This window comes from Sebastes fasciatus, chromosome 3, assembly GCF_043250625.1.
Source record: "Sebastes fasciatus isolate fSebFas1 chromosome 3, fSebFas1.pri, whole genome shotgun sequence".
Taxonomy (NCBI): domain Eukaryota; kingdom Metazoa; phylum Chordata; class Actinopteri; order Perciformes; family Sebastidae; genus Sebastes; species Sebastes fasciatus.
The window spans coordinates 20,627,473-20,771,651 of record NC_133797.1 but is presented as its reverse complement, the minus strand read 5'-3'; the positions used below and the strand labels follow the sequence as shown (position 1 = coordinate 20,771,651).

At 38.9% G+C, this 144,179-nt stretch overlaps 6 protein-coding genes across 28 annotated transcripts in view; 5 read left to right on the top strand and 1 right to left on the bottom strand.

The window, feature by feature from the left end:
• The first annotated feature begins 58,602 nt into the window (after positions 1–58,602).
• frg1 (FSHD region gene 1) lies at positions 58,603–74,058 on the top strand. The gene is made up of 9 exons (XM_074629546.1): positions 58,603–58,752; positions 60,888–60,955; positions 62,962–63,084; positions 67,213–67,270; positions 67,620–67,734; positions 69,195–69,299; positions 69,502–69,593; positions 72,986–73,096; positions 73,894–74,058. The coding sequence occupies exons 1-9, from the start codon at positions 58,694–58,696 to the stop codon at positions 73,928–73,930; spliced, it is 768 nt and encodes a 255-aa protein (XP_074485647.1). The 5' UTR covers positions 58,603–58,693; the 3' UTR covers positions 73,931–74,058.
• Positions 74,059–75,915: 1,857 nt separating this feature from the next.
• asah1b (N-acylsphingosine amidohydrolase (acid ceramidase) 1b) lies at positions 75,916–83,478 on the top strand. Its single transcript, XM_074629545.1, has 14 exons — positions 75,916–76,070; positions 76,219–76,265; positions 78,112–78,202; positions 78,280–78,366; positions 78,471–78,549; positions 78,641–78,715; positions 78,807–78,852; positions 78,942–79,086; positions 79,219–79,273; positions 79,376–79,457; positions 80,307–80,438; positions 81,522–81,645; positions 82,599–82,655; positions 82,753–83,478. The coding sequence occupies exons 1-14, from the start codon at positions 76,002–76,004 to the stop codon at positions 82,840–82,842; spliced, it is 1,179 nt and encodes a 392-aa protein (XP_074485646.1). The 5' UTR covers positions 75,916–76,001; the 3' UTR covers positions 82,843–83,478.
• A 1,197-nt stretch (positions 83,479–84,675) lies between these two features.
• On the bottom strand, positions 84,676–111,250 carry pcm1 (pericentriolar material 1). Of its 18 annotated transcripts, none has more exons than XM_074629525.1 (41): positions 111,056–111,241; positions 109,178–109,292; positions 107,821–108,069; positions 106,463–106,789; positions 104,149–104,319; positions 103,414–103,533; positions 102,942–103,128; positions 102,814–102,837; positions 101,921–102,030; positions 101,306–101,579; positions 101,066–101,216; positions 100,522–100,737; positions 99,757–99,923; positions 99,126–99,355; positions 98,834–98,976; positions 98,604–98,733; positions 98,068–98,238; positions 97,753–97,940; positions 96,561–96,770; positions 96,200–96,479; positions 95,786–95,931; positions 95,486–95,691; positions 94,065–94,248; positions 93,660–93,973; positions 93,380–93,541; positions 93,084–93,140; positions 92,736–92,908; positions 90,957–91,088; positions 90,115–90,244; positions 89,143–89,310; positions 88,931–89,019; positions 88,009–88,143; positions 87,695–87,898; positions 87,499–87,558; positions 87,256–87,406; positions 86,832–86,980; positions 86,661–86,721; positions 86,132–86,343; positions 85,844–85,936; positions 85,617–85,740; positions 84,676–85,380 (listed from the first exon to the last, which is right to left on the bottom strand). In XM_074629525.1, exons 2-41 carry the CDS (start codon positions 109,271–109,273, stop codon positions 85,355–85,357), a joined length of 6,420 nt encoding a protein of 2,139 aa, XP_074485626.1. In that variant the 5' UTR covers positions 109,274–109,292; positions 111,056–111,241; the 3' UTR covers positions 84,676–85,354. The 18 variants fall into 18 exon arrangements, with proteins under 18 accessions (XP_074485626.1, XP_074485630.1, XP_074485629.1 ...); XM_074629529.1 differs by having other exon boundaries at positions 86,132–86,340; XM_074629528.1 differs by having other exon boundaries at positions 97,753–97,937.
• Positions 111,251–113,049: 1,799 nt separating this feature from the next.
• On the top strand, positions 113,050–115,907 carry sart1 (spliceosome associated factor 1, recruiter of U4/U6.U5 tri-snRNP). Its single transcript, XM_074629524.1, has one exon. The coding sequence runs from the start codon at positions 113,415–113,417 to the stop codon at positions 115,746–115,748; it is 2,334 nt and encodes a 777-aa protein (XP_074485625.1). The 5' UTR covers positions 113,050–113,414; the 3' UTR covers positions 115,749–115,907.
• A 3,450-nt stretch (positions 115,908–119,357) lies between these two features.
• Positions 119,358–131,917, top strand: osbp (oxysterol binding protein). 6 transcript variants are annotated; one of them, XM_074629518.1, is made up of 18 exons: positions 119,363–119,514; positions 122,312–122,482; positions 123,143–123,351; positions 123,487–123,649; positions 123,748–123,859; positions 123,955–124,150; positions 124,271–124,385; positions 124,510–124,573; positions 125,084–125,251; positions 125,344–125,589; positions 125,731–125,851; positions 125,949–126,052; positions 126,707–126,802; positions 127,017–127,201; positions 127,293–127,522; positions 127,664–127,702; positions 127,871–127,918; positions 130,173–130,462. In XM_074629518.1, exons 2-18 carry the CDS (start codon positions 122,349–122,351, stop codon positions 130,313–130,315), a joined length of 2,373 nt encoding a protein of 790 aa, XP_074485619.1. In that variant the 5' UTR covers positions 119,363–119,514; positions 122,312–122,348; the 3' UTR covers positions 130,316–130,462. The 6 variants fall into 6 exon arrangements, with proteins under 6 accessions (XP_074485622.1, XP_074485619.1, XP_074485623.1 ...); XM_074629522.1 differs by lacking the exon at positions 130,173–130,462 and adding an exon at positions 128,769–128,965; XM_074629519.1 differs by lacking the exon at positions 119,363–119,514 and adding an exon at positions 119,657–120,030.
• Positions 131,918–136,691: 4,774 nt separating this feature from the next.
• Positions 136,692–144,179, top strand: part of casp3a (caspase 3, apoptosis-related cysteine peptidase a) — a 9,262-nt gene continuing 1,774 nt past the window's right edge. The window contains exons 1-5 of the mRNA XM_074629517.1: positions 136,692–136,888; positions 138,016–138,158; positions 142,313–142,441; positions 142,562–142,737; positions 144,162–144,179. The exon at positions 144,162–144,179 is cut by the window's right edge and continues 94 nt beyond it. Coding sequence (XP_074485618.1) covers positions 136,830–136,888; positions 138,016–138,158; positions 142,313–142,441; positions 142,562–142,737; positions 144,162–144,179 — 525 coding nt within the window. The 5' untranslated portion in view covers positions 136,692–136,829. The remainder of the gene's footprint in view (positions 136,889–138,015; positions 138,159–142,312; positions 142,442–142,561; positions 142,738–144,161) is intronic.

Here is a 144,179-nt window from a genome sequence, read left to right as displayed (position 1 = left end):
AAATCATTCATACTGATGGCTGAACATTTATTCAGTTGTGAAAACTGGCTCCCAATACTTGTGTCATTCATGTATCATTCAAGGTAAAAGTTTTTTTTAATTCCCCACTATTGATTTATTGCCTTCTGTCACTCATCACAGACGTCATGTTGCCATGTACTAAGAAGCTGAGGCTTAGAGAGAGAGGCAAGGTCAGATTTCATTTAATATACATGTTGCCTCTACGGAGAGCACACTGAGAAAAAAACTAGAATAGTGAAACACAGCAGAGAAAAACACTGCGGGCTTGTTTTTATGGTGGGATAAAATACAGCACGCTTGTCAGGATTGTTAGAGACGTATCAACTTTACAAACTTTAACAACTTCCCGATACATTCATGAAAACCGATCCCCGGTGTCAGATCTCATAAGCTATTTATATGATATTATGTCAGCTGTGAAATACAGTAGAATGAGGTGCCAATCAACCAGGCGAGGATGTAAAATTATGGCCACTGATGCTTCAGCCTAAAGCCCCAGTGAGCAGCGTAAAAGCTCCATGACAGACAATTTCTCCAAGACTCCAAAATATGTTCAGACATTTTCAGTGAGGTGTTTGTAGCTGTCACAACGATGCGTCAGAATATATATACAGTGTGAATTGCTGCCCGTATCTCCAATTTTCTTTTCAGAGATTCAAAATAGTTGTTGTTGTGTTGTCATTGACAGCTGCTTCCCCGAAAAAGAAAAAAACAACCAAATGAATCAGAGCTGTGTAGGTGGGATTAAGAACAAGGATTTCATCTTCAGAGCCGTAGCTAACCGCTGAGGACATTGGTCCTCTGTATTTGGGGGAGGGGTTGCAAGGGAGGATGGGAATTAATATTTTTAGACTCCATCTGTTTAAACGTTACTACTTTTATGCCATCAAAACAAACAAATAAATAAAGGCTTTAGGTTGGTGTACAATAATAACAACTGTCCATTTGTCTTTGATCAACGCAAAAAAATTTAAAGCTGACTGCCGCTAGCTCCTGCGACGACTGAAAATGGTGTCTCTCGGACAGATACGTTACTTGCTACTGATTCATCAGGGCAAAATGACAATGGCTCCCAAACAGAATATGGCTTACATAATGTGGGCTGAAACAATTAGTTCATTAATGAATTAGTTGATTATTGATTAATTGTACATTGAATCTCTTTGGGTTTCAGACTGTTGTTCAAACAAACAATTAGTTGATTAATCAGAAAAATAATCAACAGTTTAACAGCATGAACACAATATCGGACTGATAAGTGAAAAAAAATTGCAATTTGTGTGTCAAAAATAAGGTATGAATCATGGTTAAATAAATTTGCCAAATAAGACTGTATTCAATATTTATAACTCAATAGAGTTATTGTAGGCCAATCCGGAAGTTAGAATCGCGATGGTCCCCTCAACAAAACGCAAATGGGATTTTCCATTGGGTTTTGGATTATTGCAGAAAATAAGCTCTGTGGCAAATAAATGTTTCTGCAACCCGATCTCATGGGATAGCGTATAAATAGCACGACATTATTTATGTCATTTGTACGCCAGGCAACAAAACACCGGTCTCCTGGTTGAAAGTCCTGTGTTTGTTGGCCCCATCAACCTCCTTTCCTTTCATTCAAATGCGTTTTCGAGCAAAGGGGTTGGTTTATGATGACTTATACGTTTTGTTCAGCAAGATAATCTTCATAAATGAACATCACTTTTGTGAAGTGTGAATGCATTCGCCAGAAGTAAAAAGCTAACGTTAGGCTACAACTGAACTATACCACAGTCACATGATCGCGAGTATACACAACGAGGCTGTAAAGGCGTACAAGTTGGCGTGATGAAGTTTAGTAGTCTCATTTAGTCACTTGTAGCCATACCGCCTTTTTTAAGACACATAAAGGCTTCAAAATTCATGAGTGGGATATTTATTGATGTATTTCATATCGTACAACAAAACGGTAAAATCTCTCCAGCTTGTGTTAACTACAGACCTTATTTCAGGCATCTACTGTAACTGCATCTAAAAACCCATTCAAAAGACCCATTGACTTCAAGACAAAGGAACCGGAAGTGCTAAAATGCTAACTCATTTCGGGGTTTTAGGCTAATTCCTGCACCACTCTAAGTTTTATCAGAACGCATAAAGTAAAACACAAGTCTGGCTGAAAGCATTACTTAAAAAAACATAAATCCATATGCACGACAAATCTTGAAACTAAGAACAAAGGTAGGCAGAGAAAATATATCAGTCAATTAGAGGTGCATGTCATTATAATTACACACCAGAATAACCCTGCTGTCATGGCCTGAAAGGGATGATGATTTTCTAATCATGCACAGTTGAGAAAAAACAATTTATCTGAATGTTACTGAGTGGCATAGCAACACCTACTTGTAAGGAATATAAAAAGACAAGATTTTATGTCGGAAGACTCTTTCATACATTTTAGACATCTTCTTTTTAAGGTCTGGACAACTAAACTGCTGTTAATGTCATTTCATACGTTTGGATTCTTGCATTTGCTAAGTGAAAATGTCATGTAGACAGCGTAGGGCGCCGCTCCCCCACAAATAGTATTACGTTCTCCCATTCAGTCCTCACTGTGAAAGCTCAGATTACTGTGGATATGGACACAGTCACAAGGGTCAAACTACAATAGAATGAATAAGCAGAAGAGCACAATAGTTGACATCCAATGTCAGTATGGTTAGCGACATGTTTCTTCGGTGTCCTGGGAGTCACGGTGGACTGCTGCAGTTCCTTCTCTACAGAGTAAAACAGCAATAACAACCTAGAGATGAACCCCTATGATTGAGGAGGAGGAAGCAGCAGGCAGTCCCTACACCGATAATTCAAGTTTAATCTGAGCTCTGCAGGCGCGCACACAAAGAGTGAGACGTGCACCACCACAGATTTACTCCCAGTGGCCTAATGTTATCAAACCACAGCAAACAAACACACACAAGCACACACACGAGCACACACAGGGCTCTAAGAGAACTCTGGATATAACCTGAATTACACTGATTGCCAACCAAGTTATCCTCGATAAGGACGGAATTGCAACAAAATTGTGTTTACATGCAGGGAGCTGATAGAAGAGACTATCTGCTGCAATAGAGAGCACGATATGAATCACATTCAGCTACCAGCCAGCGTGTTTGAAAGAAGTGTTTCCGACTCCCAAAAAAGTGGAGAATGGCTACATTCACGCTCAAAACGATGAAGTAATTGTTGCCATGGAAACATTGATTAAACTGACAGGCAACTGAGCCACAAGTCCAGCCACAGCTAGAAAAGATATTTGACAAAATAAAGTAGATAAAACAGACATGCTACAGCTACTGAACTTTATTTTTGAGGAGGTTTTTAAAGTAGATATAATTGTTGGTTTGGTCTATCCAGTAAAGACGTTGTCCTCGGGAGACACGCCAGGCAAAAACATTGTTTTTCATGCACTGGTGAATTTTGAGATTTGGGGCTATTTTGCTTCCATAACATGTCTTCTTTCAGACTAGTGGAAAGAAAACATCCAAAATACACATTTAGGTCTCTATTTTACAACACTTTCTCATTTGCGTCTGCATATTTAAACTAGGGCTGTTAATTGCAAATTTTGTATCTGTTCTAAATGTACCTTAAAGGGAGATTTGTCAAGTATTTAATACTCTTATCAATATGGGAGTGGGCAAATATGCTGCTTTATGCAAATGCATGTATATATTTATTATTGTATCAACTAACAACACAAAACAATGACAAATATTGTCCAGAAACCCTCACAGGTACTGCATTTAGCATAAAAATATGCTCAAATAATATCATGGCAAACTGCAGCACAACAGGCAACAACAGCTGTCAGTGTGTCAGTGTGCTGACTTGACTATGACTTGTTCCAAACTGCATGTGATTATCATAAAGTGGGCGTGTCTGTAAAGGGGAGACTCGTGGGTACCTATAGAACCCATTTTCATTCACATATCTTGAGGTCAGAGGTCAAGAGACCCCTTTGAAAATGGCAATGCCAGTTTATTCTCACCAAAATTTAGCCTAACTTTGGACATTGTACATGATTGGTACCAATAGATTACTTAGGTTTTCTAGTTTCATATGATATTGGCATTCACTGTAACTCTATAAGTGAATCTGCTACAACCTCTGAAAGACAGTAAAGTTGGTCGGGGTCTCAGGGGGTTAAACATAACATTTCAAAAAAATTGTAATACAAAAAGTAATAGTCTCAATGTAGGTATTTACGTTTCATGTTTATGTCTGTTAGCTAAATGTTGTACCCTATTCACCTGTAGTGTCTTGCAAAATGTACGGAATTTTACATTACATATCTTTAAAGACCGTTTTCTCAGGTGTTTTGCACTTCAGTAGCACTAACATACACCAAACTTTCCAATTTCATTCCTTTCTATATTCTAAAGGGTTTTACAGAGGGGTTTGTTCATATATCATTCAGCCTGATTTATTTAATATTGTATTCCTCAAAACATGGCGAAAATGGGCTTTTTTTTAATGGCTGTTGACAGTATTTTCTGATTTATGGAGTGATAAAAAGATAATAATTTAATAATAACAATAAAATAACAATAATTTTGAATATGGCTTATCTAATATTCAGATTTCTGTTTTGGAAATGTATGCACATTAGCACATATTTGATAAGATAATTCCTCATTTGCATATTTAAACATACAATTTCTGAAAACTTGTAATACAAAACACAATTGTCTTAATATAAGTAATCAACTGGGGAAGTTTTATGGCAATATCTATTAGTTCAATATATCAGCAACCTCTTCTTGTCATGGAATCAGTAAGACTATATTCAAGCTTACTCTGTTTATTTACATTTTCTCTCTCTCTCTCTCTCTCTCTGAGGGCGTTCACACTTTCAGTTCAACGAATCAAACCTTTGTGAGCCAATCTTCTCGTTGCTGTCAAACTTTAAAACTGTTCCTTTCTCTGCGGCTTTCAGCTGTCATGTCAGTGTCAGATCGATGAGACCCACCTGCACCTTATTCACCTCCAGTTCTCGTTGATGGTTATGGGTCCTTCCACTGAGCTCATCTTTGAAAAAGTGAGTGAAATTAAGACATGTTTGCGACAACCTTTAATGTCACCCCTACTGTCAGAATGAAGACACTTAACTGCACTATCTCCTGGTTGCTTTTAGCCATCATATCTTAATTGGTGGATGATTTAGCTCTGAGAGCTGTTGTTAGTGTCTTTGCCCTTGGGTAATGTCAAGTCTTTTGTCAACAGCAGTCGATGTACCTTGAGTTATGCCCTGTTGTGCTGATGTGTCACATTTGGCAAGATGAATGATCACAGCAATATATTCATCCTCACTGTAGCAATCCATCAGATGTCAACGTTGTCAAGAGAGCAAAAGCCTGCTGCATGGCTTGCCGCTTGCTTCTTGCAGAAAATTTGAAAGAGAAAACAGCATATGGATGAGGCATCAACAGGAGTTATGTGAGTTTATTCAATACAATGCAGATAAGACATAAACAACACATGACAGCTGAATGACAGTGTGATTCAACGTTCAGTGTCAGTGAATCTAAACAAGTCTAATTTTAGCTCTTGATCCTCCACAGTTAAAGCTGGGTAGGCAGTTTATTTTTGGCGTCATTGGGCAAAAATTGTATAAAAACCTTTCAGCATATTGTAATTCAAGTGGTACCCCAGAGTAGGCAGTTTTCTGGGAAAGGCAAAAAAGCGCCAGAATTTTAAAATACAGCCCTCATCCTGCAGCTCTCCTCTCTCCCCTATTTGTCCTAAGCACCTCCCACCAAACGAGCACAGGTATACGTAGTAGCAAACAGTGGATTTAAAACTTCTGTGTCCGTCACGTGATGCCCAAAAAGACTTTTTCCCATAGACTTACACTGAGGAAAGAGAGGTCTGTAACTCAGCAGATATTTTTTCTTTCAGGTAAATCAACTTCCCAATACAAACGCTAGAATAGTCCTCATTTAAATCATTAGGTCTTAAAAGTTGTAAAATGCACTAATAGCTGAATCCAGAGTTATTTCCCTTCCTCCATTCATGTTAATGAGCCCCAGACCGAGGCTGGACCGAGGGCTGGGAGGCGGAGTTAAAGGAAACGCTAGTGCCCCTGCTCTAGAGGCCCAATGGATGCGGAAGATTGCCGGAAGATCCGGGTACTTCACTATCACTCAGCAGTCGAGCCATTTTGGCTTCATGCGCCACTCAGCAACTGTCATAGGAATGAAGGGAGCCTGCCTCCAACGCTGTATCCAGTTCTCTTTATACATTAATGGTATACACCATGCTTCATACAGTAACTTGTAACCTGTAACCTGTACATCATCCTAATAGTCATTGTGATCCTGATGCTGTAATATAGACAATTCTATGAGAATTACCGTCCTGTTTTCTTTGCAAACTTGTGGGCCAATTAAGCGGCAAAGCCTTTAGATGGAGAGGAAATGTTGCTAATAGTTGACCCGTTGTCAGTCCCAACTCGTCAAATACCGCTGATTGTTAAGTGCCTCTCGGCATTGGATACCGTCACACAGAGACACCCTTTAGCGACTGTATGCAAATTAAGTCCAATGTAAACCTAACCACGGCATTATTCGACGGTCAGAGCAAGTGACATAGTATTAAGAACGTGATAGTCCGCTAAGGGCAGGTGGGAGGGGTGGTGGATGGGTCAAACAAACACAGGACTTTCAACCAGGAAGCCGCATGAGTCGTTAGTCAGTGAAGTTAACGTCAACCCTGACCGTTTCCTAAATCGAACTAAATGGTTTTGTTGCATAAACTTAACTTCCTGTGAAAATGGAAGTTTATTTTGAAAGGACACTCTGCATGTAACAAGCGTATATATAGAAACGGCATCCCTGACAAGTCCAACAGTAACGCAAGAGAGGTGCGCCTTGCATCAGCCTCCGTTGCCGACAGCCACTGACCATGCGGCGGTATTTGACGAGTTGGGAGTGAGAATGTGTCGTAATAGTTTAGCCCTCTGTTAACTATAGCCATGAGCCTTTGGCTGTGGTTAGCAGACGCTAAACTATTAACAACATTTTCTCTCCATCACTGTCAGACTCTTTTTGATGAGCCCATCTTCCTTTTTGGGGGTTTCTTTGCAGTGTAGGCAGTTGTTGCTGCAATGCTGGAATAGCAACTTTTCATGCAGGATGTTCCGCCGTTGAATCAGGCTTTCACCGAAGGGACGTGCACGAGCATGTGAATTTGTAGAATAACCAATAGGAACGCTCTCTCTCTGAAATGACCTGTGATTGGCCAAAATCTTGGCCAAAGTCTTTTGCAGGCTAGATTTCCTAAAGCCTGAAAACAGAGCCAAGAGGAGGTGGATATATCTAGTTTCCTCTCAGAACAGCTGAATTACAATATGCTGAAAGGTTATTATGGTATTTTTGCCCAATGATGCCTACCCCAAGTGTTGAATTCAATGCACTGAAAACCGAGGCAAGGATTACACATCACACAGTAGTCGATTTATCACTGCTCCTAACCCACAAAACACCCATGAATGTTTTTTTTAATCATGTCTCTTTGTTTCTCCACTTGAGGTATATAAAGGCACAAAATTCAATCAGCCATGTTGTGTGGAAACTCCCATCAAGCCACTCCAGTCTCTCTGCTGCTACCACCCGAGAGTGTTCCACTTTTATTACTATTTATTCCTGAAAATTGGCTGCAGGCAGTGTAAAGTGGTGGGGAGAGTGCTGAAACTAACAGCGAAGGCCATATTTTCTCTGTTAAAAGAAAACAGTGGGAGGCAGCACAGTCTTTTACTGGAATCAAACACACGGCTTCAGGGTCAAGGAATCATGGCTGTTCACCGCCTTTGATAGGAAGTTGGAGGCTGACCATATCAGCGGAAGGAAACTCATGTGTTTAGAGAACACAAGAGACCAGTGTAGTGTAGTATAGTAGGTGAATAAGAGGAGATTTTGCTTCAGGAAAGGAAAGAAAACATTTTAATGTTGAGTTAAAAACAGTTTATAAAGTATGGTAAATTAATCACTTTTGAATTTTGCTTTATTTAGCAAAATACTAAAGAGGATGGAGATAATAGTGGATTGTTACAAATCACTCACGCTGACTGAACAACTCAAGTATGATGAGAGGAAATAATGGGTGTTGCACACATAAACAAAGTCTGAAAAACAAACTCTGTTTGTTTGTTTGTTTGTTAGTGGCATTCATTTATTTCCTAAAGTGAGAGTGCAAATATTTAAAAGTCAAATTATTCATTCCATTCATATAAAATGACTGAGTTTAGTTTACTGAGCTCTGCATTTTATTATTGGCATAGGTTTTTTGAACCTATAGGTGACTTTTAAATTCCCTTAAATCTTTTCTTTATTCCATCTTCAGGTCAACTGCTCAGCATTTTTTCACAGAGCAAGATGATGACTACACTTTGTTTAGGGTTTTTCATGTAATTTGTCATCCATCTGTACCTGTAAGTTGTTGCAGAAAGCTCCGATTTCCAACCATGAACTGGACATTCACATTTCTGCAGCATATAATGGACAGAGCAGAGGCTCATACTTCACCATCACACATGTCATACAGTACATCCAGGAAAATAAATGTTTCTAGGCAACACTCAAAGCCTGTGCCACCTACAGGGGAGAACTCGAGCTTTCCTAAATACAGGGAACAAGGAGGAGGTCAAGATGACCTGCAGTGGCAAAATGGCAAAAAGCAGATATAGGACACACTCTAAGAAACAAAAGTAATTCTTCCGGATCGAGGAGTGTTGGAGTGGAGCGTTATATAAGGATATCCTACAAGAACTTGGTGGGACGTGGGAAATATATGACAGGGTATTAGTTTAAAACTTCTTAAATCCCATGGCAGGCAGCTCCGTGAGCACTCTATCAGGCGGCTTACTTCACAGAATGTCAGGCTTACTTTCCTCCAAAGAGTAGCTGATCACTTCACAGCTCAGACAGTAAAACTGCAAAGTGTTACTGTACTTTAGAGAGATGGAGTTTTAAAGACATATTAGGAACTACACACAGTTTCAAGACTTAAACAAAGTGTTTAATTTGAATATTGCACACCCAAAAGCTATGTTATTGTTATTTTTATCATCTTCATACAGTTGCTTTATCTTCACTCAGTCTAACAGTGTGGGCAGGTGTGAGTGATTTGCATACATACAGCTCACAGTTCAAGTGAATTTAAGAAATTGACAACTCTATAAAAAGAAAATTCACAGGGATAAGACGACCTGTATCCGTTTACAGATGGAACACGCTGTATAATCAGACAACTGACACTCAACTTTTAGACTGAGGTAACAGAGCATATCTTTATTTTCCAATCTAGCAGATGGTTTCTTCCTACAGAGATGAGATGTGTCGTAAAAGTCACTTTGTCATGACAAAAAAGTTAGTTTGTCCTCATGTAAACTGAGGGTCTAAAGATAGACGGTGACGTAGTTTGTAAATGATTGATAATGATATAAAATTAACACAAACCAAGCAACCTGTCATGTAATTAAAAAAAATGTCCAGGTAAATTTGAGATAAACAGATATACGTATAAACGTATATTATTTTCTTGTGATTAATTACAATGGCTGAATGATTAAATTAAAGTAAGTAAACATGTAACAAAAACAAACTTCAACTTTATTAATTAATTCACTGCGGCTTTTGACCATAACTTACGGAACTGACAACAAATATCAGTATATAATACAAAGAAATAGTGGCAAGTGGAAATTTAATTTAACCATTAGACATACACAGGCAGAAAGATATGCTCTTAATATATTCATGCAGAACCCTATCTATCCTGCCAGCTTATCCTCTTTTTATGCTTTCAGTCCGTATTTCCTCAGCATTTGATAGACCTGCATGGATTTTAGAGATCAGTGCCTGGATTGCACAAACCTTTCTTCGGTTAAAAAGATATAAATGAAATACAACTGAAATTCTGGTAAAGGGACCCAAGGCACTGTGGGAGAGCATTGTTATACAAATGTCGTCTCTGATACAGACAACTGAATCTCCTACTACGAACTTGGGGTTTGGCTTTGGTGGCAGCCTGAGGACGATAACTTTAGTTTCCTGCCTGTTTTGCAAAAAACTGCCCCAGCGTGTCTGTGCATGTTTGGTATTCTGTGACCTTCAAAGTCAGAGGAAACGCGCAGGGGTGGCTGTGTCAACAATAAGCAGCACTTTTGATCTCAAGGATTATTATTGTTTGAGTTTATGTCACCACCTGCTCAGACCAGGTCAAAGGTGCTAAATGCACAATCATGCTCTGTGATATCAGTTATGCTGGTGAACTGTACTCACAAGCCTATATAGGCATAGACTGTATATAAGAAGTGCTGACCATTGGTCAGTAGACTATGGTTTTGAAGCCTCGAGTTTGGCATTTTGGCTGTCGCCATCTTGTTTTTTTTGCAACCACAAGCGATATGAGAGAGTGGAGCTAAGTCCAACTGAATGCTGAATACGAAATTTTTAGGCAAAGAAACTTTTACGATTAACTTTCCTGAACTGAAAACGAACTGTAAAAGGGTTAAAGTTGTTAGACGAAAACACAGACAACACCCAGACCGGACAACACCGTGGTAGCGACCGGTCAGTCACAACTCAGCCACGCCCTAAAGCATCCCCTGCTTTATGGTCTATTTGACTCTAAATGGGACCATAATTTACTAAATGAACATCATGCTGTATTGAAGAAGACTTGAAACTAGCAATTGAGACCATAAACTCATGTTTACAATGTTTACTGAGGTAATAAATTAAGTGAGAAGTAGGCTCATTTTCTCATAGACTTCCATACAATCAGACTTCTTTTTGCAACCAGAGGAGTCGCCCCCTGCTGGCTATTATCAAGAGTGCAAGTTTAAAGCACTTCCGCACTGGCTTCACTTTTCAGAACCAGAGGTTGCCGCCCATAAGCCTGTTTTAGGGATGACATTTTTGGCCAAATTTCATTTGACGTACATCCCTTTAAAAGAGCCAAATAAGATACAGTATTTTACCATTATATTACCTCTAACTATACATACAGAGGCTGAATAATTGTCACTGAACTTGTGGCACATGGCGTAGAGTTTGTGGCTGTGTCAAGGTCTAACTGATGGATGTAAGCAAACTGTCCCTACAGTCTGCCTCCAGTTACCGTTTAGCTCATTACCTGATATCATTAAAATGTCTCCTACATTAGCCAGTGATTCTCCTTGGAGCAGCAACTGGGTAACAAAATGTGTTATCTCTCCCAAAGCTCATTTAATTTGAAGCACCATAATTCCCCCTCGGCTGTTCTGTACTTCCCATACAAGGACATCAGATTTCACTCTGGAGACATTTTTATGGCAGGATCAAGACTTTTTTTTTTTCCATCACAGAAATGTGCCAGTACAGAGTGCAGTGGATTTTAAAGGAAAGGAAAGCAGTGATTTGATTGACAATGACTAACCTTTTCTCCACCTATTGAGTTCAAGTTTGTTCACTTGAACTCAAAATTGAACGTTTTGTTCAAAACATGGAGGCAGTTTGGGACACATGAACAGTGTTTCTCCTAATCCCACCTCTGGGTTTGGCAAGCAATGAAAACCAAACGTTGTATTCCACACATGTGCACCTGCATCATGCTCCATTAACTGTGCTTTGTGCTTTGATTCATAAAAAAAGAACCCCAAATACCCAATTCATACCAACTCCAGAAGAAAAGAAAGAAAAATAATTCCTCGTACACTGAATCTGTTGCTCTACTATGTCAGTGTAAAAGAATCAATAAATAGCATTGGGATTATCTTCGTCAAAACTCTGTAAGCACTACATTATGAAAAGTTCACATCCACAACATCTCCATTCCTATCATGCATTCCAGCCTAATGCGTCATCCCACGATGCAACATTGCTACAAACCTGCAAGGTTCAAGTCATTTGTCAAATTGTTATAAAATTGATTTATCAACTGGAGGTTTTAAGTGTCTGTTTATCCACAAGGGCACAGTGAAGAATGAACTGATGAAGAACTGAATGGTGACTTAATTAATTTCAGGAATGTCTTCGAACATTTCACTGCCCTGCCAAACATTTAGAGTAGCTAAGAGATGTGTGGGATTTAAGTATTTCAGTCAAATAAATAAGAGCTGACACTACTATATCTCCAGTGAGATCCTTCAAGTTGACAGATTTTATCATTTCTTTCTGCAGCATCACTAACTGTTCCAACCCATTTGAAATAATCTTGATATCCACATACAGAAAATTGTTTTCAAATATAGTGCAAGGTTAAAAAACTATTCAAAGTAATTGCAATTCCAGTCTCCAGTTAAAAATGAAATATGGAACATTTAACGGCCCGTAAAATAAATCTCCCTTAAGAAAAGCCCCTCATTTTTTTCCATCCCATGGTGACTGGTATTGGACATCAAAGCAAAATCCAATTAAGAACTGTTGGGTGAATTAAATACCACCGCTTTCTTCTTCTGCCCCTCTCCCTTAATTCACACCTCTTCAGCTCTGTTTTTGAAGTTTGAAGTCTCTTATGCTATGTACTTCCAGCTTAGCTTAAGTTGAACACTATGCTGAAGTTTTGCCGGTTGTTTTTGAAACTTTGAATGTGAAATTGCAACGGCAAACCTGTTCACAGAAACTGCAACTGTTCTAAGAGCTACAAAAGGAGCCAATATATGACATCTTGTGACGTTTTGTAATGACACATGCATATCCAGGACTTTAGATATGTTGAGGTCATTAGTCCCCCACCAATATCCAATCCTCAGAAAAGTTTGACAATACACCACAAACAAAGTCCCTAAATGTTTTATTATTCAGTTAACTAGAATATTTTATGTACATTTAATTCAATTAGACCTGAATCCTTTCAATTCAAACTACCATTCACACAAGGTCAAATATTAAAGGAACAGTGTGTAAGATTTAGGGGGATCTATTGGCAGAAATGGAATATAATGAGTATGTTTTCTTTAGTGTATCATAACCTGAAAATAAGAATTGTGTTTTCGTTACCTTAGAGGGAGCCTATTATATCTACAAAGGGAGCGGGTCCTCTTAACGGAGCCGGCTGCCGTGTTTCTACAGTAGTCCAGAATGGACAAACCAAACACTGCTCTAGGGCCATTTGCGTTTTCACGTTTTCGCGTCGGCCACCGTAGTTTTCCTACACGCTTGGCACACAGGAGTTTTAGTTGGTTGCCATCTGCACACCGCTAGATGCAGCCAGATCCTACACACTGCACCTTTAAATATTTGATAATAAACTGTTTGAATATATAAGCCCTACACACCAGGCCTTGAACTCCAGCGAGGTGGAGTCCATCTGATCCATTGGATGCCCTGTTGCCCTGTCAGTAAACTAAGCTATTGTTGTTCTCTGGGTCTGGAACATCTGGGAACGTATGAGAACCATAAATGCATGTACAAAATGTTGTGCCAGTCCATCAAGTAGATACTGAGATATTTCACTGGATGAGTTGAAACTTTTACTTAAATTGTAGCATGTAACTCTCCTAGGTTGCTAACCTATAAATTACCAGAATAAAACGCAGAGGACATGACCCCAGCGTCTTCAGTGGTAGCTACTGCCTTAGGATGATGTATCTTTGGGGGGAAAACATGGAAGGTTGGACAGAGCATTTTGCTTTATGTTAAAGATATCATGAAGACGTGATAAGGGTGCACAAGCCTCGTCAGTCCTCTCTATTGTCTGACCTTGGCATCTAGTTAGTACCCTGTTACTCTGCTCTGAAAGCTTTACAGCCTTCATAATGGAAGACAATGACATTATCAAAGCTTTATTTCGCCATAAGCTGCCCCCCGGTTCCAGCTCATCTCTCCCTGGTTAACGGTGCTGAAGAGACAGGTTTATAAAGATGGGATTAAAAAATGCTGAACAGCTGCTCAAGGATGTTTAACCCCTGAGGAATCTTACTTAAAACCTCTTGTCTATATTTCAGACATCAATTTCTTACACTGTTGTACAGTAGGCTATTATATCACAAGCCTTAGAAAGTTTACTTTGTTTTATGTTAACGTCAGTATTTTTACAATTTTATTTAAAGGAACCGTACGTAACATTTCGGGGGCTCTATTGGTAGAAATGGAATATGATATTCATGTTTTCATTAGTGTATAATCACCTGGAAATAAGAGTCGCTGTGTTTTCGTTAGCTTAGAATGAGCTACATAGGGAGAGGGTCCTCTTCACGGAGTCCGCCATGTTGCTCTGCCATGTTTCTACAGTAGCCCAGAACGGACAAACCAAACACTGGCTCTAGAGAGAGACTTTTGTGTTTTTACGTTACATGAGGGCCACCATAGTTCTCCGACATGCTTGAGAAACTGCAGTAACGTGAACCGTAGAGTCCAAAACCCATGGTACCGCCAGCCGCCACCTGACTTCCGTTGCTCCTAAAGTAGTGTTATTATGGTAAGGATGGCCTCTGAGTGAGATGAAGGGCGTTACCAAGGTTTTGCACTCTGTAGCTCACGTTACCGCAGTCTTGGAAAGGAAGGAGTGAGCGGAGGGGTATTTAATTGGTTGCAATCTGCAACCACACCACTAGATGCCGCCAAATCCTACAAACTGTGCCTTTAAAGTAAAGCCTTGAAGATTCATGTTATAATTTTTGTAGTTTTAGCCGGGCCTTTTGAAAAACACACAGCATATAGATGTTGCCTTTGTCTCTATCTGATATGCGGCTGTCCATGTTAAAAATGTATAAATCTTTTCTCCACATATACCATAACTGAAGCATTTGGCTGAGCATTGGGTTTTCCAGTTTTACACACTGAAAGAAGAGCAGAGGATTTTTGCAGTCACTTTTATTTGTGTTAGCAGTGAGTTCCCACCCTGACAGGTCGGCACGACTCTCCCGGGAATCTCATGAATATATTTAGGACTATTAAACCATTTTTAAAAAGCTATTTTGCATGCATACAGTCTAATCATTACAATGCAAATGAGATCGGTGGGATGGTAAATAAGGTGTGAATGAGAAAATGGAAAATGGATAAGTAAAACCACTTGGATGCACCTCTGTGAGGGCAGCCATATTAGTTTGGATGCCCATTACAGTCAAGCTTTGTTTGTGGTTTTGTTATTTTGATATGAAGCTGTGCATATACAGGCCCTTATCACGAGGCATTGTAATTCTCTATAACAATACAAATTAGCTGTAAATATATTCCTGTCACACACTGAACACTGTTGCCTGCTGTCCTTGCCAAGATGCTCTGCATTTGCTATTAGCTCTATTTGAGTCTGTCACTTAGATATATTCCAGTGGTTTCATTTACAAAATCAGCGACTGTGGAAATGAGTAACATCCTATTAGACATCCGAGGTGACATTTTTCACTGCGGCAGCCTGTGATAGTGATCTACTGGGAGATAAGACGGGTCTGTGAAGCGACACCTGAACTTGTCATCCATATAAACCATCAGGGGTCCTGCCACACAACCTACCCACTCAAACAAAGATGAGGAGCTCTGAGCAAATCTTGTGATCCATCAGATTTCACAAACACGACTCACATTGTGTGGGGGGAAGCTATGGGAATATACAGTGCAGTTAAAAAGGTCCGTAGGTGGTGTTTTATAGATGTATATGCTAATAAATTAGAATTATAGACCAATAAAACCCACAAGTAAACATCATGGAAAATATGTGTGCCATAAAAATTGGAGTGCTTTGTTATAAATTGAGTTATTTTAGCGTCCTGGTGGCACAGGTGGCAAAGACATACAGTATACTATGTAACTGAGATGTGGCTCAGCCAGCGCCATAGTTACCACTGAACACGTCCTGCCAACACATTCTCATCCCAACTCCTCAGATACTGACACTTTGTCAGGACCCCTTGAACACTTGCTTAGGTTTAGGCAACAAAACCACTTAGTCAGGTTTAGGAAAAAACATCATGGTTTGGCATGGTTTGGCATGGAAAGTGAAAGTGAAACTTAACGTTGTGAACACAAAGACAAACAACATGTTGGTTTCACACGGGACAAACAGCGGTCTCCCTTGGCTATTAGTGCACTTTAAAACTTTTAGGTTGTAATGATTTAAATAAGGGCTATTTGAGTGTTCGTACTGGGAAGTACACAGCACAGACTACATGGCATACACATTACACTCCGAAAGCAACAAAGGTGTTGTTATTTCATGCAAAATTACTTGCAAATTACCATGTCATTCATACGCCATTTGGTGAGACCAGGCTGGCTTTACTGTTTTGGTTCACTCTCACTGCTCTCAATAGTGTTGTTTCCAGCCACAGTAGGCAGCAAAACAGCTCCAATAAAAACACTATTCGCTACATACCCAGAACCAAACAGCTGACGGACAAAGTTAGCAGCAAGCTGGTGAACATAGTGGAGCATTTAGCATCTAAAAGGCCACATATTTCCCTCAGGAGATGGTGGAAACCAAAACAGAGCCACAATAATAGTGAATATTGCACATAATCATTGAATCCATCACATAGACACAAAACAGCTCAAAATTAACACTAATGTTTCTCTGTACCTGCTGGATGTGTAACACTTTCACCATATCATGATAATATGTCAGTGTTGTGTTTACAGCATGTTGCACTGCCCCCAAGCGGCCAGAAATCGATTAATGCAGCTTTAAATGACGGCTTTTAGACTAACAAAAAGTAAATGAATAAGGAACTTGAACTGTTGAACTGTTGAAATGTTTTTTTCTTTGTTTTTTTTACAAAATATATCAAACAGCTCAGTGCATCAATGTTAAATCAAAAGCTTTTCTTTAAAAAAATCAGCCTCAGTGTTTCTCAAACATAATTTTATTTTGTGAAGAAGGCTTTGAAACAGCATTTAGACCTTAATGTTGGGAGATAAAATCTACAGAGAATATAATTGAACAGTTTACTGAATAACAATAATTCCATATAAAAACAAAAGAAAATTGAGGTTTATGTTTGTTTGGTTGCTGCATTGGAGGGATGTGGACTGGAATGTGTTCAGTCTTGAATGCATCCTGGTACAATAGTTACAATACAACAAAGACAGCATGTTAATACAAAAATGTGTCTTTTTCAAGTGTTTCATCAAACAGAAAAGACATCAAAATAATCGTATAACTAATACTAAACATCAGATGGGTGTAGATACAGGATTCTGTTAAATCTGTGATATATCATCTGTCAAAAGTGGAAACAGATTCTAGTGATAAATCAAGGTGGCAGGTGTTCCCTGCTCCACACGCCCAGTATGCCATTAATTAACACTCTTTTGCGTAACATCAAGCCAATAATCTTGCCCTTTTTATATGAACACCTATTTTAATTAAGAGAAACACTGCTGTGTGTGGAGATCAGTCACTTCACTTCTCTAACCTCTTCCATCAATCTCACTCCAGACATTGGGAGTCATTACATAGTGTTTCAGCCCATTTGTTTTGATCATATCGTAAATGCCATCATCTCTCTACACTTAGACGTGTCCAACTTTCATGAGCAGCATAAAGATGTTTGTTCCGTTGATGTACAACAAAACACAGACCCTGGATCTGTGAATCACATTTCTGTTGAGATTTCATAAAGCGGTCACTGTCACCACTTATAACCTCTTATAAAACCTTCGTGACTTGTGTTTGGTAAGATTTAAATGTCAAAGGCCTACTCAAGTGATTTAGTGTTGCACTTCCATAAAGTTTGCGAGAGACAGATTAAACCAAAAATGGTCAAAATCTAAGCACCAGAAGCGAGGAATTCCTGACTTAGTCCTTAATCATGGGTGCCAATTCAGGGCCGCCTGGCAAAACTTTTGCCGCAGTACGTCATCCGGCCAAGCAGCTTGGTCTCCTAAAAATGATGTTCCGTTGCAAAGAAACAATCAAATTTCAAGGGAAACTTGTGGAGGTGGTTTGTTTTTGACATATCACAAAAACGTTTCTAATCAAAGTCCAACAAAGTCCATGTAGGGAGGAGGTTTGGGTGGATGGGTGGGTCTAACAAACACAGGACTTTCACCCAGGAAACCCATGTTTGTGTCCCATGTGAAACCAAAAGTAAACGTTCACTTACTTTAATTTACATCCGTAACTTAAATTACATACAGCCTACTTATTTTAAGCCAAACCATTATGTTTTACTAATCATAACCTATGGTTTTGTTGTGTTTTTGTTTTTTTGTTTTTTTTAATTTACAACGTTAACCACGTGTTTAAAACTGCGACTGTAATTCCTTCAAAACGTACTTGAGAATGCGGTGTAGCTGTATGGGAACGTCATTTTGTAGGAGATAGGGTTTGACAAGGTGTTGCGTTGGCCAATCAAATACATGTAAGCGCATATTCCTGATGGATTACTTTGTAACGTGAATGCCGTATTTACCTCGTGATCGTCTTGTTACCACAGAACGTGTTTTGTGAGGTCCGGTGACTTTGACAACCAAAATTAAATTAGGTCATCCTTGAATCCAAGTGGACGTTTGTGCCAAATTTGAAGAAATTAACTCAAGCCGTTCCTGCCGTTCCTGAGATATCACAAGAATGGGACAGACGTGAGGTCACAGTGACCTTTGATCACCAAAACCTAATAAGTAATAAGTGAGTCCAAGTGGATGTTTGTGCCAAATTTAAAGAAATTCACTCAAGGCATTCCTGTGATATTGTTTTCATGAGAATTGGACAGATGTAAGGTCACAGTGACCTTGACCTTTGATCACCAAAATCGAATTAGTTGATCTTTGAGTCTAAGTGGACATTTGTGCCAAATTTAAAGAAATTCCCTCAAGGCGTTCCTGAGATATCGTGTTTACAAGAATGGACCGGACAGACGGACAGACGGACAGACGGACAGACGGACAGACGGACAGACGGACAGATGTTCGTACGTACAGACGGACAACCCAAAAACATAATGACTCCAGCCATGGCTGCCACAGGCGCAGAGGCATAAAATAGTTTCCACCATGTTGTAAAATCCTGTTTAGTATTACAAACCATTGTGTTTCGACATCTGATAATCCTTCAAATTCATTCATCTGTTCCTCAAACTGGACTTCCTGGATTGCGTTTCATTGTTTCACCAGCATCTTAAAACACCAACGCAGCCCCCTGCACTGTTTTAATGCAGGGCTGTTTTCTGGTCTGAATCCTCGCCAACTGCCCCTGCAGGCAACAACCCTTTTTACTGCGGACAGATCTCAGACAAATGTAAAATACATGAATGGACCGAGCACATAACATATAAATGAGCAGAAACACTCATCCACTCTGAGAGAATGAACTCGGTGGGCTTTTGAAATTTACAGAAGTTTCCAATGTTTCAGTATTTCTCTGTACCTCGTAGTCGTCCATCACTCATCTTCTGTGGATTGACTGACTAATTATTATTTCATAACTCAGCCCATCTGCATAGCACAAGCAGACTGATGAAGCGATCAAATAATGAGCCATGATGGATGTTTTTTTTATGTGTCCATATTTTCAGACTTTATGCACGGCTCTGACAGGCTGGCTGATTCCCTGAGTGCACTGGGCCTGTTAGCCTCAGAGGGCTACCTCCGGGTCTCATTGCATTCTTTCTAATAGCCAGCAGGGGGCGACTCCTCTGGTTGCAAAAAGAAGTCTGATTGTATAGAAGTCTATGAGAAAATGACCCTACTTCTCATTTATTACCTCAGTAAACATTGTAAACATGAATTTATGGTCTCAATCGCTAGTTTTAAGTCTTCTTCAATACAGCATGATGTTCATTTAGTAAATTATGGTCCCATTTAGAGTCAAATAGACCATAAAGCAGGGTATGCTTTAGGGCGTGGCTACCTTGTGATTGACAGGTCGCTAACACGGCGTTGTCCGGTCTGGGAGTTGTTCGTGTTTTCGTCTTAGAACTTTAACCCTTTCACAGTGTGTTTTCATTTTATGAAAATGAATTATAACCTTTTTGGTCACTTAAAAATGTCTTATTCAGCGTTTGGTTGTACTTAGCTCCACCCTCTCGTGTCACTTCCGGTTGCAAAAAAACAACATGGCGATGGCTAAGTACCAAGATGGCGACAAAACCGTAGTCCACAGACCAATGGATGACGTCACGGTGACTACGTCCACCTCTTATATATACAGTCTATGGTCTGCCTGTATTAACATATCATGCTATGGAAAAAAACAAATACAGACATTCACACGTTCCTACACATATAACCCACTACAGGCAGCGCTCACCTCTTTGCTCTTCCCTCTCCCGAGCTCAGCAATGACTCCTCGTCCTTCTCCTTCAGGTCCGGCCCTCTTTAGTATCTCCTCACACCCAGCAGAGCCGAAGTCCTGAGATGATTCGGCCCGATCAAAGCGTTAGAATTATTCACTCAGCGTCTGTAGGATTGTTCTGCACACCAGACTCACAACCTGATTGAATTTTCCACCTACACGCTTGCCTCCTCTCTAATGTCACTCACACCTTACTAAAGCAACACTGTCATAGTCCGTTAGCCAGCTCAATACTCCCCTATTGGCATTTTCTTTTCTGTCTAGAGCAGGAGTGTGAGAAAAACAACATGTAAGGGAGTATTCTCTTAGTTATTTTCAGCCAGCAGGGGAGAAAATAACAAAGAGGGGTTTTGTTTTGTTGACAGAAATAGTGACTGGCCTCTCATGCAGGGAGTCGACTGTCATAGCATTTTGATACAGGTAGAGTCGCATTACAGAGAACCATAGCAAAGTGTTAGCAATCATCAATTATGTTGCATCTCTCAACAACACCAGAGGCTTATTCACTCTCCTGGGAACACTCAAAATGAAGTGCTTGTTCAGTTGGTGCTGTTCCCTAATGGCTGTACCTGCAACACACAGTTTTCTCTCTTTGACTGTGGAGTGTGTTCAAGTGTGCGTCTGTGTGTGGGAGGGAGTCAGTTAATCAAAACGTTGTCCAAAGATCCAAATTCATATTATTTATTGGTTGGCTTAAATCCAGTCGCCAGAACAACATGGGATGAGTGGAATGTCTACGTTTCTGAACCAAAAATAGCCAACGTTTCATAAACGTTTCATATCAGCCTCGTATCACGCTGCAGAAACGCACAAACAAGCGTAACAACGTTACGTAAAAAATCTCTTCTAAATCTCTTCTGTTAAATGCTCCATCTTTTCTTTTACCATCATCAAGATTTTAGTCAACATTTTAACTCCTTAGTGTATTTGTTTCTTTGCATGTTGTTGTTGTGTGTTACTGTGTTTCTCTGTGTACACGCGTTTGTCCCTTGGTGGGATTAATAGTGTTTAAAAGTGTTTCTTTTATTTATTTGATTTGATTTGTTCAGCCAAAAGTCTCAACTATTGTTTTGAGCGTGTTTCACTTTTTTTTTTTGCATTTCAGCCTTTTTTGCATTTATATGACTATCCACACAAACACTGCTATACACTGTATATTTTAAATCATCCCATGGTACATTAATTAATATTTCAATCAATGCTTTTTATCTTAAAAGGGTCTCTCAAAGTGACAAACCCTCAGAGAATTATCAGCAGTCTCTACCTCTGTAGAGACTGCTGATAATTCATTTTTGGTTTTTGCAACCGATACATTTTCTATATGTTTCAGTGTCTGCAGTTCTGATCAATAATAATAATAACTTAACATTATTTAAATTGCACTCTAAATAGGGTTGCAAAGTACAAAAGAGTAAAACATTCAGGTAAAAGAAATAACTAAAAATAGAAAAGAATCACAACAAAGGGAAAATAAACATATATAAGCAAAGATAGTAAAATGATAAAAGAGTCACTTAAAAGCAGATTTATAAATAATGTTTTGTTTTGTTTTTTAAATGGAAGAAGGAAAGAGGATTTAAAGGAGAAAACTGGTTTTGCTGCCCTGATCACCATGGGCAGGTTCACTCCTAGTCTAACAACACTGACAGCAAAGCCACGATCACCTTTGTGGAGGAAAATCTTTGCAGATCTTAAGGGGTGGGTGGGAAGCATACAGCAAGGTTTAACAGCTCACCAATATACCAAGGCCCAGACCACGGCACACCAATCAAACATGCTCCAACAAACACAGATGTTTGTTCGGTGTTCATCGGTTCCAAAGGCAGAGTTGGGAACCTATAAATTTGATGTTGTCCCTTCTCCACAGTTGAAATCCTAGCAGTGGGACTTTGAACAAGCTACAGATAGAAAATATATTTTCTACTAATGCCAGTGAACATGGCATTACAGTAGACAAACCCCATAGGCAGTTGTTTCCAGCAAAAAAGGTTAGAAACTGATTTTATCACACCTGCCCAGAACCCAAAGGTAGACAGACAACATTAGCGACCAGGTTACTCTGTCGCTGGATGTTTCAGAGGGCCTTAACAGTTCTATAAACCGGAGATTTGGTGGTGCTTGTGTCTGTAGAGAAAGGGTGGAGCTCAGAGTCAAACCACATCTCATTCGTCCCTTTGGAGGTTTCCCAGGCATACCCATTTGGGTGGAGACCTCGGGGCAGACCCAGAACATGTTGGTGGGATTACATGTCCCATCTGGCCTCGAAACACCTTGGGATCCCCCAGAGGGAGCTGGAGGATGTGGCTGGGAATAAAGGAGGTTTGGGCTTCGCTTTTCCTGCTGCCAGCGCGAAACAGACCCGGATAAGCACCCAAAAATGGATGTCTGTCAGCTTGTTTTTGTGGGGTTATTTTTCCCCCATAGTGGACAAAATTTGATAAATGCAGCTTTAAATCCTTAAAAAAAAATCTCTGAAGCAGACTGGTATCCACGTTACATCACTTTATGTGTGAAGCATGAAGAAATAAAAGTAAAACAATGATCTTATTTGTAAGGATTATTTTCAATAATATAGGGCTTCAGTAGCTCAGATGCATTTCATGAAAGCACTGGTTTGAATTCAGAGCTTCCTGTTGGCCAAAAGAGACACAGTCAGGCTGTTCTCATACACCGTTTGTAGCTATATACTGTACCTAAACTACTAAAGTACTGCACTGTGATTCGTGTGGATATCCCACAGAATGTATGTAATCCACATAATTGTGAATCAGGAAGTATAAAGAGCGAATTCCGTGTATGGAGGAATTTGGGGTGGATGGATGGGTAGAAAAAACACCGGACTTTCAGCCAGGAGACTGGTGTTCATATCCAAGTGTGAAACCAGAAGTCAACATTCACTTATTTTTATTTACATTTGTAACATAAATTACATAACAAACATACTTATTTTAAACCAAACCATGATGTTTTAATTTACAACGTCAACCACGTGTTTAAAACTGCGACCGTAATCCGTGAGAAAATACATACAAAACGTAGAATGCAGTTTTGTTGTATGGGAATCTAATTTTCTAGTAGACAGGGTTGGACAAGGTGCTTTATTTGTCCTGTAACTTCAGTACTGAAGTAATGCCACTTCCTAAATTATTTTAATCCAGACCATGATCTTTTCCTGAACCTAAGTAGTTTTGTTGCCTCAACCTAACCAAGTAGTTTTGTTGAAGAAGTTTATTTCAAAAAAGACTGGAGCAGATATTGACATGTGCGTCACGTGTTGCTGGACAAAAATGAGAATTAACTTTTCGAAAGATATCATACGAACCGTTGTATGAGGATACGTTGAAAGTTATCTTTGACCTAACTGCTTGGCTTTGCACCTACACGTTCATCACATCTTCAAAAGGAAGGTACAGCAGTGCATTGTGGTGTAAAACACCGGCTCGAGTCGAACTGGCTCTTTGAGGGATAATACCAAGTGAAGGAGAGGGCAGGGGAAATATTTCATACACACATGAGTGCACTTGCACTTACTTTTTCACTTACTTATGTAAAACTTTCTTTTCTTCTCTTCCTCTTTTTACGCCTCTCAGCCCCTTCTGTCCTCAACCGTCTCTCTCTAGTGCTTTACTACAAACACATTTATACTTTATCTCTGTCCTCTTTACTTACTCTCACCGTCACCGCTCCTCTTCCTCTTTCCTCCCTCTCTCATCTCTCATCTGTGTCTGTCTAATGCCTTGCCAATCAGAGCAGCACCATCAGCATACTGAGAGCGTTTCTAGAGAGACAGGAGGGAGACGAGACAAGACAGATCCAGGGAGACGCAGAAGACACGTGGAGGCAGAGGACATCTGGAGCCTGGTTGCTAATTCATTCACAGATGATAAATGAGCCATTTTGTGCTTGCTAATGGGCAAGAGAAGTGGAGACAAACAATAAATGGATTTACTAAAATACATTTCTCTGCCCCCTGAGACATTAACGCCCAGAATTGAGTTTAAAAATCGGTAAGTGATTGAGGTGAATCAGAGTGATTCAGACTCAGGTACGACTTAGATGGTTGTCAAGGAAAAGTTCAACATTTTGAGAAACATGTTTGTGTAAATGGACTACTTTTATATTGTGCTTTTATCCAGAGCACTTTACATTTTTGCTTCTCATTCACACACACACCAAAAGCAGCAAGCTATCATGCAAAGGCTGGTCTAACCATCGGGAGCAATTTGGGTGTTACCAGGTCTGCGGTTTTCCCACGGAATTGGGCTATTTTTAAAAGAGCTGTTGATTTTTTTTGTCCGCTGGTTTAGTAGACCTATTATGCATCCAGATTACATAAACTAAAATCCATATTTTAAATGAAATTATTTATTTATACCCAAATCTTACCAAACTCACTCCAGATAAGCACGTACACACAAAGACATGGGACAAATGACACATGCACAAACACATACACAACATGCCTAATGCTCTCCACCCCCCGGCGCCTACCTCTCAATTGTGAGTATATTATTAAAATGTTGTGAATTAACAGGATAAGGTGTACCAGTTGAAATATGGTAAACAAAAATGCTAAGAGTAAATACAATTTCCCCAGGTATCTGCTCTCCGCCCGCTGGTGCCCGCCTCTCGATTATGCGTATGTGATAGAAATACAAAGATTAGCAAAATGATGTTTCGGTTGAAATAAGGTATTGATTAGTCTAAAGTAAACGCATGAAGTAAAAAACAGTACATTCAGGTTGGAGGGAAAAGGGAAGAGAAAGCAACAGGTTAGACTGTGCACCAGTGCAATGATTTACACATTCTCAGAGCTATATTTTATTTATGATAACAAACTATATCTAATTACACAAGACAATTTTATGGCCTAGGTGAAAGAACTGTTTAGAGAAAGCTGCTTTTATTGCACGCTGGTGTTACATTGTAGATATTACAATATATTTGCCAATGACAGCAATGCTTTTGGACTTTAAAAGCAGTGCATATGGTTTGGCAGGGGCATAATTTGAGTTCTGGTATTGAGCTTGTTTTTGGGCTGGTTTTTATTGGCCATTGGGCTGGCTCTGTCACACAGACCTGGCAACCATGAGTGTCTTGCTCAAAGACACTTTGACATGTGAACAGGAGGAGCCGGGGATGCTGGGGATCGAACTGCCATCCCTGCATGTTATGTCTTCACAATGGGGTTAGCAGGAAACCAGCTACAGTATAAAGAAGTAGATGGATATAAACTGTTGTCAAGAAATACTGTAGTTTAACCATACAACACCCCTAAAACCACAATGGTCTAAAAGGCTAGCCATTTCCCTCTGCCTCCAGTCTTTTTGTCAAGCTAGGCTATTGCATCCCAACACTTATACTTAAAGGAATAGGTCAACATTTTGGGAAATATGCGTATTCACTTAAACCTAAAAAAAAGAAAGTGAATAAGCCTATTTGTTAAATGTAGAACTATTCCTTAAATGAGAGGACCTGATTTGCTTTTAAATTCATCTCTTGTACATGAAAAATAACTGTGTTCATAGGATTTCAGTTGTGACTCACTGCACTGATAGCTCCGATTGAGTTAAGAGATGTGGTTCAAAAGCTGCAAAAATCGTCTCAGCTTCCCAGCGTGACCTGTTCCATTTTAATGTTGCTACATTCCTCCACATGGTGAAATCTTCCCTTTTCAATGCGGTAGAGTTGCAGTTGTAAAGAGCGAGAAACTTTAAGGAATGAATAACCAACCTGTGGCCCGTGTCACGCTGTCTCGCCTCAGCGGATGTTAATGAAAAATATGCCCTGCATCGTAATCACCGGTGACCCTCACGCTAAGACGTGATTGGTTCCTCTCTGGCCCCCTGGGTGTCCTCTGAGCAAGGTCCTGACCGGCCACTAGTCCGTACCTGATGAGAATATTCATGACCGTGTATGTTTGAAAGCTAGGAGGCTTACATTGATTTATCTAAAATAACCCGGGGTGCTGCTGCCAGGCGTGGAAGCCAGGATGAAGTGAAGATATCTGATGAATGGGACTTCTGTGTGTATGTGTGTGTGTGTTTTATTCCAGCCTGGATAAACTGACTTGACTTGCATTTGTTTAACCTGCTAACACTGTAACTCAAACAGACAGACAGACAAATAGAGTTCAGGTATGAGGCGTGTGCTACAGTTTCAGCGTAAATCTGTTTCGACCAAGATGACCTTCAAAGCATCACGGTATTGGTAATATAACAAGACCATGCTGCTGAAGTGATCTGTGTAAACAGAGCCATATGGTTCTGCACACCTCCTCTTTCTGTCATCCTGTCGATGCCCGTGTGAATCCACCCCTACTCATTTAATAAGCTTATGTTTTTCCATTGTTCTGAATGGTGGCACAGGACAAGCTGGTATGGTAATGCCACGCCACCTGTGTGATGGGAAGGTTAATCATTTGGAGGAGAACACTCACAGCTCATTTTATCCATTTGGTTTGCTTTGTAATATCTGTTTATTGGTGGATTCAAGCGTAATTGTGCTCTTTATGCGTGCTAATGGGAGGAAATCCATGCTGGAATATAAGTGTCCATAAATGTGTTTGAATCCATCACTGTGTATTTATAATATTTATTAAAGCACCCATTAATATTTCATGTTGAATATGGGTCATGGTCATATTTTAAAGATGCTGTGTTATTTATCTCTCTTCTAATAAACATAATAGGGAGGCACATTATTCACATTTTCCGGAGTTAAACGCGGCACCACTGTTATGAAATTCCCACAGCCATTACTGCATTTGTTGTGCTGTGATGAATACAAATGCACTGCGCCTGGTACCCATGGAGATGCTGTGAACCATAGTGCGAATTGCACGTCTAAATTATATTTGAATGTGTAAATCTCTCTGGGCTCAGAACGTGGTATTCTCAGGGTACTTCCTGTACTGCAACTTTCTCACTCTGGAGGCAACTAAGAACCACCAGTTATCTGTGGATTAGTGTTAAAACTAAAAACACCTGATCCATATAACACTAGTCTTTAAAGCTGCATTAATCCATATTTTGGGGGGGGGGGAGGATCTTGCCTCATGAGACATTTTGATCTATAAAAACTTGGTATTTATCCATAAGATTAACTTTATTTTCAAATTGTGGCTCTTGCATTATCAATGTTGTATTTTCAGATTGTTCAGCTGCCCATAAGTGGCAAACAAGAAATACATACACAAATAAATGCACTCACAGTGCGTCTCTTTGTCCCTCCTCTCCAGCCACATTCACTTTATTGCCATTTTCCATCCATCCACCAGATGTCCTCGGACTTTCCCTACTTTTCCCAGCACCTGTGTGCCCCACCCATCTACACACCTGTTCCCACTTCCCTCGTCTACTCTGTAGTTGTCTGGCCTTCCCCGCCCACCTCCTCATCTGCATCTCATTCCCACACCAGCCTCTCACTACATATACCAGCCCAGGTCCAGCCTTTGGTTTCAAGCCACTAAAACCCGAATCTGTCCCCGACTCGGACCCCGAGTCCCTTCCTGTCTGTCTGTCTGTACTTTCCTTTGCTCCATTCCTACTATCCCGTGGACTTTATTCCAATTTTATCTTTTCTTTTGTGAATAAATCACTGAAATGTTCACCTCTCTATGTCTGCATTGGAATCTTTCCCTCATTGCCCTGTGCACACCAGCCATGACAAATGCAGCTTTAAATAAAAGGCAAACAAATTTGAATTTCTTTGCTTATTTTAACCTCAGTGATTGGTCAGGCTTCATATGTGAAATACAGGGATTGACACTTGAGACCCCCTGAAAGCCTCAACAGCAAAATTTGAATCTTCTGGAAAAATGATCTCTTGCAATAGTCACAAAAAATGTCATTTAAAAGTCGACTATATCCATCACTCTTTATTTTAAATTGTTAAAAATTGACTCACACATATGAATTCAAAAAAATATAGTATGGTGTTTCTTTTTCTTATATTGCCATTAAATACTCGGTTGTTACTGGTAAGGCCTTCTTCCATGGGTGGCGCTGTTGCAAATGTTGTGTATAGAAAACCTACATTACATTACCCCATAAAACGTTGAAAAGCAGTGGATTTTTTTTTCCAGCTTCGACATCATAGTTACACTCGGTTAAAAATACGGACTCAGTACGAATCAAGTGGGGGAAATATGTCAAAGAGAAGTCATTAAAAGCTGAATCAGAATAACAATGAAAACATAGCGGAGACACCCAGAGCTAACGCTGGTACCTCTGCCTCTGCAGCTACATGCACATGCACAGGTGAGTTCGGGGCTCTTTTCCTGCCCAGTCACTCCCCAAAACCAGGGCAGGTTGAGGCTGAGAGCTTCTCTCTGGGAGACGGAGGTGATGCGGCGGCTGCTAGCATAAGTGACCTGTAAGACTTCAGCATAACACTGGAGCACTAGGTAGGGGGAACTCCCTAGCTACCACTGGGCATTCTGCACACTGCTTGCTCCCATTGTTTCACTCAACAGTAATGACTGCTTAGTATCTCTACTCGGTGTTACCCACAGTTGCATCAGATGTCACCCTCGGTAATTTTGACCATGTATGTGTCATCCGAATTTAAGATTGACACCAAATGAAGTGAAGAAGATTGTGTCTAAGGGTAAGGTGGGCAGATTTTTTTAGTACCATCCTGAATGATGATATTAAGCTAAACACCCAACATCTCAACAATCAATATTTATTTATGTCAAAGGCAGAATCATTTCTTACTCACACACACACATCGCTAATATTCTCACACATCATTAACTCCTGGTTATGTTTACAGTTTGTAGGAGAAATCTAATTGAAATGGATCGCGAGAGAGAGAAGAGACAGACGAAGAGACAGCAATGACAAATCTTGTAACTTTCTGTTTGGTGTTAGTGAGATCTGAGACTTTCACAAGCTCATAGCTGTGCCTTCCAGAGGATGAACAAAGATGTGTTTAGATGCAATGTGAATCCCGGAAGACGCCTGCCTTTCCTCTGGCAAGTGTGTCAAAAAACAGCCAGGATGCGATCTCGGGGAGCCGAGTGCCACACAAAAGTTTAAATTCTCATTATAATTAGTATTTTCTTCCATATATTCATGTAAATTGTGTTTCAGATATATTAAAAACTGGTTGGGTGTCACGAAAGGGTGCACGCAAACAGAATACCATGCTTCACACTCAATTTTCTGGACGCCTCAAATGCAAATGAGTGTATTTGATCTAGTAGCTGTTGTTCAGAAGACGTTGTAGAGGCGAGGAGATTGGCTACTGAGGTTGATAATTTAAAAAGGGAGTCTCTTCCCTCCGCTTCCTACATTTATAAGCAACAGAACAAATTTCTCCTTGCAAGAAATTATCTGAGCTGGCAGACAGTCAGACGAGTAATGTCTGGTAGTTAAAAGGGAAAGCAACTGTGCTTCGGTTCAATGTGTGTCGGAACAAGATGGTGGTGGCTTTCTGCGAGCCTCCATTACAGGGCTTTACTAATCCAAACATGCAAATCTGTGTCTAAAAAGTCTCCTTTGTGCATAATCCACACACAATTTCTAAAGGATTAGAATGGGGTAAGAAGAAAGGGACTGGTTGCCAATACAGTATCAGTAACACACTGTAGCACTTATAGCTTAACACACTGTAACAGCTGATAATTTATCTTTTAACTGTGTGATGTTGATATAAACTCAAAGATGTGGCATGAGAAAAACATTCTTTTCCAAACATTATTTTAACTACTCAAGTGTGCCAAACAGGTTCTAATTGTAAAAAACAGCCCAGTTTCACCAAATGGTATATGAATGACTCTGTAATTTCTAAGTAATTTTGCGTGCAATAACACCATCATTTCACGCTATGTAATCTGTACTGATTGTACTGTAAACACATTTGCAAATTTCTACAGCTATACAATAACTGTTCATACATGTGCAAATATATATCTCTGTGCACTAAACGTTTCCACACATGCTCAAATTATTTCTACAAAATTGTATTACTAGGGGTGTAACGATTCACTCGATTCATTCAAGTAGTATAAGACTGGTGCGTTTGCGCGTGCATGTGAAATGCGCGTGAGCGTGCGCGTGCGTGTGCGCGCGCGCGCGCGTGCGTGTGTGTGTGTGGGGATACAGGTGAACCCTTGGTGACCCTGGTGTCCTTTTTGTAACCCTAGGGCTGATGTTAATTATTGGTAGTTGTCCAAAGGTGTCTGCTGTATGTGTTATCAGTTGCTCCACAACAAAAAAGAAGACCCCATCCTGTGGATCCTGATGCAGATAAAAAATACAGGTGTATACCAATATGTGTCTTTATTACCGTATCATTAAAAGTTCAAACAAACCCCTGGTCCCTGTGACCAAATGTTTTTGCTTTTTGGTGTTTCCACAGAAGACCCATACTGTTGATCCTGAGTCAGATAAAAAAAAAAAGTCGGTTGTATCCAAGATGTTATCAGTTGCTCAGTAAACAAAAGAAGACCCCCTCCTGTGGATACTGGTTCAGTGAACAAAACACAGTTGTATACCTATATGTGAACTCCGTTGTATCCAAGAGGTGTCTTTTTTATTACAGTATCATTAAAAGTTCAAACAAAGCTTAGTGTGCTGTGGTCAAAATGTTTATGGCTTTTGATGCTGTGGTGGTTGGTACTGTTTGCAGGCTATAGCAGCATGGATCCTGTAACCATATGTTTGTTTGTGAGAGGGTGTATGGATTAGCGTTGTTCGTAGTCGATATTAACATGTATCCAGGACAAATGGTGTGAGAAGGGAAGTATGTCATCTCCTTCATGTCATCTCCTAAAATTCTTTATGAGATGTATCTGTGAGAGGGGGTGGGGTATGGGGTGGTATTGTTTGTAATAGATATCAGCATGTATCCAGGGACAAATGGGGTGGATGTGAGCGGGATGGGGGTCATCTCTTGTATGCCATCTCCTAAAATTCTTTAGGAGATGTATCTGTGCTGTAATGATTTGTTAACATTTTAAATTGGTAGATGTGTGTTAGTACACCACTAATTTTGCTTGTAGTCATCTCCCAAAAAAAAAAAAAGCGGTGCAATGTTGGTAGAGTTACAATATAGTGGGTTTTTAAAAAAAAAAAAAAAAATGTATGTAGTGTGAATGGGGCAACCTCAAAGCCTGTCAACCATGCGTATTCATGAGATGTCACTAGCTCCATCTTTTACCTACACTTTGTGTATATAGTCAGCATTCAGCTGAGGTCGTGTTTACCAAACTTCACAACTTTTGAAGAGGACGCTTTTCCTAACGCCACTCTTGCATTTTGCACATTAGGTACAGTGTTCTTTTCTTTGGATGCTTCATTTTTGGCGTCTGTGAACATAGAGCTGATGTGACTTGCCAAAAAGCCCCAGTTTTGTCTCATCTGTCCAAAAGACATTCTTCAAGAAGCTTTGTGGCTTGTCAATATGCATTTTGGCATATTCCAGTCTCACTTTTTTATGATTTGGTGTCCTCAGGGGTTGTCTGCCATTAAGTCCACTTTGGCTCAAACAGGAGAAAATGGCTCATGGACTACTACTAAAACACTATGAATACTATAGAACTAACTAGCATTGTTAGAAAAATAATTATTAATGGGACAAATTTCTTGGGTATTTTAGCGTGCGATCAACTGCCTAAACACATCAGGCTGCTTGGAGATGGTCTTATAGCTTTTACCTTTAACATGCTTGTCTATAATTTTCTTTCTAATCTCCTGAGACAACTCTCTCCTTAGCTTTCTGTGGTCCATGTTCAGTGTGGTACACACCATGATACCAATGTTTAATGTGTCCCTATGGTCAAATTATTTTCAATCTTTTCTAGGGGTACCATCATTTTTGTCCAGGCCAGCTTCATTAGTTTGTTTTTTTAAATGATTCTGAACCAAAATTCAAAAACATTAGCTGATTTTCATTAGTTCATTTTCAATACATTTTTATTTATTATTACTTTTTTGTCAGTTTCAAGTTATTTCAGTGACCATTGTTTTTTTTATTCTTTCTTTAACGGAAGGGTACCAACAATTTTGACTATGTGTGTAGATACACACACACACACACACACACACACACACACACACACACACACATACAGTATATACATATGTCTATATCCACACCCGCTTACATATAGATATCCACTTAGACACAGCCAATGTTTAATGTGCCCCTATGGTCAAATTATTTTCAATCTTTTCTAGGGGTACCATCATTTTGTCCAGGCCAGCTTCATTAGTTTGTTTTTTTAAATGATTCCGAACCAAAATTCAAAAACATTAGCTGATTTTCATTATTTCATTTTCAATAAATTTTTATTATTACTTTTTGTCAGTTTCAAGTTATTTCAGTGACCATGGTTTTTTTTTTATTCTTTCTTTTAACGGAAGGGTACCAACAATTTTGACTATGTGTGTAGATACACACACACACACATACAGTATATACATATGTCTATATCCACACCCGCTTACATATAGATATCCACTTAGACACATTCGCTTACACAGTTATCTATTCTATTTTACAGACAAAAAAAAAAAAAAAGGACATATTTACATCCCTTTAGTTGACCTTTTTGTCGACATTACTTATTAATTAATTTTGTTTAACTCCAATCCTCACCCTGACTCAAAGTAGCCCACCCATGATCAAAAATGATATTCTGTTCTTTTATTTCTATTAACATCCCTCTCAAGAACCCACTGATGTTTCAAAAACATTTTGAAATGTTCAGTGTTTAACTGTTGTCTTTTTATAGCTTTAAATATAAATGCTTTCCCCATCGTAATGATGATGTTGTTCAGGTCTTTTCCTTTTTTTTTTTTCATCACCCCTTAAATCACCAAACATTATAGATAAAGGACAACTATAGAAATTTGATTTGTAGACTGAGATCCACTTTTTTCAACGTTAATCCAAAATAATGCAACTTCCTTACAATACCAAAAATAAATGAATGTCTGACTCCTCTTCCTCCTCACACAATCTACATATGTCACCTTGTTGGATGCCCCATTTTAATTTTTTTTAGCATTCTCTTAGTAGGTAAGAATTTGTAGATTAGTTTTAGTTGTAAAATTCTAATGGAGACATCAAAAGAAGTTGTGTAAATACATGCATATACTTTCCTCCATGGGATACATTTGTCTAACAAATACCCCCATTTTTGACTGGATAGCTACTGGTGTAGCAGAAATGTGTTTAAGTTGCATGTATAACTGATATATTTTCTTGTTTATTTTTGTCTTATTCATCCATGTTGTGTCCTTAATGTAGGGGTAACATGCCACTTGTTTTGTACATAATAATAGCTTCCTTTTCCAGATCTGAGGTATAGCTGCACAGAGTTGATTAAATGTAAAAAGGTCACAAACATTACCGTATACTATTTTAAATTCATCATAAGTCTTGATATCGCCCCCACTATTCAAGAGGTCATTTATAAATAATATTCCTTTTTTCAAACATTGATTCAATAAAGATACGGTGATCATTAATCAAAATATTTCTATTATACCACAACACTTGGCTCTGGATTTCATAACTTCACACTGGTTGATGATATTGGTATTGAAACCAACCGACTATGGCCTCGTCCAAAAAGCCGGATAAGTATGGAAATGACTTTCTCTTTAATATAGTGAACTGAAAAGCAGTTAACTGGAGGTAAGGATAGAGTTCTTTGTGGAACAGAGGATGAGCAGACCTCAATCATTTTGCTGAAAACCACTGCGGATTTAAGATACATTTTGGTATAAGGGATGCTTTTAGTGCAAAGTTGAGTGCCTTAAGGTTTAACAATTTAAGTCCACAGTGTTTGTAATCATTATACAGATAAGCTCTTTTAATTTTGTCAGGCTTCCAACCCCATATGAAATTGAACACATTTTGCTCATATTTTTTAAACAGCTCCTCTCCTGGGGTAGGTAATGACATGAGGATATAGATAAACTGAGGAATCACTAAGGAATTTATCACGGTTATTTTTTTCCATATAAAGTTAAGTTAGTCATTCCCCAAACTTTTTAATTTTCTGTCTACTGTATGTAGCTTTCTATCAAAGTTTTCCTTCGTGATAAGGTCCATGTCTTTAGGGATATGTATACCAATGACATCTATTGGGCCATCTGACCATTTTAGTGGGCAGATTACTATAGATATTAAAATTTGTACCTTTCAGAGAGCCAATTCGCAGCACAGTACATTTATCATAGTTAGGTTTTAGTCAGGAAATTACTGAGAAGTTATTCAACTCTTTAACTAATGCAGTAAAGGATGCAACATTTGGTTGATTTTGAAAGTTTACATCGTCCGCATACATTGATATTTTTGATTCCAAACTATTTATTCTCAAACCTTCTATGTTGTTATTCATTCTTACTTTTTGTGCTAAGATTTCTATAGCTATAATAAATAGATACGCAGACAGTGGACATCCTTCTTGCAATCTTCTATATTGCTTAATTGTTTCAGAAAAAAAACATTGTTTATTATTTTACACTTTGGATTACTATACATTACTTTTTATCCAACTAATTAAAGAGTCTCCAAAGTCAAAATATTCTAAACATTTATAAATAAAATCCAAACGTACTTTATCGAAAGCTTTCTCAAAGGCAGCAAAAAAAAAAAAAAATGAAAGCAGAGGTTTTTGTTGAGTCATAATATTCAATTATTTCAATTATTTGTCTAATACTGTCACTGATAGATCGACACTGTAAGAAGCCACACTGATCTGGATGAATAATATTGGGCAGTACTAGTTTTAATCTGTTTGCAAGACATTTGGCTAATATTTTAGCATCGTTACATTGTAGTGTGATTGGCCTCCAATTCTTTAGAGTAGTGGGATCTTTATACCTTCCACCTGAATCTTGTTTCAATAATAGTGAGATTAAACCTTCCTGTTGAGTTTCTGTAAGTTGTTTTTTGCTATATGACCAGTTGAAGGTGTTCAGCAAAGGTGTTTTAACAGACTCATAGAAGGTTTGATAAAAGTTTACAGGTATGCCATCGGCTCCTGGACTTTTTACCTTTTTCAAAGGAGTTAATAGCTGGATGTAATTCCATCCAGCGTAATAAGTCCCTCACAAGATTTTTTTCTTTCTCTGTTAACTTTACGGTATTATCGTCTTGAGAATTGGGGCTAGTATTTTGAGGCAATAAATCCTCTGGTGGGCTCTGTAAGGAGTACAATTTTGAAAAATAATTATGTTGTACAAGCAAAATTTCCCTTGGTTTTTTCAATGATTTTATTTCCTACTACAAGCTTCAAAACATTTTTCTTTACAGTGTTTTTATACTGCAGATTTAAAAAATATTTGGTTGATCTCTCCCGATTTTTCCAGCCATTCTATTCTATTTCTCAAATATGATACGTTGGCTTTCTCTGCACATAGTCTTTCTAACTCTCTTTCCTTGTGCTCAAGATTGTCCAGTAGAGCTTGTGACACATTTGTATTATTGTCTACCCGTTCTGTTAAATCTTCTATCTCAGCTATCAATATTTTTTCTGTCTCCAAACGATTTTTATTTTTCCTTGAGCTGTATTGAATGCAGTGTCCCCTTAAGGTGTATTTTAAAAGCATCCCATATAATCAAAGGATCCGCTGTATCATTATTCACTACAAAGAAATCTTTTATGAATTTGTTTGTTGTATCTATAAACTCTTTATCCTTCAATAGCTTCTGATTTAATTTCCAGTATCCTGGACCCCTATGAAACGTTGTGGTACAAATGCTCAAGGTTATAAGATGATGATCTGACCTAAATCTCTCTTTAATCTCGACTTTATTCATTTTTGGAGTCAAAGAAAATGATGTTAAGAAATAATCTATTCTGCTAGCCTGATTTCCTCGTCTCCATGTATATCTTGTTTGCTTTGGATTTCGCAATCGCCATATGTCAATTAAATCTAGCGAGGTCATGAGGCCAGAAATAGCATTATATGCTCTAGAATGATAATTCTTAGTTTGTATGCCTTTTCGATCCAGATCTACATCCAACACAGTGTTGTAGTCTCCTGTCATTATCAAATTTTTTATCATGTAGTTTTTCTTTTCTTGCAACATGTTGAATATATCTTGAAAGAAGAGTGGATCATCAGAATGAGGTGCATACAGATTTACTAATACAAATTCTAGGCTATCCACCAATATATCTTGTATAATATATCTACCTGCTTGATGTATTATTGTATCTTTGACCACAATATCTACTTCCTTTTTATACATTATCATTACAACTTTAGAATTTGAGCATCCGTGTGAAAAGTATATGTTATCCCCTCCACTCTGTTTTCCATTTAATCTCATACAGTTGGGTAGAGTGAGTCTCTTGTAAACAAAATATATCATAGTTTTTATCCGTAAGCCAACTAATAAAGTGTCCCCTTTTCTTCCTATCAGCTAAACCGTTACAGTTGAAGCTTGATATTACTAACTTAGACATATTTGATCTTCAGTGGATTCTATACTTTCATGATTCTTGAAAAAAAAAAAAGGATGGAAATAATAATAGTGACACCAAAACAACGGGAAGGGGCTGAAAATATTTCCTGTTTCTTCCATCCTCTGATGATATATTTTCTATTGTCATATTTCTCTCCCTTTTTAAATAGCGTCTAAGAGAAACATTTTACTATAACAAAACATCCAATCCCAATTTATGAGCGCAAAACTAAGAACAAAAGATCATAATTTTTTTATTTTCTGCATTGATGATCTTTTGTTCTTAGTTTTGCGCTCATAAATTGGGATTGGATGTTTTGTTATAGTAAAATGTTTCTCTTAGACGCTATTTAAAAAGGGAGAGAAATATGACAATAGAAAATATATCATCAGAGGATGGAAGAAACAGGAAATATTTTCAGCCCCTTCCCGTTGTTTTGGTGTCACTATTATTATTTCCATCCTTTTTTTTTTTTCAAGAATCATGAAAGTATAGAATCCACTGAAGATCAAATATGTCTAAGTTAGTAATATCAAGCTTCAACTGTAACGGTTTAGCTGATAGGAAGAAAAGGGGACACTTTATTAGTTGGCTTACGGATAAAAACTATGATATATTTTGTTTACAAGAGACTCACTCTACCCAACTGTATGAGATTAAATGGAAAACAGAGTGGAGGGGATAACATATACTTTTCACACGGATGCTCAAATTCTAAAGTTGTAATGATAATGTATAAAAAGGAAGTAGATATTGTGGTCAAAGATACAATAATACATCAAGCAGGTAGATATATTATACAAGATATATTGGTGGATAGCCTAGAATTTGTATTAGTAAATCTGTATGCACCTCATTCTGATGATCCACTCTTCTTTCAAGATATATTCAACATGTTGCAAGAAAAGAAAAACTACATGATAAAAAATTTGATAATGACAGGAGACTACAACACTGTGTTGGATGTAGATCTGGATCGAAAAGGCATACAAACTAAGAATTATCATTCTAGAGCATATAATGCTATTTCTGGCCTCATGACCTCGCTAGATTTAATTGACATATGGCGATTGCGAAATCCAAAGCAAACAAGATATACATGGAGACGAGGAAATCAGGCTAGCAGAATAGATTATTTCTTAACATCATTTTCTTTGACTCCAAAAATGAATAAAGTCGAGATTAAAGAGAGATTTAGGTCAGATCATCATCTTATAACCTTGAGCATTTGTACCACAACGTTTCATAGGGGTCCAGGATACTGGAAATTAAATCAGAAGCTATTGAAGGATAAAGAGTTTATAGATACAACAAACAAATTCATAAAAGATTTCTTTGTAGTGAATAATGATACAGCGGATCCTTTGATTATATGGGATGCTTTTAAAATACACCTTAAGGGGACACTGCATTCAATACAGCTCAAGGAAAAATAAAAATCGTTTGGAGACAGAAAAAATATTGATAGCTGAGATAGAAGATTTAACAGAACGGGTAGACAATAATACAAATGTGTCACAAGCTCTACTGGACAATCTTGAGCACAAGGAAAGAGAGTTAGAAAGACTATGTGCAGAGAAAGCCAACGTATCATATTTGAGAAATAGAATAGAATGGCTGGAAAAATCGGGAGAGATCAACCAAATATTTTTTAAATCTGCAGTATAAAAACACTGTAAAGAAAAATGTTTTGAAGCTTGTAGTAGGAAATAAAATCATTGAAAAAACCAAGGGAAATTTTGCTTGTACAACATAATTATTTTTCAAAATTGTACTCCTTACAGAGCCCACCAGAGGATTTATTGCCTCAAAATACTAGCCCCAATTCTCAAGACGATAATACCGTAAAGTTAACAGAGAAAGAAAAAAATCTTGTGAGGGACTTATTACGCTGGATGGAATTACATCCAGCTATTAACTCCTTTGAAAAAGGTAAAAAGTCCAGGAGCCGATGGCATACCTGTAAACTTTTATCAAACCTTCTATGAGTCTGTTAAAACACCTTTGCTGAACACCTTCAACTGGTCATATAGCAAAAAACAACTTACAGAAACTCAACAGGAAGGTTTAATCTCACTATTATTGAAACAAGATTCAGGTGGAAGGTATAAAGATCCCACTACTCTAAAGAATTGGAGGCCAATCACACTACAATGTAACGATGCTAAAATATTAGCCAAATGTCTTGCAAACAGATTAAAACTAGTACTGCCCAATATTATTCATCCAGATCAGTGTGGCTTCTTACAGTGTCGATCTATCAGTGACAGTATTAGACAAATAATTGAAATAATTGAATATTATGACTCAACAAAAACCTCTGCTTTCATTTTTTTTTTTTTTTGCTGCCTTTGAGAAAGCTTTCGATAAAGTACGTTTGGATTTTATTTATAAATGTTTAGAATATTTTGACTTTGGAGACTCTTTAATTAGTTGGATAAAAAGTAATGTATAGTAATCCAAAGTGTAAAATAATAAACAATGTTTTTTTTCTGAAACAATTAAGCAATATAGAAGATTGCAAGAAGGATGTCCACTGTCTGCGTATCTATTTATTATAGCTATAGAAATCTTAGCACAAAAAGTAAGAATGAATAACAACATAGAAGGTTTGAGAATAAATAGTTTGGAATCAAAAATATCAATGTATGCGGACGATGTAAACTTTCAAAATCAACCAAATGTTGCATCCTTTACTGCATTAGTTAAAGAGTTGAATAACTTCTCAGTAATTTCCTGACTAAAACCTAACTATGATAAATGTACTGTGCTGCGAATTGGCTCTCTGAAAGGTACAAATTTTAATATCTATAGTAATCTGCCCACTAAAATGGTCAGATGGCCCAATAGATGTCATTGGTATACATATCCCTAAAGACATGGACCTTATCACGAAGGAAAACTTTGATAGAAAGCTACATACAGTAGACAGAAAATTAAAAAGTTTGGGGAATGACTAACTTAACTTTATATGGAAAAAAATAACCGTGATAAATTCCTTAGTGATTCCTCAGTTTATCTATATCCTCATGTCATTACCTACCCCAGGAGAGGAGCTGTTTAAAAAATATGAGCAAAATGTGTTCAATTTCATATGGGGTTGGAAGCCTGACAAAATTAAAAGAGCTTATCTGTATAATGATTACAAACACTGTGGACTTAAATTGTTAAACCTTAAGGCACTCAACTTTGCACTAAAAGCATCCCTTATACCAAAATGTATCTTAAATCCGCAGTGGTTTTCAGCAAAATGATTGAGGTCTGCTCATCCTCTGTTCCACAAAGAACTCTATCCTTACCTCCAGTTAACTGCTTTTCAGTTCACTATATTAAAGAGAAAGTCATTTCCATACTTATCCGGCTTTTTGGACGAGGCCATAGTCGGTTGGTTTCAATACCAATATCATCAACCAGTGTGAAGTTATGAAATCCAGAGCCAAGTGTTGTGGTATAATAGAAATATTTTGATTAATGATCACCGTATCTTTATTGAATCAATGTTTGAAAAAAGGAATATTATTTATAAATGACCTCTTGAATAGTGGGGGCGATATCAAGACTTATGATGAATTTAAAATAGTATACGGTAATGTTTGTGACCTTTTTACATTTAATCAACTCTGTGCAGCTATACCTCAGATCTGGAAAAGGAAGCTATTATTATGTACAAAACAAGTGGCATGTTACCCCTACATTAAGGACACAACATGGATGAATAAGACAAAAATAAACAAGAAAATATATCAGTTATACATGCAACTTAAACACATTTCTGCTACACCAGTAGCTATCCAGTCAAAAATGGGGGTATTTGTTAGACAAATGTATCCCATGGAGGAAAGTATATGCATGTATTTACACAACTTCTTTTGATGTCTCCATTAGAATTTTACAACTAAAACTAATCTACAAATTCTTACCTACTAAGAGAATGCTAAAAAAAATTAAAATGGGGCATCCAACAAGGTGACATATGTAGATTGTGTGAGGAGGAAGAGGAGTCAGACATTCATTTATTTTTGGTATTGTAAGGAAGTTGCATTATTTTGGATTAACGTTGAAAAAAGTGGATCTCAGTCTACAAATCAAATTTCTATAGTTGTCCTTTATCTATAATGTTTGGTGATTTAAGGGGTGATGAAAAAAAAAAAAGGAAAAGACCTGAACAACATCATCATTACGATGGGGAAAGCATTTATATTTAAAGCTATAAAAAGACAACAGTTAAACACTGAACATTTCAAAATGTTTTTGAAACATCAGTGGGTTCTTGAGAGGGATGTTAATAGAAATAAAAGAACAGAATATCATTTTTGATCATGGGTGGGCTACTTTGAGTCAGGGTGAGGATTGGAGTTAAACAAAATTAATTAATAAGTAATGTCGACAAAAAGGTCAACTAAAGGGATGTAAATATGTCCTTTTTTTTTTTTTTTGTCTGTAAAATAGAATAGATAACTGTGTAAGCGAATGTGTCTAAGTGGATATCTATATGTAAGCGGGTGTGGATATAGACATATGTATATACTGTATGTGTGTGTGTGTGTATCTACACACATAGTCAAAATTGTTGGTACCCTTCCGTTAAAAGAAAGAATAAAAAAAAAACCATGGTCACTGAAATAACTTGAAACTGACAAAAAGTAATAATAAAAATTTATTGAAAATGAAATAATGAAAATCAGCTAATGTTTTTGAATTTTGGTTCGGAATCATTTAAAAAAACAAACTAATGAAGCTGGCCTGGACAAAATGATGGTACCCCTAGAAAAGATTGAAAATAATTTGACCATAGGGGCACATTAAACATTGGCTGTGTCTAAGTGGATATCTATATGTAAGCGGGTGTGGATATAGACATATGTATATACTGTATGTGTGTGTGTGTGTGTGTGTGTGTGTGTGTGTGTGTGTGTGTGTATCTACACACATAGTCAAAATTGTTGGTACCCTTCCGTTAAAGAAAGAATAAAAAAAACAATGGTCACTGAAATAACTTGAAACTGACAAAAAAGTAATAATAAATAAAAATGTATTGAAAATGAACTAATGAAAATCAGCTAATGTTTTTGAATTTTGGTTCAGAATCATTTAAAAAAACAAACTAATGAAGCTGGCCTGGACAAAAATGATGGTACCCCTAGAAAAGATTGAAAATAATTTGACCATAGGGACACATTAAACATTGGTATCATGGTGTGTACCACACTGAACATGGACCACAGAAAGCTAAGGAGAGAGTTGTCTCAGGAGATTAGAAAGAAAATTATAGACAAGCATGTTAAAGGTAAAAGCTATAAGACCATCTCCAAGCAGCCTGATGTGTTTAGGCAGTTGATCGCACGCTAAAATACCCAAGAAATTTGTCCCATTAATAATTATTTTTCTAACAATGCTAGTTAGTTCTATAGTATTCATAGTGTTTTAGTAGTAGTCCATGAGCCATTTTCTCCTGTTTGAGCCAAAGTGGACTTAATGGCAGACAACCCCTGAGGACACCAAATCATAAAAAAGTGAGACTGGAATATGCCAAAATGCATATTGACAAGCCACAAAGCTTCTTGGAGAATGTCTTTTGGACAGATGAGACAAAACTGGGGCTTTTTGGCAAGTCACATCAGCTCTATGTTCACAGACGCCAAAAATGAAGCATCCAAAGAAAAGAACACTGTACCTAATGTGCAAAATGCAAGAGTGGCGTTAGGAAAAGCGTCCTCTTCAAAAGTTGTGAAGTTTGGTAAACACGACCTCAGCTGAATGCTGACTATATACACAAAGTGTAGGTAAAAGATGGAGCTAGTGACATCTCATGAATACGCATGGTTGACAGGCCTTGAGGTTGCCCCATTCACACTACATACATTTTTTTTTTTTTTTTTAAAAACCCACTATATTGTAACTCTACCGACATTGCACCGCTTTTTTTTTTTTTGGGAGATGACTACAAGCAAAATTAGTGGTGTACTAACACACATCTACCAATTTAAAATGTTAACAAATCATTACAGCACAGATACATCTCCTAAAGAATTTTAGGAGATGGCATACAAGAGATGACCCCCATCCCGCTCACATCCACCCCATTTGTCCCTGGATACATGCTGATATCTATTACAAACAATACCACCCCATACCCCACCCCCTCTCACAGATACATCTCATAAAGAATTTTAGGAGATGACATGAAGGAGATGACATACTTCCCTTCTCACACCATTTGTCCTGGATACATGTTAATATCGACTACGAACAACGCTAATCCATACACCCTCTCACAAACAAACATATGGTTACAGGATCCATGCTGCTATAGCCTGCAAACAGTACCAACCACCACAGCATCAAAAGCCATAAACATTTTGACCACAGCACACTAAGCTTTGTTTGAACTTTTAATGATACTGTAATAAAAAAGACACCTCTTGGATACAACGGAGTTCACATATAGGTATACAACTGTGTTTTGTTCACTGAACCAGTATCCACAGGAGGGGGTCTTCTTTTGTTTACTGAGCAACTGATAACATCTTGGATACAACCGACTTTTTTTTTTTATCTGACTCAGGATCAACAGTATGGGTCTTCTGTGGAAACACCAAAAAGCAAAAACATTTGGTCACAGGGACCAGGGGTTTGTTTGAACTTTTAATGATACGGTAATAAAGACACATATTGGTATACACCTGTATTTTTTATCTGCATCAGGATCCACAGGATGGGGTCTTCTTTTTTGTTGTGGAGCAACTGATAACACATACAGCAGACACCTTTGGACAACTACCAATAATTAACATCAGCCCTAGGGTTACAAAAAGGACACCAGGGTCACCAAGGGTTCACCTGTATCCCCACACACACACACGCACGCGCGCGCGCGCACACGCACGCGCACGCTCACGTGCACGCGCATTTCACATGCACGCGCAAACGCACCAGTCTTATACTACTCATTCAATACGAATCGATCTAAATGTGCCATGAACCATTCAGTTCTAAAGTTAAGAATCAGTTGGCTGAAGCTTTGCTGCTCTTTCTGTACGGCGTATCCATCCACACACCATAGACCATCTCCACTATTGTAAAAGGTCATCAACTCCCGCATTGTAACGTCAGCGTAGCGTTGCTTGCGAGGAAAACAACATGTCCGACAATGTCATCGCCGACAAGGTTTACAGTGCACCATCAAATCTAAAATCTAAAGTTTGTAAGACATTAAGATTTTATAAGAATGAAGGAAAATTGGACAAAAGTCTGTCATTTGCAAGATCTGTAGAACAGCAATCCAGTACAGCGGTAGGACAACAAATCTTAACACCTGCTGGTGAGACGGCACGGTGACATCTATGCGGACAACAAGGATGCTAGCACAGCTACAGCTAGCACAAGCAAAGGTCAAAGGTCAAATGTCAACTTTATTAAGCAAGAACAAGCAAGACAAAGACACGAATATTGACGTTTTCCAGCCACAACTCGGCGAAGTTTAAGGTAATCATCTATACAGCCCGTTTTATTGCTAAGGACTTTTTGCAAATTTACACATTCAGATACTTTCATTCAATTTTTGTCAAAATATTAATGATCCTTGTTTGCTTATATAGCTGTGTCTCTGTTACCATGTCCCTCTCTGGGCTTTTGCAGGACAGACAGTTCACATCCATCCTTTCCCTGGTCACGAAGGTGCTGTAGGGACTTTGGCACTACATGTGGCTTAACAGGGTCTGCATAATGATGGCAGTAGCCTTCCATTCCAGAAAGACAAACAGCCTTGCTGTGTGTGTGTGTAAAATCTGTAGTAGGGGTGACAGGTCCGACGAAAGTGTGGATTTTGGGGTCACCTTGCAGCAAATATGAGTCCCTGGCACACTTATCTCTCTCTCGCCACTGTCTACAATCCCCTGTATCCGCACTACTGCTTCCATTTTAAACAGGAGAGCCTCAACATGTCCAGGACTATGCTACTCCAGCCATACATGTGCAACGTGTACTTGAACTGAGAATCGCCCATGGCTTGAGCAGAGGTTCATTGAGGCGTTGAGAGTGAATTAGTTAATAAAAAATTCACATTAACAGCTAATCACCACTCCAGCAACTAGTCCAAAACAGTGCAGAAACAACAGCAACAACATCAGTGTTTGGCTGGAAAGCACACTTTGTGAAAGTAAACAACTTAACCAAAGACAAGCTGTAATGACTAAATGTGATGCAGTGTTGACCTTGGTAAGTGGTCACACAGAGAGATGTGTATGTGGTGAGTGGCGGTTGTGCAAAGGAGGATTTTCTGGTCGTTGACTCTGACAATCGGCAGGTCCTGCATCCATCCATTGGTAAAACTCGTGCATTAAAAGAAATACCCGATTTACCTGTTTTGACGTTGTTTTGACATTTCTGATTATGTGAGAAACACCATAACAGCAAATACAAGAAGCACCACATGCTCTTGAATTTTGTTTTATTGGCACCTTGAATCCCTCTCATGCCAACCCCTTCTCCTAAAAAACAACTAGTGAGTGGAGTGTACAAAGTGTTTCAACACTGAAGGCCAGGGTTTACATCCGTTTTCATCAGTTTCAATATTTAACCCTAACCACAACCAAATGGTTTCACTCGCTTAAACATAACCATAAACAGCGCCTGTGGGGAAACCAGTTGTTCACACAGCTGCACTTGATTTAATAAATATGAACTGGCACGCAGCCTCACAGTGTGCACGATTCACTTTTGATTTTGATATATGAGTCAGCACCTGGGAAGGTAATCTTGTAAGTGTGATGCAGGAAGCAATCCTACTTTGTTGATAGCCATAAATACCTTAATCATGCTTTAGTTGCCATAAGAGGATACCATAAGGTTCGAAAAATGTTCAGTATGAATGTATGTTCTGAATTAATGTTTTGTCAGTATATTGATGAAAAAAGGCATTATAACATATTCCCCAAAACATGTAGCTCAGTAAAACTTCACACGTTGAACTGCATTTCCATCCTATTCTTCCCAGTGGGCAACCTCCGGGTCTGAAAAGTGAAGCCAATGCTGAAGTGCCTTAAACTTGCATTCTTTCTAATAGCCAGCAGGAGGCGACTCCTCGGGTTGCAAAAAGAAGTCTATGAGAAAATGACCCTACTTCTCACTTGATTTATTACCTCAGTAAACATTGTAAACATGAGTTTATGGTCTCAATCGCTAGTTTAAAGTCTTCTTCAATACAGCATGATGTTCATTTAGTAAATTATGGTCCCATTTAGAGTCAAATAGACCATAAAGCAGGAAATGCTTTAGGGCGTGGCTACCTTGAGATTGACAGAATAAAAGCATGGCTTTCCTTAAAAAAATTATGATTGTGAATAAATCATTTAAAATATTTTGACGGGTCTGAAATGAATGTTTTGTTTATTGCTGTGGAAGATATCTGACGTTCGGTTCCTATTTCTGACCAGGCTTGTGAGCCATTGGTATGATAGCGTTGGTATCACGTGGTATCTATGTGTCGTCAACGATCAAGTTGCCAGTTAGTGTGGAAAAAAACTGAGTTTGACGGTAAGCGCCTGGCAACGACTTGTTGTGAAGCAAATGCATCAGAACGGAGGAGGGAGAATGCGACATCTAGTGGCTTAATGTTGTAAATGTTATCAATAGCCCCTTTAATTATAACATTATCGGTCGCTTAAAAATGTCTTATTCAGCGTTCATTTGTACTTAGCTCCACCCTCTCGTGTCACTTCTGGTTGCAAAAAGCCAAGATGGCGACGGCCAAAATGCCGAACTTGAGGCTTCAATACACAAACCAACGGGTGACATCACGGTGACTACGTCCTCTTCTTATATACAGTCTATGATTCCTCCCAATACATATTGATAATGTATAAACAAAAGGCTTCATCGTGTGAGTTGAACGTGCTACAAGGAGTGAAAAAATCCATTTTCATTGTCATTGACAAATGTATTCAATAACACTGACATTTTTGAAGAGAGATGTAAGACAACAAAGAAGCACCCTGCCCTCTTTAGTGAGCGTTCAAATCTGTGTGTGATTCAGTACGATTTGTTCAGACAATCATTTATTGCCCAGAGAGTGTTAGGGGTTGTAAGGAAGGTGCATGTGTGAGTGTTGGAGAGTGCCAATGCCACCGCGGTATGAACAGACACGTTGCAATATGTTCGGGAGAATACCTTGCAGAGAGCGCGGCAGACAACAGTTCATTATTGCATGATTACCATATGCTCGTGAGACTGTGGGTTCAAACCTGGTTCAGATCCAGCTGGTGATTCATGTCCCATCTCATTCTCTCACTCCTCTGTGTGCTGTGTACAGTACACTGCCTATTAATCAGCGGTGTCTTTAATTAAAGAAACGCGGCATCTTTAAAGCTTCTAAATTGTTTAGGATGAATGATGACGAGAAATATGTTCTCTCAGTCAGCGCTGATCATCTCTGGACCAGAATCAGAGCTGCTGATGGACTCCTGCCAGTTTGTAGCAGGTGATGTCAGATCGAGTAACTCCTTTCTGTTAGAAGGACTAGAGGAAAACAAGAGGCCATCTGTGCTTGTGAATCTTTAGAAGGAAGTGAACACAAGCTTACAAATCTAACGTGTGTGTGAGTGCATCCCGTGTATTTGCTTAACTGCCAGTGATTTGCAGATAAAAGCCTTACGGAGATGTGCAGTCACTAAAAGATTAACAGCGTGTCAGTGTCATATGATTCAAATTTCTCTGCATTATAAATGCAAGGATGAGTTTAAAAATACACAAGATTGTGAATTATTCAGCCACTCCCCTCACACTCTGAGAGGCTTTTTGACTTGATGCTGCACAGCCACAGCGAGTAATGTGGCAAATACCCGAGGAAACCATCAGTGACGAAAGATATTGGAGGTGAAATGTTTGATGTGAAACTGCGTTTATGTTCAAGAACTGCAAAACCTACGGCGCAACTCAATTCAAAACAGAAAAGGATGCAATTAGTTTATTAAGAGCAGTGGGATAATTAGGGGGAGATTATACCACCCATGGAGTGTGTAAATAAGGCGATTCATTTGCCTCCATGCAGCTAAACTCACTCTTGTGTGCTATTCTGTCAAAATCACTTCTCAAACTGGTGACTCTTAGAGTGTTTTAATAAAGAAAACTCCCCTGTATACTATCTAGAAATGAATTAATACCATTTTACATTCATCTTTTTTGGATTAGAGCCGCTTCTTGTTAACCAAGAACCACACTCTAAAGGCACACTAAAACCTTACAGGAGTTCCTCTCTGTTCATCTGAATCATACATATATGCATGACTCAAAAATATCTAATCTTGATTCATTATACAGTAGGATGCAGCCTGAAATTCACATGGCAAATTGCGATCAGTGGGGAGCATGTCATGCTGGGCTTTAGGTGTGCTATGATGCACAGAGCCGTGCGTGTACACTGCCACCCAGTGGAATTGTGCACGACTGCAGGCCTGGATGAGTCATTCTTGCAGCCTGACTAGCTTCATCGGCCCTGCTGCAGAGGGACCCGGGTTGGGTAATAAATTAGTCTCTTTTAACATTCACAACTGATGGAAGGCAATCTCAAGGTCTGTGAAAATGGGGTTGAAAGGATGTGTAGACGGTGAGCGCAGAGTGAAAGAAACAGGAGGGAGGGAGGGGGAGTGACAGAAGGAGTGATGCCGGGATTTGGGGTGCTCTGAAGCAAGAACAAGACTGCGTGAGCCAACAGAGCAGAGCCACAGACAGCAAGCACTAACCAGTCAGAGCAAAAACCACAGCGCTTGTCAATGGGACAGAAAGAGCGAGAGAGAGAGAGAGGGAGACGTATACAGGTCATCATTTTTTAACTTGGAAAAATACACGCCTGCAACAGTCCTGCATCCATGCACAGAAAAATTGCACCAAAAGAAGTTTATTTTCAGTGGCTCACAAAATTACTGGTTTCATAAAGTTTATAATTAGACAGAAGTCTGTGTACTTTTTATAAAACCTGGCACTGAACATGGTCCTCAAGGGCAGCGGGCTGTAAAACGCTGTAAAAGTTTTCAACATCTTTTATTCCCTCTATAACCTTGATGAGTAACATATGTTCGAAAGAGGTCATTGATAGAATTAAAGTTTATGTTTTTAGACTATTTAAAGGGGACCTATTATGCATTTGTGCTTTTTCACTCTCCTTTAGTGTGTGATACAGTTTTTTGTGCATGTAAAAGGTCTGCAAAGTTACAAAGCCCAAAGTCCACGCCGAAGGGAGTTACTCTCCCCCACAGAAACGCTGCTCCTGAACTGCCTGAAACGCCTCACTTGAAGTCTTCCGTAACATGGTGATGTCACCAAGTAACACACTTTGCCTAGTGGCTAGTTTGGCACGCCCTCAAACAAAGCTAGTTTGAGTGGAGTCCAAAGAGTTTGGTTCGGTTGACCAATCACAACAGTGGGCCAGCTGAGTATTCAGAGCAGACTGGGGCGGGAGGTAGGAGCTCAAACAGAGCGTTTCAGACAGAGGGTGAAAAGAGGTGCTGCAGTACAGCCGGTATGAGAAAAGTAAAGCATTTTTTGAACATTAAAGCATGTAAACATGTTCTAGTAGAAACCCAAAATACAAGTATGCTCCTGAAAAATAAGCATAATAGGTCCTCTTTAAAATACAATTTCACCTACGAGCACACTACAGTACATGTTAGTACATCTTAAGATACTCCACTGACCCTCTGCATAACATTTAGGCTTCGTCTGAAATCACATACTATGCACTGCATACCCAATATGTGTATCGTTCACCATACCTTTGTGTGAATAAACAGTAGTATGTATCTTTTCAGACGCACTGAACAGTTATTTACGTCGTCACATCCTGAGAACCTCTATTTGGAGACGTGTAACCATGGTAACCCATGCCAACCTCATGTGACCAAAGCGACGGTTTGTGAGAATCAAAGTCTGAATTCATTTAAAATTTATTTTATGCATAGCAAAGTGAAATCTTATACTTACAGTTAAATTGAAGTGTTATTGATGTTACAGAGCTGTCCGTCAACATCACTTATGAACGCTGACGTCACTACCGCATTGCATTGTGGCATATTTATGCCGCCAGTGTCCAGCGTTGCATACTGTAATATTTCCCGAACATTGAATGCAATTTGCGCACTATTGGTTTCATACTAAGGTTTTGGACATACTAAAATATCTCACATATACTGTTTTAGCGTACTAAATAGCATGTAAGTATGGAATTTCGGACGCAACCAAAGGGATGACTGGAGAGGATTCCATAATGCATAACATTTAGTCCATTTATTGCAAGAAAATTTTAATGAATTCACATCACATTTGTGTAGTGCGATATCAGTTAATTTGTTATTCAATTATATCAGGAGGTCAATATCTACATTTTAAATTAACCCAATGTCAAAAGCAAAATGAAGTATGTTAGACATGTGATTTATGGACTAAAATAATGAAATAACATCCAGTGTGGAGAGATTTTTCCCTGAGAGGAGGCGTTCAAAACCTTGCAAGAGATGAGAGAAAAAAGGGTAGTGTGGAAGCTGTTACCTTGAACATAGTCCTGAAAGGAAATGTCACAGGTGTTTATCCATTCGCTGAACTCCTCTCTTCCATAACCTGCAGCGAAATTGCCATAAGACCTCTAAATGACTGTAGACTGTAGTCAATTTCCAGACCCAGAGCTCCATGAAGTCAAGTAATACCGCAGTCCAGTCCACCATGAAAAGTATTAAGGCAGGCACTCTATTCATCCGAGGATAAATAGCTCTCCTTGCACTTCCCAAGTTAATCTTCTTACTTATATGTCTTTTGTTGATAAATGTTTCTGCGCCCTCCATTTAATAACACAAGAATAAACACGCGTGTTAGGCACTTTCTTTTCTTTTCAATCACAACCTGAGATGCAATATTCTGTTACATAATTACAATGACAGGTCATTTTAGTCAAGTGAAGCCTGAATGCATTGCAGAAAACTTCATGGTGTTATTAAAAAGCTGCCATTAAGGGATGATAAATAAGATGTAATAACTGTCATTAATCAAGCTCTCAAATGCACCTTTATGTGCTGTGATTTATTTCACATCTAACCTAAATATTGTCATCAATCTAAGTGAAATATAGACAGAAAATAAAAACCCGTTACATACACAGAATGGCTTAAATAGGCCATAAATTTAAATTCTCCACCTGTCCAACATCTCACTCTCCTCCCCAGTGTCACTCTCAGGAAATTACATCATTACACCATTTTTAACTAAGCAGCCCCGGGGCACTGAGCTACTTGATCCATCTTCATCAGTCTCCCTCTCTCAGATGTCGTCCACATCATAAACGTCGTCAGTCTGTACAAACACGCACCGTGAAAGCCGAGGAAACACATCGTGAAGGAGCGGTGACATTGACAAAGTGAGAGTGCGGCCAAAGTGCAATGTAACAGCACGCTGCCACTTATGAAAACACCTGCTCCACACTGTCAGCAACTTAACCTTCTATCACCGAAATCCCCACTGGAGGATTACGTGTGACAGATGTAGGACAGGAGGGGGTCAGGGGGTGGAGGTGACGGGGTGAGGTGGAGGGTGGGGTGATAGAAGAGACTTCATAAGAAAAAGTTTGTTGGATAGGGATAAAAAAAATAATAGAAAAACAGCTGAAAGAGGCACATAAGGAGAGAGAAAGAGAGGCACAATAAACAAATCAAAGAGAGAAGTAATTAGAAAAGGTGTGAGGAGGGTGTTGAAATGCAAGACCTCATTAGCTTGTGCAATACAACAACATGTGGGAACCATTTAAAGGGGCAGTGTGTAGGAGCCGGCGCCATCTAGCGATGAGGTTGCAGATTGCAACCAACTGAAATTTCTCCCGTGTGCCAAGCGTGTAGGAGAACTACAGTGGCCGACGCAAAAACATGGATGGCCCCATCTAAAGCCAGTGTTTGATTTGTCCTACTGTAGAAACATGACAGCCGGCTCCGTCAAGAGGACCTGCTCCCTATGTAGATATAAACGGCTCATTTTAGGGGTAACGAAAACACAACAATTCTTATTTTCAGGTGATTATACACTAAAGAAAACATACTTATTAATATTATATTCCATTTCTGCCATCCCCCTAAATGCTATACACTGTTCCTTTAATACCCATACATCCATTTTCTGCCACTTTTCTGTTGCTAAGCCAGGTTGTCCAGACGTCCCTCTCCCCAGCAACGTTAAATTAGGGGACCACCAAAGTCTTTGGGATACAGGAACCATAAATGTCTATAGTCTGCTACATTTTGTGCCAAACCTTTAGGGAATGTTGAGACACATTTCACTGGATAATTGAAAATGTTTACCTTCTGGTGCGCTAGACAAAAAGTGAAGGGCTTTGTCTGAAATGCATGCACTACACACCCATAGGTGTAATATCATTCAACATACTTTTGTGTGAATAAACAGTAGTATATATCTTTTCGGACACACTGAGCAGTAATTTATGTCGTCACTTCCCGAGAACCTCCTTGCCATTTGGAGATGCGTAACTATGGTAACCCATGCCAACCTCATCTGACCAAAACGACGGTTTGTGAGAATCAAAGTCTGAATTAATTTAAAATATATATTACGCCTAGTAAAGTACTTACTGTTAAACTGAAGCGTTATAGATGTTACAGAGCTGTCCGTCAACGTCCGTTATGAATGTTGTCGTCACTACCACATTGCAATATGGGATATTTATGTCACCATAGTGTCCAGCGTTAAATACTGTAATGTTTTACTGGAAATAGTATGCAATGTGCGCACTATTGGTTTCATACTAAGGTGTCGGACACTAAAAAATCTCATACAGTTTTAGCATACTAAATAGCATGTTAGTATGGAATTTCGGACGCAACTAAAGAATCACCAAAATCATTAGAATTACAGCTCGACAGATAAATTGGTGGTGAGGCCAATTTTACGGACAATATCAGTTTATGCTGCATGGGATTATCATAAAGTGGGCATGTCTGTAAAGAGGAGATTCATGGGTACCCATAGAACCCAGTTTTAGTCACATATATTGAAGTCAAAGGTCAAGGGACCCAGTTTTTCATTCAGAGAGTTGTATTAGCCTCCTGACACGCAATGAATATTGGTTGGTACCAAAGGATTCCTTAGGTTTTCCAGTTTAATGTGATACCGGTAGCTTAAGTCTAGCTCTGCAACAGAGCCTTCTACATCCTCTGAAAGACAGTAAAGTCAGCCGAGGCGCCAGCGCCCTCGAGGAGCGGAAGAGATTTTAACAAACATGTCTGTTTATGTTTTAATATTATGCAAAAAAAGAAACAGTATTGGCTCTTGTTGTTTTTTTAAGCTCTCAAGTATGGATATTTGCCTCAAAGATAGCAGTTGGGCGCTAATTATGATTCATTCTCTGGAAACTTTTAATATCTAAATTAGAATAAATAATTAAAGAAAAATGTTTTAAAAAATCCATCCAACATTTGTCGAGATATATCACTCAAAACCAAAAATGTCAACCTGTTGGTGTTACAAGAGGAAAAGACAGCAAATCACCAAATTCATTTAGATTCATTCTCTGGAGAACATGAATGTCTGTACACAATTTCATGGCAATCCATCCTTTGCTGTCAAGATATTTGAGTCTGGATCAAAGTGGTGCAGATGGACAACTCACAGACATCATCAAACCCTTTGGCTCAAATAAAAAATTAAACTGCACTTGTTTATCATCTGTGATGCCGGTTAGGGGACAAAAACAAAAAAGAGGAAGGTTTCACCTCAGCATTAAGGAGTTAATTCCTTGTCAGCACTGTTGTGGGTTTTGCACAGTATATATAAAGGATGATAAATGTGCTTTTTCACAGTTGAAAGGCAGCTAATGGAGCAGGCAGACTTGTTAGACAAAAGGCACTTTAACAAGGACATGAAAGACACAAAGGACATAGGAGTGTTCCTGAATTAACTCATCCTTCACAAGATGACAGATCTAACATTTAGACTGTGAGAGGTGTGACGCTGTTACATTATTTGCATAAATTGTAATCATCCTACATTTTGAAAGAAGGATTTTCAGTCACTCCATCAAACTCGTATTCGAGATGGCAAAGCATGAGCACTGATATTGTGATGTATAATGGAAGCAATAAATATACAGATGACAGGACGAGGTAATAGCTGTAGAATATTTAGTGTTCTGGACATGTAATTTTGGTTGGATTTGATGTAGGGTATTAGTTTTTATGGTGCTTTAAGTTTGAATATATAAACAATAAGATACTAAAGGCTTGGTGTTTATTCTTCTCCAGCAGCATGACACCTGCATTGTGTTTTTAACTACCTCTTTAATTCATCATTTAGACCCTTAAATGGGCCACTTACTGTCTGGAAAAGAGCTATGGTGTCTGGACCAAAATGAATTTACCAACAAGTTCATAACATCAACTGCATACTTGAGGGCTAATTATATAAAAAAAAAAATCCTCTTTAATAATGACTTATGAAAGAAAGACTATATTGTGAAAAAATTAATTATTTCTCTAACAAATGGAATGTAGACTTCATAAGCAAAAATAGGCACCGTTGTTTAAAGGACCAGTGTGTAGCATTTATTGGCATAAATAGGATATAATATTAATAAGTATGTTTTCTTTAGTGTATAATCACCTGATGATAAGAATCGTTGTGTTTTTGTTACCTTAGAATGAGCGGTTTATATCTACATAGGGAGTGGGTCCTCTCTTCATGGAGCTGGCTGTCATGTTTCTACAGTAGCCCAGAAAGACAAACCACTGTGTAAACTTTTCCTGCTTGGGCCGGAGTCAGTAACGTTACTCGCTCCAGAGTTAACCCCCGTCACTCCACTCAGCCGCCGGGAAACAAGACACAGGAAACCTCTGTTGGTCTTGAAGAGCTGCAGTATTTATTTCTGCACAAACTACAACTTTCACTGAGCATTCACTTGATATTCTCAAAGCTAAACTAACTCTGTCTTCTGCTCCACTAGCTCACTTGTTCGCTCACACACATTTTCCGCAACTCTTTCTCCCTTGCTTCACCACTCACTTCCCACGTACACACACATTCTACGCACTGGCTCTGCTATTCTTTAAATGATACACTACTTTTACAACAGCTCTAGATCGGGCCATTCACGTTTTAACGTCGGCCACCGTGGTTCTTCTGCATGCTTGGAACATTGGAGAGGTTGCAATCTGCACCTCACCGCTACATGCCACCAGATGTTACACACTGGACCTTTAAAATAGTAACATTGGATTACATGGATGCATAGTTTCCTGTGGCAACTGGCAATTTAAAACCAGCGTGGGAATGGCAGATTCTGCCATTAATAACAATATACAACTACACTATGGAGAGGTAATTACTAGGGTTGTCAACGCATTGACACAATCGATCTTCCGGAGGTTGTACCGGGCTCAGTTTTAAAGCTGTCCAACCATGTCATACTAGCTTGTCACAAAGGAGGTTATATAACGCTGCAAACTTGCGCTAAATTTTGGCGAGGAAAAACTGTCATGGCCATTTTCAAAGGGTCCCTTGACCTCTGACCTCAAGATATGTGTCAAGTCAGCACACTGACACACTGACAGCTGTTGTTGCCTGTTGGGCTTCAGTTTGTTATGTTATGATTTGAGCATATTGTTTCATACTAAATGCAGTACCTGTGAGGGTTTCTGGACAATGATTGTCTTTGTTTTATGTTGTTAATTGATTTCCAATAATAAATATATACATACATTTGCATAAAGCAAGCATATTTGCCCACTCCCATGTTGATAAGAGTATTAAACACTTGACAAATCTCCCTTTAAGGTACATTTTGAAAGATAAACAGCGATTGACAGCCCTTGTAATTACAGAATATAAATATATTTAATGGCTATTGCTAAATGGGTTAAAAAAACGGGGTTTGATTGCTTATTGGAGAGTAAACATTTTATTTATGATTGCATTACCAAATAGAAAGGATAAACCATCAAGAGGAACTTTTCACAACTTGGCAACCCATATGTTGTCCGTGTTAAGAGTTTATAACTGATCATTCGTGAATTATTTATTTAAATGTTTTAAGGCATTATTTAAGGCATTGGGTTGATGTATTAGAGGGTGGTACCTTTATATCGGTCTGCAGAAATCAGGTGCTATAGCATCAGGTTCTGTGTGTTACTATTTTGCTTGACGCTGTCTTCTGTCAGCTCTTTTTAAGTACTTATAGGCTTAACCACTCAGCTCTCTCAGTACAATTTATGACTGTTTAATCCCATCAACAACAGGGATTGCTGTCAAAGTATCATTGAACTCGACAAATGAAGCACAAGTGGGATTCAGTTCAAGCAGGGTAAAATGTTGATTCATGACTTCTGAAAGCCCCACTGGCTAGCCTCCTTAAAGCTTACCAGACTTTTCTGACCAGATTAATCTTTCGTACTCTGAACCAACTTCCCTCAAGCACAGCAACACCAGGAGTCTCACTAAGGTATTACAGCTTCTATTCTGCATCAGTTAAGACGTGTTTTGTGCTGGAGTTATTATGGTGAGTCTGGCTGAGTTTTGAGCAGCCCTCATCTGTTTTTCTCCCGTCTGAAGACACTTTTTTTTGCTGTTGGATGATTGAGTTCTTACCTGTTGAGGTTTACTGCACTGAGCAGATAACACAAGCCACTGTCTAATTTATTTTACTTCTTGACAGTGTCCACAGATGATTTATTAGCTCCTGTCACAGCCTCCTGATTGGGCCATTCCTGTTAAATGAGGCAATATTAGCATGAACTGTCATATGAGGACACCATCCCTGAGGTCACCCCCCTGCCTAACTTAACAGTTGATTAGTGGGGCTATTTTTAAATTTGAGGTAAAGGTCTCAGAGGTTTGACTCAGAGAATATTGAAAATTTCTGGTGTGTGCGTGCGTGCGTTGCTGGCAAGAAGAGACAAATGCCAGTTCTTCAGACCCTGACCTCAATCCAGATACAGTATATATAATAAAATGTCTCTTATGATTTATGATCTGCTATGATTACATCTGAAATAAAATGCATTCAATGTACCTGTTAAGTTAGTTCAGATATTAAAAAATCACTCAAAGCCTCAAAGGTGCAGATTAGGAAAAAACAGTAGACCTGTGGGATGATTGTATGAGTATGACTATCTGCTCAAAGACCACCTGCATTATTCCCATCCACTTTCACTGGAGTTTCACTCTCCTCTGGTCACATAGGTAGAGATATCCTAACCATACATGACAATAACTCAAGAACACAGATAGTGGTAACCATGGGAATCTAAATAATGTAAATAGTGTGTGCTGGGGATGTACCAACACGTTCTCATCCCAACTCGTCATATACTGGTGCTTTGTCAGACCCCTTTGCGTCACGTTTCAGTCGCAGTAAACGCATGCTTAATGTTGTGAATTAAACAAAAACACTTGCTTAGGTTCAGGAAATATAATTATATATAGGTTTGGGAAAAGGCAACATGGTTGGGCTTAAAACTACTATATTTGTACAGCGAAAATGACACTGGAAGTCGTGAACACGGGACAACGAACAGCTGATTGTAACATGAAAGTGGATCTGAACAGTGGTCTCCTGGATGAAAGCCTTGTGTTTGTGCGTCTCTTTCGCTCTTTAAACGTCACCACAGCACTTTCCCTGGGCATTTAATTTTGATGCGGATGGGTTTACATTGCAGTTAATGGAAAGACCGGTATATCTAACATCAGACGGCTGTGACAAAGCCTCGGTATTTGACATCCTGGGAATGAGAACGGGCTAGATGTGCAGTGCCATGACCGGTTATGTAATTCATATGGACGAGGGGTGACCTAGAGGTTTTTAAGTACGTCTGAAAATGAATGTGTGTCTATAATTCCCAACCTATTCAGTCTGGATTATATCAACCAATATTATTTTTTTCCATTTAATATAAAGTCCTAACATCACCAAAAGTTTCGATGAAGATATCTTTTTTCACATTCCATCATCTTTATTTTCAGCAATGCACAGCTCTCTTTATTTTAAAACATTATAAACATATTTACACATTTATTTATTTTTAAAATTCTTTCTAGGTGTATGTTATATATCTATCTATCTATCTATCTATCAATTCAATTCAATTCAATTCAATTTGCTTTATTGGCATGATTGTCAGGTGAACAATATTGCCAAAGCGTCAATTCAATAATAAATAAAAATAAAAAAAGAACAAAATAAAAACAAAAACATATGTATATACGTATATATATATATATATATATATATATATATATATATACATATATACAACTCATTAAGCAAATTACAATATATAGATATTTAAAAAGAACATGCATGTAAATGGAAGAAAACAACAAAGAAGTAATTAATGTTTTTTGTGTCAATAAAACAAACAAACAAATACAAAACAATTAATAACAATATATTGCATTATCAAAGGATAAATGTAAAAAAAACAAAAAAACAAACATGAAGTAGAGGAGTAAATAAAAGGCAGAGTGTGAGATACATCTATTATTATGTGGTTGTCCCTTAGGCTGTGACATGCACTGTCTATCTATCTGTCTGTCTGTCTATATATCTATCTATGAATTACAGTATATATATATATATATATTAATTACCATATAATTGTATTGAATTGTATCACCTCTATTACACAGTGTCAACAACAATTAAAATAGTTTGACAAAAATTAAAGAGCTATTGTTTTTATAGGATATTAGAATACTATTTTCTGTTGACTGTTGTATTGCAATACAGTGTACACATATTTCACATTAAGTCACTCAGTGTAGCCTTCAGTATGAATGATGTTGTTTAGGTTGAGTAGTAAGGTCAGTAAGGTGTTCATGTTGCTTACCGTAGACTGATCGGTTGGATGTGTTTTGAATCAGACGTTGAATGTCCCTCCGCGGCCGCCGTACTCCTGTCTCTGCAGCCTGGTAGCCGTGCTAAGCTAACTACTAGCTTGGTGAAGAATGGCTGAATATTCTCACGTAAAATCCACCAAACTGGTTTTGAAAGGTTCTAGCAAAGGGTAAGTGTTTCTCTTTTACTTAGTACCACTAATCGCTGCCATCTGCAGTATTACTCACGGCTAACAAACTGGGTTTATGTAGCTTATGCTAACGCTAGCTGAGGCTAACACGTTATTGTTGCCTGACTACGTGAAACAGACGTTAGTGTTCTAGAATACTGTTTATTCCTCTAGCAACCGTTGCTAACTGTTTAACTATCACCATGGTGACACACTCAGCTGTTAGCTAACACGTCATCGTCTTCTTTAACTAGTTAGAACAGTGGTTCAGTTTTACCTGAAGAAGCTGACGTTACTGTGTCTTAAAGGAGGTTTAGCGTCAGCAGAATCGTTAGATAACCTGAGGTCAAGTATTTCAGGTGCGTCGGTAATGATGGAGATGCCTGAGCAACATAAACAACAGGTAGGCACAGTCTCACAATGATTCATAACACATAGCTACCTACACCATGAGATCAACACCAAACCTCAAACCCTACAAAGAACAAGAAACAACTCTCCTCAAGAGCTAATCAACGTGGTATCAAACAATTGTTTAGTTAGAGTTCAGCTGTGGCAAACTGTTGATTTAAAGTAGAAATATTAGTCATAGTAGACAGAGCATATATTAGTGAAGCCCAAGAAACTGTTCTGAGAAAACACCACATCTCTAGAGTGTAAGTACATTGTGAAGTGGAACATTAATAGGGACTACTTTCACTCTTCCTAGAGCAACCTGTGAATAAAAACAGGATAGTCAGATTGAGAGGATAATTACAAACAACCACACACACAGAAATACCAAAAACTTTAAAGGGACTGTTTGTAAGAATCAGAATTGCTTGTTAACAGCGACACCTGTGGTCATTAAATCAACGAAAATCAGCGGTTCGCGCTTGCTCGCTCTAAATACACTTGAACGAGCATCGCTCAAAACAGTGAAGCGACACACGTCAGCTAAAACCACAATATCACTCTATATTTCACCTGCCTGGCAGTAATGTTAGCTGACCAGACGGAGGTCTCTCCATGAATCACTGCTGATCCTAGCGTTGGCTTTTCCTGCCTCAGCCTCCCGACCGCGGCCGGAGGAAACAGGGGAGACACCGGCACCCGGTCGGAGACCAGGATAGCGTAACTCGTTGCAGAGCCCCGTCACTTCACAAGACACGGGAAACCTCTGTTGGTCTGGAGGAGCTGCAGCATTTATTTCTGCACAAACGTCCACTGTACATTCACTAGATATTCTCAGAGCTAAACAAACTCTTCTGCAGTGTGTAGTGTGCGCGCATGAACGTGAGGTGGAGCGAGGCAGGCAGAGGAGCAGAGGAGCAGAGTACAGCAGAGACTCCGGCCCTGGAGACCAAAGCTACGGTCTCCCCCTCGTACTACGACCGCCGCAAACACTGTTTTGCAAGACGGGCTTCACTAGATATAACTTTGTGGTTTTGGTGCTTCCGTGTAGTTTGTGTTGGAGTCTGAGTCTGACCAGCGTAGCCACACGCGACGGCGCATGGGACACCGAACTGGATTTATTTATACGTGTAAGAAGTTACAAACAGTCCCTTTAACCTTGTAATCTGCTTTATTTTGAGGCATTTCTGGGTTTCATATTTACAGGTAATAATTTACAAATAAAAAACTTAAAATTCACTTTATTATTGTGAGGTAATTTTAATATACTGTCTACAAAAAAATCAATTTGTCTTGAATTCATGTTGCAGCACAACAACATTCATTTAAAGAGTAAATTCATACCCTTTTGAACATCATTTTTTTGCTGACGTCCAGCGGGTTAACCTCTCATCTTGCTGCAGTGATGTACAGGTGTACTCCAGGACCCTGTGACATCACTGTTGGATTGAAACTTTTAAATCAGACCGGGCAGTGAAACACTGCTTTTTCCTCCTGGTGTGAAGTTACTCTTTAAAGTCAACAAGGTTGAATACTTTCTGAAGGTCCTGCAGCTCATGCCCTAGAGATTCATAATTCATATTGAGGAAAAAAAATCTCACAGTTGCATTTTCAAGGAAAATATAATCAATTTCCATTACCATAACCTGACAGGTTAGTGTATGCTTGCAAGGCCTAGCTGTGCAATTAAAAATTTAGCAAGCTAATTACTAATAAAGACATTTTGTTCTATTTGTTCACAGGAAAAAGAGGAAGCATAAAGATAAGAAGAGAAAAGCAGGAGATGACGAGGAAAAGGCTGATATCGTTGGTATGTGTATATACTGTATTTCTAAATTGTAGGAGCTAACCAAAGACTTTTGATATCCTGTTCATTTTTCCATTATATAGGCACAATGAGTAACATGTATAACAATGTATAGACTACAAAAAAATAATCCCTCTCAATCATCACTTATGACCCAATAGAAGTGTGTGGTGGTGTGTGTGTATCTGTAGAGACTCTGTCCTCAGCTTGTATTTTCTCTTTTCTTTTCACTTTGCTGTGTTCAGGATGTTTCTGGGCATTTCTCTGCCTCTGCCTCCAGCTGCCACTCCTCAGCCTCTTCTCCTCCCACAAGGCTCTGTTCTGCCCGGGCTGACACTGTAATCAGTGTCGTCAGAGTCAGAAGCTCAGGAAGCTCCACTAAATTCTCCTGTCTGCAAACAGATACTTTGCCCATTAGCTAGCTAGACTGAAGATCGCTGAACTCGCTGGCTAGTGTCGTTGAGCCAGGGAGGAGGGACCAGCTTTGAATGTTGTGTTTTGCAAACCACAACGCACAAATCCTACCCATTCTGTTTTTACGCAGTGAATATTCTTGTAGCATGTACTGTAGATGGGTGAGACAATTATTTTTCATGCTCTTTGCAATAAGATGGGAGTAAATGAGCTTGACAAGTTAAAAAGAATAGAGTATAGAAATATCTCTCTTTGTCAAAATCAGCCAATGGTAACATTCAAGGCCCAATCAGAACTTTTTATGACCACATAAATCTAAGGTATATTTATGTGCATAATTGAAAATAATTGTTTATATACAGTAGAATCAGTATTTTGTGTTTCTATACTATTTGTCCATGGTCCAGATATTTAGCATGCTAGATATCTGGACTGTGTCTGCGAGGTATCGGCGAGCCTCTGGGCTTGTCTCTGAGCAGCTCACACATAACGCTCAAGCGCCAATGTGCGAGCGGGGAGCAAACTCCGATTTGCCTCTGATCTGGGGCTTTTGGCGGTCGGAGCGGAAAATCAGGGCTAAAGTCGTGTAGTGTGAATTAGGCATTAATCGAACCAAACACTTCCGACGCCGCTCCAGCTCCACTCTAACTAGCTTTGTTTTAGGGCCAAACGAGCCGCTATGCGGGTATTATGCAAATGTGTTACTTTGTGACATCACCACGGTACAGAAGAAGAGGCAGGGCTTCCAGCCAGGGTCTGAAACTAACTTTTTTCACTGCCTGCCACTGTGGCAGGCAAGTGTTTGATTTTGTCTGCCACCAGAAATTGTACCTGCTACTTTTGAAATCTATCTCCTTCAAAGAACTATATTAATTTAAAGTTTCTCATCAAAAACTACATTTTACAAGATTACATTTGAACATGTCATGATAACGTTATAATTTACCTTCGCCCAATACAATTTTTTACCAAATAGAGATTGAACGCATCATAATTGATAATGAACCTCATGTTTATTAGCGCCACGGTGCAGAGAGGTTTTTTTTCTCTCCGCCTTGGTTCCGGTCCCAAACATACTGAAACATGATACAGCATGCGTATGGCGTCACGTCATTGTGCATGCATCTGGCGGAAAGCATCGATACGAGGAATCGATAGTCACGGAGGCATGAGATACCAAAGAATCGGATAACTTGAAACCGATTCTCAACAGGAACTGATTCTTGATTCCCATCCCTAGCGTTTTCAGTGTCCGCTAAAGTGGCAGACGGCCTGATAATTTTAACGGCCGCTACAATTTACCGGCATTTCACGGGTGGCGGGCGCTGGGCGCTAATTTCAGACCCTGCTTCCAACGAGGCGTTTCAGGCAGTTCAGGAGCAGTGTTTCTGTGGGGAAGAGTAACTCCCTTTTGAGTGGACTTTGGGCTTTGTAAATTTGCAGACCTTTTACATGCACAAAAAAACTATAAAACGCACTAAAGGAAAGGGCACAAAAGCATAATTGGTCCTCTTTAAGGTTTCTGTTGCTTTCAAGCACACAGCGGTGCCATGTGTCATTAGACCTTATGTGACATGGGCCTTTCTGCTCACCAGGTGGTTGGTGGGCTATCAGCACCTTGGGGGAAATCACTGGAACGGTTGCCATAGAGATGCAGAACAACTCGTACATCCATGCCCTGGATAGTGGGCTTTTCACAGTTGGCGCACCACACAAAGGTAAGAAGACGCACTGGTGTGACTTCAGAATTTGTCTTTTCAGGAGTCGGGTCATTCACACAGCTCTAGTGGCTTTTACTCAACTTGATCACTTCTTCTCAGCACAGTAGAACATTTATATTATGAGGAGGGATAGTTGACTTAGTTTAACTACATAATTTTTTTTCGATTATAAAACGTTTATTTTTATGCATGAAAGAGCAGTTTGTACTAATATTTCTATTCAAGTTTTTTGAGGTATTTTTGGGTGCCATTTTCTGCTTTCGCTGGCTGAATGATGGCAAAAATTTCTACCGCTTCATGTCATATTTCTCATTCAAAATAATTGCCAGATATTGATTAATAGTAGTCCATGGAGAACAGTTATCCCATTGTCCTATTCCGATTTTACAAAGATTTTTAACCATTTATATTTAATTCCACGAGCATATCTTTAATGCTCAATTGCATTTTTAACCCAGAAGGACACATTTGTAAGTGGTTTTTTTAGGTAATGTTATGTCATGGAACATAGAATAATGCTCTAAACCGCAGCATTATGGCTGAGCAATAAGACAATATTATTGTACTTCACGTTGAATTGTATATTGATGATATGATCATGTCATGTTACCGTTTTGCAGAATGCTGTTGTCCAATTAATGGTTTCAAACAAATTCTAATAAAACCAAACTAAGTTACTTATTAGGGTCTTTGTTTCATATGTTTGAAGAAGAGCTGCAACAATTACTTGATTAATTGATAAGTCGATCAAGAGAAAATTAATCGGCGACTATTTTAATAATCAATTAATCGATAATCAAGGAAAAATGACAAACATTTCCTGGACCCAACTCCTCAAATGTGAGGATTTGATGCTTTTTCTTTGTCATTTAAAATATTCAAAAAAATATCTTTGAGTTTTAGACTGTTGGTCGAATAAAATAAGCTATTTTAACACCACCATATCACCTAGGCCTACACTATGCCATTATAATAGGCAATTTTCATTATTTTCCGACATTTGATAGGCAAAACAATTAGTCTAGAGAGTAATTGGCAGGTTAATTAATAATAAAAAGGATTGTTAGTCGCAGCCCTAGTTTGAAGAGATCCACCTGAAGGAACACATTTAATTGTATTGAACTGAATCATCAATTTGATTCATTTATATGCAATTTTGCGTAGAACTGCCATATTGTGATATATACTGATATGGAACAAGTCTTTTTATGAATGTTGTGTGATGCAGTGGCTTGGAGCACAAGACAAATTTCCCTGCGGGACAATAAAGTATTTATTGGAGTAGTTATCTTAATATATTGATCCGTATCAGCCAGTGTTACCCAGGATGATGAAGCTATATATGTAGCACAGAAGAAAAGATTGAGACTTTACCTGGGGGAAATTGCAAAACAGGATTATAATGCAAAAATAGCGCCATGTAGAATGTAAGCTGTTCTGCATCTCATTTCGCCTGCATTTTAGAGGAAGATTCAAAATTCTACATATGCTCACTTATGCCACAGTTGTACAAACTTGAGGAACTTAAAACTCAATTTTGAGGTTACATTTACTGTAGGCTGCAGGCGTTGTGGAGATGACAGGGCGGGTTTTACCTTCAGTCCGCAAAGCAGTAAGTATTTAAGTAGTAAATCCAGACACCAGACTAAAAAGGCTGAACAGGGGTTGAGTTAAGGGTAAGGACAGAGCCAACTCTGAGTTTTCACTCACTCCTGCCTCCGGGGCACTTCTGAGGGAGTGGTGCTCATTGAAACAGTTTGCCCGTAAAGAGACACTACTGACAATTAATTCAGCACACGTTTTGTGAGAACCAGTGAAAATGGCTGGAAGATTGTAACATCCCAATTCCCTTAGTGGGTCCTCATCCTCTGCATGCACATAAGCTCATTTCTAGGAGATGAAAGAGGATGCGAGAGCAGTATAGAAAGAGAGATTAGAGATTTTCCCCACTTTACTGGATTTTCTGCACAGGCACCGCGGTGTGGATGATACAGCGTTTTAGAAGACTGCAGAAAAGTGTTCACAGCCACTTTCAGGTCAGAGGAAACATGCTGATGTTCTCTTACCAACTCCGAGGTTCACCATCTGACATATTCCAGAGATAATCAGCCCTTTGAAGAAGCAGCTTGTGTCACATTTTAGCTCTACTTTATTAATGCTTTCCTCGTTAATGTCTCGCAGGCTCTGCTCTCCCTTGACCTGATGTCTGTATGACGCAACTTTGATTTATTGTAAAGGTCTGGAAGTGACCTAATCACAGGCAGGTCACTGTTATGAAATCATGAGGAACCCAGGGAGACCTCTGTATAAAGGAAAGCATTATTTAAATGCAACACAACAGTTCGTTTCATATCTTATTCCAAATGTCTCAGTGCTGGTGACATGGACCCAGATCAACACAGCGCTACGTAGCCAGAGGGTTTGCATTATTAATTACAAGAAATGCATTACTAAAACATGAAGCAGGTCTCAAGTATAAACTTGCCATGAGACGAAATTATGCACATTTGAATACTGGCACATAATTGTTGCATAGTAATTAATTAAATACTAAATATTGTTTTGTGTGGCAAAAGCTTTTTTTAGTCTAAACTAAAAGATCAGTGCCCAACATTTGGTTATGGGTCAAACATCTTGCATCACAGAATATTTTAAAGGGATAGTTTGGGTGTTTTGAAGTGGGGTTGTATGAGGTACTTATCCACAGTAAGTGTATTACCTACAGTAGATGACGGTCCCCGGTTTGGGGAAACAGACAGGAGTTCGGCACAGGAGCAAAGCGATACAGTGCTGTGGACGGGGCCAGCAACAGAATGTATTTTAGCCACGTAAAAGAAAGACTCACCTAAAACAATATCAGTTTAAGTGTACGCTATATCTAGAACGGAAAAAAAACGTTAGAATTTAAAAAACGTTAAGCACAGAAGCCTTGCACACTGAGTCCAATGCGAGACAATTAATAAAATTAAATGGATGCATTGGATAGCGGTAGTCCCAAACGGGGCTAATGAATGATTGACATAAGCAAGAAGCTATTGTTTAGCTGCCCAGGGCGCAATCATTTCTGTCTAATCTTTCCTACATCCTTTGTCTTGTGACCATCCCTGATTACAAGCTGTTCTGCAATCACCTTTCACAATCATCTCTATATTCTTTTATTTCTTTATTGTAATGTGCTTTGAGCAGGGAGATGAAGTGAATGTTTATCATCCACTTTGGATGATGGCGTTTGCACGGACGGTGGCTCTGAGTGGTCAAACAACCCTCTTTTGCGAGGTCAATGAAAAAACGAAATCGAAACCTTTTCAGAAAACTGATGGACGAAAGTTTCGGAGTCAGCGTGTAAACGTGATTGACACAACGCCAGGTCATATTGATTTTTAAACTTGCGACAATTTCGTACGAAAAATACGGACTTGATATGCAAAGGCCTTAAGATGTGAAAATATGCTGGCTCTACATTCGGTTTTCCCCTGCTGTCTCTCTCTCTCTCTGCCTGCAGAGCGGCTCTCGTTCTTTGGAGGCAGATCATGAAATTAGCAAAATAAAATGACGAACATCGCCCAAAAAACAACTGCCGATGTACTCAGCTAATCGCAGATAGCCAATCTACTCGTCCAGTCGCCCAACTCTATTATCTGTGCTCGCTTCAAAGCAGCCAGACTCAGTTGACAAAAATAGTATAGATAAGTTTCACTTTCGGTTCAGTTCCCCATTGGAAAATATTTTAAATATAGCATACACTTAAAAAGATATTGATTTTTTTAGGTGGCTAAAATACGTTTTGCCTAGTCTACAACAGTATATTGCTTTGCTCCCGTGTTGGTACTCCTGTCTGCTTCTCCAAACTGGGGCCGTGCCGACCGTCATCTACTGTAGGTAATACACTGACTATGGATAAGTACCTCAAACAATCCCACTTCCAAACACTTAAACTATCCTTTTAACTTGGCTGTCGCCCTACTGCAACATTTTGTTGTTCCTAACAGGTAGAGAGGAGCCTCATTAATAACAAATCTAAACAAATGATAAATTCTAAATGATGGACCAATGTGAAGCCATTTAAAAAGTAAAACTAACAGCCGTAAAATCTTTAAAGGGTAAACATTGTTTTATATGTTTCAGATGATGAAGGACCCGACCCCCCAGAACAGTTTACTGCCATCAAGCTCTCAGACGCAAGGTGAGTAAGCAAAGACAAACTGCACGTTGTATTTGCATCAGCTTTAGCACCCCGCCTCTGCAGGGACTTTTATAGTGTCTAAATGTAACAAGAGTAATTTACTCTCTCCTTGTGGAGGTGTTGCCTGTTCTGGAGCTTCAGTTGTGAATCTCAGATTAACCCTTTACTGATATTATTAAACCTTTCCTGTTATGAAGATAAAATATTCTGGAAAGCCACAGAAATATATAACATATCGGCTCTCCCAATAAAAATCACAGTAGCCTGTTCTGTCTTTTTGAGGCATTGAAAAGGCTGTGTCAGTGTACCGCCATCGTAGAATTTAATTTGGTAATTCTTTCTGTTGCAGGATAGCCTTGAAGTCTGGATATGGCAAATACCTGGGCATTAACTCTGAGGGTTTGGTAGTGGGCCGCTCTGATGCCATTGGCTCCAGGGAACAATGGGAAGCAGTCTTCCAGGAGGTGAGTGGATCTTTCTAATCTTGGTGCATATGTAGATTTAACCCTGTTGACATGCAGGCCGTCTCGGAAGTCGGAACCCATGGGCTTTTGGTCTGACGACGGATAAGCCTCTGGGATCAAGGGTTTATATTTCTGGGGTTCCGGTGTAGCCAGCGTATATCCGGGCCAAGACTTCCTTTTCCGTGCGCTGCTCACTGTTTACAGTCTGACTAGCAACTTAAGATGCGAAACTGGAGTTGGAGTTGAGAGACGGTGTGTACGACTGGATTGTTTCACAAGTAGCCTGCTTAAAAGCTAATTTTAAACCAATAAAATATATGATAACAATAAAAAGCTAAATCGTTGTCAGATGATAGTCGCTGGGTTCCCAAATTGTATTTCGGCCAATGCGTTCCGCCTCTTTTGCTCTTCACATGGACTGTTTACCTGCATATATGCAATATCCGAATGCAATATGCTGTTTACATGACCCGTATCAAATTCAGAATATTAGTGGAATATTAGTGTGCATGTAAACATAGTCATTGTTGATGTTTTCTCTTAATTTCGATGGAATCAGTTAAATTACAAAATTATTGGGGCATAGTGTGCGGTCATCTTCTCTTCAGTACAAGTAGAGCTGAAACAATCAATTAGTTGATTAACAGAAAAGTAATCAGCAAATAATAACTACTATAGTCATTTTTCAAGCATAAATGCCAACATTTCACTGCTTTCAGCTTCTCAAATGTGACTATTTAATGCTTTTGTTTGTCATATATTATAATAAACTGAATAATTTGGGGTTTGGACTGTTGTCTGAATAAAACAACACTTTTGAATATGTTAACTTGGGTTTTGGAAAATTAGGATGAGCATTTTTCAATTGTGAATTGAGGAAAATAATTAGCAGATTGATCGATATTAAAAATAGTCATCACTTTTACCTGTAGGTACAATTAGTGCAAGACAGCATGACCGTGCAAAGAATGCAAGAATGAATATTGTATAGATAATGTAACAAGAATTATACTTATTAGAATGTATTTGTATACGTTTTTTTTTTTATTTCCATGGATGCCCATTTGAACAACAATTTGTATTTGAAACAAAAGCACATATTTTTTTGCAGTAGTGGCACATCATGTAAAAAGGGACAAATTTTTTTTTCTCCTGTCCCCCTGCCTTTCACGGCTCACCTCATGGCTGATTAGAGTTTAGCCCGTGAGAGATAGCACTTAGCGGTAGTAGCAGTAAAAGCAACTAATTCATTATGCAGAATGCATCTACCTTATTATCATTGTAGCGCACCGCTTGCCTTGATGCTTTGTTGAACCTATAAACAACCCGCCCGGCACAACCTTGAGACTCTTTTACATCAAATATCAGGCAACCTTTCATGCCTGTCACAACAATCAATCCCACTGCAATTCTATCTAATCTACTGCCTCCTCCTCTGTTTTCTTCCTGGTCTGCCTCAGGGCAAACTGGCTCTCATGGCAGCAAATAGCTGTTTCATCTCCTACAGTGACAGTGGGGACATCGAGGCCAAGAGCAAGACAGCAGGGGATGGCGAGATGGTGAAGGTGATGTGTAAATTGTGTTCTTCCACAAGGTTGCATGTTAATCCTTTTCATTTTAAGCATGCACTCTCTGTGGGGTCCTGACTGTTGAGATGGAAGGGGAAAATGTTGTGTGACCTCACTTCAGGGGGTTCCAGGTATTGATATTTAATACAAAACTTCTCCTGCTTTCTGTTTTTTTTTATGTTCCCTGAATGATGAGCAGATCAGATCGAGTGCAGAACAAGAGGTCAAGCGTAAAGATGAGATTGCAGAAGAGGACAGAGGCAACGTGAAGTCTTGCGAGGTCAATTATGTGTACGTAACCTCCACTATGTATAACTTCAGTTCTCACTTAATACACAAGCAGCCCAGTCAATAACAAATGAGGGAAACCCATGTTGGCTTCTCTCTGCATTCAACTTTCAAAGTAACTGTCTGCCATTCTTTGCTAGGTCCAGTAAGACCCTTTTGTGCTGCATTTAAGGTGAAATTTATGAGCCTGTCAGAAGTTCTTTCACCCAAATACTTCTTCCTCTGCATTAAAATGCCATGCCATTTTCATACAATGAGAAACGTGTGCCCTGGCTGCTCTCCAGTCACGGCGTGTTTATTTATATAGCACATTTCAACAACAAGGCAAATCAAAGCGCTTTACATAAAACATTAAAAGCATCAAGACAGAAGTGCAAAAGAAACACATTATAGACGGACATTTAAATACAATTAAAAACAGTCATTAAAAAGCCGAGACAATAGAAAATAAAAACAAGATAAAATACGAGAATAAAAGATACACAGTATGCAGTTATGCTATCACACACACAGTGTTGCATATATACAGATACAAACAGTATAAACAAGCACACATACAAACAATTAAAAATTTGGATTGGATTGTAGGGGTCTCTCTTTCTGGGTCACAAGATGAGCTGTTCAGTTGTCATGGAGATGGCTTAGTTGTTATCACATGACATACATTGGACATGTGATAATTGGTTCGCTACAATGCCTCATAAAACATCCATCTAGCCATTTAGATGTTGTGAAAATAATTTTTAGTTACTAGAGTGCTGTATGATGATGATGTATTTTTGTAGGCCAACCAGGAAGTTAGCATCGCCCTGGTTCCCTAGACAAAAAGCCAATGGGATTTTTCCATTGGGTTTTGGATTATTGCAGAAAATAAGATCTGTGGCAAACAAACATTTATGATACTTATATGTTTTGTTCAGCAAGATAATCTTCACAAATGAACACCACTGTTATGATTTTTGAAGTGTCAATGCAATCGCCAGAAGTAAAATGCTAACGTTAGGCTATAAACAACGAGTATACACAACGAGGCGGTAAAGGTGGACGAGTCGGCGTGATGACGTTTTGTAGTCTCATTTAGCCGCTTGTTGGCAATCGCCTTATTGACGACATGTAAATGCTTTAAAATTCTCGAGTGGGATATTTACCGACGTATTTTATATTGTAGAACAAAACGTTAAAATCTCTTCAGCTTGTGTTAACCACAGACCTTATTTCAGGCATCTAACTAAAACCCATTCAAAAAACCCATTGACTTCCAGACAAGGGAACTGGAAGAACAAAATGCTAACTCATTTCCAGGTTTTAGGACTCAATCCTGCAGCACTCTATAGCTTAAAAAATATATAGAATGAATTTATTGTCAGTGTGGCACACACTGTATCTCTTGCAGTTTTTGTTTCTCCTTTTTTAAACCCTGGAAGTGACTTTGAAGTGGCATTTGCCTTTAAGCTGTTGTCGCATTGTATCAATAATCATACCGGTGTTTCTCAACAGCTTGATGTTTTGTGGTTTAAGCCCTATACCTTTCAGCCTCCTCTGAAATGAGCGCTAAAGCACTTTATTGTGATTGAGGGGAATTGAGGGTGATTTCCTTCCCATTATCTTCCCATTGTGTCGGCCTGTACCGACAAGATTTTGACAACAAAATCACTGGATGTGAGATGACTCCTTTGAGCTACCGCCTCATCAGTCCCGCGCCTTTAAAGATGCAATTGATGGTCTGCTGTTAGAGCGGAAAGAGAAAGCGGGAAACACCGCATTTCAGCTTCCGACGCTGCAAGTGTTTTATATATACTGCCCGTCTGCAACCTATTAAGTTCCAGGCAATATGTCTGAAGCTCTTTTTTTGCTTGGCATGCGTTGGCTTGTGTTCCCGCTCTATTATTTGTTTTAGATGAATGCTGGGGAAATGGACTCATCATGTTGACATGTTGATAATGGCTGCCCTTGAGCCTGTGTCTTGATGTAGTGTTTAGCGTCTAAAATGCCTTTCAGGATGGAGTGCAGCTTGGGAATCATAAAACACAGGCAGAGCAAAGAGAGACTAAATATCAAAGAAGTTTCTGACTAGATGGCTCGCTTGTTTATGGCACTGCTGTGGTAGATATTTGAACATATTGTTAAGATTACTTGCATTTAAATATAAAATAATATAATTATAAATGTTTTAAGATGCACATTTAAGGGGAAACACTACAGGTGAATAGGTTATTAGATACTTCGTTCTATGTTTAATGAGCAAATGAGGCGTTATCTTATCATATATGTGCTATTTTGCATACATTTCCAGAACAGAAATCTGAACGTTGGATAAAGCCAGGTTCAAAATTCTTGTTTCATTTTGTTGACATATTAGAGTCAAAGGTTTTTACGGAGGGAAAATCTCTTTTTATTACTCCGTAAAGCAGAAAATTCTGTCAACAGTTGTAAAAAAAAATCCATTTTCACCATGTTTTTTAAGGATAAAATGTTTTATAAATCAGGCTATGAATGATATATGAGCAAACTCCTCGGTAAAAAAAACCTTCAGAATATAGATAGGAATGAAATGGGAAAGTTTGGTGTATGTAAGTGCCACTGAAGTGGAGAAAATACTCATTATGAGAAAACACCCTTTAAAGATATGTGTTATAAAATTCCATACATTTTGAAGACACTACAGGTGAATACGAAAACATTTTTTTTACTAATAAATATCACCATGAAACTTCTCCAGTTGATTGCTTACATTAAGACAATTATTTTTTGTAATTAAAGTTTTCTAAAAGTTTATGTTTAACTATGTAAATGAGACATTATCTAATGGTAACTTTTGGTGAATTTAGGAGAAATCTACAGACTCAAATAGACAAAGTAGTAAAATAAACACCTAAATGTGTATTTTGGATGTTTTCTTTCCACTAATCTGAAAGAAGACCTGTTATGGAAGCAAAACAGACCAAAATCTCAAAATTGACCAGTGCTTGAAAACCATACGTGGTCCCTTGCTCAATTTCTGGTAGAGCATATTTAGATACATGTATAGATTCAAGCTGAAATTTTGATTAATAAGGAGGATATTCCAACCTCATTAACTAATTCCACTTCCAGCCTTCATTGAATATTTAAATAATAGTGCAGTATATATTGTTTTGTGGCAGCTGGTCGGCTTGGACATTTAGATATTCTGCTTTAGTTAGTATTTGGGCTCATTGTTTGGATTTTTTTGGTCAAAGATTTACTGTAGCTTCTTAGAGCCTCAGTGTCAGCTCTCAAAAGAGGATAAATTGTGAAAATGTCAATAATTTTGAGGGTGAGGCTCTTTTTGTGTGTGTGTGTATCGGGTGGTGAGTCATTTGCCTTTACACATCCTTTTTGTAATAATCTGATTAATGTTCCTGTGTGAATTACAGGAAGAAGTTTCAGAGTTTTCAAGATCGGCGGCTCAGGGTTAACGAGGGAGACTCCTCCACGCTAAAGAGAGCCAGAACAGACGGGAAGTTTCACGAAACTTTGCTTGACAGGTGCGGAAATAAGATCATTACAATTTTATTATTTTTTTCTTATCACTCTTCCTTAATTGTTCCTTCATGTATAAAGGGAATTTATACATCAAGGTATAAAATCAAGCTGCAAATTCCTTGTTTTCACTCAGTGTTCAATTTGTGCTAAATATATACAGTAATCCATCAAAGCTCTGTGAAATACAAGGCCAATAAAAGGCCAATAAAAGTCTGGCATTTGAGTTACATTTCTGAGTAATATATCCACAACATATGAAAGTAACTAGGTACACTTTGCAATGTTTTAATTGACTTCCAGTTCACTGAAATTTCTTTAATGTGTGTTCATAAAAAATATAGAAAGGATACCTTTAAATACTTATGAAGAGTTGCTTTTGAAAAATGTTCCTCTGTTTTAAAAAAGAAAATACAGTTTAAATGTTAAGCTTCAACTGAAAGGTTGAGGAAAAATAAAATAATATGCGCAGTATAAAAGGCAAGATGGTGAATACATTTCTAAATTATGTTTCTGCTGTTGTAACCGTTACCCTTAATCACGTCTTCCTACAGTGATATATTAGAGAGATTTGTGTAGATCCAGACAAAAATGTTACATTAAGCGTAACACTCACTGCAATGGGACCAGCGTCCATACATTTTTTTACGTGTATTACTCAGCAACATATATTTATATTTTAAAAAAGGAAATATGCCACAGGCGTAGACATTGAATTAATAATAATAATAATAATAATAACAGAAAATAGATTGATTGCAGGCACATACTGTAACACTGAATGTCTTTCTTTTCATTACAGGAGAGCCAAAATGAAAGCAGACCGGTACTGCAAGTGAAGGCTCAACTTTGTAGAATACTGCCATGTCTTTGTAAATGTCTTGATTTTAAAGATTTGGCCATTTAATGTAGTATGTTTTTTTGTTTTGTTTTTAATATTTTGAATAAAAGGACATGGTCAAATCAGTTTCATTGGTCTTTGTGTATTTTTTATCAGCCAGCTGAATTCATCTTAATGGAGATGTTTATAGAATTCAGATGCCCCATTGACCTACAGTATGCTGTGTAAATGATTAACCGTAATTTCACTTTGCTGTGGAGAAACTGTTTGTTAAACCTTTGGTTTATAGGATGTCTCATGTTTAGTGTATCAATGGTGGAAGAGGTACACAAATCCTTAAAAACACTGATACAACTCTAAAATACAAAGAAAACAAGTAAAACTCACTTTAAACCCCACTGAAGTAGAAGAACAGAAGTATTATCAGCAAAACAATTTAAAGGATCAAAAGTAAAAGCACTCGTTCTGCAGACTGATTCCCCTTTGATTGATGTATTCTATATTACGTTATTAGATTGTTAATACTGTATACTTTACACATACAGTTTGGTGGTTTTGTCCTGTGGTTCCCAACCTAGTGGTCGGGCTCCCTCCAAAGAGACACAAGATAAATCTGAGAAGCTGTGGGATGATTAATGGGGAAAAATCAACGGTCTATGAGAAAAAGTAGCTAAAGCTGTCAAATAAATGTAGTGGAGTAAAAAGTAAAATATTTCCCTCTGAAATGTAGTGGAGTAGAAGTATAAAGTAGCATTAAAGTGGCAGTAGGCAGTATGTTTTTGGCATCATTGGGCAAAGATTCCATAATAACCTTTCAGCATATTGTAATTCAAGTGTTCTGAGAGATAACTAGACTTCAGCACCTCATCATGGCTCTGTTTTCAGGCTTTAGAAAATCTAGCCTGTGACGGGAGACTTTGACCAATCACAGGTCATTTCATTGAGAGAGCGTTCCTATTGGCTGTGCTCCGGTCATGTGACCGGTACTTGGCGTTCCTTCACCAGATTTCACAATGACGTCACAAACTTTCTCGTTTTACACTACAAGATGATTCTGAAAACATTGGAGTCGAGAAATAGGCATTAACGTAACATAATATTGATTCATATTTGATCAGCGCTACCTAGGTGACCGTTTGGTCGGAGTTCCCGAATGATTGACAGCCAGCTCTCATAGACAGCAGATGGACAGCAGACCTCAGATCAGCTCTTACTGCTTGTTTTTCTCCGGTCTGTGAAATCTTGCAGATGCCGTAAGGAGCACTGGAGGACACAGAGTCACATGGGTTTTTTTTCAGGTCACCTGTTTCATGTACTACTGTAAGGATATAGCGACCGTTTTATAAAAATAACTTTTTTGTAATCATATTTGCTCCAACCTCGCCTACTTCAGCTTTATATGGAAATCTGACATCTGGAATGGAAGTCCTTCAAACAGCCCTTCAGTATACAGTATGTACTTAGTTACTTCCCAACACTGGTTTGTATATGTTGTTTATGTATATCTATTTTTCTTCTTCTGCCTTACCACCCACTCAAACCATTTGGAGCTCTATTTACTTTGAGTCTTTGTTGTGCAATAAAAATGTGGACTGGGGTATTAACAAACTTTTGATCACATAGTATATGATGTAAAGTTACTCTGTGAGGCAAAACACAGGAAACGATTACATGCAGACAGTCGTATCCATGCTTTTAATAGACATGCAGGTGTCACAGGAGGAAACAATAGCAGTCAACCATATGAGTGGTCATGTGACCCTATTTTCACTTCCGCATGGAACCAACCACTCTGATCTGTTTCGAGGGGTGTTTGTGTCGCTTAATTACTATTTTTTTAATCAAAAGGCTCTCGATTTTATTACAAACAAAATAAACAAAATTCTCAATTATACGATTTTATCTACAACGCGTGTGAATATCCACTCGTTTATTTGTACAAAAGGCGTGTAATGTCCCTTTAACAACTTCCGGTTTCCCCTCTCTTGCATAAAGTCAGGTCACCGTCACGAGGTAAACAGAAGCAGCTTCCTGGTCGAGCAGCAGCAGTCTGAGTGAACTCCTCCAACATGGGTCTCTGGGTTTTACTAAGTTTAGCGGCTTTATTTACCGTCTCATCGACACAGTTTATCCCCCCGGTAAGAGACATGTCTGTGTGTTCATTGTGTTATTTAACTGAGTTATTGGACAAAGCCTAGGTGTGATGTTGTTGCCTAACATGTGGAGCTGTGTTGATGTTTCTACTCTGAAGTCACTCAGAAACCTTTAATATTCATGTGTTTACAGTATACAGAAGACTGTCTGGCAGACATGTATCCACCAAAGGGTCCCACGTAAGTAACATTAGACTGTAAAAGTCCTGTTTAACTTATTTGGTTGCTGTTTAACTGTTTGTGATGGATGATTGTTTTATAATGTCTCATAATTGAACTCTGCTGCCTTCAAGTGCTCCTCGTAAATCTGAAAACTCACAACTTCACAAAGTTAACAGATGCTGCGTTTTTGATTGGGGAAAAAAAATGGAAATGGACATTATAGATATAATTTGTTTTCCTGTTTTGTGGGCTGCTGTTTATTTTAATAAGCAAATATCACACAGCCTCTACTGGAAAGAGAAAATGAACATTAGGAATGATTCATTAACTGATGTTGAATAATTAATTGGGCAATCCACCAATCTTACACAACTAGTGTTTACACATCACGAGGATCTCTGAAAACACTGTATAATGTGTGCTATGATGACTCTTGTTAATAAATTGGGTAACACTTCATTTTACAGGTCCGCAATTTTCATGATAATTAGGTGATAATTAGCAAGTAACCTATTTAAAATTTCTTTGGAATTACTGCACAAATTACTCCAATATTTACCTCAAAAATTACATTATTATAAACATAATTATATACTGCTATTTCCCAATAGCTGATAATTTATTTAATACATTTCCAGGAAAAGAATACAAAGTTAATTGATTTGCTTTATTTCCATGTCTGCTGATAAATAGATGACAATTGGCAAATAAATTATTTGAAAAAAACAAACTCCCTGAATCATGACATCAGCTACCAGGTTACATTTGTGTAGACAATAAGTCACACAATGATGAGATTTGTGCCTGATCATAAGGGTCTTCTATTAGTTTTGGTTTTCCACCTTAGATGAAGAGCAGCGCACAGCCGCTTCCATTATATGCTATTTTACTATATCAGTATTAAATAATGTTTACAATAAAGTCATTTTCAATAAATTTTTGAAGTAACTATTGGGGTAATTTCAAAGTCATTTCAAAGAAATTTCAAATAGGTTACTTTTTAATTATCACCTAATTACCATGAAATTTCCGGACCTGTAAAATGAAGTGTTACCATAAATTGATAATTTAAGTCATTTATCAAACATAAATGTTAAATATTCGCTACTAAATATTTCTCTATTATATCATTGCAATCTGAATATCTGTGAGTTTTGGACTGTTAGTTGTGCAAAACAAGCGATTTTAAGATGTCAACTTGGGCACTGAGAACTTATGTTTTCAATATTTTTATTTTGTATACTAAACAAGTAATCTAAAACATAATGGAAACTGATAATAGTCGTTAGTTGTAGCCCTACTGTGCTTCGAGACAACAGATCTGCAACAGAAATACATTTCAAACTGGGTGCTTGGAATTTGAAAGGTGTGGGTGTAACAAAAAGCTATTGAGTAATCGGGGAAGTGTAGGATCTAGTGTTTTCGACTTTGACCCATAAAAGCAAATAAAGGCAGAATATCTTGGCGTCTGCTGCACCGAGTTTGACGACCACTCTTTATTATTTGTCTCTTGCATGTCCCCCAAATTTATGGAAGTGCAAGACTAAATTAGTTAGGTTAGATGTGTGCTTTCTCTTTAGAATAAATGTTCACATGACAATGACTACAAAATGGTTGGAGATTAATTTAACTAACAAATCAGTCGTCTATTTGTCTCCACACTTCGATTAAAGTGAGGTTTACATGAGATAGAATTAGCCTGCATGGCCTCAGCTGTTGTATTACAGTATAACTCCAGAGGCATTACATTTCAAGTTAATTCAAAACATAAATAAAAGTCACGTCTAGTCAGATGTTGTGAATAGGATGTTTTCATTTGCACCGTTATGCTTCAGTAGTTTTACAGCTTTTTCTTCTTAATCAGGTTCAAAGGAGCGGTCAGTTGGTACACAGTGGACCTCGACTCACCGCCCAGCAAGAGATGGACGGCTCTAATTACTGACAAAAAAACGGATGTAAGAATGAAGAAGTATTTTAAACTCGTCTCACAGAAATATCACATGTTGTTTACTGACGTTTTCTTTCTTTGAAGCTGGTCAACATGATGCAGGCCATCAGAGACTTGGCTAATGCTTTTGTGCCCAGTGGAAAGCTGGTTGAGCTGGTTGACGTCACACTGGTGAGTGTTATTTCTCTCTGAACTATGTTTTCCTTAGAAATAACTGCCATATTTTTGTCACTGACGGCTTTATGACTGCAGTGTGTTTTTATAATGTTCTGCAGCCTTTGATGGTGGACACACTGCCAAACCCTTTCGGTGATGAAATCAAAGGAATTGCAGCTGTTTCAGGGATTCCTCTTGGTAAGAAAACACATATTTAGTAACTGTTTTTAAAAATGTTTGACGTCTGTCCTTTTTTTATAATTGTTTTTCTTCATATTTCATAATCTAGGTGAAGTCGTCTTGTTCAACATCTTCTATGAGGTGTTCACTGTGTGCACATCAGTTGTTGCAGAAGACATTAAGGGTGGGTCATCGTCCAGAATCAGATTGATTCATTTACTTTGAAATAATGTTATATCAGCACTGAAAGGTTTTTGTGCTTTGCACTCTTACAGGTAACCTCATCCATGGTAGAAATCTGGATTTTGGATTATTTATGGGGTAAGGAATCACACTTTTTTAAGCTTGATACTCTTGACTCTGATCCGGTGAGATAACATCTCATGAGACCGACTTGTCCCTCTTCACAGCTGGGATGTGAAAAACAAGTCATGGATCATTAGTGAGAAGCTGAAGCCTCTGGTGGTCAACCTCGACTTCAAGAGAAATAACCAGACTGTCTTTAAGTCTACGAACTTTGCTGGATATGTTGGCATGCTGACTGGCATCAAGCCTGTAAGTCATTTAGTGTCATAACTCGATTCAATCAGCATGAAACATTGTTAACATCCATGACAGCTGTTGAGTTGTGTGTACTTCTTGCACAGTTCTGGTATGTAAGAAAGATTTTTCTTCTTTCTCTCCTAGCACATATTCACTCTGACTATGAATGAGCGCTTCAGCATCGATGGAGGATACATCGGTGAGGGATTAACGGTTTTGCTCAGCACTATTTCTGCTGGCATTAGAGACGAGGACTCTGTTTTGTGACTACTTGTCTTCATGTAAATCTGTTCACGTGCAGGAATCCTGGAGTGGATCTTGGGGAAGAGAGACGGGATGTGGATGAGCTTCCTCACTCGCTCTGTTCTAGAAAATGCAAACAGGTATTCATTCCTCTTTGATATTTAAAGGTACATTGTGGGGTTTTTCGGCCATGAGTGTTGCTGTAGAGTCATGTTTCTATGAGCAGGTCCCTGTTTTATTGTAGCTTGTGTTCTTGCTGCATGCACAGTGGTGATATGATGCACATTTTCATCAAGGACAGTAATGCATTTCTATGTCTGATGGCAGTTATGTGCTGTAAAATGTCGCGGTGCACCGGTAACAGAGAAGAAGAATAAGAAAAAGGCCATAAGCTGATGAAGAAAAAGCTTTGCAAATATTTTTTATCGGTTAGAAAATGCATGCAACATGTCCGTTAGGTCTTAAGGATTTAAGGATTTAGACGATGCAATTTGCTAACAAATGTGAAAAAAATATTATCAAACTCCACGGAGTACCTTAGCATCCTGAAAAAGAAACTGCTGTTATCAATTCCATGGGAAGTTTATTAGTATAGTACAGTTCAACAACAAGGCAATTCAAATGCTTTACTTAAGACATAAAACGGCATTGAGACAAGAAACACAAGGCGATATAAAAAAAGACATGTGTGTGTATATAAAAAGGATTTAAAAGAGTAGAATAAAATAAAAGATAAAAAAGAAGCTAAATTTGAATTAAACAAATTAATCAGAAGAATAAAAACAACAGTGTACTTATATTTCAGTGTGTTATATGAATGCATAGTCCCAGGTTTAATACAAAAAAAAGGTGGTGGCAAACAGAAGTTTAAAACTATGATTTAGTTTTCCTGGATCCAGTTTTGTGATGCATAAAAACTGAATGCTGCCTCTCCGTGTGCAGCGACGATGTCTCTGCACCAACAATGAGTCTCATCCTGTTCTCACCAGCTACGAGGAAGCCAAAACTCGCCTGGCTCAGACCAAGCTGCTGGCTCCAGCTTACTTCATCCTGGGAGGAAACCAGACAGGCCAGGGCTGCATCATCACCAGGTCCAGAGAGCTCAGTATTGATGTTTTGGAGTAAGTACTGGAGATTATTCTGTACATGTAGAGCATTTTAGATTAGATTAGCCTGTATCGTCTCCCTTAGGAGAAATTTGTCTCAGGCATTCGAGAGAACAAAGGTAACACAGCAGCACACAGTTCTCCATATGCACACAATATCAAACTACAGCTAACATTCAATAACACACACAGATCCATAGACACAGGACATACTGTACATATAATGTTAAATAATACTTTTAATGTCAGCAATATAGTATGTTTGCTTTCCTGGATATAGAAATGTCCGTGGTTTATTTTTTAGTACTTAATCACCATGTATGTTTGGATTAAAAATAACAACGAATGATATATCAGCCCTGAGCAAATCAAAACCACTATAACTTACAAGATTACAATGAATTGTATCAGTGATTTATCTTGAGTTGACTGACCTTTTTGTGTGGAGCAGTCTTTTGTGAAAGTGTCACAGTGACACAGCTTTTCTTGTTTGTTCTTGTGAAACATCACTTGCCCAACCAGGAACTGGTGACTGCTTTGGTTTCAGATCACCTGATTAAACTCTATTTCACAAATCAGCTGCTTTAGTGTCGCTGCATGTCACATAAGTTTTTTTTTTTTATTATTTAATTATTGTCGTGGCTTCTTTACAAAATGAATATAGCCACACTGACCTTTAGTCGGGGTTGTGGTTTCGGACTCGCCTCTCTTTGTTTCCAAACGATAGCGGACATTCTTGTAACGTTGCATCACATTAGATTTATTTTAATCCAGGTGTCCAGTGTATAAACATTTGAAATCAATGTAAACTTTATCTTTGAAAAAAGAACAACAAAAAGAGCTTGGGATTGTAACACTATACAGCTTCTCCATTTAACCACTCTCACCTCTCCTCCATTACTCTGATCTATATGATCATACATAGGTGGTGTCATTTCCTGCCACAGTGCATATTAAAGGGCAGCAGAGTGGAGACGTATTTCTAAACTCATTATAACCAGATAAATACAGTTTAATGTCAAACACACATGAGAAAATTAATCAAACATTAATAATTCTATGAGAGCAGAAATGTCTCTAACAATTATTGTATTGCAGGATTGACGTGAAGATGGGCCGGTGGTATGTCCTGGAGACAAACTACGATCACTGGAAGGAGCCTTTGTTCCTGGATGATCGCAGAACTCCCGCCATGAAGTGCATGAACCTGACCACACAGAACGTGAGTACTGATGACAGATCTTTACTCTTTACTAGGAAAATCAGCAATACCACAGAAGTAAAGTAAACTATAAATATCAAAGTAATTACAGTAAAAAACATAGTGTGTGTGTGTATATATATATATATAGATATCTATATCTATAAATATATATATATATACACACACACACACACACAGTAACATTTATCTACAAAAATATAAAGTACACATGAAGTGATGAAAAGATTAAGACTCTAGTTTTTTCTGCATTAAAAACAGAAAAAGTAAAAACAAATGTACAAAGTGGGTCGTCCAATCAGATGAGCCGACTCTGTTTCAAGTAAAAGTCATGTGGTCACAATTTTAGTTAAGTATAAGTACATACGTATTAGCATCAAAATATACTTAAAGTACTAATTATGCAGAACGGGCCATTTCAGAACAATAAATATTATATTTTTGGATAAAAGTTATGGACACATTAATATGTAAGTATCGCTAATGTTGTAGCTGTAAAGGGGGGCTAATTTTATGTTCTTTACTGCCAGGTACCTTAAACTATAATAATCCATCGTAATTTAATTGTGGATTGTTGTTGTTAAATATATTTTGTATTATTCTGAATATGTACAAAGTAACTAGTAGCTACAGCTGTCAAATAAATGTCGTAGAGTAAAAAGTACAATATTTCCTTTGTGTAGTGGAGTAGAAGTATAAAGTAGCATCAAATGGAAATACTCAAGTAAAGTAGAAGTACCTACAAATTTTACTTAAGTAAATGTACTTCAATCACTGAATGATGACACTCGCTTCCTGGACAGAAATTGCTGTCTTTGATTTAGAGGATGTGAATGTTTGCAGATGTAGGTAAAGATCAGTCATGTGATGAAACAGGAAGGTAACTTATCAGAGTTGTACTTAAGACCTAAAATCAAAGTGGTGAGACACCTTTGATTTGTCTCTTCTTTTAGAACATCTCACTGAAGACCATGTATGACGTCCTCTCAACCAAACCAATGCTAAACAAGGTGGGTCTTGTTTTTTTTTTTACCTTTTGATTTATTAATTAAAAGCACGTAAGATTCGTTCAGTGTAAATAACTTGTTCTCACGGTGTTTTTCACAGTTGACTACATACACAACACTGATGCAAGTGTCTGAGGGAAAGCTGGAGTCGTATATCCGCGACTGCCCAAACCCCTGCATGCCCTGGTAACGGCTCAACCACTGAACCCTGATCAGTTTGTAAATACCTATCTGCGTGGAGACGCTGCGATAGAGATGAGCTCAGCTGATCTTGGGACAAAAGTTGAGGTTGTTCCTTTTTTAAATGTTTGCACAGCAACCAAATAACCTGAACCAAAGTTTGTCTTGACAGTTGTGTTTTGTTTTTTCAGACGATTCAGAAATACTTAAAACTTTGATGAAAATACTAAATCCTTCTTTTTTTTCTGTCATGAGGGAAATTGGTACGAAAGTGAATTGAACTTATAAATTCCCTCACTTACTTTTACTGTAATTATATATGTGTTATTGAGTCCATCAGTCCCAACAACTCAACATGGGCTTAGGGACCCCTGAGATGATTGCTTGTGTGTAATTCAATTAATGCAATTAATTATGTTAAATTTCTCAAATCCAGCCCACACTCACCATTTTGTGCCTCCACACTGTGGCCCTGCTATGGGTTTGTTTTTTTATCCAGATTGCAAGTAAAAATGTTGAACGGCTAAGGTAGTTACAGGTACTGTCTCACCACATGACCACTTCACACACTGATACTGACAAATGTATCTCATAGCTGACCACTTTTATTTTTAAAGATGGTTAATAAAGTGATTCCCAAATTTAAGGTTCTACTTGTGTTTCGTGAGCTGGTTATATTGTGAATTAAGTTGTTTAAGATTTCTTATTTGGGGCTTGAACTAACTATTATTTTCATTGACAATGAATCTTACTATACTATGACTTTTTATGACATACTATACTACGTAAGGGATAATGTACAGCGAGCCGGTCATTGTTGTGAAGGGGATTCTTTCACAACAATGACCCGCTAGTTGTACATTATCCCGCTTATCACACGGCTACTTACTGAAGAAATCAATATTTTGATACAAAAATGATCCGCCAGAGTCCAACATCAGAGCTGCGCCCCTAGCAACGGTCTGCTATACATAGCAACGGTCTGTTATATACAAATTACAAAACGAAGAACACTGTGATTGACCAATCAGAATTGGTCGAAATTTGTCGAAAAATTTCATGAAAAAAAATTCATATTGTTTGTCGTAAAATTTCATGGAAAAAGGTCAAAGTGTAGTATGTAGAAACATTTCATGAAAAAAGTCAGTATAGAATGTCGAAAAATTTCATGAAAAAAAGTCATAGTATAGTATCTGAAAATATTCATGAAAAAAACGTCTTATTAAAGTATGTAGAAAAATGTTATGAAAAAAGTCAGTATGTCGAAACATTTCATGAAAAAAGGTCAGTGTAGTATGTCGAAAAAATTTCATGAAAAAAAATTCAGTTTGTCGAAAGATTTCATGAAAAAAGTCATAGTATAGTATTTCCAAAAATTTCATGAAATAGTCAATTGTATAGTATGTCGAAAATTTTTATGAAAAAGTCATAGTATAGAATGTCGAAAGATTTCATGAAAAAAAATCATAGTATAGTATTTCGAAGAATTTCATGAAATAGTCAATTGTATAGTATGTCAAAAAATTTTATGAAAAAAAGTCAAGAGTATAGTATGTGGAAAAATTACATGAAAAAAAATTCATATTGTTTGTCGAAAGATTTCATGAAAAAAGTAATCGTATAGTATGTTCAAATATTTCATGAAAAAAGTCATAGTATAGTATTTCCAAAAATTTCATGAAAAAAGGTCAAAGTGTAGTATGTCGAAAAATTACATGAAAAGAAATTCATAATATCGTTTGTCGAAAAATTTCATGAACAAAAATCAATAGTATCACATGTCGAAAAACTTCATGGAAACACGAAAACACTGATGTACAAAATGTGTCAACGCACACCACCATTTTTTTAAAGGTCCAGCATTTTATTATTTAAAACTTATTACTGTAGTCAACATTTTTAATTAGATGAAAATCGATGGAGACTAACAATTAACAGAACAGTATATAAAGATGTGTCTGAAGGGATAAAAGTTAAATCTGAGTTTGAGCTCTTATATAAAGGAAAAAGTCTTCAAGCAGGAGACGCAATTAGCTAAAGTCAGCCAGGCTACAACTGAACTTCCATCCTACTGTAATCTCCTTATAATTAGGAATCAAGTGCAGAAAAGACGAGCTGTGTAACAATAAGGCCAAGACAAATAAAACGTTTAAAAAAATCACAACTCATGTTAAACTGATCCCAGAACCAAGAAGGAGACTAAGGCGAATCTGACCAGGAGTTTCAGGACTACAACGATTCAGACAGAGGCTTAACTGTCAGTAATCAGCAGCATAAAGACAACCCCTCCCTAGATTACCCATAAATCACATTAAACATTCAGGAATAAAATTAACTAAGTGTTGATTATGTTTAGTTGTATCTGTGCGTCAGGAGTCACAGCTAACTTGTGACCAAAATGATGAGCCTTTGCTCCTTTAAACTAGCAGATAAAGAATCAACAATCATACATCCAGAGCAGATTGAGGGTGCAAGCATAGTGTTGCTAAAAACAGTAGATTTGGAGACATCGGTATAAATCTTTACACGCTCTGGGCACCAGCAGTGTCTGAAAAACAAAAAGGAAAATACATAATTTACTCTAAAAGTGATGGACTATTAGTTATGTACAGACAAAAACAGTGGATCATTCCTGGATGCACGTACACAATGATTGGGCGATACAATTTTCAAATCGGCCACCATCAGCCCATCAACCAGCGATTGCAGGTGTAACAAGAAAGAGTGTGTTGTTGTTTTTTTTAGGGTATTTGGTAACTACACAAACAAAACTGTAATCCATACCTGGTTCCTTCAGTGCCTGTGCATTTCCCACGAGCCCAGTCAGCGACTCAGTGTTCCCATTGAGGATCTCTACAGACAGGTTGTTATTCTGCTGCTCCTCCACTATTCTCTTCTGTAGTTCCTCCTAATGTTACAGCACACAGTATTATCATTAGATCAAATGTTTTTACACCTTGGCTTCTCTTTAATTAATACAAACAGTGTTTTATTTGTTAGCTGTTACACACCTCACACATGACTGAAAGCTGCATTGGCAACTCATCCACCTTCACAAAGTCGTCCTCATCCGATTTCTGACTGGTGTTGCCTGAGCCCATCTCCTGCATCAATAATATTGATAAAATCAATACACAACAGCAGCAATAAAGGTCAAAGTATTCAGTGTGTTACTAGTGAATAATGGTGTTTTCATTCCAGCATACCACTGTTTTGGTAAAATATGTTGATTGGATAAATAGAAACATCATGAGCATGTTTTTTTTAATTAAACTGAGTATCTTCAGCCTTGGACTTACATCTACATTAATCATGACAGGGGAGTCTGTGTCAGGGCTGCTAGAGGTGACTGACTCCTTGGGGACGTCCTGATCAGCGGAGACTTCATGGGAGCTTCCTTCTGAGGCAGCAGCTGCCCCAACGTTACTCTCCTCCTCAGGACTCTGGCTTGCCACCATGTCACGGCTCTCTGCTGTGGAAGCCATGGTCCCAACTGACTTGTTGTTTGCTACTAAACAAAGAAGAAAAGTTAAAGGGACTGTTTGTAACTTTCTAAGCGTATAAATGTAGCGGGTCGGCACACATGCGCGCTCGCATAGCTAGTTTCACTGGAAAAGAGATGGCAACACTGGGCTCGGGTTTTTCAGTTGGATAATTTTTAGTGTACTCATGCTCGTTTCTCAAGATCGCCCACCCTGCCTTTAATGTTATAAAATATGATGGACCAACAAAGGGTCTAAAAATACAAGATTTCTATCAGACAAATGCCAGTTTGACATTTTCTAGCTTGAAGGAAATTCCCACTGAAAATATGAAGGAGGGCCTCACCATCATTATCTGAACTCCTCTGTTCAGCTTTGGTTTCCTGGGTTTCGCTGGGTGTTGTCCCCTGAAGCATGAAACAATTCCACAGGTCAGACTAAGAAAAGTGTGTTAAAAAATACAAGTTATGGTTGTTTATGAAAAAGATATCTATCTGCGACAAACCGTAACACTGACCTCCTGCTCCACCTGTCCATCAGCAGAAGCCTGCAAGGATGTTTGGACATCAACCGGTCCAGCTTCGAACTCCTCCATTTCCTCCTCCTCGTTCTCATCCTCTCCACTGCCGTAGTTTGTCAGGGCCTGAGTCTCTGCTTTAGAAAGACCTGAAAGAAAGAACAGAAAGAACATATAAGAATGACATGTACAGGTACATGTGTTTCATTAATGCATGCATGTATGTGTGTGTGTATATACATGAAATTGCATTTAGACAGAAAAACATTTAATGTATAGGAATTGGTAGATATTTTGATTTTCAAAAGTAAATCAAATCATAAAAATGTAATCATCTCAGTTTATACTGATTTTGGCTTTCTTTTGGGGGGGTTGTTTCTTCACTAAATAATACCAAGGGGCCCTTTTTAATATGTTCACTTACTGATGGACAGGGGGATTCCCTGTCCGTCCCCTTCATCCTCATCTTCCTCTTCCACCTCTGAAGCTTCACTGCTCCTGCTGTTTTTCGTCTCTGTTTGCAGGTAGAGCTCCCGGAGGGTAGAATCACCTTCCTGCTCAGCCTCATCTTGATCCTGGAAGAAGACAAGAGAGACATGATTGTAGCAGATTACTGGTGATCTAAGTGGTATTGACAATTTTCATTATCAGTATTAAAATGACCAACCTTGTCTTCATCTGTGTAGGCTGGAGAAATTGATTTATCTGCACCAGATATTGTATTTTCCTAATTGGAGGAACATAAAAAGTCAAATTAGTCTCAATCAAACAGACTTCCTTGCTACAGTGTTCATTCTTTCGTCATACATACTTTTATTGTATTACCAACAAATACAAAGTGGGAATAGAAAAAAACAACTTACCTTGAGACTGTGCTTTGCTCTACTGGGTTGCTCAGCCCTCTTCTTATTTTTGTGTTTGGCTGCCAAGGCGATGCTGCTGCTGTTGTCCAAATCCTGCATGAGCCTAAAGAAGGCGAGTTCATTGAAGAGGATCTCTGAGATCTCCACCAGAAGATCCTCTCCACAGTCCTTCAGAGTACGGCCCACAAATTTACTAAGAGAGTCCTGGAGCAAGAGAAGAGAGTGTGGAAACATCAGAAAGGCTGTTCTTCATATCATATGCTTAAACTTGTGTCATCTGCACTTGAAGAAATTGGTATCGTCACTGGTCATACCTGCAGTATGCCTCCCAGCTGTCGGTGGAAAAAGCGGACAAACTCTTTGCTTTCATCGTTCTGTTGGGTGAGGGTAAGGACCATGCGCCGCACAGTTGTCAACAGCTGGAGCGAGCACACCTCATCCATGTTCTCCTAATAAAAGAAAACATGAACATTACAGAGTGATTTAACTCTTAAACGACAGTTCATATTCACAGTGGCGCATCCAGTGCTGATGACATTCAATTTGAGCCTTAAAACATTTAGCAATTAGGCCTGTACGATGAGGATATAATTTTTGAATATTGCGATGATGATATGACTCGCGATAAATAAACAAATATTGAAGTGTGCATATTAGCTCTACTTATGTCAGCCTGGTTGTCTTTAAATTCGGAACCAGATTAGAATTGAATATTTTAAATAGAACTGTGTTAAATATTGTTTTCTAGAGCAGCAACAGTAATGTTTACAACAGCAAAGTCACCATATAAACTCAATCTGAAATATTAATAATATTCCTGACATGAAAATACTGAGTAAAGTTTAAAAAGAATGAAGAACACAGCTGATGTGATTCACTGTGTGATTGTGTATGTGTGGAGAACTCCTCCACAGCCCCAACACATAGCAGGGGAGAGACTTCAGCTTGATAATAAATACTAACGTTGTGGTCTTTAACCCTGCGGGTTTTGGTAATCATCCCTAAATAAAATGATTTTTCTTATGTATCGCAGCTCAGGCAGTCTTTTGCGATGTGTTTATCGCGCTTGTTCATATCACGATGACGATGAAAATACGATTTATTAGTCAGCACTATTAGCAATTCATTATTAACAAGAACTCTTATTTAATTAAATAGATAAGTTCCAAGTATGGGAAATTCATATTTTTTCAATTCCAGTACATTCTCTGCAGCTCCCTGTGTTGGTTGTCCTACCTTAAGGAAAGGAATGACTTCTGTCATGATGGCTTTGATCTGACGGTCCAACTGCTGGGTGTCAATCTGAGGACAGCGCACGTCACCTGCTGCTCACAGACACAAATCATTTTATTCAAAAAATTCCGCAAAATTAAACAGCAAAGTGAAAGGCAATGATTGTGCTGCTACGGGTCTTTGGTGTACGCAGGCAGAATCATATGATTGGGTACCTTCCACTTGGTCAGCAAGGTTAGCAGAAGGATGTTCAGAAATTGAGACTTCAGAGTCAACTGCAGCTGTAGAGCTGGCGTTGCAGGGGTTAAACTCAGCTTTAAGCTTCATGCGCTCATACTCCCTAATCCTGGCCAGAGCTTTGTCTAAATGAATCACCGTGTTGCCTATCAGAGCAGCAAAGAAAGGAGAGCGAAAAAGAGACAGAAAAGGGATACAATAAGTTCAAAATCAATGAAGCAAGAGAGAGGAGACTGTAATGGATATTAATTAAGGCTGTCAAAGTTAACGTGATAATAATGCGTTGTGATAATCACATGCAGTTTGGGGCAAGTCATAGTCAAGTCAGCACACTGACACACTGACAGCTGTTGTTGCCTGTTGGGCTGCAGTTTGTTATGATTTTGTAGCATATTATTTTGCTAAATGCAGTACCTGTGAGGGTTTCTGGACAATATTTGTCATTGTTTTGTGTTAATATATAAATACATTTGCATAAAGCAAGCATATCTAACTTTAAGGTACATTTTGAACAGATAAAAATGTGTGATTAATTTGCGATTAACTATTGACAATCATGCGATTAATCCCAATTAAATATTTGAATCGATTGACAGCCCTAATATTAATGCATCTGTAACCAGGTCTACACTACAGGATCAAACTAAGTACAGTATGTCAGCTCCTAATCTAGGTCACTGAAGTTCCCAAAATCTGAGAGTACATTTGTTCTTTGCCAAACAGTCCTCTTCTGAAAGGTAATCTTCTTTAGTTTGACCGTGTGGTGTTGACCCTGAGACCAGCCCTGAGTAGTCCTTCTCGAAAAAGAAGGTAGTAGTACCTCAATTTAATTTAGTTAAAGGCAATAAGCAAAGCATTTCAGATGAATACCAGGATGCGAAAAAGGTTTCAGATAGGTATACAGTTTTACAAGCTTCAGTCCCAAATAGTTTCTACATGCATAACTATACCCAGGTCATCGTTAGCAAACGGTTCCAGGTTGGAGGAGGTTGACATGGTGCTCTCATTGCCCACAGATTCTGCATCATCCCTCTTCTTCATCGTGTCCTGTGTGAGCCTCAAGTTTTTCTCCACCACCTCCTGAAAATGGTCAAGATTCTGTTTTGAGTCACTCACAGTATATATCTGACATATATATCCCCCAATTGTTTAGATTATAGAAGACTGGATAATTCATCACAGATCCACTTTTTAAAAAAAAACAGCATAATGCTATTAACAGCAATGGTGGCTTCTCTTGCCATTCTCCTTTTTCTGACTTGGAGAATTAGACATCTCATCCATCATTCTTGAACAAAGGTATTATTTAAACAGAAAAAAGGCCTGGTACCCAATTAGTAGAACTCGTGGGACCTTGGCCCAGAACAAAGAACACATGTCTGATCTGGCCAAAAGAGGCGTGGAGAAATGAGGGTCATTTTTATTTTACAGACAGGTTTCTGAAGTCTTGCTGTCAAGTTAAATTCAAAGACAAAGAAGATGTTGGGTGGGGAAATTAAAATCAGAGAATAAAGAGAGACATGGAAGGATGAAAAGAGACAAGGCAGGGATGGATGAAAGGAGACAAGGCTGAGAGAGAAACTAATGAAAGATGTATTGAAATGTAGAAGAGGAAGAAGGAAAAGTGATTAAAAAAAAGAGAAGGGGGAGGATGACTATATGGATCGAGAGAAGTACTTCAGGACTGGTGGAGGCCTCACTATGGAGTGACACATTAAATTAGGAGAAAAAGAGAACAAACATTAAAAATGTGTGAGAATGCCACACTGGGAAGCAATAATGTGTCTCTTACTGCATCACTGGTTGCCAAACTCTCACTGGGTGTGAGCTCAGACTGAGAGCCTGCAGCCCACACCACAGGGCCAAGAGGGGGCATCTGGTGCGCAGCTGCACTCTTCTCTGTCAGGTGTCTGGTCACGATATCCTGGCAGAAACACAGGGAGAGAATAAGTTCTCAAGGGGACATTGCATTTATATCTAAGGCCAGGCTCAGATTATAGGAGTCTAAAATTCTGACTGATTTAAAATTCTGATTAAATTACACAAATTTTAGATTACCTCGACAACACTCAAACTAAAGTGCATTTACATATATATATATACATATATATATACATATATATATACATATATATATATATATATATATACATATATATACATATATATATATATACATATATATACATATATATATATATACATATATATATATGTATATATATATATATATATATATATACGTATATATATATACATATATATATACATATACACATATACATATATATATAATATATATAAAATATATATATAATATATATATATATACATATACATATTATTAAATTTTAAGAAGAATACTAAATAGATAAATAATCACAAGAAAACATACTTTAAACAGTAAATTCATTAGAACATAATATATACATTAACACAAGATGACTAGTAGAATGAAAGATGAGACTCATTTATCCCTCTCTCATCCTCTTCTTATCTTTTCTTTATCTGTATGGTTTAAGACATGTTAACCTCAGATGTTCAAGACATTCACATTTCCACCAGCCTTTACCCTACAACCTAAAACCCATAAGACCCTATTTAAACATAGAGCTCCGCAACGCACCATCTCTGGACACCTTCAAAAGACTCCTCAAAACCCACCTCTTCACCAAGGCCTATGGCCCCTAGCTTCTGTTACATTTGTTGTGTTTATTTATGTCTTTGTTAAGCGTCCTTGGGTTTCATGAAAGGCGCTATATAAATCCAAGCTATTATTATTATTATTATTAAACGATCAATAGCACATGGTCTTAAGTGCATGGCGCACGTGCACTTAAGGTGTGTTCAACACTTTTGCTAGTTAAATGGCGCATAATCTGAAAGGGGTTGTATTTAGTCTCTTAATTAATCATAGGTGTGTTTTGTGCGTAACATGAATTTATTAAACCGATTATTAAACCAAATTAATTAAATAAAATGAATGAGTGTCATCTCCTGTACCTGGCGCAATCAAGTTCTGCTGCCTCAAACTAGCAATGCACCAACAAAGCTCCTGACTACACCTCATTTTAAGACGAACACACCCATGGGCGCACAGATGGGCACAAGTACATTTGCTACTTACACAACGTGGATGCTGGACATGAAAAAGACAGCTGCACGGTCTGAAACTAGCAATGACAGCAGCGCCGCACAATGCTGTGCACCGGGTTTTGTCTCTACCAGCCTCATGACTGAAATGTCAAAAGCCCCCATTCTTCCCCTCCTAATTGTCTCTAACGGTCTCCTGCAGGTCTGGTCTGCCGAAAAGCAGAGGTCCAAACTCTCAAATGGTTTAGAATGATTGAGAAAGCGCCAATTATGCCTTAATAGTTTGTGAGATCTCATCTATAACCAGTCAAATGACCAGATATTCTGCCAAACAACCCTTCTGACCTTGAACCCAGACAAGAACTCACCCGATATTCTCTTTAGGGACAAATCAGCCTTAATATTTTATAATCCGAGCCCATTAAAAAAGATATATCCAATCATACTACGTACAGTAGTTACATGTGTCCATACATACCTGTAGGGAATACAGCGCCCTCTGCCGTAAGTAGTCTGTGTTGAGCAGCTGCAGCTCATGGAAGAGCTCAATGAGAAAGTGGGGACGGGACTCATTCTGGGATATCAAAGTAGCCACCTCAGAGTAGATGGTTTCCCTCAGTGCCTCAAACAGCGAGAAGTCGCTGCTTGCATCTACAGGATCAAGATTTGACAGCATGAGATTTGGGTGGATACTTGCATTGTGAAAAACAATAGTTTGTCCTCAAACTTAGAAGATTTGGTTTAGGTTAAGACAAAAACAGATCATGCATGGGATGTTTAGGTGACATAATAACCACATCATGCTTGGGTTTGCATTTGAGTTTACCTGGTGCTTCTGTGCATGCAATTCTGTTAGAGAGGAAGGGTGTTCTCCAAGCATAGGCTGTGAGTAAGATAAATTAAAGTGACAACAAAGTAAATTAACCAAAAATGAAAATGAAACGTGGACATGACAAATGTGCAAAAAAAAAAAAAGTAAAGGACAAGATGATATAATTACAGGAAAAAAACACAAATGTAAAATAAGCCTAATGCAGATACTAAATGTATACAAAGAAAAACACAGACAAAAGAGGGGTGAGGTGGGTGCATAACTTTCACTACAAGTAGCTTGACCCGCACCAGAGGAGAGGTCGTTTCGTTTGTTCCCAAACTTAGTTTTGCTGTCAAGTTTCTCTCGAGTCAGCTTGTCCAACAGACTCTTATTCTGATCCTTCTGACGAGACAGGGCTGCCCTCTCCTGGACAAAGTCTGCAGTGCTGCTAACACTGTCACTCTCATGGCCTGAGGAAAAATACAAAAACAAATTAAAGAAAAACACTTGAGATGAGATTTTCCTCATTAAGTCCTTGCTAGTTTGGTTACAGCAAACAATAAAGAAGATTCAACTCCATTTTGATACCTTCACTGTTCTTGTTGTGCCCTTTGCTCCTCCTGCGACGACTCTTAGAATTGGGCGTCTTGCTTCGTGAGGCCAGGTTGGCTTGTGCAGAGGCCTTGCGCCCGGCCTTAAAAGTCTTTGTGATGGTGGTGGGGTCAACAGGATCAGGCATGCTGCTGAAGCTTTCCTGTGACGCCCTGTCAAACTCTTGAGGTCGGGGGTGGCGACTGGCAAAAATGGGGGAGGAGGAGGGAGACTCTTGGGACTCTTGGGTTTTAGATTGGCGATGCTGGACGGTGTTGTTTGCATAGGAGGTGTTAAGCCAGCCGGATGGTCTAAAGGGGTCACGTGGAAAATAAATATATGAACAATAATGTTTACATGAATAAATAGACATGTCTTTTCAGGCTAAAGTGATGGACATACCTGCTCTCTGTGGTGGTGGTGTTGAGAGGAGAGCGCTGCAGTGGAGGAGGGAAACTCATGTACTCCGTTTTACTTGAGGCGTTGGGGTCTAACTGCTGCTTGCGGTGGTCAGCGGTTGCCTGACTTGCTGCACCCGGGGGGAACTCGCCCATGGGACCAGGGAAGAGTGGATACAAGTTAAAGCCTGCAGAGTGAAAGAAAAAGAAAAAAAACTTAATTTGCTCTGCGTTTAAGTGTTAATGATCCAAAGAATCAATTAAATCATGACAGTTGGACTTTTGGCCTTTCATTTCTGCATGACTGAGTCACTTTAAAATATATCACAAATTCAAATGCTCTAATTGAAAAAGATTACTCATACCAGTAACCGCAACATTAACACTGTTTAGGCAGTGTACAATTACATGAAGATAAAAAAACAAAAATGTCTACATTTTCTATATTAATTTCTTGAACATTCTATACTTTTATTGCAAAGAGACATTGCAAAGATTTTCATAAATGCAATGACATATTGAAGGTCATACTTTCATTGATTTTGGAATAGCGAAGAAGCTTTTTAGAACCTAGGGATGCCACGAGAACTGAAACTTCGGTACCAAATTGATGCCAAAATTCTGAAAATGTGACGGTTCTTGTTTCTCTGCAGGTATCGTGAGGGCTCGAGACTAACGCCGTCCCGGGGATGATAGAAAATGTGTTTGAGACGCAGTTAAATCACTATCGACGCGTCCAGGGAAAGCACCCTAATTTTTTTCCCGATGATGCTACATTGCGAACAACAAATCTGTGTTGAAATTGGCAGGACGAGAGCTTGCTAAAATTAGCTGTTAGCTCCGTGCAGGACTGTGATGTCTTGCTGATTTCAACAAGGGAGGTGCCAATTTACCTTATACTGCATTCAGTACAAATAAGTATTGGGCGAGGGTAATTTCTAACATTATCATGATGTGTTCAAATGTAATCTTGTAAAATGTAGTTTTTGGTGAGAAACTTGAATAAATGCAGTTGTTTGAAGCAGATGTTTTTACAGCAATATGAAATACATAATAGAGAGGGAATTATGACCTGTTTAAGAAGGCACTTTATAGATCACCTGAGGGGATTAACCTCCTAACAAACGGTAATAAAGGAGTGAATGTTCAAATACATGATTTATTGTTTTACTTTTGCTTTTTACCGTGGTATCGAAAATTGTGGAATTTCACTGGTATTGGCTACTAAATTTCTGGTAATGACATCCCAATAGCACTCTACATCACTTTAGTTGGTCTAAAGAAATCACTGTAAACCCCGTCTTTTGAGCCTCATGTAGATGTTTTAGCTTTCTGTTGCTTCTCATGCATTCCATTCTAGACATGTTTTGTGTGAGACGACTTGAGAATCTGAAGCTCGAGAGCTAATAAATATTCATGACATACTGGGAGGGAACGGGGATAAGGCAGCAGTTGACATGTTGTTGGTTGGAGGATGAAAGGTAGAGGAGAAGGGGAGGAAGACACCAGGGGAGGCAGAGGGACCGGAGCTGGGTTCCTGGGATGAGCCATGCTTCTGTGTCTGCCGACCTGCTGTTGAAGAGGAAGCCTGCTGATGCTGCTGAAGGAGGTCATTAAGGACCTGCTTTATTCTGCAAAAAAAGCATGACAGAAAATAGTAAATTTAAAAAGATGACCTATTTGATAGTAATAAAGAGGTGTACTATTGTGTACTATTATGTTCACCTTTGTACGTTGTTTTGCTGCCAAGCCAGCTGGGTGTAACACTGGTTGAGCTGGTGCATGACCAGGTGGACCTGTGGTGATGACAGGTTGTTGGATAACACACTGTACTGACCTGTCAGCAGGGTTTGCAACATGTAAGAGAGTGTCTGTGGAAGGAAGTGAGAGAATTTTTTGTTTGAAACAACTGTTTCATTGTGTTTAAAAATACAAAGTAAAAAGGCACCTAAACAAAGACCGGATAGAAAGCTATGAGTGGAGTCTCCACTCATAGCTTTTTATCCAGTCCAAGAGAACAGTGGCTGCATTGACAATTCCACTATAACTTCAAATTAAGTCTTCAAATGCGGTGCAAGCTTGTGTCAATTATCACGGTCAGTGTCCGTGTATACGCATTTATTTGTTCAGTCCACCAACCTGCTGGTCTTGCAGGAGTGTCTGACACATGCTGGTGCTGAAGTCCAGCTGTCTCTGCAGCTGGCTGACCTGTTCCTGCCACTGGCCTGAGCCCTCAGCGAAGGAGAGCTCAGAGGCCCAGCGCAGGTTCTCTTGTCGCCGTGTGCCTCCATGCTGGCTCGTCGCAGACTGGTTCAAACTTCTGGACTGCTGCTGTTGTTGTTGCTTTGCCCTAGTCTTGTTATGAAGAGATGGATTCCCACTACCTTCACCTGAGAAGGCTGGTGGAGGCTTCAGGTTGCTAAAAATACAAAAGATGTTTTAAAAGACAGATTACAGATATCCGTGCAATAGAATTCTTTCTGCCTCCACTTCGTCTGACCTTCCTTGATTCTTCCTGTTACTGTAGGAGCACTGGTTCCTGCTGGATGAGTAGATGTGGATGTCGTCATCAGAGCTGCTCTCTGCACAATCATCATGCTCCTCTTCCTCCTCCGCACCCATCTCTGAGTGATATTCATCCTCATCGTCATCTTCATCATCATCATCATCATCAAGGTGGCAGGGAGTGGAACCCCAGGTAGCCATCGTCCTGAAGATACATCGGCAAAATGGTAAAATGATGTTGTCTTTCAATGTAATAACCATCAGTTTTAATCCCTACTCCAGTTTAAAAAATAAATCAAACTAAGTAAGACTAATCACAACAGCTCTAACAATATGTTTGAGCAAAGCATGAGAGCTCATGTTGTACAATGTGGCTGCTGTAAGAGTTTTATCTCCTGTTTTACTTATAAAATATGTAAAATAACTAGGGATGTAATGATTTCCAAATCTTTTTAAATCGAGAATCGATCAAAATGAGCTTTCGATTTTGACCTTCAAAGTCTCTCCACCCTTGCCTACTTGCACGCGTCCGGCCACTGCCGGAGTTGGAGATGACAGAGAAACAACAAAACTGTAAAATCCTCCTGCTTCCTGAAGTCACCACTGTGGTAACATGTTGCCTTCCTCGAACTGTTTGTCAATTTCAGCCACAGTTTCACTTTAAAATAGATTGTGTGTCTACATCGCTTTGTACGGTAAAGCATGTACCTGCCGAAAGGAACATCATGGTGCATTTAGGTGTACCTCGTTAACTCTGAGAAACTCAATCTGTTTTTGTAAAGTACCCTCCTGCCATCTAGTGGATCTTCTTTTTGTTGTTTAACAGTTTGTTGACTGGTGAAATAACTTATTGTTATTACATATTATATAAATTATTTAAATTTGACCATATGGCCTTAGTGTGATACATTCCAAAAAATGATCATGCTTGATACCATGTAGCCTCTTTTTTGAAGAAAAATTTGAAATTGTAAATGACGGGCATAAAACCTCTTTACGATCTTTACAAATCAGCACTCCATAGTCCAACAATGACAAAGTCAGTGCTGACATTTTTTTTTTTTTTAAATCGACAATCAAAATGATTTGTGGATTTGGAGAATCATGACACCCCTAAAAATAACTAAGCTATTGGACTTCTATCTCGGACTTGGTGAGACAGGCCCCTAGAGCAGTGTGTCTCCTACCTTTCATCCCTACTGACAGGCTGTGAGGGTGTAGCAAGGCCTTCTGAGTCGTCAATCCGCCTGGGAGAGGGAGAGTCACTGAGACCACTACGTCTCTGGTGTTCAGCCATCAGAGACTCTAGGTGCTTTCTGCGCTGTCGCAGTTCTTCCCGCAAGATCTGGTGGCGACGCATCTCAGACCATAGCTGCTGACAGTGCAAGAACAGAGGGCAACAGTTAACTGTAATCTGTACGGTTCTGACAGTAAAGATCTCACTGTGACATTTGACTAGTGGTAGCCATGGGTCTTTGTGTGTGCAAGGTGGAGTTTGTTACCTCATTGTCAGTGACTGAAGAAGTAGCTGCTTCTGGAGCAGTGGGTTTCAGCACAGCTGAGTTAGTTTGGGGTGCAGAGGAGGAGGAAGCCAGGACAGTGGCCGGAGTAGAAACTGCAACTGGAACCTTCCTCAGCAAGCCCTGCTGACTCACTGTGCTGGACACAGATGACTAGAAAGGAGACCACAAAAGGTGAAAATGGTATATTTCTAAATACAAATATGTAACCCTTTAAAAGGGATTTATTAGGTTATTAGGTACACCTAGCTAAAAGTAATCCAGTCTAATACAACAGCCGTGTAATAAATACTACCTTCATGAAGGTTCTAGTTTTGTTGAAACTGTTTTATTGAAGTGTTTATTCATATATTTTGGAGGCTGTAGTTTATAGTGTTCTTCTACATACTGATTCTGCTTCGTAGCAAATCCTAGTTTAGATTCTTGGAATATTATGTGAGTAAGAGTATGAGTAAGAGTGTGTTTGTGTGTGTGTGTGTGTGTGTGTGTGTGTGTGTGTGTGTGTGCGTGCGAAATACCTGGAGGTCAGGGCAAGCCCACTGCAGGTCCTGGATTTTGCCTTGGATTTCAATGAGCCTCTGGCGCTCTTCATGGAGCTGCTTCAGCTCCTGCTTCTGCTGACGCAGCTTCTCCTCATACAGCTTCTCCCTGTGTCCACAATAGTTTGGATGTAATGCAAATTAAATCCAAGCCACAAACACACAGACAATAAGTAAACATTCAGAATACAGTCAAAATAATGTTTTACCTGGCCTTGCTGGAGAGAGTGAGTTCTCTGGGATTCTGTTTAGATCCAGCCCCCAACGACCCGGCCGCAGTAGCTCTGGTATTATTTGGCTGTTGGTGTAAAGCTTCATCCTCATTAGCTGTTGTGGCATCAGTGTCGTCACTCTGGAAAAACATTTAACCGAGCATCTGTTTTAGCACTACCAATAGGAGTTGACAAAGTCAGACATTTCTTCAAATCCTACATATTTAGCAACTTTTCCTTTCATTCTGCCAATCAAGAAGTAACAATATTATTCTGTCGTCTGCCTCACCTGAACCATGGCCACCAGCTCCTGAAGCTGCCGGAGTTTCTGCTTCGCTGTGTGCCGATGAACCTTCTGGGCAAAACCGCCATTGTTCCCCAGACTGCTTCTTCGACTGGACCCTGATGCCTCGCTGTCTGGAGCCACAGCCTGTGCCCCTTCATCGTTATCGAGGCCGTCGTCATCCTCATCGTCATCCTTCACCTGATTATAGGGAGTGTCCCTGTTGTACTGGCACGCTAAATAAAAGCAATGATTCAATTAAACAGAGGTAGTTTGTAAAGGGATGTCATTTAAAGGTGGGTCTCTTTCCCTCCTTAAATGTTGCATTAACACAGATCTTTAAATAATGAGCTACTGAAACCACAGGACTCTGTCATAAAAGCCACATTACCAAACTAATGGATGTGAATTTTCTGTTTCAAATTTCATTCTACAGTATGATACAGCATATGTCTGCATCATTGTGCCTCTGTCAATACAAGCGTGAAAGAAGAGGCAGTTTAAAATACAGTGTTGATAGTCAAATGGAAGGATAACAGTGAGCTGCAGGCAAATGCAATAATAATAAAATGAATACCCAAAAGGAAGATACAATCAGCTGTAACAAGGATCTGTGCAAGCATGTGCATGAGTGTACCTATGGCTGAGGGGATGTTGAGGCTGCGGAGGTTGGCTGCCGACCGGTTGTTGATCTCACACTCAGTGTTGAGTCTGCCATCACGGTTGTTAGTGGCACTGCTCCTGACACTGCGCCTGTTAGTCAGGCTATTCAAGTCTGTCCAGTTCCCACTGCGATGCGGGTTTCTAAAGACAAAGTGCAGTGACAGTTATGGATGCATCTAAAACTGCAAAGGTGGATAGAAAAAAAGAAGAAAAAAAAATTCTCTGAATATCTTTGAGTTGTGAACAAAACAAGACATTTGAAGACGTCATCTTGGGTTTTGGGAAACACTGATCAACATTTTTCACCATTGTATGACATTTTATAAACCAAACAACTAATAGATTAATCAAGAACATAATCAACAGATTAATCCACAATTAAAATAATCATTAGTTGCAGCCCTAAATACATTACAATGCCAGTAGTAGAATTACACACACTGTGACTTATTGTAATGCTAAATGTGATCATACTGTAACTTTAGCGGAGCCCATTGGTGGTGTTTAAGCATAATTTAACAATTTGAACACAAGCTGAATCTGTGAATAATGTAAAGCTGTAAAAAAAAAGTTGCCAATTAATTCTCTCTTGATCAACTAATTGACAAATTGATTAATCGTTGAAGCTCTAGTATAATGATTTATGCCTCGATAAAAGTCTAATCAGCCCTTTAGTTATTCAGATTTTTTTATTTTTTATTTAATTTATATAACCATCTATTTATTTAAAGAAACACACCTGATGTTAGTTACAGGCTGGCGGTTCTCCTGCTCAGAGTCAAACATGGCCTCAAACATAGAACCGTCCTCTGTCTCATCTTCCTCCTCCTCTTCCTCATCATCATCCTCTTTCACATTCTCATTGACCGCATCCACCATCATATCAGATGTCTGCTCGTAGTACTGAACCAATTCCCGCAGCTCATTCAAACGCTTGTGGACCTCCTTCAGCTTCCTGTGGGGGAGTCGAAAAGAACATGAAAATGTGTGAGTGAAATGCAGAAGTATATTAGGCTAAATAATTAAAAAGGCGATGTGACAAGCCAGGACGATGTCTTCACAACTCCCTCCTCTACTAATTTTCAAAGTACAGAGTCATCTACAGAAAAGCACCCCTATAAAAGGGTGGGGGGGCTGAGTGTCTTGTTCAAGAACACTGTCAATACAAGGACATGCAGTAGGTTTTGTGGCTGCAAGGTTTCACCACACCACCCCCACTCTATACAACACCCCGGTGCTGATATCTGACCTGCCTGTTCAGCGGCTTGTGTTTTTGTGTGTACCTGAGCTTGTCTGTGGAATTGGAGCTCTCCTGGTGTTGCGTGAGTGAAGGACGAAAGGGAGTGGAAGCTGATGCCCCATTAGAGCAGAGAGCAGATGGACAATCTGAAGATCTTCCCATACTCAGTCTGCACTGTGTTGACAAGCCACGACCTGCAAGGAACCACATACAGTTCATCTACACTTTACAGGGAAAAAAGCCACAGAATCACTTCAAAAAAAGGCTTTGGAAAAACTCTTACATGAGTTGTTGTTGAGTGTCTGGTCTCTCAGTGAATGCAGCTCCTGCAGGATCTTGTCCATGGTTTGCTTTTTGTCTTGGAGTTCTTGGAGTTTAGTGAGTTTGGCACTAGCAGCTGCTGCCCCAGTGTCTAGACCAGTGTGGGGACCAGATGCAGAGTGGAGGAGAGGCCTGTGTTGAGGTGGACCAACAGCATGGGGAGCCCTAGACCAGCACACCTCTCTGGAGAGGGAAAGGCTCTCTGCCTGACGACGGTTGTCTGGCACTGCTTTAGTCTACAAGGCATAAATAATGGAAAACTTGAACTATACATTTGTTATTAAAAAGTTAAAACACATTTGATGAAATATTTTTTTTAAAGTTCACATGGCTTATCAAATGAGAGGTATACTTAGGTGGACATGCCAACATTATAGATTATGTCTCTTCATAACAAATTGTATATAATAAATATCTTCACATACTGACATTGATAGAATGCTGTTATAATTATTATTAATACTTAAAAACTGCAGCGTAAGAGTCAGAAGACAGTTTAATGTAGGCTATATTTCTAGATGACATAATGCTATTATTTAAGGAGGCGATGGCAGCCCAAATGCATAGTCCACTGTACCTGAGAATCATGTAGCTGGTTGTGGAACCGCTGGATCAAATCGTTTAACTCATCATTCAGTTCTGATGTGATGCTCAGGCCTGAAACACTGCCTGTGGTTTCTGTGACAACTAATGACAACAGCAAACGTCAAATTAATTAAACATGGGAAAATATTTGTTTACGCTAGAGCTGTCAAAGTTAACGAGATAATAACGCCAATTTGTTTTAACGCCACCAATTTCTTTAATGTATTAATGCGACTTGCAATTTCTAGGTTGTAGCAAGCTAAGTTACAAAACTAGAGTGAAGATACTGGTATCATATGAAACTAAAAACCTACGGAATCCATTGGTACCAACCACATCATAGTAGCGTGTCGTGAGGGAGGCTAAATGACGCTCCAAACTTGCGCTAAATTTTGTACGAGGAAAACTGGCATGGCCATTTTCTTGACCTCTTTGGGCAAGTCATAGTCAAGTCAGCTAACTGACAATTTGCCATGTTATGATTTGAGCATATTTTTTATGCTAAATGCAGTACCTGTGAAGGTTTCTGGACAATATTTGTCATTGTTGTGTGGTGTTAATTGATTTCCAATAATAAATATATACATACGTTTGCATAAAGCACGCTTATTTGCCCACTCCAATGTTGATAAGAGTATTAAATACTTGACAAATCTGCCTTTAAGGTACATTTTAAACTAATTAAAAATGTGGGATTAATCACGATAAACTATGGACAATCCTGCGATTAAATATTTTAATCAATTGACAGCCCTAGTTTAATCATTAAAGATGACTTCAAGTGGTAGAAACTTTTAACATATTTATAAGAAATATTGATAAATAAATATGCCTTCCATAATATCATCAGTTCTTGCAATTACATTTTCATCAAAAGGATTCTACCTGAGTTGTCAGCGATGCGTCGGTCTGGAAGAAAAGTAATGTATACTACGTTTTCTTCTGGAAACACACAACTAATGGTCTGCAATTGATCGTGAATGGGCCTGGGACTGTGTTAGTGAGTATCTCACCAGTGTCTTCGATCACGGCAAGTGCCTGCTCTGCACTGTCCTGCATGGCCATAAGTGCTTCCTGTCTGCCCTGCAGGGCCCGGAGCTGCTCCTGCTGCTCCAGCATCTTCTTCAGCAGTTCATGCTGCTTACGCAGATTCTCCAACTCTTCCTTCTGGTCAGCTCGCACTGTTTCTGGCCTACCGCCCTGCAAAATTCACATCCACATAGCATCACAAACACTGACTCTACCAAAACACAACAACAGTGCTGCGGTCCTACTCAGCAGAAAAGGTAAAAGAGGCTTGTCAGGAACTGACACAGCAAATAAAACTAACCTAAGATGATAAAAGCAAAGGATGGACAAATTGCCTTGTTTATATTTCCTCATGTCTAACTGTAAAGACAAAATACAATTATCTTATACTAATACGTGTAATGCAACAGAGACCTGCTTCCCTTTTGGGAAACACAAATGCACAAATGTACACACCGTTGCATTTGAGGCATCTGAGGAACGGACCTCAATGTTGAGGGAAGTGCTCTCAGCCAGTGAACCTGAGCCCACTGCAGAGTCCAGGGTCCCTACATCATCCTCGTCATGCTCCCGTGTCTATAGGGATAGAAGAAAGAACAGCAAGAGACTCAAGGATAACTGAAAAGGAAAGTATGCAGTGTAATCAACAATTGTTTGGCATTGTTAAAGTAAAAACTTAGTAGCTGATAATTCAAAACACAATGTGCTCCCCAAAATGCTCCATGTATGAGAAAGCCACCATGTACAAGCTGTTTAAATGTGTGGGAATATGGGGAGCAAAACACCTGCAGTGAATTTTACTCTCTGCATAACAAAAAAAATATGTTTCTGGCAAATACTACTATATATTTCACAGAAATTCTCCAATCAAGGCAAAGTGATACCAAACACAAAACTAAGCCATCTTGCAGCAATGAAAGCAGCATACTACTGAATGTCATAATTTCATCATCACATGAAACATGACTTGACTGTTGGAAGTGTTTCAGGCCACCGACAAAGACAGCCATTAAAAATATATGTGTGGCAAGCTGCCAGGATAACAAAACAAACCGGTTCCTTTTCAACCACAAATTAGCTAACAATCAAGCTTGACTGAAATTGTATTCCATTGCCTGACAGCATGAGAAAAGCAAAGAACAACATTCATTCTGAAAAAGATTAAAAATAAGAAACAAATGACAGACTAACCAGCATTTTCTGCAGGAACCGTAAATAGGAGCGCTCCTGCTCCTTGAGGTGGTCGATGAGATGGGAGAGGCGCTCCACATTGGCCGGCACATCATTCTTCTCCACCAGGTCGTCCCGCATGGAGCTGGCCTTACTGATGTACTCCCGGATCTGTACCAGTTTGCTCACCACCTGACACCGTGGGGAGAGAGGAGGGTGGTGTATTGGTGTGGGTTTCAGAAGAGTAAATGAAAAGAAGACAGAGAAAAGACGTAAAGAAAGGTGAGCGAGGATCTGTAGCGACGGCTCAGACTGGGCTAAATAAGGGCAGAAAGGGGTTGGGCACAAAACTCGCTGGGCACCAGGGGTGGCATATTTATAAATTGCCCTAAATACAGCCTAGTTTCAGCTGCGCTACCGCTCCCTCACTTTCATCCTAGTTCTGGTTTCACAGAGTGGCCTGGAGTCCAGTGATACAAAGACACTGTCATGTGTACATATGAAAAGGGACTCATTTAAATTAAATGTAAAATTAATGTCATTCCAGGCAGGATTAGTACACTTAAACCTCCAATGCCTGATTTTTCTGGGCAGCAGAAGTTGTCAACATAACACTGACATGTCATCATCTATTACATTGATATAGCTAGTTAGCAAACAGTTGCTTATTCACACAATTAACATTTACAGAGCAATATTACATTACATTATTATTTATAGCTGCTTTAACTAAAACCTAAAATGCTACACATCTCCAGGCAACCTGAAAAAGCAATCATTTTACTATGCACTTGGTTTAGTTTCTCAGAAACTGGAGTGAACACTGGTGTAGCACTGAAAGGTGACGAGAGCTTCACACCCTGAAAAACTGATAAATGAGAGTAAATTACTTTTTATATAGCTAACATCAGCCTCATAAGCTCTGTAATGGTGGCTGACTCAACATAATTATTTATCTAACATTTAAAGAACCTAACACTATATTCTCTAACATGTAACTATATAAATGCGTGCCATTCATACATGCAGTCGATTTACTCTCCTATAGTAGCTGCTTGTCAGTTTATATTTGGCGGATATTTTGGCAGACACATACCTTCCAAAACAGGTTACTAAAGAGACACATTTTACTGGTTGCACATTTAATATTTGTTAAGACAGAAAAAAACTCAACTGATCTTTGTTTTTCAAAAACAAATTTCATCAAATCAACGACATTAACTTTTAGTGTCTACTGTCACCGTAATTTGGGTTTTACACTGGAGAACTATCTGTTCTATATTAAAACATGTTCCAGTTCTGTTCCATTATTCAGCGACCTAATTTCTTTAAAGTTAATGACATTATTTTCTATATCTTTTTTTAACCGTGCTAGCAGTATGGTTCCAGAGATGGCCATGTTGGTCTGTCTGTTCTTCAGTCCATCACTCTGACAAAAACAATTGGATGGATTGCCTTGTACAGACATTTATGGTACCAAGAGGATGAATCCTAATAGCTTTGGTTATCCTCTGACTTTTCCTCTAGCAACACCAGCAAGTCAAAGTTTTAACAATATTCAGTAAAATATCTCAGCATCTACTTGATGGTTTGGCACCGAATTGTGTACAGATTAGGGCTGTCAAAGTTAGCGCGATAACGCAAATTTGTTTTAACGCCACTAATTTCTTTAACGTGTTAACACAATCGATCTTCCGGAGGTTGTACCGAGCTCAGTTTTAAAGCTAGAGTGAAGACTGACATCCTATGAAACTAAAAAACCTAGGGAATCCCTTGGTACCAACCATGGCATACTAGCTTGTCGCAAAGGAGGTTAAATAACACTCCAAACTTGCGCTAAATTTTGGCGAGGAAAAACTGTCATGGCCATTTTCAAAGGAGTCCCTTGACTTCTGACCTCAAGATATGTGAATGAAAATGGGTTCTATGGGTACCCACGAATCTCCCCTTTACAGACATGCCCACTTTATGATAATCACATGCAGTTTGGGGCAAGTCAGTCAAGTCAGCACACTGACACACTGACAGCTGTTGTTGTCATCGTTTTGTGTTGATTGATTTCCAATAATTAATATATACATACATTTGCATAAAGCAGCATATTTGCCCACTCCCGTGTTGATAAGAGGTCTTTAAGGTACATTTTGAACAGATAAAATTTTTTTGCAACTAATCGCGATTAAATATTTTAATAGATTGACAGCCCACAGATTTGTGTGTTTTTGAGACCAACACTTCATTGTTCCACTCAATCCTCAGACTACAAAGCTTCAAGTGGCAGTTAACAAAAGTAAGAGCTGACTAAAACCTTGGCAATAACAAAACAAAATGTTACCTGGCTGCTGTCTATTCTCGACTCTCCTCTCCCATATTCTCTGTGCGGTAATGGCCCTCTGTCGGTGCTACCACGGCTGAGCCTTTGAGTTTCCTTCGTAGGAACCAAAGGGGTTAACGTATCCCTGAGTCCCGGGCTCTGCTTCTTAGTTTCCTTGGTGATAGCTGGTGTGGCTGGGGCAGAGGACGAGGGAGGGAGCAGCTCCTTGCTTTTGTTAGTGTTTACATGCAGAGGTAGGAAGTTGTAGGGCTTTTTGTTTTCTCCAGCTAACTGGCGCTGGTTGTTGGCAGCTGTGGCACGCCCCTGGGAGTCACTGCCAATGCTCCTCTGTGTAAAAAAAGAAGATACAAGTCAGACAAATCACCCCTCAAGCTTCTGCACATTTTCTTTTAAATACAAAAAAACAGATACGGTAGGTGTTCAGTTTTTTTTCAATGTTAATGAACAGTTTTTATATCATTCTTTTCTGTCAAAAAGTAGAAAGCAGTGCCCCTGCTGCATTGACACAAATTCCTCTCCCTCACTTCAGCTTTGTCCACGATAGAAGAGTCTTACAAATATTTCCACAGCAGAACAAGGTCAGTCAAACAACCCTATACCAAACTATGAAAAATATGCTATCACTTCCTCTACTCCCTGCGAGTTCATCACAGCAATGCATTGGAATTTTATCACTGAACAAGTGATGCAACTTTTTATTTTGTGTGACAGTGTGACAGTCGTTAAGATTGCTATTCCATGTCCTTGAGATTCCACAAAAGGCATGAGTCAAAAGTGAGACTTGACATGATTAGCCATCTACAATCAGCAGAAATGAGCATTAACACACCTGCGTGCTTGCGCCATGCATGCTCATGCTGGTCAAAGACATACAATCAGGGACCTGTTCATAAAGATGTTTCTCTGCAGCACAAGTAGTGGTAAAAAAATCTGCATGGTACCTTAAAAGTCAAATATTGAATCCACTGTGATCCCATGAATCTCATACTTGCAGTACTACAGATTACCACACACACTTACTCCCCATCTAACAAACAGCTCTATAGTCATATATAAATGGCAGCAAATGGGGCCAGTTAACAAAACCATTTAAACCACAACATATGTGACATGACAGGTACAGCCATCTGCAGTCAGTTATTGTCAATGCTGGCTTCTATTTTAAACTGTTTCTGTTATTAGTTTGTCAAACCATCAGCTCATTGTGGTGTCTCTGTCCACAGACTGAGCTACTCGCCAGTGCCCAAACATCTACCGCATGTCACTCATGCCACCGTATGTCAAAAAAATCTATCCTTGTATGCCTGGAATGTGAACTAACAACAACATATTGACCACACTGAACAGAAACAATTCACCTCATCCAAGTCTGTGAAATTGATTCTCTGACGCAGCTTGTCCAGCTCAGCCTGGTCTGGGACAGACATCTGGGTGGTGTATTTGATGTGGGGTAAGGAATGAGGAGTGCGTCCTCTCCGGCGACCAGCCCCAGGGGTGGACTCTGGTGAAATATCATTAGTCAGGCGGCTCTCCACCACCGCAGCCGACAGCTTCTTCTTGTTCTTCTCTGATGATCGGTTGGCTTTCTTCTGCTGAACACCCCAGTCCTGATCAACAGCAAAAACATTTGCATTCTTATTTAGGTTTACTTTAATAGGCATTGTGTTGGATACTAGACTGATGTGGACTGAACGCATTTATAATATCGTAACTAAAATGGGTAAGATTATTGCTGTGACCAGGAAATGTTCTGGATATGTAACATCAAGCAATCTGAACCAAGCTATCCAAGCTTAAGTTTTGTCACACCTTGAGTACTGTCCAGTCATTTGGTCATACGCAGCAAAGAAAGATCTAAAAAAAAAACTCCCAGATTAGCTATCCATTGTTCAATGCGCACAAATGTTTTTTAAATTATTTTTTAACTATCATGGCTTCCTGTTGAGAGTAGTTTACAATCCAGTCTTCTAATCTTCTTCAAGAATGTCTTAAATGACAGGAAACCACAGTATTGTATGGACCAAGTAGTGTACATCAGTAGAGAACATAATTATCAGACAAGACAGGCCAGTTCAGGATATGTTTTACCAGCTAGACTGAGAACAAATCTCCTCAAAGCTACTGTTATTTACAGAGCTATTACAGGATGGAACTCTTTACCGAATCAAGATAGTAAAACAAATACCAGAGCCACTTTCAAGAAAGCATTAAAAAAGTATCTAATGCAATTAACTGCATGAACGATAGTTAATGATTCTTCTGGCGTGCTGATATTTTATTTATTTGTTTGTTTGTTTGCTTTTGTTTGTATGTGGTGTCTTAAGATTTGAAATATGTATACCTCATTGCATGAAATTTGCTGGCATCATTTTTATATAAGGTAATGTGAGTACAGAGATTTTTGTATGAGATGTTTAATGATGATAATTGTTTCTGATTTATGTGTCGGACCCCAGGAGGACTAGCTGGTGTCATGACGTCAGCTAATGGGGATCCTAATAAACTGAACTAATGGGAACTGATGCATATTATGTACATATCAATATCAATAAGCCATGATAGTGACATGACTGTAAGCTTAACATTACAGAACAACATGTACTGCATTTTAGAGTTTGAATTCCAAAATTATGGTTGGAAATTGGCTGGATAATAAAAGTAGAAAGTGTTGAGATCCCCTCAATTTTCTTCTATATGGTTCTGATGAGCCCTTACCAGGTTGTTGAGTCTATCTTCCAGAGTGCCATTGCTTACAGTCCAGTTGTGCAGCTCCTCTGCACTGTCATCAAAGGGGCTCCCTCCGGTTGCCATGTCACCCACTTACAGCTTGCTGGAATCCACAACAAAATGCATACTGGTCACCACACAGAACAAAAAGAAAGTTATACAAGTCTACATTAAAAAACATTATAAGAAAAGGACATTTTAACAGTCAAGGAAACAGCTTGCTGGAACACAGGACCACAGAACAACAAGCATGTTAAACAAGCTTAAAGGGTCCCATATTGTAAAAAGTGAGATTTTCAAGTCTTATTATAAAGCAGATTTAAGTGCTATATAAATACTGTTAAACTACCAAATCAATATACGGAGAAACACACACAGCCCATATTCGGAAATTGCGCGTTTGAAACAAGCCGTTAGGATTTCTGTCCATTTGTGATGTCACAAATATACAATATTTAGACCATTACACGGTTTTAAAGGTAAACATACTAAATGTGTCCCAGCTTATTTCATGTTGCAGTGTATGTAAATAACATCAGCTGACATGAAGTAAACATGGACTCAAATTGTTGCCTACCAACGCAATTCCATTGCAATTCCATTGAAATGCAATAAAACGGAGCGTTTCAGACAGAGGGTAAATACAGGTATATGCAGGCAGACAGTATGAGGAAAATAAAGTGTTTTTTGAACATTACAGCATGTAAACATGTTCTAGTAGAAACACAGAATACAAGTATGAACCTGAAAATGAGCACGATATGGGACCTTTAAAACAACAAACAAGAAAGGTCATTTCAGGAGTATATATGGAAGATAATCTACTAACTAACGTTAACTAGTTGTGGTTCATACCTGTCACTGTGAGTTAACCTAACGTTAGTGCCTAAAAACGACAGCAAACTTGACATTTAGCTAACTACTTAACCATGTGAACTGGGTTACCTAGCCAACAGTAACGTTAGTTACCGTTCGCCATCAGTAACGACGTTTTTACTCACCGTACGTTACACACTGATATGACTGTCAATGTTAATAACGCATATCGGTTTTTATATAAATTGTTGCAGCTAACTTACAGTAAAGCATTAAAATGCGTCATGTCTTACCAACGAGCCGTTAACTTTAGCTAACTCTCCAATCACGACCAGCTTGTAAACATCAGTACGGTTGACGGTTTACTGGCTACTGGCTATTTTTGCGACTTAACCGTTAGCTGCCGTTGGTGGGTTTTGGCCCGCTCGGGTTCCCGGGGAAAACACACAATGAGAGTAGCTGAGAGCTTCCTGTCACTACTGCTCCTCTTGCATAAACACCACCAGCTATTGTTAGCTTAACGTGCAGAGAAAGTGCAGCAATCCCCTCTTGTAGTTAGCTTTAACAAACCATAACAATGTGAGAAACTTTACTAGCTTTACGTCTGTGACCTAGTTATTGTCCCACAATCGCCATGGCAACACGCAATACCCCCGAGCTAGCTGACCTGCTGCTCAACGCTGCTTCACCACAACACAACAACACGTTGTCCTTATCTGTGTCGATCAAAACAATCTACACATTACGCTAAAGTTGTCGAGCTTGCTGTGGTAGCTCGCTAATGCTACCTAGCTGGAGCTAACTTTAAATGCCACCATAGAAAGTTGGAAGCAACAACAAACATCTCAGCTTAGCGAAGCTCAACTTTAAAGCGTTATAATCACGTTAGTTAACGCACTGAGATAAGGGTGTGCAAACTGTAGTGAGTAACCCACATCAACATTAGCTAACGATACAAACGCAGCAGGTTTAAAAAGCTGGCTTCTTTTAGTCATGTTATTTAAACTGCGCTTGCTAAGTTAGCTTACAATGTAAGATATCCTGTATTACCATGCAGAGGGAGGGTGAAGGAAACGTCGTTGCCTAGTAACGCTACTTCATATATTACAATAAAGGTTTTACAGATTCTCTCTGATTCTGGTAAAAAGCCATTTGATATTGATAATAAACGTCGTATCGGTTCCAAAACAGGTCCCAAAACGCAGCAACTCATGGATGTGATCCTGGCCTGGTATAAACACTCCCATCCGGCAGGCGGCAGGATAACATTACTAGCTGTCTTGGTCGCGTCTAACCCGCAAATTGCGAAATCGGATCTGAATTATCGCGAGACTGGCTGCCCGACCATTCGAGATCATTGCCTCAATCTCAACAATCTCGCGAGAGTTTCCTGGTTCCCTTCTAGCCACTACCAGCCAAGGCCTATGGAAAGGAGGCTAGATCATGCGTCATCAACGCTTCATATCCTTGGCGGTATAACACATGCGCAGTAAGATCTGGCGAGCCAATCGCCGAAATTGAGCCAATCGCAACACACAACCGCAGTTTCAGTCACACTGCGCATGCGTAATACCCTAAAACCCGTGACCTAGCCTCCTTCTATAGGCCTTGCGGGCCTTGGGAACAGAGGGTGAGGGGGTTGAAGGCACCAGAAAGGCACTATTAATGTTCTGAAAAGGTCCCATATTGTAAAAAGTTAGATTTTCATGTCTTTTATATTATAAAGCAGGCTTAAATGTGATATAAATACTGTTAAAGTATCAAAACGCTCAATATACAGAGAAATACACACAGCCCGTATTCAGAAATTGTGCGTTTGAAACAAGCCGTTAGGATTTCTGTCCATTTGTGATGTCACAAATATACAATATTTAGACCATTACATGTTTTTAAACATAAATGATCTAAATGTGTCCCAGTTTATTTCCTGTTGCAGTGTATGTGAATGACATCAGCTGACAGGAAGTAAACATGGACCCAAGCTGTTGCCTTGCAACGCAATTCTGTTGCAATTCCATTGAAATGAGCTAAAACGGAGCGTTTCAGACAGAGGGTAAATACAGATATATTCAAGCAGACAGTATGAGGAAAATAAAGTTTTTTTTAAACATTACAGCATGTAAACATGTTCTAGTAGAAACACAAAATATAAGTATGAACCTGAAAATTTGCATGATATGGGACCTTTAACATACCCACCTATGCACTTGATGTGAAAGCCCTGTGGTGGTTTGAGGGTCCGTCTGGTCCATCCGTTCCTGAGCACCTGAAGTATGAACCCTGAAAATGAGCATGATATAAGATAAGATAAGATGAACCTTTATTAATCCACAGAGGGAAATTCAGGTGTTAAAGCAGCAACATCAGCAAACAGAGTGAAACACAGGAGAGGTAACGGTATACAAAAATTATAAAAGCAATAATAGAGATATAAAATACACAGAGTGAATGGGTGAACATAGTGTGTACAGTCCGTCAATAAATAAATGTAGTATGTACAATAAATAAATGTAATATGTGCATATGTGCAGTCTATATATATATATAGTCTATGTATATATATATTTGCACTATCTGTTTATACTATCTGTTTATATCATGTTTGTTTTTATAGCTTATTTTGTTAATTGTACATTTTTATTCTTATTTTATTCTAAAGTTTTATCTATTTCTTTGTTATTATACTATTTGTCTCGCACCAAGAAAGCCAAAGAAAAATCCTCGTGTATACCCCTTACACCTGGCAATAAACACCTTTCTGATTCTGATTCTGGTTCTGATTATAAAGTGGTATAGAGGATGTATAGTGTAAAGTTAGTGTAAAGTGTGCCAGTGGTTAGAGTCCAATATGGTTGCAGATAGTGCATGTTTAAAGTTCTTAAAGTCCTCATAGTTCTCATATGGGACCTTTAAGAGACACCGGATTGGTGGGTGTAATTTAAGAGTAGCAGTAATGTGTAAAATTACATGATGTTACACACTCTAGTCCAGTAGGTGGCGGTATGCAGCTTAAAGCAGGTTGCGATCCGCCAGAAACTGAGAGAAGAAGAAGAAGGTCCAACCACAGGAAGTGTGTGTCTCCCGGAAACCGTCTTATTGTCGTTCAAGGTTCGTTAGCTTAGACGACGTATTGAGCTGTGTACCTGAACGTGGAATAGTTAACCTGGCGTGAAGAAAACACACAGCTAAGTAATTGTTCCACATCCTCACTCGTCGTCGAGTAATATCTGATATTGAAGGTGAGGTTTCGTTTTTGCCTCCGCACTGAGTGAGCTGTGTCGTCACTTAGCAGCATAGCATTCACAGCTAATGTGAGCTAACCAGCAGCCTTTTTTCTTCCCATCATCCAACACAACAAGTATTTTTAACAGTTGCGTGTTTTTTTAGTTACAACCTTCAAAAGAAAACAATGGGGTCGTCCAAGAAACACAAGGAGAAGAGTCGCGACAAGGACACGGACCGTCGTGAACATAAGAAGCATCGCCACAAGGACCGAGATGCTGCAGACCGAGCAGAGGGGACTCGAGATAAAGAGAAACGGAAACGCTCCAGGTCCCGGGAGAGAGGCGGACGAGAGGGCCGCAGCAAGGGTGAGAGGAGCACCGGAGAGCCACGAGTGAAGAAGGAGAAGGTTGATGTTGGATATGAAGAAGGCAATGCTCAGCCTCAGCCTCAGTCTGCAAGCGGAGACGCATCTCTCAGCATCGAGGAGACCAACAAACTCAGAGCCAAGCTGGGTCTGAAGCCTCTGGAGCTGAATGAGAACAAGAAAGAGCTGGGCACCAAAGAGGAACCACTGGTGGCTGAGACCATCAACCCTGTTCTCATCAAAAGGCAGAAAGATATGAGAGAGAAGCTCGCGGCTATGAAAGAAAAACGCATCCAGAACCAGAAACTGGGGAAAGTCAAGACCATAGCAGAGGACGACTGGCTGGATGATACAACCGCTTGGGTTGAGAGAAGCAGAAATATGGCGAAAGAAAAAGAATTGGCTGAGAAAAGAGCCAAACTTCTGCAAGAGATGGATGAGGAGTTTGGTGTCAGCAATCTGGTAGAGGAGGAGTTTGCACAGAAGAAAAAGGATGCATACACAGCTCAAGATCTGAAGGGACTCAAAGTGCAGCACAAGGTGGATTCCTTCAACGAGGGTCAGACTGTCATCCTGACCCTAGAAGACAAAGGTGTACTCGAAGAGGAGGAAGATGTGCTTGTGAACGTGAACATGGTGGACAAGGAAAAAGCAGAAAAGAACGTGGAGCTAAAAAAGAAAAAGCCTGATTACAAGCCCTATGCAGAAGAGGAGAGTGTGGATGATATGATTACGATTAAGCCCCGCATTGTACTTTCAAAGTATGATGAGGAAATTGAGGGCGAAAAGAAAAAAAGTTTCCGGTTGAATACAGGCGGCTTTGCTGACGGTGAGCGAGAGCGGGAGATTCAGGCCATGAGAGAGGCTCTACATAATCAGGCCCAGACCTTGGACATGCCTGCTCTCACCATCGCCTCTGAGTATTACTCACCTCAGGAAATGGTGGGCTTTAAAAAGACAAAACGCCGTGTGAGGAAAATCAGGAAGAAGGAGAAGCAGACGGCTGCAGATGAGCTTCGCATTGACGACACCCGCAACACTGATTTTGGCTCCAGGACACGCGGTCGAGGCCGCAAGAAGCTGGATGAAGAAAGTGGGGAAGTAAAGGATGAGGATGAGGAGGAGAAGGAGAAGGAGAGCACATTGGTACACGATACCCCCCTTCTGTCTGATGACGTTAGGATGGCAGAAATGGAGATAAGTGATGACGAAGACTTCACACCTCCTGAGCCAGCTGTAATTGAGGAGGACGAGGCAGAGCAGGAGCTGCAGAAACAACTGGAGAAGCAGAGGAAGCTGAAGCAAAAGCAGCTCCTCAAAGACTCTGGGGAGAAGGTGGCAGAGAAGATTAAAGAGCTCGATAAAGGCAAAATTGACAATGATCCTGAGAGGAAGAACAACATTGTTTTCAACGCCACCTCAGAGTTTTGCAGAACTCTTGGTGATATTCCAACTTATGGGCTGTCCGGCAACAGAGAGGACCAAGAGGACATTATGGACTTTGAAGAGAAAGAAGAGAAAGATGATGCTGGAGATTCAGAATCTGAATTGGATGACAATGTTGGATGGAGCACAGTTAACTTGGATGAAGAGCAGAAACAGCCCGATTTTTCCACAGCCTGTGCCACCATTTTGGATGAAGAGCCCATTGTCAACTCCGGTCTTGCTGCTGCCTTGCTGTTGTGCAAAAACAAAGGTCTGTTGGACACTGAAATGCAGAAGATAGCCCGTGTGAGGGCAACAAAAGGCGCTTTGCCCAATGACAACTACTGCATCGAGGACAAGATGGGCTTTGACGACAAGTACAGCCGCAGAGAAGAATACAGAGGCTTCACTCAAGATTTCAAGGATAAAGACGGCTACAAGCCCGACGTCAAGATCGAGTACGTGGATGAATCTGGGCGGAGGCTCACTCCAAAAGAAGCTTTCAGGCAGCTTTCACATCGATTCCACGGGAAAGGCTCTGGAAAGATGAAGACAGAGAGGAGGATGAAAAAGCTGGAGGAGGAGGCGCTGCTGAAGAAGATGAGCAGCAGTGATACTCCTCTTGGGACGGTGGCTTTGCTCCAAGAGAAGCAGAAATCTCAGAAAACACCATATATTGTGCTTAGTGGGAGTGGGAAAAGTATGAATGCAAACACCATCACCAAATAAGTCTGGGGGAGAGTGAATTATCTTTAACACAATCATACCCTGACACATGCTTAGATATACACACACACACAGGATGTTTTAAGTAAAGTAAATGCCTACTTCATACAAGCTTTGTTGTAGTAAATAGTTGTCCAATAAAACTAGTGCAAATTACATAAATGTGTTATTGTTTTCTGTGTTGCTAATTTTCAAGGTGAAGAGTATTGAGTTTTATGAGAACCAAAATGTGTTAACTTAACAATTTTGAATGCCTTTGTTTAGTTTCATGACAGCTATTGCACATTTTGTGGCATGAGGTTAGGAACATGTCCAGTAGTAAAGAACAAGGGGAAGAAGTATATCAAAGTTTCAAATGCATTTGGATTCTGATTATAAGTAGCAAAAGCAGATAGAAAATTGAATTCAGCTCTTTTTTTAAGTTAAATGTGGTTAACAAGAGAACTAAAATGACAGTAGATAAAATAATGCAAAAATTAACACTACATAATTTTTTTTAAAACCCAGTTGATTAACATTTCCTCTCCGATGGTTGCACCCTAACAGTTATAATTATACATTAGATCATTTTTCACAGGAAGTGGGCTGATAGCCATGCTTTATGGCTCAATAATGCCATTGTTGGCCTTTGATTTTGGTTAACTAACAGCAAATTAGAGAGAATATAACCCCACATTGTGAATATGCATTCCACAAATGTTTACATTAGACACTGTCTAAAAACAGGGTGGATTTTTATACTTTCAATAGAAGGCAGACTTGCAATGGTTTGTTAAAAGGCACATGACTATAACTTGCAGGGTGTCCCTTTCAGTTTTATAGAAAATTCTTCAACTGTGGTATGGTCTATTAGACCGGTCTGGGTATTAGAACATTAATGTGTAGATCTGGGACTGTTTAAGTTAAAGCACAATAACAAAACCACTGATTTAATTAGTGAATACTATCGTTATAGACTGTAAGTACATAAACTAGATTTGTACTTGTGGATCAAAGGATCCACAAACGGATATGATGGGATCTGCAGTTGTGATTCACGGTTATAGGTGGAAATTAGCAAAAGAACGTCAGATTATTTGAATGTCATTTTTGCAAATCATTAGAATGGGCTGAACAGGTGAGAGCAACAAAAAAATGTAGTGACTGACTATCAGCACTCAAACATGAAGACAGGTACAGCCAGTAATCATCACAATCTGCGAAGGAGAAATATGACTTTCATGTGGATCCGAACACATTCAGGTAATGAAAAAGCAGACAAATTGGGAAAATAAGTGATTAAAAAGCAGTGGTGGAGTGTAACTAAGTACTTTTACTCAACTACTGTACTTGAGTATAATTTTGAGGTACTTGAATATTTCCATTTTATGCGACTTTATAATTCTACTGCACTACATTTTAGAAACCAATATTGCACTTTTTACTCCACTACATTTATTTGATAACATTAGTTACTATTTACTTCAAAGATTTAGATTATTAATATACATTTTATAATCAACTAATAATTCTGGTGTATTATTATAGGTTAAGCTACCCAGCAGTATATAAAGCAGTTTAAATTAGCTCCTCCTTTACCAGCTGCAACATTAGTAATTAACACATTAATGCATCAATAATTACAATCCAGTCATATAATATATATGATTCTGAAATGGGACATTCTGCATAATGAGTACTTTTACTTTCGGTACTTTAAGTATATTTCGATGCTATGTACTTTTACTTAAGTAAAATGCTGAATGCAGGACTTTTATATGTAATAGAGTATTTTTATACTGTGGTATTACTATTTTTACTGAAGTAAAACATCTGATTACTTCTTCCACCACTGTAAAAAAAAAACAAGTTGTTTAAATTATTATTAGACTGTCAAATTCAGAGTGGAAAATTAAATCAACAGTGGCAACAAAATTGGTATAACGCAACAAAGGGGCATCTAGACTCAATCCAAAATATAAAAGGTATGGTAAAAAGTAAGGGAAATAACAGGAAATAAGAAGATAAAATAAGATATTCCTTTATTAGTCCCGCAGTGGTGAAATTTGCAGTGTACAGCAGCAAAGGGGATAGTGCCAAAAACAAGATGCATCAGCTAACACAGTCAAAAAAGAGCTAAACAAAGTGTAACAAAATATGAACAATTTAAATAGAAGGAACTATAAAAAAAAAAAGGAGCAGTACAAACAGTATTGACAATAAACAGACTACTAAAAAAATTTCACAAGTGGAAAATGATATTGCACAGTGAGAATTACACCTGAGTAGTACTGATAGACAGTTGGTGTACAGTAAAGTGCAGTTCTTGTCAGTTTTTTACAAGCAACAATAAGCAGATTGAGAATTGGACACCTTAACAGTACACTTTTCATTATGTGGAAAAGAGACAGTGGAGCATACAGTAACATGCAGAAAATCTAGAGAAAAGAGGCAAGTGATGAGTACACAATTACAGAAAACATGACAAGTAGAGGCCAGTGTATAAAGTAAATTAGAGTGTGGATGGTAGAAATGGCTGTTAGGTTTTATCAGAGTAACTGGACTAACTGCTGCGGAAAGGAAGAGACTAGACAGAGTAATCAGGAAGGCCAGCTCTGTCCTTGGATGCCCTCTCGACACAGTGGAGGTGGTGGGAGAGAGGAGGATGATGGCTAAGCTGTCATCCATCAGTCGAGCTCCTTCAGCGACAGGCTGCTCCACCCAAAGTGTGTGAAGGAGCGCTATCGCAGGTCCTTCCTTCCTGCAGCTGTCAGACTCCACAACCAGCACTGCTCCCAGTAGACCACAAGCAGCACTGCTCCCAGTAGACCACTTACACTTACACACTGAAAAACTGACAATAACCTGATATTTTCAGGTGGAATTTCTTTCATTCATTCATTAATCCATTAATTCTCATTTTACTGTACACCAACTGTCTATCAGTACTACTCAGGAGTAATTCTCACTGTGCAATATCATTTTCCACTTGTGCAATTTTGTTAATAGTCTGTTTATTGTCAATACTGTATATACTGCTCCTTTCTGCAGCATTTAGTCCAGTTACTCTGATAAAACCTAACAGCCATTTCTACCATCCACACTCTAATTTACTTTATAAACTGGCCTCTACTTGTCATGTTTTCTGTAATTGTGTACTCATCACTTGCCTCTTTTCTCTATATTTTTTTCTGCATGTTACTGTATGCTCCACTGTCTCTTTTCCACATAATGAAAAGTGTACTGTTAAGGTGTCCAATTCTCAATCTGCTTATTGTTGCTTGTAAAAAACTGACAAGAACTGCACTTTACTGTACACCAACTGTCTATCAGTACTACTCAGGTGTTATTCTCACTGTGCAATATCATTTTCCACTTGTGCAATTTTGTTAGTAGTCTGTTTATTGTCAATACTGTTTGTACTGCTCCTATTTTTATACTTCCTTCTATTTAAATGGTTCATATTTTGTTACACTTTGTTTAGCTCTTTTTTTACTGTGTTAGCTGGTGCATCTTGTTTTTTTTTACACTATCCCCTTTGCTGCTGTATTGATGAAGACAATAACCAATAATGCACTGCTATAACCAGAGGGAGGCAGTAATGCAACTTTACTGCATCCAAACTCCCCTAAAACCTCAGAGAAGAAGAAGAAGACGAAGCAGAAGAACCTGTAGCCAAGTAGCTTCTTCTCCTTAAACACATCCATGAAAGTAGTCAGCAGAGCTAGCACATCTCTTCACCCGACACGACATGCACAGCGTTAACAGCTAGAGTCCTGCACGGTTAAAGGTAAGCGTCATGAAGATGTAATCATGTTTTAATGTCACAGAGAAACGCTGAGAGAGTTGTAAAACGATCGTCTGGGCTGGTAGGAGTAGGACGTGTCAGGCTGTCTGACAGCTTCCTGTTTGTGCAGCTAGCAGCGAGCTTAGTGACGGACACTGTTTTAAGGAGCTTTGATGTTGGGAATTGGCTCCTAGTTCCTAGAAGTACCTCGAAGTACCTTTAGTATATCCAGGCTGTGTTTACTGGACTCTAGTGTATGTCACCCTGGCAAAGAGCCGGAGTGTTACAATGGCTGTTATCAGTAGTTAGCTTTGTGTTGGTCCTCAGTCTGTGAGAGTTATGGTTCAGTAAGGTTAGCTACACAGGAGTCATGTCAGCACTGAGTTGTAATGTGCAGATTCATGTTAATGTTTAATCCAAGCTGTAAAGATTATGGTGATATTATAGAAACAGAGCTCGGTGTGCTAATTCATCCTTGGATGGATTTACCTCACATCCATAGCTCTGGAGACACTACAGGTAAAATCATGCACAGGTCAATTTAGAGATTTTGGTTGTCTTCTTCTTTCAGTCCAGTGGAAAGAAAACATCCAAAATATACATTTTGGTCTCTATTTTAATACTTTGTCTGTAGAGTTTTCCTAAATTCATCAAGTTAGCATTCAATAAATATTAAATATTCCTTCTTTTTAAATTGCTCATATTTTAAATGCCTGTCTATTTTTGTTTTGCTTTTTGCACTGTGTTGTATCCAGATTTTTTATTTTTTTTTAATATATACTGCTGCTTCTTGTTTCTGCACTATCCCCTACACTGCAAATTTCCCCACTGTGGGACTAATAAAGGAATATCTTATCTTATAAGAGGTTTGTTCATATATCATTCATAGCCTGATTTTATATATTTTATTCATAAAAAATAGATATCTAAAATTCCCTCAGTAAGACCTTTGTCTCTAACATGTCAACAAAATTAAACAATATTTTTTTAACCTGGCTTTATCCCCGATTCATGTTTTGGGGGCTTCGACGGATTTACCTAAAGTCCATAGCTCTTGTAATGTTAAGGGGAGACACTACAGGTGCAATCATGCACAGGTCAATTTTGAGATTTTGGGCTATTTTAAGATAAGGTAAGATATTATCTTAATAAAAAATAATGTGATGTATAATTATAACTGTTAGGGTGTAACCATAGGAGAGGAAATGTTAATCAACTGGGTTTTTAAAAAAATAATTTAGTGTTAATCTTTGCATTATTTTATTTACTGTAATTTTAGTTCTGTTGTTATAACCACATTTAACTTAAAAAAAGAGCTGAATTCAATTTTCTATCTGCTACTTATAATCAGAATCCAAATGCATTTGAAACTTTGATAAGTACTTCTTCCCCTTGTTCTTTACTACTGGACATGTTCCTAACCTCATGCCACAAAATGTGCAATAGCTGTCATGAAACTAAAACAAAGGCATTCAAAATTGTTACATTAACACATTTTGGTTCTCATTAAAAGAATATTTGATTTGATAGGGTAAAACATTTAACTAATAGATATCACCAAGAAACTTCCCCAGTTGCATACAACAATTATTTTTTTGTATTACAAGTTTTCTTAAATGTTATGTTTAAATATGCAAATGAGTCTTTATTTAAGATAAGATAAGATATTCCTTTATTAGTCCCGCAGTGGGGAAGTTTGCAGTGTACAGCAGCAAAGGGGATAGTGCAGAAACAAGCATCAGCTTACACAGTGAAAAAGAGCTAAACAAAGTGAAACAAAATATGAACTATTTAAATAGGACGTATAAAAATATGAGCAGTATATACAGTATTGACAATAAACAGAATATTAACAAAATTGCACAAGTCTTCTTTCAGACCAGTGGAAAGAAAACATCCAAAATACACATTTAGGTCTCTATTTTACTACTTTGTCTGTTTGCGTCTGTCGATTTTTACCTAAATTCATCAAGTTAGCATTCAATAATGCCAATTTAAGAAAACTTGTAATACAAAAAAAATAATTGTTGTATGCGACTGGGGAAGTTTCATGGTGATATCTATTAGTTAAATGTTTTACCCTATCAACTGTAGTGTCTTCAAGATGTATGGATTTTTATAATGCGTATCTTTTAAAGGCCGTTTTCTCAATTATTTTAGTAAAGATCTTTGTCTCTTATATGTCAACAAAATGAAACAATAGTTTTTAACCTGGCTTTATCCATTGTTCAGATTTCTGTTCTGGAAATATATGCAAATTAGAACATATTCGATAAGATAATGCCTCATTTGCATATTTAAACATAGAATTTAAAAAAAAACTAATACAAAAAATAATTGTTGCATGAAGTTTCATGGTGATATCTATTAGTATGTTTTTTTCACCCTATTCAACTAATTGCAGCCAACATTGGGAGGTTAGTATATATGTCTCGATTTAATGTTTTCAGTTTAAATAAAAAATTCAGAAAACTTAAATTTAAATTTATATTATAATTAATTGTTTAGTTGAGACAAGTAGACTATTTGCTGATTTTTTAACAAGAAAATTAAACCAACACATCATTATTCCTTGTATAGCTAATGATAAGTTAATGTATGTCATAATAGGATGACACAATGAATCTAAAGGTGTTGACATTAACGATCCAATTCACTCTGTCACGATAGTGTCTGTAGCAACCATAAGACTAATTTGTGCATACATTTCGTGTGTCAATTGTGCATTAAGCAGGCTGAACAGTAGCATGTCCAACTTTTAATAGCAATCTTGATACGTTTTGGTTGTTTTTTTCAACAGGCTATAAGTTCACCCAGTGAAACCACAGGCTGCTGTGATGTCGGAGCCTAAGTCCCCTACTCCAACCCCTGGAGACACGTACAAGGGTTGGCTCTTCAAGTGGACTAACTACATTAAAGGTTACCAGAGACGCTGGTTTGTTCTGAGCAATGGCTTGCTGTCTTACTACAGGTAACTTACATGTATATGACTGAATTTGCAATTAATTTAAAAGAGTTTTCCCTGGCTCAACAAGAAGCCAAGGAGGTACCTAAGGGAGGGGGGTGTGTTGAGTTTAACAAAGGGGTGGGTGATATATAATACATTTATAAGTAACCCAGTGTCTTTTAATTTAGCTTTTAAAGGACAATTAAATGATAAGTGTACTCAAATAAGTACTAGGGCTGGGCAATATATCGATATTGTGATATGACACTTGATATCATCTTAGATTTTGGATATCATAATATGGCATAAGTGTGGTCTTTTCCTGGTTTTAAAAGCTGCATTACAGTAAAGTGATTTCATTTTCTGAATTTACCAATCTGTTCTAGCTGTTCTATTATTTGCCTTTACCCACTCAGTCATTATATCCACATTACTGATGATTATTTATCAAAATCTCACTGTGTAAATATTTTGTAAAAGCACCAATGGTTAACCCCACAATATCATTGCAATATCGATATTGTGATATATGATTTGATCTCCATATCGCCCAGCCCTAATAAGTACTTATATAGCATGTTGTTTGCACAGTTTTAAGCAGATGTGCAGTTGCTTTACAAGAAGAAAAAAAAAATTAATTCACAAAACAGGGATTCAGATACTTTGCATTCTGTTTGTGTCCAGGACCCAGGCAGAGATGGGTCACACATGCCGAGGCACCATCAACTTGGCCACAGCCAATATTGCTGTGGAGGACTCGTGCAATTTTGTCATTTCCAACGGAGGTGCGCAGACCTACCACTTGAAGGCCAGCTCAGAAGTGGAGCGACAACGATGGATCACTGCTCTGGAGCTCGCCAAGGCGAAGGCCGTCCACATGCAGGCTGAATCTGGTGAGAGGGAAAATAAATACAGTGTGTTGGAGACAGCTTATACAGTAGCACCTATATCAGGCAGAAATGTGTGTATTTCTCTGTCTGTTTTTTTGTTTTGTTTTTGTTCATTATCTTCCCCATTCTCTCCCTCAGATGACTCGGGTGACGATTGTCCTGCAGCGCCCCCCTCCGCAGGACAGGGTGGAGGCTGCCGTAACTTAGAAATCCAGTCCACACTACGCACACTGGGCAGCAAGGTGGAGGACCTCAACACCTGCAATGATCTCATTGTCAAGCATGGATCTGCCCTGCAAAGGTATCGATTATCAGACTGAGCAGTTTGATTACTTTAGAAAAAACAATATTATCTTTAATTATTTTGTTTGCCTATTCATTTTATTCCACACATAACAGGTCTTTGTCAGAACTGGAGGGGATTCGTGTCGGAGGAGACATGGGGGAAAAGATGAGACAAGTTACAGAGAGAGCCACATTGTTCAGAATCACCTCTAATGCCATGATTAATGTAAGTCAACAAAGAGTAAATTTGCTGATGAACGCACAACGTTGCTGTTGACTCCTTTGCTGAAATGTTGCTCTTGTTTCTGCTTGTTCCCCAAGGCATGTAGAGACTTCCTCTCCCTGGCCCAGAACCACAGTAAGCGCTGGACGAAGGCCTTACAGGTTGAACGGGACCAGAGGATACGGCTGGAGGAGACTCTGGAGCAGCTGGCCAAACAGCACAATCACTTGGAAAGAGCTTTCAGAGGATCTACAGTCCCCTCTTCATTCAGCAATCCCACCTTAGGTAACAAAGGTAAGCTTCTGTCTTTGGACCCTTAATGTTCCTCAAAGTATGCTCGTTATGCTACGTACTTGCGCCAATCAACAAAGGCCAGTCGAGCTATTTAGTCATTTATTCGTCTCTTCACCTTAGGTGCCGTTTCAGTAAAAGGTGATGCCAGTGACGAGGATGATGACAATGAGTTCTTTGACGCTATGGAAGACCCAGACCAGTTTATTACTGTCCCTGCTGACCCCAAGTATCACAGGTGATTAACTGTCTGTCTTTTTCAAATGTCACTGGTTTTATTTCTTAATATCAACCTTGCTTTTTGTTGTCATTTTGTCTCCTTGTGTACTGCTTTGTTTTAAATGTGTTTATCTGTCCACCAGGAGATCTAACAGCAACCTTAGTGGGCTCAGCAGTGAGACTGGAATGGACGATCAGTCAGTCAATGTGGGTCAACTTTGTTTTTGCGATGAAGTTCTGATGTGTATTGACAAGGGCTGCACGGTTTTGAAAAAATATCTAATTGCGATTATTTTGATATTGCAATTGCGATATGATTCACGATATTAGAGGGAATGATGATTTTTAAATCATTATTCTCATTTTCATTGCTAAACATATTAAAATGATTATGATGTGATTTTTTTTTTTTTTTTTTTTTTTTTATAGGGATCTGTACCAAACAAAGGTGTTTTCTTAAGTCTGTAAAATATGATGTGTAGGCCAGGACATCTCTGCAGCACAATATTAAATTCAAATGGTATTTTGACAATTTGCTTTTAAAAACTATTGCGATTTTAACAAATACTTCAATTTCAAAATTGCATTTGGCCATATTTCAGTTTCGATCAAATTTCAATTAATTGCACAGCCCTAGTATTGACTTTTCTCCTCCTCTGCTCATCAACAAGCCACAGTCACCTGACCCTTAAGGCTGTTTTCCTTCTCTTCTTCCAGTTTGATGAGCTGTCTTTGGCATCCAACCCAGAGTCTCCACAGCCCCTTGAGTTAGAGCCAGTTAGACAAAGACGGACTCGCATCCCTGACAAGCCCAACTATTACCTCAATCTGTGGAGCATCATGAAGAACTGTATTGGGAAGGAGCTCTCAAAGATACCAATGCCTGTAAGAAACACTCACTCATGTTTGTATCCAAGTGGCTTTTCCTTGTTAGAGTAACTAGAAGTAATCAGTACTTCTTCTCTCTGTGACTTTAGGTGAATTTCAACGAGCCCCTCTCGATGCTGCAACGTCTATCCGAAGACCTGGAGTACTACGAGCTGCTGGATAAGGCTGCTAAATGTCAGAGCTCTCTAGAGCAGATGTGTTATGTGGCCGCGTTCACAGTCTCTTCCTACTCCACCACGGTCCACCGCACAGGAAAACCCTTCAATCCTCTGCTGGGAGAAACCTTTGAGCTTGATCGGCTAAAAGATTGTGGCTACCGCTCCCTCTGCGAACAGGTATATCGAAAAAAAAACACTGGAAATATAAGCATGCTTGAAGGACGTTTATGCAAGCATGTTTAATTGATTGAATAGTCTTAAGCCATCACATAATTGTGATGGTCAAATCTTGACTTGCTATCTCTCTTCTCTTCACAGGTGAGTCACCACCCACCTGCTGCAGCTCACCATGCCATCTCTGAAAAGGGCTGGACCCTCAGACAAGAAATTACCCTGGCCAGCAAGTTTAGAGGGAAATATCTCTCTATCATGCCTTTGGGTGAGTGTGTGCGGACCACATGTGACATTTATATTTTGGGTGAGCAGGTTTAAAATGAATACTGCCAGGTCGAACATTATTCCCTCTCTATCCTCAGGTTCTATCCAGTGTTTATTTGAGAAGAGCAACAATCACTACTCATGGAAGAAAGTGACTACGACAGTACACAACATCATTGTTGGAAAATTATGGATTGACCAGGTAAATTTAAAGCTGATAAAACCTTAACACAACTACTAACTACATAGTCGTCTTAATGGAACGTTTTGCTTATAAGTCTACTGGGTTTATCCTTTAAGGCCATGATCATACAGAGTATGTTTTAGCAGCCTGGGGCGGCTTTTTGTAATTGTTTTCAATGAGAGTGAAGCGTTTTGGGCGCTGCTTTAGCGTTGCTGAGTGCCTTGCGTTTTACTGCTCTATGCACCTCACGTTTTTACAGGACCACCCTGAACGCCTCAAGTTGAAATTTTTTTAATTCTGATCAGAAAAACACCCAACGTATTTCTCATTGACTTTTGCTGGATACCCGGAGCTATATGACTCTATCAACTGTAGTTACTACGATCTGAACAGAAAACAGCAGGCCTAGCAATAATAATACTGCAAATTCATTCTTTTAATTTGTACTATTATCTATTAAGTAGCGTACAGTTCATGGTTTGTGTTGTTAAGCACTCATTTGGTAGTTGCACAGCAAGAATTTTAAAAAACCCGTCCTGCAAAAACGCTCTGTTTGGGCAACAAAAAGGCAATGCAGTGCACCCACTTTTTCCACCTGCAAAATGCGCTGTCTGATCAGGTCCTAATTCTTCTACAACTAAACATTTGTCTCTTTCCTTCGTCCCCTTCCAGTCAGGGGAGATAGATGTGGTGAACCACAAGACAGGAGATCGCTGCCACCTCAAGTTTGCTCCCTACAGTTACTTCTCCAGAGATGTACCAAGAAAGGTGGGCTTATAGTTTTTTTTTTTTTTCATACAGCACTATATAGCCAGAGCTGATATGCTTCTTTACAGGAATATGTATAATACAACATTGTTTACATTGTAAAAGTAGACTTAATGGCAGAGCTGTAGTATTTAACTGTGTTTAATGTTAATCCTTGTACTGCCTACTGTTGGCTCTTTGATTACACTCTTAACTGAAAGTCTTTGTCTCTCAGGTAACAGGAGTAGTAACAGATAAGGACGGGAAGGCCCACCACGTGCTATCGGGAACCTGGGATGAGAAGATGGAGTTCTCCAGGGTAATGCAGAGCAGTAAAGGCGAGAACGGCACTGAAGGCAAACAGAGGACCGTCTATCAGACCCTCAAAGCCAAAGAAATCTGGAGAAAGAACCCTTTACCGTGAGTTCTGGTAGTATTGAGAAAGTGGTTGTAAACTAACGGAGCTTGTAAAGTGTTGTAGCTTTGATCTTTTATGGTGATGACTTTACAGAGAGGGAGCAGAGAACATGTACTTCTTCTCCTCACTGGCCTTGGCGCTCAATGAACCCGAAGAGGGAGTGGCGCCAACAGACAGTCGGCGGCGCCCCGACCAGAGGTTAATGGAGGACGGCCGATGGGATGAGGCTAACGCAGAGAAACAGAGGCTAGAAGAGAAACAGCGCATCGTTCGCCGAGAAAGGGAGAGGGAGGCTGTTAAAGCAGCCAGCTCACCTGAGGAAGGTAAAAAACAGAAGGAAATGAGGTTTCTTTTGGCGGTTATCTATCTATCTGTCTTGTGTTTCTGTCCAATGTCTTTCTGTCCATTCATCTTATGTCCACTTTGTCTGTCTTGGAATACCTTGTCTTTGTCTCAACTCTAAGCTGTCACTGAGGATTCAATCAATGATTCACCCTTGAAAAGCAAGTACTCTTCTCTGTCTTTTCCCACCCTTGATCTACGCTATTTATCAAGTCCAGATGCAAAAAAAACACATGTACAGTATGTTGTGTGTGTAATAGGAAAGGTGCTAAATGTCTTCAACATCATTCAACTTTTACCATCCATTCATCCATTTCTGTTCCATTTAGCTGATGCAGTGGAGACTGGCACAGAAGCACATGAGGTTTCTGATGAAAGCAAGTATCACTTCGTAGCTTAACATAATATGTACTTTTAAAGGTGCCTTGTGTAGCATTTTAACAGAGCGGTGACCCAATTATATCCATGGGAGGCTGATAAGCTTGTTCTCAATTCTAGTGACTTCACAGTTACTCAAACAAGAGCTGATATTTGTGGGGAAAAAAACTTCCTTTTTGTCGCATGCTGTTTGGAGTAAGATGCTCAAGATTCCCTCAATAGGCATTTTCAGCTTGTTCATAGTAGACAGAGCTACAAGTGACAGTTTGACACAATACCAATACCAATACCAGTACCAATTTGACATCACAAAATTTTCTTAATTTGTCGTTAAATATAATTGACTTAAGCAACTGAGACCAGCATTGAAAATATTTGTAGTTTCTAGCAGCCTCTACCAACAACCATAGACTGTATATAAGAAGTGGACGTAGTCTTGAAGCCACGAGTTTGGCATTTTGCCCGTCGCCAGACCTGGAGGTTGCCCACTGCCAACAACTCAGATTAAATTGGAAATCACCTGGGTTTGTTTTTGGCCAAAAAAATGATATTACTTTACAGCACAAATGGGAAGAGGGCAGCGTACTGCAGACAAAGATAGCAAGACAAATCTTTAACTTCAGAAGCACAGATCCTCTTTGTGACAGGGAGTGATGTATGAGTTAGAGGTAAAACAAATTGTCTTTTGACTATGGTCTTTTGTTGACTATTAGTATATTTAACTGTCACTGTATTTGGCTTAAAATGCTACACACGGCACTTTTAAAATGGACAAAAACAAGGAATTTGTGTGGCTTGTGGATACTGTTTGAGTTGTAGATTCACATCTTTTTTTGTGCTGATGTTAAGCTGACACAGAGGACTCTCCGCCTCTTACACCTGTTGCATGCAAGTAGCCTCTTACATTTCATTCACTGCCTTTCATATCAGATCATACCCAATCTTTTATGTCTCAACTCTCAGAATTCATCCTTAATTCTTCTATTTTCAGCCCCTTATGGACCAACATTCTCCCCTTATCTAAGCAAGTATTCTGATCATGACATAACACATACAGTGCAATTTCTTCACATTTTCTAGTAATTTAATTTAGATTAAGAAAACCCTCTGTTAACCATTTCCCCTTTACATCCTTTGCAACTTGGTCTCTCTTAGTGGAAGGCAATGAAGGTCCTTATGGAACTCAAGTCAAAAGCAAGTAACATCAGTGTTGCTCTCCAGTATCCCCTGTTTTATTTTGTTATTTAGATTTGTCTTGGTAGTCCTTAGGAAACCTTATAGAAGACTGTAGCTTACTGTAGAACTGGCACAAACCCTAGTACTTGGATACTTTAGAGTAGCATTTTGTCTTGTCATTGTTCAGTATACTTTGGTCCTGAGTAGTCGGGGCATTAGTTGTGAGCCTGATTCTTAGTACCAGAAGTAAACAAGTCGACATTACTACGGCCGTATCTCCGTACAATACATGTGTTTAAATGCAAGTTGTCCTAAGAAGTGTACAATTTTCGACTTTTTACCTTTACTTTCCATGTAACGTTACTTTTGACAATGATGTCAAGGAGTTCGAAAAAGAACCTGAGCAGTTCTCAGCTGCCTAACGTGATGAAACAAGTAACGTCAGTTAAGCTTAGCTAGCGTAGCTAACGACATTAGTGGGTTGAGACACTGACTAACTGTGGCATTATTATGAAACATAACGTTAGTTTCTCTAACTAGAGCAACCAAATCACAAAGTAAACATCATTCAGTCGGCATCACAAAACAACACGTACAAAGTGTCTGCTAACCGTGTTAACTGGTGACTTTCAGTCCAATGTGTCGTGGTTGCTTATAGAGACGATAGCTGTGTCCTCGCCTTCAATTTTCCTTAAATCCATATTAAATACATACTTATCTGTGTTTTTTATCTGCACCAACCATTTACATGAGTTACTACAAGCACACGGACGCTTTCAGCTGAAAGTCCCCAGTTAGTACTGTTAGCAAACAGTAGTCACTACGACTAGATGGCAGAACACACCAAGCGGTCACTGGATTTGTCTATAATTTGCCTCCTTTTTGCTTTCGGTTTGAATAAGGTGCATCTGAAGACCAAGCGATCGGAAACATTAAGTATCTCTTAGTCAAGCATGTGAGGGCATATCGGCTTGATTCAAGCATGATGTGTTGTCATGGCTCAGTGGCTGCTTAACCCTCGCCTTAGGTCCCTCTTAAGTTTATTTTTTGTAAGAGACGTTCTTTCTTTTCCTTTAGGCGCTCATTCAGACAACTACCAATCGATGTGGTTTGAGAAGTTAGACGACCCCGTCTCCGGAGAGACCTTGCATGTTTACAAGGGCGGTTACTGGGAGACGAAGGACCAAGGCGACTGGGACGCGTGCCCTGACATCTTCTGATCCCAGCTGAGTCGGCCTGTCTTCCTCTGTGGTGTACAAACCTTCCGTCAGCTAAAGAGGGGATTCAAGCCTGACGTCAACCTATCTTCAATGTCCGTAGCTTCAGCTGATCAATCCCACTCAGCTCCCCTTTTCCAGCAGTGATTTGCTCAGGGTTAAGGGCATCTGGACTTCAACGTAGATACAATGCACATTGTAGCATTGTTGTAACATTGCAGCTGTTTAGTGTTCAGGATTCCCTCTCACTGCCTCTCAAACACTGATGTTTATCTTGGTCCACTGCTTGTTTCTCAGCCCAGGGTTCTTTGGTACACTCTTTGAGTTGCATTTGGCATTATGCATTTTCTTTAAAAGCACTACTATCAAAGGCATAATCCATTCAGATGTCATCTAAAAATATACAAGTTTGCTTAGAGAGAGTGAGCTACTACAGAACATGTAATTTATGTGTGTGGTTTTGTTGTGCACTCCTGATTATGACTACTTTTGCAATTAATTTATTGCAGCTTCCCCAGCACAGCACCACTGCGAGTCAAAGTTCAATCATACCCAATGTTAACACAGTAAATATTCACTTTACCAGTTTCAGACCACATCAAATGCAGAGATGCTTCAATGGTTCAGACAAAAGAGAGATAAATGCAGTTGTTTTTTTTAAAGAAGTAATTAATGGCATATGTCAACAATGATCTTTGGACTGGTATAAAATGGAAAGTGTCACAAACACCAAGACATGACACAGAGTTTGCCTTTGAATTTATAGTAATTTGTGGTGCTACTTTATTCCCTGAAGTAAAACAGCTCCGGAAGTATATTAGTCTTTTTTTCAGCTTTTGCCCTCAACTAGTCCGTTTCAAAATGGGTTTGTGATTATTATTTTTTTATATATATATATTTTTATTCCCTCAACCGCCCTGTAAAACACATGGTAGCTGTGAAGAGATATGAAAGTAGTTCATTAGGATTATACCACATTACCAATCCTCATATTTTGGCCCAATTAAGTCTGGTTTTTTTTAAACTACCTTTTTTCATTATAGAAGAATAAAATGTAATGGGGTTTTTTTCTACACGTTTTTCATTGAGGAATATTTCTCTGTAGCACATTAAATTGAATAGAATATATGTTCTTTATTTAATATACTATATGAATTGAAATAGTGGTATTAAATGTATTAGTACCATGAAAATATGAAGTATTAAAAAAATACCAGTGGCACTATTGCCAGCATCGAGGGGAAACCTTTTTTTTTTTTTTTTTTAGTTAGTAAATTACATATACAGTTACTTTACTACACTATAAATTGATCTTGTCCCATTCTATACTCTTTATTCTAACAGACGTTTGTTTTTACAGAGAAAACCCTGTAATTCTGTCCTGTAGACCCTGAAAAACCTGTGAAAATCTTATGTTTTGTGGTACACTACGACCCCGAACTACGAAGCAATGTCACATTCCCCCTGAAGTATTTGATGGACAGCAGATGCATTTTTTTTTTATTTGTAAAGGGGGCGTGTTCAAGCTAAAATGGGGTGTTAAATTGCTGTTGACCAGGTTATTGTGAGTAAGAGCCTTGTAAGATTAAATCATATTGTGTCTGAGATTGACTCTATTTTATTCTCCACCCAAGTACACTAATGTTAAACTATTTTCATATCTAAAGTTTGTGCCCTCACTAAAACTTGGATCAATAATTTAAATTCTGCTTTCAAAGTAAATGTTGAGGCTCACCATTTGAACAGTTGAGATTAATTTAAGAGCAGCAGAGCTGAGCTGTGTGCTGATTTCTACCGGCTTCATGATTAGTGAAGGGAAATGTGAGGCAAGTGTTTTTGTCTATCTGGTTTCCTTCAAACGTACTGATCATAGCTTTAATCTTGATGTAGGTTATTTTAGTCGTGAGTGTAGTTTTTTAACAGACAGCAATAAGAGTGCCTCAGTGCGTATACATGTGGCACAAAATGAAATGTGTGAAGTGAGATCGCTAAAAATGCAAAAACTGATTTCTGACATTGTATTTGTCTCTGTTGTTCGTTATATGAATGGAAGGACTGTGTGGTTGCTGAAAAATCTAAATTTCATTTTATATTCAAGTGTCACAAAACATAATGTTGCAAATATTTCTGTGTAAATATATGAAATAGTAAAGTAATTGTGATATTAACTGGTAATATTGATAGAGAATCTAATGGCGGTGATGCACTTTTGCTTTTTTCATTGTTGTTTACTTAGAACTGGATGCATCTTCATTGTCTGTGTTATCATGAGTCACCCTCTACCAGTTGGATAGCGTTATTTTAAATATATTCATTTGTTTTGGTCTGAATCATCCCGTAGTGTGATTTACTACATAATTTAAACACATGATGAAGAGTGTGTGTGAGGAATGTACAGTTTGATGCTATCCCATGTCTCTTAAATTACACATTTTACAGGTTTCTGTCTGTTCTCCTTTTCAACATATAATCTTGATTTCTAGCTCCATCATATCATGTGTGTTTTTAACTTTTTTTCTGAAATTTCTACCTTTTTCATCCCTTTCATTGTTTCCAGCTAAGATTGTTTTTGCCCTGCAATTTCCCACAATTCTCAAAAACTGACTCAAGGTGTGTCTCTTACACGTACATTATTTATCATGCCCTACGTGATTTGACTATTTGTCAACTTTTGATGTTGGCTTCTGAAGACTTGTGAGTTTGTTTTGAAAACTTTTCCTAAACCATGTGCAGTAATTGTAAACATGTGTACACTGGTTAAAATATGTATTCTTCTGAGCATACTTTTAACATTTTCTGTCCTTCAATGCAGTTTTGTTTTTTGTTTTTTTGCAGGATTGTGTTAGAGGTTGACAATATTAAAGTCTGAATTGAAATGAAGTGCATATCTGTGTTTTTGATTTTCCCAAACAAAGCATCACAAAGTGGCTTAAACTAGTTGGGAAGTGAGGATTACTGACATAGTCCTAATAAATCCACATATTAAAACTTACCAGTCTAAAGCTGACTTTCAGTAAGTGCTTCAACTTAAAAATAATAAACGTATTGCTGTGTGTCACAATCATATCAGACTTTCTATTGGCCCAAACTAACGTGGGTGGGAGTAATGGACACAATATACTTTGTTTTATTGCTGCAAATAGTCCCTCTCTGTAGATATGCACTTGTTAACGATACAGCACAATTATATAATTTATAGCTAATTATTCTGAGGACCACCTGACAGAGTGCCACGGACCCCACTTTGAGAATCACTGATCTATACTGTATGGGTGACTGTCAGCTAGAGCAGCCATTCTCAACCAGTGGGCCGCGGCCCACTGGTGGGCCGCAGAGCGCCATCTAGTGGGCCGCGGAGGCAGTGGTACTAGATTATTTTTTTATTATTATTTAGCAAAGTGAACAGGTAAAACCTAAAGGAGGTAAAATGCCAGCTGCTGTAAAACCAAAGCCTATTGAAGGAGGCTGAGACACGGGCGGACACGGGTCTTGTATTGGGTATAACACATGCGCAGTGTAACTGGAGCTGCGGTCGTGCGTTGCGATCGGCTCAATTTCGGCGGGTGCAGAGCAGATATTACTGCGCATGTGCGGTACCCCGAAGGCACGTTGATTAAGTGTGACCCAACCTCCTTCAATAGGCCTTGTGTAAAAACACCAAACATCATCAGGTAGAGACAAACGTGTTTGTCACTGTTAGCTCAAGGTGTTTTGCTGCTTTGTGTGAAAGACTTGATGCAGATCATTTGCAGCTGTTGTACCACAGTGAAGTAAGGTGGCTTTCAAGGGGACATGTGCTTAATCGCCTTTTTGAACTGAGAGAAGAAGTGCACACATTTCTGGAAGAGCAGCACTCCCCTCTTGCTGAGCATTACACTGATGGTAACTTTTGTGCAGAACTGGCCTACTTATCAGATATATTTGACCAGTTAAATCAGCTCAATATATCAATGCAAGACAGAAACAGCACAGTGTTTTTGGTTTCAGACAAAATTGAGGGCTTCAAGAAAAAACTTATTCTGTGGAACAGAAGAGTCAAGGAGGGACGATTTGACGTGTTTTCACTCCTAAGTGAAACTTTGGAAGCCACTCCTCATGTCAACATATCCAGTGTTATAACCCAGCATTTGACTCAGTTGTCAGGAAAGTTTACAGACTACTTCCCAGAAGATGCACGAGATGGAAACCTTTGGATTTTGGACCCTTTCTCTGTGGATCCTGCTTCAGAAGACATAGCTCTCTCCACTGTGTTGGAAAATGAACTGATGGAACTATCAGCAGACAGCAGCCTGAAGCTTCAGCTCACACAAGTTGACCTTGCTTCATTCTGGATACTGGCTGCCAGTCAATATCCCTCTCTGTCAAAACGGGCAATCAAATTTCTGTTGCCTTTCACCACCACCTATTTATGTGAGTCAGGGTTTTCCATTGTGACTGTCACAAAATCAAAGGCAAGGAACAAACTGAAAGCAACTTTGAATGCTACTCTGCGTGTCAGCCTCTCACCCATCCCACCACGACTTGATCTCATTATTTCCCAGAGGCAAGCCCAAGTGTCTCACTGAGGGTAAGCAGAATATGTATTTTGGTCATTACAGCTGACAGTGGCATAACACATATCTACAGCCCAGTTTATTATTTGTTGTATAAACATGTGTGGTGGCAGTTTCTGTTAAAACAAGACACAAACCAACGTAACAACTTGTCTTTCAGTGAATTTAATAAAAAGGCATACATTAATAACTAATCCCCCTGTACAGACGCCGTATGAATGAAATCTTTTAATGTATGCCTTTTTATTAATTAATTCTTACTTACCAGAAAGACAGAGTTGTTTATTTTTTTCTTTGCCACCTGGTTCTTTGGATCACAGCGGTGAGCGAGACTTGGTCCTCCGGCGTCAGGCCCCCACTTCTACACCCTTTTATGGGGAGGTTGAGGTTAGAGTCCCGGACTCCAGCCGTGCACGGTCTTTACCCTGAACAGAGTTCCAGCGGTCCCGCTCACACGAGTGATCCTGCCGACAACGCCAAATTGTGGTGGCAGTTTCTGTTAAAACAAGACACAAACCAACGTAACAACTTGTCTTTCAGTGAATTTAATAAAAAGGCATACATTAATAACTAAAACATCTGCAGATGGACTGCAGATGGACTGCAGATGGACTGCAGATGGACTCACGAGCACAGCCACCTGTTGTGGACTGTGGCCTGTGAGCCCCGAATACAAAGAGTAGTCAGTATTTATACATTTAAAGCATAACATGAAGATAAGTGCAAAGAAGAAAAGAAGAGAAGGATAGAAAGTGTATCAATGCGTCAGCACACAGCAGACAACAGAGCATCACAAGACATAACAAGTATTTCAGCAATCTGTTGTTTGCAGTTACAGAGATCTAAAATGTCAGGTCACTGTCCTATGGTGACGAAGTTGAACATGTGAGGCCCTGAGATTATCTAAAGGTACAGTGTTAAACTGCAGATATGAAAATTGCCATTACACATGTTAGGTTTTTTACTCATTTATTTGGGAAGGTGGTCCTCGGAAATGTTTTGACAATCACAAGTGGGCCTTCAGTTGCAAAAGGTTGAGAACCCCTGAGCTAGAGGCTTGTGATTACATTATGTGACTCCACTCCAGGATGAAAAAAAGTAGAATATTTAAGAAGAAGGAATAACAATTGAGTCTGAAATCTACAACTAAAAAGAAAAAAAAACTACATCAACATCAGAAGCAGGGACATATTTTCTGTGGAAATTTTGGGGATTTACAGACTAGGGGGAGTTTACAGCCTGAAACTGGAACCTTGACACAGTGGGTATTTTACAGGCTAAATTTAGTATTTTCAGAATGAATATATTTAAATTTGACCAACATGTTCAGGCCAATAACACTAAGATTTCAGTACCTGAACTGTATTCTTCACAGTGTGGAGAAGGCCTTAAAACAGCATTTTGGGGGATGGAGTGATTGGAGACTTTTTTTCTATTTTAGTTTTGTTTATTTGTTTTGCACAATTTAAGACTATACAACATAACAAAAAAAGAAAGAATAATATACAGTGCAGGAAGAGGCAAAAAAAACCACTGGGCTTATCTGAAGCCTCCACCTCGAGACACGATTAATATAAAGAAATAATATGACTACATAATAGTGATAACAAACAATTAATAGTGATAACAAACAATAATAGTTAATTGAATAAATACTATATAAAAAATCTAAATAATGAGAAAATGCTCACAGTTTTTCTTTTCCCTTGAATATGTCTAAAAATTTAAAAAAAAAACTAGCTCCACCCCTCATCATGAGGCCTGTGTGACCCGCCCCGCTCTCACGGTAGGCATTGGGCTTTATAACGAGCGCTCCCCGCTGCTCCTCAATGACATCAGCATCTTTGTTTACTCGCCGGGCGCAGCAAGTCGAGCTAAGCAACTAGCATCTGAGTCTGTCTGCAGGGTTTATCATCACACAGGGCGTGCAATTACACTGTGTGGTTAATTATCTGATCAGAAATATGTCGGCAAACATGCCTGGAGAAGACTGCACGGACGCAAAGAGCGGCGATGGACTACAGTGAGTTTATTTATTGATTTATTTAGTTGGTGGTCGATCTATTTATCTGCAGCTCATTGTTTGTCCTCTCTGAGTCAGCAGGCAGGCACTGATGGGGAAGCTTCCTCCTCTTCCTCTCTACTGTCTATTCCGTTATTATCATATTATTACATATTACAGCTGTTTGTTAGACTGTAAGGTTAGACTGGTTGAGCATTGAGTCACTCATGTGATATATGAAGCACTGCTGCTGCAGGCCTGTAACTCTGTTTAACTCTGCTTAAATGCTTCTCTAGCCGGTCTTTGTCGTGCATTACTTAGCTATATCCTGCAGTCATCTTACATCAGCGGTGTCTAAGCAACACGAGGCTCTTTAGCTCCTCTCCAGTGGCTCCCTGTAGATTTATAAACATGGAAATTAATAACTGTTTTTTTTTTTATTAGGGACACATTGAGGAAAAAATAAATCTGAGATTTCGAGAATAAAGTCGTAGTATTATGAGAATAAAGTCAGAAGTTTAAGAGAAAAAAGTCACAATATTATGAGAATAAAGTCATAGATTTATGAGAATAAAGTCATAATATTATAAGAATAAAGTCATAGATTTATGAGAATAAAGTCATAATATTATAAGAATAAAGTCATAGATTTACGAGAAAAAAGTCATAATATTATAAAGTAGTAATTTTACATGTTATATTCTTTTTTACTCGTAAAGTTATGACTTTATTCTCGTAATGTTACTACTTTTTTTCTCCTAAAGTTATGACTTTATTCTCGTAATGTTACAACTTTTTTTCTCCTAAAGTTATGACTTTATTCTCGTAATATTACAACTTTTTTTCTCCTAAAGTTATGACTTTATTCTGTAAATTTCAGATGTTTTTTCCCTCAATGTGGCCCTAATGCTCCGTAGTACATTTGCTCTTTGGCCCTCACTGCATTAGACTTATATACTATATACTTAGACTATAAACTGTGTTACCTTCATTACAATGCTCAAATGTTTTGCTGCTCAAGACAGATTTTTATTTTATTTTATTTTTTGCCTAAAATGTCTCTTTTGATAGTAAAGGTTGCTGACGCCTGTCTTACACTTACTTAAAATATTAGTAAGACTAGTGTTATGTTTCTGTTGTCCCTCCAGGTCAGAGTTGTCTTTGTCTGCTTCTGGCTCCATGGAGGTGGATGCCAAGCCCAGCGGCCACAGCAGCTTCAGATACAGCCTGAGCTTCCCCAGCATCGGCCGGTGCATCATCATCAACAACAAGAACTTTGACAGAAGAACAGGTGATTATTTAGCCTTTTTTTTTGGGGTCTCATTCAAAATGAAACTGCTGTGAATACATGTTACCACTGTAAAATATATTTGATACAGAACCAGGTTTCAATATAGTCTCTTATCTTTTACTTAGTGCTGAAACTCAAACAGAAAATGATTAGTAAAGCTGTAACAATTAATCGATTTTCAACTACTAAATTAATCATCAACTATTTTTGATCAATCGGTTTGAGTAATTTTTAAGAAAAAAAGGTAAAAATTCTCTGATTCCAGCTTCTTAAATGTGAATATTTTCAGTTTTCTTTACTCCTCTATGACGGTAAACTGAATAATCTTTGAGTTGCGGACAAAAGACATTTGAGGATGTCATCTTGGGCTTTGGGAAACACTGATCCACATTTTTCACAATTTTCTTACATTTTATAGACCAAACAACGAATCGATTAATCGATAAAATAACCGACAATGAAAATAATGGTTAGTTGCAGACGTAATGATTAGTTAATAATGCTATGTAAAAAGAAACATGTGGTGGTAACATCCACTCAAAGGTGAATATTTACCTGCTTTTCTTTACTCTGTATCATTGTAAATACCCTTGGGTTTTTGACTCTACTAGTCAAACAAAATAACTATATGTTCTCACGACATGCACTTATCTGCTATATTGTATACTGACAGGGACAATATATTATCAAAAACAATTTATAGAAATAGTTATTACAAGGTAATGAAAACAATTGCTTGTGGTCCCTCTTTTGAAATGTTCATTCTCCCTTATTGGGTATATACTTCAAAGCTCCTGTCGCTGCTGGGGGGTCTCTTGTTGGGTCTCTAAATAAGTATAGAGTACGGCCTAGACCTGCTTTATATGAAAAGCGTCTTGAAATAACTTTGGTTATGATTTGACACTATATAAAAATAAATTAAATTTAAAAAGTGCTTTACAAGCGATTGAGAAAACGTAGGATGTTAAAAGCAGTAAAATGTTAATAGAATAAAATTATTCATAATGATCAACAATGCAACAAAAGCTTAGTTAATCTGTAGACTAAACTAACAGGTTAGCCCAAAGTTAAGGGGTCAGTTGGCTCAAATGTACACTGTTAAATATTTCATTAGGAGTAAGAGCTAAGCTGGCTGTAGAGGTGTCTGTGGTGTCCCTGTCCAGTTCCCAGTTGGTGGACACAAGCTTCTCCACTTGGTCCCTCTGTTATGGTAGATTCATTTGGTGCAAAGATGGACATCCCTGTCAGAAAGCTGGGAGGGGGACACCTTCGTGGGATGTCGCTTGTGAAACTGCCTATAATTGTGAGGTGATGATTAGGTTGAACTCCGTGGTGAGATCTCTGGGCGCCTTTCTTCAGTCTGGTGGTGACAAGTTTGTGTTGGGGAGGTAGATCTCTGATTATTTGTAGTGTTCGTACTTCCTTCTGCATCTTAGCCGCTTGTTGCAACATGTTATTTACAGCAGGAATGATGATATGTGGCCTAAAGCTGTTCTTTATACAGAAATCTCCATGTACAACAAAGCGGGTCAAACATCTCGACGTGTGTGTGCTCGGGGATTCCATTCAACTGCATCCCATGCCAGTTAGTTAGATGATGAAGTTAGCTCTGAGACAGTCTTTGTGTTGGCTTCAGTGAGAATGAGAACAAGCAGGCAGCTGTACTATTCCTTGTGTATGCATCATTGCATTTGACTAGACAATTCAATAACTACCAGTGCAGCGTACTGTCAGTGGCTCTTCAGGAAGTTCAGGTGTCCACATGACTTGCAGTATGACTTGGCATGCATCACATGGGTTCCCACGGCTTGATATTAGTATAGAATAGTTCCTCTTTCAAGTTTGATGTAAGATATGGTGGTAGTCTTGCTTTAGCGTAGGCAGGATACAGAAAAACAGCCGTTACAGAATTGGCATGTGTCCTTTGGGTGTTCATAATCCTCAAGAAACGATCAGGGAACGATTATCCAGCGCTTACTTCTCTTTGGATATAAAGGCTTGATGTTTACAATAGTTGGAGATAATGTAGGAAACCTTGAGTTGACCTTAGTCCTTGTCTGCCCTTTATTGTGCAATGTACTGTTAGTTTGAAAAGCAGAAGAGCCGTATGTGCCTCTATCTGTCCGAGAAGACCTTGGATATCAGTGAATACAGCTTCAGTCTGCTTTGCGTGAGAGTTACTGTATGATGGTCTTATTGTTGTCAGACTTGTGTTTGACGAACCTGTCTAGCAGGACTAACTGAGTACACATGACTGCTCGGTCAACAATGTTCCATAAGTACATCATATGAGAGGGGTAAAAAACAGCTGTGGTTAAGCCTGTTAAACCCACACAAGGTTCCTGTTATGGTAGATATGTGCACTCTGTAACCCCCCACGCATGTTTCAGACAACTTTACAGCATGTTGTGCAAGAGCCAATGAGATTTTGTGTAAAAGTTAGCAGGCTTGTTGTGGTTCACAGCCTCACTCTTAGAAACAGAGCAGGTGACCACAGTTACTGCAGCCAACAAACTAGAGATGTGTTCAATACTGAACACAAAAGCTCCAGACAAAGAGACAGACAGTAGGCGGGTGGCTAGACGATGTAGTCTGATAACACACTATAATAACATGCAATAAACACTGTAGGGAGAAGTAAACTTGGTAAAGTAAGTCTGAGTTGAAAAGTTTTGCCAATGTAGTTATACCATAGTTAAAGGCCTTTACACACCGGGGGCATGACGAATAAACGACACAGAAATGCGAAATACTCTCTTGTGAATATTATATGTCTAGGGCCATTATTGTGAAAGGTAAAACAGCAGTTCGAAAAAATATATTGACGTGCAAATTAATCGCATGAAAAAAACGCCCCCCTAAAGGCCTTTACACACCGGGGGCACTACTTCACATATACAGTGGGCCGCATACCCCGGAAGTAAACCAAGGCAAATTGAAAGAGGCTGGGACACGGGTCACGGGGTATGGGGTATAACATGCACGGTGTAACTTGAGCTGCGGTCGTCCGTTGCGATCGGAGTGCAGACCAGATTTTAATTTGCATGTGTTTGTAGCCCAAAGACATGACACCTTGATGGCGAGTGACCTCTCCTCTTTTCACCCTCCTTGAAGTAAACCCGGAAGTTAGAAAACTTTTTTGGCGTATGCGCCAGGCGAGCAATTATCATTGGCATGAATAGGCGCCATCTCAGGGTCCGATATCCAATTTTTATAATACATCCATGCTCCATAGTCCGAACCAGGATGGTAAACTTTATTACTCCTTTCAACCTTGACAAAGGCAGCGCAGACCAGATCTACTCCTTATGTTCTTACTTTTCACAATAAAAGCCCTAGATATATAATATTCACAGTATTTTATTTTGAGTATTTTATTTTTGAGTATTTTGCATATTCATGTTGTTTATTTGTCATGCCCCTGGTGTGTAAAGGCTTTAAGAGTAGTAAAAAGTAATAAGAGAATTTCAATAGAATTAATTTAGAGATTGAATAAAAGCAACACTTGATTGCAACAAATTGTACAAAATTAAGATTTTAGGGATATTTTGTATTAAACTGCCTTTTTCACAGCAGACATTTTGACTCGTCATAATAGGAAAAGCACAGGTGTTACTAACAAAATTATCTATGGCTCCGTTCTATTCAAATGTCCCAGTCAGCCATGACAGTGTGACAGCAAATGCTATTCAGCCAGCAATCATTTTATTATTTACACCTCTGTAGGTGTTTTCACATTTTCTGGCTAATTAAGTTGAAGATACGTGGAGCTAATGTGAAGTAACCAGACGTCATGTACTAATAAAGAAAGAGTGCACTCCAAAATCCCACCATCATAGTTTGGGTTTGTGCAGGTTGTGCGTGCACAAAAAAGGCCGCTCCCAAAACGGCCTGAATCCATGGCTGTGTGTCGCACGTGAACAAAATACCAACAGCATCATATCTAATAATAATAGGCTAAGGAACACATTTTTGGGTGTGCATGGCCTTTAAAGTGATAGGAAAACAGATCAATATGTGCTTTGTATCCACCTGTCTGTTCTAAAGGTTAAATCGAATTGCCAGGAAGTAACTAGAGCTGTTGGTTCCTTTAAAAGTAGTTGTGTTTTCATTGTGTTCAATTAACGTGATTGTGTTTGTTTTTGTTTTTAAAGGCATGAATCAACGAAACGGTACAGATGTAGACGCAGCAAACGCGGTGAAAGTGTTCGGGAAGTTGGGCTATAAAGTGAAGATTTACAACGACCAGTCAGTCGAGCAGATGAAACAGGTTTTAATTTCTGGTAAGTTTGTTGCAGAATTCATACAAAACGTTTACAGACAAATTAATACTAAGGCTCAATTCAGCTGCTGTCTTTTATATCATCTTGTATATTAAATGCTATACATTTCTATGTCTTCAGCGTCAAAGGACGATCACAGCTGCTACGCCTCATTCGTCTGCGTTCTGTTGAGTCACGGAGACGAGGGTGTGTTCTTCGGTACGGACGGCTCAGTAGAGCTCAAGTATCTGACATCACTTTTTCGAGGCGATCGCTGCAAATCACTGGTGGGAAAGCCCAAACTCTTCTTCATCCAGGTATGTAAGAGTTAGGCTGTGTCCGAAATTCCGAACCAACATGCTATTTAGTACGCTAAAACAGTAAGTATGTCCGAAACCTTAGCATGAAACCAATAGTACGCGAATTTCATATTATTTCCGGGTGAAATATTTCAGTTTGTAAACACTGGACACTATGGCGGCATAAATATCCCACAATGCAATGCGGTAGTTACTATGACGTCCATAACAGATGTTGACGGACAGCTCTGTAACATCAATAACGCTTCAGTTTAAGTGTAAGTATAAGATTTCACTTTACTAGGTGTAATATTTTTTTTAATTAGATCAGACTTTGATTCTCACAAATCATCGTTTGGTCACATGAAGTTGGCACGGGTTACCATAGTTACGCATCTCCAACCGGCCTGGGAGGCTTTCAGGAAGTGACAACATAAAGTACTGATCAGTGCGTCAGAAAAGATGCATACTACTGTTTATTCACACAAAGGTATGTTGAACAATAGTTTCACATATTGGGTATGTAGTGCATAGTATGCAATTTCGGATGAAGCCAGAGTTTTGTTTTTATCTCCTGCATTAACTTACCAGTGTCTAACCCAGGGGTCTCCAACCTTTTTTCCTCTGAGAGCTAATTTGACAAAATGAAAGCTACTAGTACTACTACTCGTAGCACCAAGTTGTACATCGCCAATAGCAGACCTAATATCCGTCTTACTTGATAACGTTTCAGCCACCGCAGGGATCGCCTCTATTACAATCCCGCCATGGGTGAAGGGCTTTTTGTGTTTCGTTAGGATGTGCGCCACTAAACGAAGATTCTGTTGCTGCGTTGGCGTTCTTCGGCAGTTTGGTAAACCAGAGAGTCTTTTAAACATTGTTTCCAGCTCCTTTACCTTCTCTGTTCGTAGACTGCTACGAGCCAGAAAGTCCCATGAAAAGTTGCTGTGGGTTTTGGTGAAGGAGTGCTTGACATTACAACTTTAATCAACTGACATGCTCACACCGCAAATGAGACGCACACATATGTCATTCACATTCATGCAAAAGAAAATCGTACTCATTCCTTATGAAAAGATAATTTTTTTAAGCATTTTATTGGCCTGGCTATTTTCTGCAGGCATTGTCAAACCTGGTGCGCTTGCTACTCTGCTAACATCGTCTAATGTTATAGCGTCACTGATTTAATGTAACTTGAAGCAGTGTAACTCCTTTAATTGACAGCTGATTCATAAATTATCATTTTGTGTCAGACGGGGGCGGGATGAATTTGATTGGATAGAACTTTAAACAGGTTTACAAAGTGACTTTGTGTTAGCAAATGTATGTACATATTCTTTGAAACTTTAGCGAGCCACTCAGAAACGGTAGCGAGCTACTTGTCGGAGACTACTTGGTCTAACCTGTAACCAAGTCGTTTTGTTTGCATGCACATTGCATAGGCTTGCAGAGGCACTGAT

Coding starts and splice junctions, on each gene's coding strand:
- sart1 (XM_074629524.1), top strand. CDS start 113,415: ATGGGGTCGTCCAAGAAACACAAGGAGAAGAGTCGCGACAAGGACACG.
- frg1 (XM_074629546.1), top strand. CDS start 58,694: ATGGCTGAATATTCTCACGTAAAATCCACCAAACTGGTTTTGAAAGGT. Junction 58,753..60,887: donor TTGAAAGGTTCTAGCAAAGG/GTAAGTGTTTCT, acceptor ATTTGTTCACAG/GAAAAAGAGGAAGCATAAAG. Junction 63,085..67,212: donor AGTTGGCGCACCACACAAAG/GTAAGAAGACGC, acceptor TATATGTTTCAG/ATGATGAAGGACCCGACCCC.
- pcm1 (XM_074629525.1), bottom strand. CDS start 109,273: ATGGCAACCGGAGGGAGCCCCTTTGATGACAGTGCAGAGGAGCTGCAC. Junction 106,790..107,820: donor ATTTCACAGACTTGGATGAG/GTGAATTGTTTC, acceptor TTTTTTACACAG/AGGAGCATTGGCAGTGACTC. Junction 89,311..90,114: donor GTTTGCTAACGATGACCTGG/GTATAGTTATGC, acceptor CTGCTCTGATAG/GCAACACGGTGATTCATTTA.
- osbp (XM_074629518.1), top strand. CDS start 122,349: ATGTCGGAGCCTAAGTCCCCTACTCCAACCCCTGGAGACACGTACAAG. Junction 126,803..127,016: donor CCAGAGATGTACCAAGAAAG/GTGGGCTTATAG, acceptor TTTGTCTCTCAG/GTAACAGGAGTAGTAACAGA. Junction 127,202..127,292: donor TGGAGAAAGAACCCTTTACC/GTGAGTTCTGGT, acceptor ATGACTTTACAG/AGAGGGAGCAGAGAACATGT.
- asah1b (XM_074629545.1), top strand. CDS start 76,002: ATGGGTCTCTGGGTTTTACTAAGTTTAGCGGCTTTATTTACCGTCTCA. Junction 76,266..78,111: donor TATCCACCAAAGGGTCCCAC/GTAAGTAACATT, acceptor CTTCTTAATCAG/GTTCAAAGGAGCGGTCAGTT. Junction 78,853..78,941: donor GATTTTGGATTATTTATGGG/GTAAGGAATCAC, acceptor CCCTCTTCACAG/CTGGGATGTGAAAAACAAGT.